General features: G+C 51.8%; 1 protein-coding gene across 4 annotated transcripts; it reads left to right on the top strand.

Annotated features, from left to right (window-relative positions):
- Positions 1-29,580: 29,580 nt before the first annotated feature.
- MDGA1 (MAM domain containing glycosylphosphatidylinositol anchor 1) lies at positions 29,581-84,599 on the top strand. Of its 4 annotated transcripts, XM_028510597.2 has the most exons (17): positions 29,581-30,146; positions 58,487-58,626; positions 64,629-64,803; positions 66,541-66,737; positions 67,557-67,689; positions 67,942-68,211; positions 70,060-70,389; positions 73,088-73,384; positions 73,954-74,238; positions 75,833-75,984; positions 76,828-77,005; positions 77,250-77,273; positions 78,243-78,395; positions 78,751-78,885; positions 83,076-83,206; positions 83,443-83,551; positions 84,258-84,599. In XM_028510597.2, exons 1-17 carry the CDS (start codon positions 30,074-30,076, stop codon positions 84,347-84,349), a joined length of 2,874 nt encoding a protein of 957 aa, XP_028366398.1. In that variant the 5' UTR covers positions 29,581-30,073; the 3' UTR covers positions 84,350-84,599. The 4 variants fall into 4 exon arrangements, with proteins under 4 accessions (XP_028366398.1, XP_035879954.1, XP_035879952.1 ...); XM_036024061.1 differs by lacking the exon at positions 67,942-68,211; XM_036024059.1 differs by lacking the exon at positions 83,443-83,551 and having other exon boundaries at positions 84,258-84,360.
- The last annotated feature ends 57,198 nt before the right edge of the window (positions 84,600-141,797 follow it).

Genomic DNA, 141,797 nt, shown 5'->3' with positions numbered 1-141,797 from the left:
ATCCCTTGTCCTGATCTTTCTCCAAGGACATCACCGGTGTGTTCTGGACACTTCCACTAGGCCCTCCTACTGGAAACCTCAAATTCAATTTGCCTATAACAATTTGTCAGAATCTTCTGCAAATTAGATTCTCCTTCTTCAATCCTTAAACCCTCAACCAGCATCATCACCCTTTCAGTCCCTCTCTGCAGAGACCTGGTAGTCACACCTAGCCCCATGAGGATCCCTGGGGTTCCATCCTGAATACCTCTTTCTTCTACTTCCTCCTCATCCCCCCCCCCCCATCCTCCTGGCCCAAGCCTCTGCTCTCTGTCACAGGGATTCTTTGCTTCTCATCTTGTTCTCTCTCTCATCCACCCTCCAGCCAGGTTATAAAGGCGAGACTCCTCAGAAAGGCACAGGCGAGCTCTTTATGTTGGTCACAACCGGCTCCTTCCACCTCATCTCCCTGTATTCCCTCCTCCCTCCCTGAACCCTCTGCCTAAGCATCACCCTGGGTGTGGCAACTTTCATAAATGTGTCGCTCGACCAGGAAGGCCCTTCCCAGCTCTATCCCTGATTCCTACCTGTTCTATTCTACTCACCTTATTAGTGTTAGGTTAGCTGCAAATAATAGAAACTCCAAATAATAGTGACTTAAACAAGACATTATAGATGTTATTTCTCTTTCATGTAGCAGTCCAGACAGAGCTCTGCTCCATAAATTCCTCAGGGACCCAGGCTCACTCCAGTTTACTGCTTTGTCATCCTTCAGGTGTGGCCCCATCCTCCTGATGCAAGACAACAGCCAGAGCTCTAGCCATTCCCTCTATGTTCTAGGCAGCAAAGAGGGCAAAGGGCATGTGTGACTCCATTTAAAGAAGGCTAGCAGAGGTACTACGAGAGGAGGCCAAAAAAACCTGGAATTATCTTCCAGAGGGCAGGCCCCTTGTAGTACAGGCTTCCCTGCTGGGTGAGTGCTCTAGGAACCCATCTGTATCAGTGCACCAGGTGGCATTGCTGTGAGAGGCTGTGTTCGGCTTCAGTGAATTTTTTTTGAAGATTCTTTGAACACGTTTGCCCATTTCATGATGGGTGATTTATGGGTGTACCTGCCACACTACACTGTGTTCAACATTTTTTGACCAAAAATGGCATGACCCCCATGCTCCACCCTCCCTATTCACCCATTCTCATCCCAAGTGGCATTTTTTTCCATTTCCCCAGATAAAAAAAGTCCTCAAAGGGAAACATTTTGCCAATGTGGAAGAGGTGAAACAAACAAACAAACAAACAAAAAACCCAGCAGAAGCACTAAAAGGCATCACAATCCATGAGTTCAAAAACTGTTTTGAGCAGTAGAAAAATCATCTCAAGAGGTGTATTGCATAAAATGGAGAGTACTTTGAAGGTGACTGAAGTTTAAACATGTAAGAATAAATACACCCTTTTTAATAAATAAATTCTGGGGTTTGGGGGGTAGTCCCCCCTCATACATTGCATTTGCATTTATATCCATTAGTCAGTAGCAAGGAAGGATGGGAAATTTATTTTGAATCACATTCCTGGCTAAAAATGTTGTCTAGGCCCTTACTGCTACAAAAGAAAGGAGAAAGGATGTTGGGGGAACAACTAGAAGTCTCTGATGTTATCTGACAGAGACTCATTCAAATGCCTCTCACTTTAAGTGACTTCTCAGAGCCCCATGTGGGATTAACCATTTCTTCCTGGGCTCTTGCCTGTGGTCCTTATCAGAAATTCTCGCTGCTGTCTGTTGCAGTCAGGTCTGGAGTTGACCACCCCTTCTAGACTGTGAGCCCCTGGGGCAGGGGCAGTGACTTCTAGAGCCTTGAGCCTCCTCACGGCCAGTTGCAAGTGGGGCAGAGATGGTATTTACTGTGTCTGTGTTGATTACATTGAGCCCTTGAGGATCTAAGGTCCTTTCTCCCTGAAGACAAATGATATGACTTTGGGAGTGCCTGGTCACTGTCAGGATCATAGCCTGGAGCTAGTGCACCTGTGGACCTACCCTGTGGCTGTGGTTTGTTTCTTTATTGAGGTATAATTTATACACCTGAAAGTGCCCTAATCCTAAATCTAAATCAATGACTTTTAACAAAGGGCCACACCCATGTAACGCCACTCAGGCCAAGAAAGAGAACATTTCTAGCACCTCAGATGGTGCCTTGGTGCCCCTTCCCAGTAATAGCCCCTGCAGAGATAACCACTGTTCAAGTTCTTTGTGTGGCTGTGGTTTTATTGATGCTTGTGTTAACTTCAGCAGCAACTGGCTGCTTGGTGGCCAGGAGGAAAGCAGGGTCCTGGGGTGGGCAGCATTCATCTGTGCAGCTCCCAGTCTCTCCCACCTCTTTATGTGCCAATCACATTAGTCTTTACGTTTCTTCAACTCAGTCTTCTCTGGCTCCACAGACTTTGCACATGCCACTTTATTTTACTTCCTGCTTTACAACACTCTTCCTCCACACATGGACCATATAACTCCTGTTTTATTATCAGGTTCATGAGGCTGTTCCTCCCTCACTCAGATGAGGGTTCTGCATTCCCTCAGCACCTTACACTTCTATGTGTGTGTGTGTGTGTGTGTGTGTGTGTGTGTGTAACAATCATTGTCCTTGTAACTCAGTTCCTGCTGTGGGCAGACACACCCTAAGATGACCCCTCCATGTGTCATACCCCTTAAGTGTGGGTGAAACACTTGTGATTTGTTATAGGATTTTACAGTCCCAAACCAATGAACTTTAGACCATTCAAAAAAGGAGATTATTCTGGGATGGCTTTACTTAATCAGGTGAAAGCTGTTTGAACAGGGTCTGGGGGCCCCTCTGAGGTCAGAGACTCTCTCCAGTGGGACTCAAAGAAGCGAATTACCTGGATTTCCACACCTACACAGACATTAACTTTGCCTGAGGCACTTCAGAAGTGGATCTTTCTCCAGTCAAGCCTCCGATGAGAATGCAGCCCCAGCTGCTGTGAGTGTTGACTGATGATAACTCATAACGGTCCCTTGTTTGGAGAATTGCCCTGGGCCAGTGGAAGCCTTCTGCTGCAGGAGGATAGGTCCTTGCTGCCAGCATCCAGTGACTGACTGGCCTGCCCTCTTGCCTCAAAGCAGGGGTTAATCTGTGGTAGAATTTACTCTTCAGAACTTCCTGAGGGATCAGGCTGAAGCCAGACTCTAAATGTAGACCACACCTCGCTTAGCCCTTCCAGCGCCCTACTTGCCCCCACACCCTTAGTTTTCCTTCAATAATCACATCGCTTGAATACCTGTCTGAGGCTCTGCTTTTAGGGACCCCACCGGAGATGACTCTCAGTAGAACAACAGAGTCCCCCAGTGAAATTCATACTCCTTCGCTTGGCACTCAGGCCATCTGTGGTCAGACCCAGAGCACCCGCTTTCCCACGTCGTCCCCTGCACCCCCTCCCCTTGCTACACCAGCATAGTAGATCATGAAGTGCATGCTGAGTTGGGCAGATGTTCCTCCATTCCCCACTTCTGGACCTTTTCTGTGCTTTTCCCCTGGTGGGCCTTCCTCACCCACACACATGAAAGCATCATTCACACTTCAAACACTGTCTCTGTGAAGCCTTCTCTGCCCTCATGCTGGAAGTCCCACCTCCCACCTTTGACCTTTTGGAGTACTTCCAGTCTCCCTCTAATGACATGGATTGCTTTCTGCTCAGTAATCACAGGGTCACCAGGTTAGATGGCACTATTTCTGTCTCAGTTGAGGCCCTGAAATCAACAGGTGCCAAGTGATTGACATCTAGAGTGAGGTGTGAGACCACCCCAGCAGGACTTACAATGGAGGTGGCAGAGAGCCAGACTCGGACTTGCTGCCAACAGGGAGGTTAGGGGAATAGAACTACCGGTGAGCTGAGTCTCATCTCCCCACATGTGGAGAGTGGGACATAGTGGCTGGGTTTAGGACTCCTGCCTGGGAAACCTAAAGGGTCATGGGCTGCTCTTGTTACCCGCTTTGATGGCAGAGGAGTCAGCATTTGCAGGGACAAAAGGTGCTGCAGATTTCCCGTGGAGTATGTGGGGGCAACTGGGATTGACTTAGTCTTTCCAAAGGGGTGGACCAGATGATGCCCCGAGAGGGAGTGTAGATGAAATGACAGCTGGAGAGTGCCACACTCACAACAGGGACCAGTGACAGGTGAGAAAGCCCAGCAATGGGTTGAGAGGCGGGTGTCTCAAAAGAATCCCTGAAAATCCCCATGAGGAAGAGGCAGTTTGTACACACGCCTGGCCCAGGGAGAGCTCTGCTGGAGTATGCGACAGCACCAGGTGAGTGGAACCTTTCCTGCTCCGTGCCACCCGACCCCCAGACTTGGGGGGGCACAAGTAGCCTGGTGAGCTGGGGATGGGAAAGGGGGCTCTACTGTGGAAAGAGAAGAAAAGCAAGTGAAACGTGTCCCTCCCCTTCCCACAGCAGGCGGCTGACCAGAGTCAGGCCCCAGACAGGGCAGGCAGCCAGGGAGATGCTTCTAAATTATATGAAGCTGCCTCCTTGGCAATATGTAGATGGGACTTAAAAAAACAAACATGCTTTATCATGGAAAATATCAAACATATTTCCAAGTAATGAGAATACTTTAAGGGACCCCCCCAGTCACCATCACTGAGCAGTTACCAGCTCAGGGCCAGTCTCGTGTCATCCCCACTGTCACCCTTATCCCTTCCCCCTAACGGACTGGACATTTTAATAACCAAAGGAAAGATTTTTTAACCAAACAAATGAGAACTTTGTACTGCTAAAGAGTTGTTTTGGCTCTATGTGGCCGCGGGATACAGGTTTCCCCTCTCTGTGCCACAGTTACTGTAGGGTCACGATCACCGGCCTTCTGACCTCACGGTGAGGTACAGGTGGTGGAGGTCTGGGGATGATCAGGTGTTGGGTGGATAGGAGATGGTGACGACAAGGATGAGCACCGGGGTAAGAGAGTAAATGGATGGTGTGCGTGTACTTGGGGTATGGGCGATGTGCACTTGGCATGGGGGTGCTGCATTGGCGGTACGCGGGCGGAGTGTGGCGGCCTGTGTCTGCGTGCTGCTGTGTGGGTTGGCCACTGCAAGGTATGTAGGTGGGAAAATGGGTGGTGTGGAGTTGTCGGGTAGATGGTGGCCAAGGAGAGGGGTGCGCAGGTGTTGGCGGGTGTGCTCTGGGCTCAGGGTATGTAATGATTTATCTGATTTGCCTTCTCCTGTGTCTCCCCTCCTGGCAGTTGACTGCATCTCATACATACCAAGGTTCTTATCACATCAAGAATTCATAATCATCCCAAAATATTCAATGGGGATATGAAATATTTACACACGAGGCTCCAGATGATGAAATGAAGCACGCCCATCCCCAGCCCCTTGCAGAAACCTCCCTCCTGCAGGAACAGGAATGGAGGAGCTGAGAAGTGGGGGTGTCTACATGGGTCCCCACCCCCAGAGCTCTGGGGACCCCAGGGCACATGCTATGTGTCTTTATTTGGTGGGAAGAATCAAATCTCCAGACTCCTCCTGTCCCCTGTATGGGCATCCCTCCATAGCCATCCCCAGGAGGACAAGGATGCCTCTGCTTGGTGGGGGTGGGGGGTGGCTGAGGGAGTGGCAGGGAAACTGAGAGGGCCTTGTCCTATACTGTGGAAACTCACAATCATGGAAGTGGAAGCAATCACAGAATTCATTCATCCTTCTCTCCACAAAATGCTTCAGGGACTCTCATTTATCTGCTTGCTTAACTCTGAGAACAGGGAGCTCATTACCCTCATTTAATAGCTGGTGACTCATGGTTGCAAAGATCTTCTTTACATTGAAATGCCTGCAAACTCCAGTAACACGACTTTTTCAGTCTGACAATCTTTCAGCTCCCTCTGAGGGTCACCTTGTCCATCCCCCTGCCATTCTGGGTTCTCAGTGTCTTGAGGTCCCAGCCCTGCCAGCCGCCCTGGGGTGCCCCAGAGAACAGATGGGCCCCTGAACAGCTGTAATGGCCTCGTTTGTTTAATTAACATGCAATTAGCCTAATGCATATTTTAACATCACACCAGAGCTGCTCAGCAATCATCTGTAGCTGAGGAGAGACAGACAGTCAGTCTGTAGAGCTGTAAGGAAGAAGGTCTTCTCAGCGACTTTTCAGAGGCATGGCACCCCCCCCCCCCCCCGAAGGTTACAAAGCAGCCTGGAGAGTGTGCTACGTTAAAAGCTCCAAAGTCCTTCCCTCTAGTTTCCAGACCAGGAAGATGATGCTCAGGCCTCAGTTTCCCCAACTGCAGCTGGTACTACCCTTATTTGGGCCAGCAGAATTGGCTGTGGCTTCCTGCTAATAACGTTCACTCCTTGGGGATACTGCTTCCCCCAGCAGGCTGGAAATCCTTTGAGAACAAGAATCCTGTCTTCTCTCTCCTGTCTTTTCTTCGCTCCACCTAGAATTCTCAGCTCAGAACTATGATCCAGAAGAGAACACTGGACTGAGAGCCACTGAATGTGTGTGTTCTGTTGACCAAACTGTGCCTTCCAACAGACTATGTATCATGGCAGAGACTGTTTCCACCAGGGAAGAATCAAGGGAACAGATGCCTGCAAGCAAAATCACTGTTCCATTTCAGCTCTACCACAGGCTAGCTGTGTGACATTAGGAAAGTGTCTAAACCTCTTTGAGCCTTCGTTTCCTCAAATTCAAGTGGATTATAATACCTACCTTTTGGGGTTGGTGGGAGAATTAAATGAGTTAACACAGTGCTAACACATGATTCTCAAGACGTGATGCTTTCCCCCTCCCACCTTGCCTTTCTCTTTCCCAGAATGCCTTGAATTCATAGGTCCCTCTGTGGATGCTGGCCCCTTTGCTGGATCTCTGGGGTGAAAACAACTGTTATTGTCAGTTCTGGGTGGGAAGGGCAAGGGTCTGTGCTGAGTGGTGGGATGAGGCAGGGAATTCCTGGTTGACGCATCTTCCATGGGGATAAGCTGGGACGTGACAGTGTTATTGTCAGACCTTGAGCGACAGAACATGAAGGAACTTAAATATTTCATGGTCAAATTCATCAATAATGGAGACTGAGACTAAATTACATAACTGTCACCTTTCTGTTAAATAATATTTTCTGCAGGGGCTGGGAGGGGGCATGGTGGCCTTTATTGCACGTCATGAATGATTTAGGCCTGCAAATAAAAGAGATCAGCAAGCAGAGGGAGAGGGATTTTCTAGGATCACCTTACTCACCCGCTGGAATGGCTGGAGGGAATGTGAAAGCTGTGAGGATCTTGGGGAGGAGGGTGCTGGGCAGAGCTATAGGAAGGCTTTGGGAGCTGAATACACCTCCCAGAGCAGGATAGCGTGGTTAACATGCTAATCCGAGTCTCACTGTCAGGTTCCGCCCCTTACATGGAGTTGGACAGAGAGAAGCTCAGAGACAACCGGAAATCAGGGGCTATGTGATAACCTCTCGATCAAACTGAGAGGTCACTCTGAGTGCATGCACTTGCCTCCACCAGCAGCCCTGGCTGGGGTGGCTCAGTGGATTGAGTGCTGCAAACCAAAGGGTCTCCACCATTGGACCAGGGACTCCCCGAGGCAGGGGCTTGCCTTTCCCACCAGACCAAGGGCTTTCTGAGGGCAGCAGCTGTGATTCTTCCATCAGAATTGTAACCCTTGTAGACAGGCGCTATATCTCCCTGGTGAAACTGGGTCCCAGCCCCCAGGCCAGGGCCTATGCCTTTGCCATCAAAGAGCTCTTTGAGGGCAAGAGTGCTCCCTCTCCATCAGACTTGGGCGCCCTTGAGTGCCAGCAATGTGTCTCACCAACAAACCCAGTGCTCCCCAATGTCCTGGGCATGATCTGATGTCTGACCTGCTGTCAGATCAGGGGCTCCTGGAGGGCAGGCTTTCTGTAACCCTAATCAGAGTAGGGTCCCTGTAGGCAGGACACTTCCTGAGGTTGTGGCCTCAGCCTTCTCCATCAGACTGGGGAGGCTCTGAAGGCAGATTCAATATTTTCCCGATCAGATTAGATGCTCCCTGAGTGGGGTTTTTAAGCCCTTTTCCTCGTCGTCCTCCTTTGTTCAGCGGAGGAGGGAAGGGATGAGGCCGAGTAGCCCGTGTACTGGGGCATCAACAGCAGGCAGGTGCTCCCCTCCACAGGAGGGAGCCTCAGCAGGCCTGTGTGCAAACTCACCCTGTACTGTCAGCCCTCCGTGGGAAGGGTGAGGGTTGGGAGCGCTGTGCTGGCTAAGTGTATAATTACACAGTACTTGGGGTAATTTTCCTCTTCCTCAAGAAGCGCTGTGTTGGCCCTGATTTTCCTATCTGCAGATTGTAAGCTCGTAATTAGCAGCAAATTACCCACACAAGTGACAAATTTTTGTGCTTTCAAGTAAACAGACAAAATACTCACAGTTCATAAATTGCCTCTCAGTGTAGCAGGCACCTGGCTCCCACAATGCCCAGCCTGCCCACATGTGGCAGGGAAGAGGGTGGAGAGCCAGCTTGAAGGCCGAGGCTGCAGACACAGGGACTAAGGGTAGGCTGGCTTGCCTTTAGAATCAATCCTTCCTGCTCACTCACCAGCGCTGGCAGGTCAGAATCCCAGTCCCTGGTCCTGGTCAGCTTCATGGTCCCTGACGTGGACGTGGAGCACTAGGGTGTCAGCAGCAACCCCGAGGATAAGAAACAGGTCCCAGACCCCATCTGTCACTCAGGAGCTCACTGAAACCTGTCCTGTGGCTTCTCTCAGCCAGCATCTCCTCTCTAGGCACCACAGTCCTGCTGAGCACTGCCTCTTACTTGCATTTGAACAAAATTCTTAACTTTTCTTTCTGCCACAGATCCTTTGGAGCTAGGGCATGTGAGGAGATGATTAAGGTTAAGCGAGGTCATAAGGGTGGGGCCCCAATTTGATGTTAAGAAGAGGAGGAGACACAACTCTCTCCCTCCACCTGCACTAGAGGAAAGGCCATGTGAGGACACTGGGAAGTCAGCCATCTGCAGTCCGGAAGAGAGGCCTCGGCAGAAACTAACCCTGCAGACACCCCGATCCAGGACTTCCAGCCTCCTGACCTCTGAGAAAACGAGTGTCCATTGTTTAAACCACCCAGTCTGGAACTTCATTATGGCAGCTTGAGCAGACTAACAGACCAGTTAAGGTCTCTGAGCCTTGTTGGTAAGGCAGGTAAAATTGGTAAAATGCTCATACTTCCACGTAGGATTATAAGGATTAAATGAGACAAGATATGTAAAATTCTTATCAACATCCCTAGCACATAGTAAGTGCTCAACTACTGTACTCAGATTAATATTTTAGGATTTGGGTGAGTTAATTCTTATTCTCTTTGCCCTTCCTTTTCATGTTCACTCATGTTATTCCCATCACACCTCCAGATTTGACACATTTAAGAAGAGCTGATTTCCTGTGCTCCCCAATAGTCTTAAGTTCCCTACTGCCATCTAACATCTACAATGCCCCACCCTCCTGAGGAGAGGTGCCTCGCTACTGGAGGCAACAGGATCTAAGGGTTACACGCTCTGTCACTCTTTCTGATCGCAGGGGACACCTTTAAAAGGTAGTTCCCATCAGGCTGAAAGGCTGAAAGGGGGTAATATTTGCAGAACGCCTGGCCCAAGTGCCTGGTACCTGTGAGAACAATGTAACAAAAGCTGTGGTCAGTTTTATGTCGCTGGGAATCGGTCACTTTGGTGGCCATCAGTGGAGCACACCTTCATGCACAACAGCCTGGGGTGCTTCTGGGCTGGAGGAAGCAACTGATTCTGGGCTGGCCTGAGACCTGCCTGCCTTAACCAATAGATTATGGTGGAAGTAAGTTTGGTCAGTTCCTGGCCGAAACCTTAAGGCCTGGCAGCCCTGGTATGTTGGAGCTGGCTCATAAGGCTTGCAAGAGCTACATGTTAAATATTCAGGAATGTTATGAGCTGATTGACATCAAGTTGCTAGCTTGAAATTAGCCCTGATAGAAATATTAACACCTTTTTTCCTTCCTTTTTTCTTTTTGTCCTTCTGTAAAGCCAGTTACCAGCACTCCACTCACTGCCTGTTAGCTTCTACTTTTAAACATTTGTGAACCCTTAACTACCACCTAAGTTCAGCTACCTTTTAGGAAAGACTGCCACATGGAAAAAACCCCATGGAGAGGGAGAGGCCCTGAGACGCGTGGAGGAGAACCAAGGAACCCAGATGAATGGCCTCGTGGGCCTTTTGAGCCAGCTCCCAGCCTTTCGTGTCCTCCTGACTGAGCTGTCTGACCTGTGCACCAACAGGCCACGGGCATTCCAGCCCCAGAGACGTCGTGTGGGTCAGAGGTGAGCTGTCCCTGCTGTGACTGCCTGAACCCACAGAACTGTGATCAAATAAAAGGTTTATTGTTTTAAAATATTAAGCTTTGGAGTACCTTAGGATTTATGAATAGATAAAACTGCTGTCTATCCTTAGGCAAAGCGCCAGATGGCCTCATTCCCTTTACACATTACCTGGGCGCTCAGGTCTTCTCAGCTCAACAGAGGCAGCCTGGCTTGCCCCTAAGTGACCCTGATCTTCCAGGGATCCCAGAGGGGACCCCACGCACACCCCCCAGCATCCCACATTAAGCAGACAGCAAGCTGTGGACTGAGGGATCCTGCCAGGACGTGTGGTACAGAGCTGAGGGAGGAACAAAGCCCCTCCCTCCCTGGTGACATTTGAAAAGGACAGAATTAGGAGGAAGGTAAATGTTACTCTTCTGTTCTCCTGGGGACCAGAGAAAAGGGAGGTGGACCCCGGGGTCTGATTGGTTCAAGTTTGGTGAGGGTGCCGATGTGCTGGGCATGAGGTCACACCGGATGAGGTGTTTGTGGGCTCAGCGCCCTGCAACAGAGGTTTCTGGGGCTGGTGTGGGGTGACAATGCCCTCCATCCCATGCCAGTACCCCCGAGGCTGAGCAAATCCAGGGTGCCAGCCAGGGGTAGTGCCACTGGTCTGCAATATGTTTCCAAATCCCTAGCAGCTGCTAATTTGGGGGACTTGGGAGTGAGAAACTGGAAATCTGAGAATTCTTGGAAATTCCTGAAATTATAAATTAATCTGTATTTTCCATAACACTATATTTACATGTTTTAAATAATGAGTGACCATAAATAATACTCACTTTTCTGTAATAGGCTTATGCTATAAGTTTCAGAAGTCTTTTGCTTGAAAAAAAGATATAAGGTTAAATGAATAGTTTATTATTACTATGAACCACTTATTACCACGAAGACTTACTACTTGTAAGTCTTCACAAGATTATTTATTTCAACAACATGTAAAATTGTTCCCTATGTGATATAGACATTTGGTAAGAGGAATCATTAAAATAAAGGTAATATTAACACAAAATTAGTGACAAAAGTCATTAAAATTAAAAGATAAAAATATTACCATCTAACAATTTTTATTCTTAAAATGAAAATTTTAAAACATACAAAGCATTAATTGATCTGACAGTCTTGGTTTTTGTCTTATAACAAATATTCTAGACATAGGAAAAATGTCTATTTTTTGCCTTGGCTGGTGTGGCTCAGTGGATTTTGAGTGCTGGTCTGCAAACCCAAAATCACAGGTTCAATTCCCAGTCGGAGCCCATACCTGGGTTGTGAGCCAGGCCCCCAGCTGGGGACGTGTATCTGTTACACATTGGTGTTTCTTTCCCTCTCTCTCTCCCTCCCTTCCCCTCTCTCTAAATAAATAAAATCTTTTTTTAAAAAATTATTTTGTATTTACATTGCTTTTGAGTGTTAGGGCACACGTTGCTTCCTATAAGCTCCTTTTTTTTTTTAATGAATATACTTTGTCTGGCCCCAATTTTCATTTTTTTGCCACTGAAATTGATATTGCTTTTGCTCATTCAGATTTTTGATCAGTTTCTGATTTTGTGTCTGAGAATTTCACAACAATCCTATTTTCTTCTTTTTGCATTTCTTTCACAGCAAATATTCGAACACTGGAAAATGCCCCTGACCATGACTGGATAGGACTTCAAGAATGTAATGTTCAGATCCCAGCAAGGTAACAGCACGGCACATACCAAAATTGCCAATTTAAGGGCTTATTTTGCTTGGAATATTGCTCATAGGATTTATATAAAGTATACTATGCATATAAACTTATTAATATTTATTTTATTTGTAAACAGGCAGGGCCACATACATACATTGATGTAATAGCAACAGCTACAAGCAAGACCAACTGATTAGATGGTGAGAGTCTCACCTCTGAGTTCCTGTTCCAGTTCCCAGAGATGCTGATGTTAACTTTCCACTCCATGTATTAGGATTTCCAGCTCTTGCTTTAACTTGACATTAGTTAATCCCTTCAGACCAGTAACATCTCTGTGTTGATTTTGAAGCTTTAATACTTGCAGGAGAATTAAAATACTGTTTCTCATTTTTCAGTTTTCTTGATTGACTTTTCTTGGGACTTTGGATTTGACAAAGAAAATTTCTGAGAAATGCAGGGAAGCCATTGCTGCGTTGCAATACTAGGTCCACAGCATAGCGTGAGGGATGTGAGCTTCATGCAGGGAGAGCGCACTGCTGACATGCCTGCTCGTATGTGGGATGATATTGCCCAGAGACTGAAAACGTCATTAAAGAGGGAGCTGGACTCTGGCAGAAAGACCGCCCAACCCCACTGGCACCCCAACTCCCCGCCTGCCCTGCTGAACTCCTGCAAGGCAACATTCCCCAAGGGCCTGTGTTTAGCTCTCCTCCCGCCTTCACCTTTATGCTCTTCAGGGCACCCCAACCATGACCACGGTTTCTGTGCACTGGGGAAGCCCGAATTCACACCCGCAGCCCAGACCTTTCCCAGCCGTTTACCTAAACACCCATCTGCAAGTGGTTTGCTTCCTATCCGTATGGCTCCAGACTTTTCTGGTTTAGAAGTCTGAATGTCCAGGGTAGAAATGCTTCCAGCAAGGGGACAAAATGGTTCCACTGAACTGGAAGGGGAGTTTGTCACCAGGCCCATTCAGTTTCTCGTGCAAAAGTCAGGGATTACAGTGTTCGCTTGGGTGGTGAGCCTGACTGTCAGCGGGAAACAAGGAGGCAGGGAGGTGCATGGGGCACCCCCTGCACTTCTAGACGGACCACAGCAGCCCTAAACAGGCCACACCATGAAAGGCTCCGCTCTCTCCATATGGAAGATTAGGATTGTCCCACCAGATGAAGAGCTCTGACTGGCAGAGGTGAAGGGCACGTGGGACAGGCGGTGAAGTGAGCAGGACTGACTTCTGTCTTGTGACGAGGTGCACAAACAGGAGCTGCAGTGCACTCCCCTGTCGTGCTCCCTGCTTTGGGCATATTGACCTGTTTTAACAAAATTGCCTTCCTTCTTCCACCCTCATTCCCAATTGTATTTATATAAGGGTTTATAGTTATATTTACAATTTGTTGCATGTATTACAGAAAATCGAGGTGGGAACATGATGGAATTAGAAATAGAATGGGCATCCCAGGCACCAGGGTATAATTACTGATGTGAATTTGGGTTGTCCCTTTTTGGGCAAAAGGGTAAGTTTTCATTTGGGGCGAGTAATCACATTGTTCTAGGAGGGAGCATGTTTTGGTAGTGGCGGTCATGGTGGGTAAATTTAAGAATGGAAGAAGGGTGTATGTGGATTCGGGCAGCCCAGTGGTGGGCCATAGTGGACATATATCATTCTTCTTGGCTGCCTAGGACCTTTCTTCCTTCATTTGGGACCTCCATAACTTACGTGTCTGCATTTTCCCTAGAAGCTAGAGCTTACTTTCCCATAATCCCTTGCACCAGGTATATAATTAGACTCCATTGAACAGGTATACCCAGGAAAGACTCTGCAGAAGGCTGGCGTGGAGTCTGTTTCGTGACTGTGACAACACAGGCATCCAGCTTCCAGAGGCTGTGCTGGCAAAGGTTCTAGATAGTGCCAACCTTGGACCTGGGGGAGAGTGTTGCTCCTGTCTTCTTCCAGCAACACTTCTATCCTCAGGGACAAGAATCTGTAGGACCAAGAGACATGCCTACCCAGTCCCCTCACCCCTATCATACTACAAGAACCAGGACCCCAAAGTCCCTGTCCAAATGATCCCAGGCCCACCTCCAGGGCCTGTGTAGCCCTTTCCCCGTCTGCCTGTGGAGTGTAGGTCGGCTGCTACTGTGTGCCCTAATGCCTGAGGAACAGTGAACGGAGCTGGACCTGTGGGAAGGGGGGTCCGAACCTGAGCACAGGAAGCCTCTGGCCGTGCAGGGGGAGGCTGAGGGGAAGAGAGGGGATGGGGGCAGGGGCTGATTCTCCTTGAGCCATCATGCTGTGACATAGTTCTGAGCAGTTTCCAGATTCCGGATCTGAACCTGACCTCCCTGGTTGTTAGAAAGGTATATTTGTCAAGGTGACAGAATATGTGGAAGCTTGCATTTTTTAGAAATGCTCACAGCAGTATTTCTTGCCCCACTTACTCTATCAGATCTTTACTATCCCACCAAGAGGCAGTCTGCTCCCCCCACCCCATCCCCCTTGAACATGGGTAGGACTTTGTGAATGCTTGCTTGGAACCCTTGCATCATTCTGTAAAGAAGACTAAACTAGTCCACACGGAGAGATATATGGGGGCCCATTGTGGAGAGAGACTGAGGCCCCAGCCAACTACCGGATCTGTGGACAAACCTACAGATGATTCCAGTCTCCGGCCTTCCAACCTTCCAGCTGAGGGCATAGGCATTATGTGGCCAAGGCAAAGCACCCAGGATCTGAACGCCTGATCCACAGAATATATGGGCATAATAAATGCCTCTTTGAGACCACTAAGTTTGGGTGTAACATGTTATACAGCCACAGTAACTGGAACAGATTTGAATATATTTCATTTAAGAGATTGTTGCATGTGTAACTTGAGTATGTTTTGACACATGGTATATGGACCTCTGCTTGCATTCTTTCCCTGGGCCCTGAGAACGGCAGGCACTGTCTCTGCGTTTGGCACCTGCTGTTACTAACGCACACCTCGGGGCCTGTTTCCAGTCGTGGGGGTGGGTGGGTGTCCACCACAGCAGGTCTAGGATGTCATCCGGACTTTGTTCCTGGCTCTCTGGTCTCCAGCCCGTGTCCTCTGGTCATCTCAGAGATTTCATGAGTCACCTAATGCCCTTCGTAAATTCCTCTTCTGCTTAAATCAGTCAGAATGGCCTCTGTTGCTTGCAGCTAGAAACCCTGACTGAAATGGAAATCGGCTCAAGGTTATTTCACTGTGATTCAATTCAACAGGCATTAATTGAGTATCTGCCATAGGCCAGATCTATTTTAGGCAACAATGATACAAAGATGAATAAGACAGAATCTTATTATTAGATAATAGCTAACATTTATTGAGCGTTTGGATTCTCCCGGACACTGTGTTAAGCACTTTTCCTGCATCTCAGTTCTCACAACTATAAGCACTTCTTATATCTCAATTCTCACTACTACTGTATGTGGTAGGTACTATCATTAGCCTCATGTTGGAGACTCAGAGAAGTTAAGTAACTTGTGCAAGATCACACAGCTAGAAAATAGTAGAGCTGAAATGAATGAGTAGATGGTGGACGTGGGGCAACTAACTGCAGTGACTGTGCTTTTAACCATTTGCCCCCTGGTGATGCCTGTGTCTCCAGTGGAGATCCAGGAAGTGTCACCTGAGATGAGTCATGAGGAAGGTAGGGAACTAGTCGGATACGGAGGTGTGAGGAGGGCCCTCCAGGCTGTGAGAGCTGCATGTGCAAAGGGCCAGAAGAATGAACTGGCATGACTTAGCATGGCCATATTGCAGTGGCAGGGGTGGGATGGTGGCCAGGGGAGGGGAGGAAGGCAGGGCCCAGATCCCACAGAGCCATGTGCTAAGCTGAAGAGCCTGAACATGATCCTGGAGGCTGTGAAGAGCCTCCGAGGGATTTTCAGTGGATTTGCAATTCAGAAATCTCTGGCAGAGCAGGAGGACAGGTTGTAGGGTATGTGGGCTGGAAGCAAAGAGCTATGGGAGGTCTTTGCATAATCCAGGTGAGAAATGAGTAGGATGTCAGTGAAGCTACCCAAAGCTACTGTGATGGAAAGAGGAACTGGATGGAGGGCATGGATATGAGAAACACAAAGGAGGTAGAATCTGCAGGACTTGAATATAGATTTGAAGAGGAAAGGAAGAACTCAGAGTCTCAGGTGTAGCTGCCTGGGTGATGGGGGAAATGGTGACCATTCAGTGAGATAAGAAATGCAGGCAGAAGAATAAGGTTGTGAGTTTAAAGCAGAGAGCTGGGCAGCCTCAAGGAGACCCAGGGTTAAGACGGAGCTAATAACAGCTAACAGTTACTGAGTGTGTGCAGCACACAGCCCTGTGCCAAAAGCCAAGCTCACAGGGACATGGCGAAGATTAAATGAGTTAATACATGTAAGCGGTTTAGAATAGTGCTGTTCACAAAGTAAGCACTCTGGAAGAATTTACTGTTATTACTATTACAAGCCTTGTTTTACAGACAAAGAAACTGGGCTTAGAGAGGTGGGGTAGCCTATCCAAGGTCATGCAGCCAAGAAGTGGCAGTTTGACTCCAGGGTAGTGCCCCTGGCCTCATGCCATGCTGTCTGAGGGTCACGGTGTCTGCAGTGGGTGGTGGCCAGAGCCAAGGGGTGGATGAGCTCATACTGGGGAAATGTGAAGGGGACAAAGCTGAGACCCAGGGAACACTGACAAAGCTGCCCCCACAGACCCTCAGCTACTTGTATGCTCTGGACCCCTCTGGGCCTGAGCTCTAACACATGTACTGCACAAATGGAATGAAAAGTACATTTTCCAGCTTCCATTGCAGCCATGCAACCAGGTTCTGGTGAATAGGATGTAACCAAAATTAACACATGAGACTTTGAGGAAGTGACCTTTTATGGGAAGAAGGCATGTTACTCTCGATGCCTTTTCCTTATCTGTTGGTTAGGATGTTGAAGTGATGGCTGAGCTACAGCAGCCATGTTGGGCCATGAGGGGACCTTGGGAATGGAGGTCACTTATGGTGGATAGAAGGAAGCTGGAGGCCTTCATGGGCAGAACTACCATGTCAATCCAGAACTACATACCTCCAGAACTTTAAGTGAGGGAGAAATAAACTTTACCCTGTTTAAAACACTTATTTTGTGCTCTTCTGTTACAACTGAACCTAATTGTAATTTGACCCTTCATGCTTTTCTTTACCTACCCCTGGAGTGTTTTTAAACCATATGTTCCCAATATGTTCCTATGTCCCATCTAAGAACCTCAGCTGCAGTCCTTCTGGAAGAGTCGAGGTCCTGGGCCCACCTTGAGGAACACTGGAGCTCCCAGTGACCTTGTCCAGCACAGGAATGATGCTGAGTGATGCTCCTCTACTGAAAGGTGGGAATATATACACTACCTCATAACAAGCTGTGATGAAGGCTGAGATAATACTGTACTTGTACTCCATAAAGTGTAGGCATTATTATTATTATTATTATTACTGGCCATTATTGTTATTACTGGTGCTCATGTTTGAGACTCCAGGGTTTGGCACAGCATCCAGGACTTACCAAATACCCGTAGAGTAAACATCTGAATCAGAGCACCTTGGTTCAGGTTCTAGCTTCCCATTGTGGGAGTCACCCAGAGCCTCAGTTTCCTCATCTGCAGACTAAAGACACTAATCCCCACCTCCCAGGCTTCCAGCATGAAATGAGAGAATATGGGCCTGTACTTTAAGGGCTGCAGTATGTTCTACAAATGCAGTGCAGTCACGCTCTGTGTGCCCTCCCCAGGGGCGGCGGGCAACAGACTGGGAAAGGTGAGTGGGAGGCTGCCTCCTGAACTGGTGGGCAGCTCAGTTCTTTGTCAGACAAGTGGGGCGAGACCAGCATGGTGACCACTGACTCACCAGGTCCAGGAGGGATCATTGAGGCTAATGGACTGTGGCCTCCCCCATGCCTGTCCCAGCTCATGTCTGATTGTTTGGCATTCGGCGGTGTTGCATCCTGTATGCAGACTTGCCTCTGCATGTCTGTGGGTTCATCTGTGGGCGTGCACATCCGGGGAGGTGCAGCCATCTCCCAGAGTGAGGGGGTGGGAAATATAAACTCTTTCTGGAGAAGCCTCCTCTCACACATCATAGAGATCATCGGAGCACAGAGCATTTGGGTTCATTTGAGGGTCCCTCCTGATGTCTGTGAGCCAAGCATGCTCACGTGTCTATGTGAGCTGCTTAATGGAGCTGGAGAGCCACACGCAGATGGGGACGGGGCCAGGGGTGATGACCAGGCCAGCCCGGTGGTTATATGCTGTGGCGTACACTGGTGGTGACAATGTCACTGGTGTGGAGGGCGGGTAGATGGTCTCTTGGCTGCCCCTTTCATGCTTTGTAGCCATTTTTCCTGTAGGTTAGGCCCTTCCTTGAGAAGGAAAGGTAATGAGCAGGAGGAGGAGGACAAAGAAGAGGCGTCCTTACCTCTCAGCACTCAGTATTCAACCAGCAGCCTCACCCTGACAATCCAGCTCTTACAATATCTATTTTTTCCCTCCAGAAAGTAGTTCACTTTTGCTGTCTGATTGGGGAGGTAGGAAATAGGTGGGAGCAACTCCCTGCCTTGGCGTTTTATCTAAGTGGAGTGAAGACACTCAGCCTGGCCCTTCCTCTCGGCCTGCACTCAAAACACTCCCACTGCCCAGAGCGCCCTCCCTTCGGGTTGACATCTCGCCTGTCCCAGACACTCAGCTCAAAAGCACCCCCTTTATTGTGCCTTCCTAAGTCTTGCAGAGAATTAAATTCTCTGTTCTTGGTACTCCAGGTTGCAGAGACAAACTGTGTGGCTCTGAGGCCAACAGATCTGGACGGGCCAAAATTACACCGTAAATTGGGTCAATGTCCTTCTCTGGTTTAGACTCTAAGTTCTTGGGGTTCGGTTTTGTGTGGCCCAAGACGCCAAGACCTGGCACAGTGGTGTGTTAGTAAATGTTTAATAACCTGCTCTCTGGGAAAAAGCCTTGATGTGTACCTTCACCAATTTGTATGGTATAACTACATCTGCCATGGCTGACGTAAGCTGCCAACGTGGCACTCTGAAGGTGAAGTTGAGAAGGGATGTGCACAGTCAGCTCTTGAGCTGGTATGAGCTGGTTCCAGCATACAATAGTTGATTCATGTCCACATTCTACAAATGTTGACACCAACTAGTGTCTGGCACATAGTAGGCCCTCAAAACAAGTTTGAATAAATGATAGAACCAATGTATGAATCAATGAATATGTAAGTAATGAATGGATAAGAGCTGGATGAACGGGTAGACTGTCCAGGGCAGCGGTGGCTCGTGGCTGGCTTCGGCAGGGGGAGGTGGGAGCAGAGAAGAGGTTGTGTCTGGTGTTGGGCTGGGGCACAGGTGACCGACGCCAGGCAGATTCCCAGCCCCCCACCAGAGGACCTTCCTGCCATCCCCAGGCTTCCCCCAGTCCTGAGGCCATTTTGGGTCTCTCATAAATAACCTGTAAGGCCACTGAATTCAGTTTTCTTGTTTCTTCAGTCATGACAAAAGCCCACTAATGAGTTACTGGAGAAACCAAGCCCTGTCCCAGGCCAGAGAGTTTGGGTTGAGCACAGAGGGGAGCTCTGGAGGTCACTAGGACTGGGAGGGAGAAGCGGGGTGGAGATATTCCTTCCTCCCCTGAAGGAACAGAGATTCAAGGGGCCTTTGTTTGGGCCCCTGTCCCTTGGGCCTGCAGTGCCAGATGGGGATATTTGTGGGGGCTGGACGATGAGGACTGAAGCCCTAGGGTCTCCGGGGCCCACTTGAGGTCATTGAGAGGGCTGCTGCCCAGACCTCACCGAGCCTGCCCAGAGCAGCCTGGATGACTGAGCCCTGGCCCAGGTTTCAGGAGCCAAGACAACGGGAGTCAATTACCATGGCAACCACAAGGCCCTGAGGCCTCTTTTTCTGGTCCCAGGTCCTTCTATGACCCTGGGGACTCCACCCAAACATAACTAAGGCTGATTTCTCAGCACTCTGGCAAGTGGAGACTTGGGATCAGAATTTATTTGACGCAGAGAAAATAAAACAGTATAACATTTATTGCATGTGGATGTTGCTGAGTAAATTCAAATCCACTCTAGTGTGGAGGGACCTGAGGGCCTCTGCAGGAAGGGGACCGAGCACACACAGGCCTGGTCTGCCAGCAGGCCTGGCCAGGCAACGCCAAACCCAGGTCAGTCCTTCCGATCTCTTGGAGGATTGAGGAGGCCACAGGGAAAACACCAGAGGGATTTTATTTTTTAAATGTATTTGAAAATCACTTTTGTTTATTTCTGATTATAAAAATAATACATGCTGCTTGTAGAAAATTGGGGAAAAATAGAAACATATAAAGACAGAAATGCAAATTACCCATAATCCCATCGCCCACGATAATCATTAAAATGGTATTATCTGTCCTTCCCATCTTTACTTTATATACAGCTTTTTACATAACTGAGACCATATTAATGTTATTTATATAATTTATATTCTATCTATAGCTCGGGCCCCTGAGCGCTGCATGGTGAACTGATGAAGAACACACACACACGAGTTCTCCCACACAAAAACACACTCACACGTGAATGCACACAGACGGTGGAGAACGGAGCAGGGAAGGAATATTGAACAGTAATAAGTCCCTACCCTGCACTAAACAGCAACAGGACCTTGAAGAAGTTACTTTATCCTCTCCATGCCTCCGTTTCTTAATCTGTAAAATGGAGTTGATGAAACCTTATTCAGTGGCTTCCCAGCGTGTTGGGGAGTGTCAAATGTGAAAGTCCTTTATCAATTATAGTGGTATCATTAGGTGTTCGGTGGAATAAAAAGAATTAGGAGCCCCAGGTTTTAAAGCATTTACTTTGCTGTGCATCTTTAAACTATTTCCTCAGTTTCTGTGGTCCTTAGCCACCTACTTAGTTAAATGAAGGACTGGACTATGTTTCCTAATAATAAAACAATTGGCAGCCTGCTCACTCTGTATCAGACACTGTACTGAGCACTTCATATGCATTTTCTCACTTAATCCCCGTAACAGCTCTATGGGGTTGGCACTATTCTTATCACCATTTTATGGGTGAGGAAGCTGAGACACAGAGAGGTTAATCAACTTGCTCACAGTTGCTCAGCTAGTAAACCGTAGGCTGGAATGAAAAATAAGGACTCCTGAGCACTGCTGTCTGTCAAACTCCTATGATGATGGAAATATTCTATAGCTGCATTGTCCAATACAGTAGCCACTGGCCATGTGTGACCATTTAGCATTCAAAACATGACTACTGTGACAGAAACTGAGTTTTAAATTTTACTTTGTTTAACCTTAAATGCTACTAGGATGTCAGCTTTGGCCCCGCTTCCATGGACAGGCAGACTAAATAACAGTGAAGTCCAGACCCGGGACTCTAGCCTCTGAAACCAGACTCTCCGATTTGAACACCCCCTTTGCCACTTACTAGCTGTGTGACCTTGGAGGTGTGACTGAGCCTCCCTGCTCTTCAGCCCCCTCATCTCTAAAAGGATGATAAATCTACCAACCTGGCCGGGTGGTTGGGAGGGCAAGTGGCCTTTTTAGGCTCAGCATTTGATGGGTTTTTGTTTTCTGTGATATGCTCCTTCAGGTCAGCCCTAGGTTAGGGGACAGAAAGCATGGGAAGTGGGGCTAGACCCGTCATCACGGGGCTGAGTGAGAGGGTCAATTAGAGTCTCCCTTTCTACGCTGGAGCCAGATATGGCTCCTGAGGGCCCCCAGGACGGTGGCATGGGGGATCCCTGAGGACAGCGGGAGAGCCAGCTAATGAGTGGAGTTAATCAAAAGGCAGCGAGTCCCCTGAGCTAGTGCTGTCTCCAGACGAGGATCATGTGGGGGCGGGGCCTGGGACTCCTCTCTTCCCCCAGCAACCTGCGGGGTGGGGACTGGAGGCAGGTCAGGCTGGACCTAGAGGTTGGGGGGCCAGAGAGAACAGGAGGGTTGGGAAAAGAAGGAGCGGGAGGGGGTGCGGGGGAGGGAATGAGGTACTGCATTGGATGCCTTGAGCTTGTCCCGGGTCTGGTCAGACCAGAGACAGCTGCAGCAGGGCCACCACATTGCACTCTGGGGGTGGAGGTGGGAGCCGCGCCTGTCGTATTCTATGTGAATGGCGCCCCCTGGAGTTCATGCCACGCAGCGATTGTGCGTGTGTGTGTGCACGCGCAAGATGATTCCACTCAAGATCCCTTCCCCCTTGCCCGCCCGCCCGCCCTTGCGTGGGTCAAGAAGAGGTGATGGCTAAAGGAAAAAGAATTTGCTGAGGAGGTTAAACATAAAGGGAACAAAGAGAATCACCGGCCCTGTCCCTGGGCCCAGCTGGTCCCTCCCCTCTGGTGACCTCAGTTTCACCCCCTCCTCCCCTTCCCTCCCTTCCCCTCCTTTCCCCTCACTCTCTAGCCTGTCCTTTCAAGCTTGAAAACATTTGATCCTGCGTCTGAAGAGCAGCCCGGAGAAGGTGAGCAACACCAGCTCAGCGAAACTTGATGCCTTCCCTGGGGCTGCTGTGGCCCTGGGGGCAGATGCCAGAGGACAGAGCCACCCTCAGCCTGGCAGAGCCTCATACCTTCAGGAAACACAACAGACCCAGACCCAGACAGCCCCTCTTAGGAGGTATCCCAGAATGAGGCAGCAGTGGGGGTCACTTCCCCCTGCCACTTATTTACACAAGATTTCCCAGAATGTTCTACCCCTCACTTACCTACTTCGCTGCCCTAGACATTTGCTTCCCCTCAGCCTGTACATATGCAAACATTTCTTATATATTCATTATTTCTATTTTGTCCCTGACCCCTAATTTGGTTCTCCCTAATCCTGATAATTCAAGTCTTGCCCAGAGCTGCCTTTTGTTTGAGTTAGGGTGGTCCAAAGCAATTCATTTTAATGAGCAGACATTGAACGGCCACCATGCGCTCAGCCCTGCACCAGGTGCTGTGGAATGCCCACTCTGCCAGCGAGCTTACAGCACAGGTGGTAACAGAGCACACTGCACAGATGTCACTCTAAGCCTGGGGTGGAGGTGATATCTGTGAGACTGGACTAATGGGTGGGCCTTCAGATTTCCAGGTGCTCTGCAGTCCCCTTGGCCACCTCTGTCTCCCTAGGGTGGCCAGTGGTGTGGGGTGAGGAGGGGGTGTCTTGCTGGAGTGGGGCCTGTTCCCCAGAGAGACTGTATTCTCCTCCCTGTGGACACTGACTGCTCCATGCTAGCTTCACAGTTGCCTTCAAACAGGCCTGGTTTCTAGGAGCCCAGAGAGGCATTTGCATGAGGACAAATAAAACACCAGGCTGCTTGCTTCCCTTGGTCTTGGTTGAAACTTGGAAGGCTGCAGGCAACCAGGCTTAAAGGGTAGGAAACCATCTTGCTGTAGGAGCCAAGAAGTCAGAGTAAAAGGCTCCAAGACTTCCCTGTTCCAGTCCCCTTAGCCCTTGCCCAAGTAGTAAACACTTCATTACTGTCACAGCGTGTTGGTTCCCAGATCTGTATCCTGGCTCCGTTTTCATACCAGGATCTATAACCGTATAATAGCATTCTCTTCACTTCCGTTGGGAGCCCTGAGGACAAGGCTGTGTCCCCCCTGAGACTGGGGGCTCCCTGAGGACAGGGCTGTGTTGTTTGTCTCCGCAGAGTGCCCAGTATGGTGTAGGTAAAATGCCTGACTCAATGAATATTTATTTAATTAGCAAATAAATAGTCAAGAGACCCTAGCCTTTCCAGCATGTCCCCAGACACACCTTTCCACCTTTTCTCCAGACCCCCCCAACAGGGAAACAGAGCTAGGTACAAATCAGTGCTCCTTACACCTATTCAGAGTGGGAAGACTGTGTGTTTATCCAAACTGGTGTTAACACCAAATTACTTTTGATCCACTGAACTGTCAGCTTAAAAGTTAAACAAAACTTCCCTTGTTCCAACATTAGTGTGGATAAAGGGAACTCGGGACAGCCCCGGTGACCTTACTTGGGAAATGGTGGCATCCAGATATCAGGTCTCAGACACAGCTTGCAAGGCTTTGGAGTCTGGGCTGGGGGATCTCAGAACCAGTCCGGGCACATCTCCTTATTGTGGAAACGAGAACCCGGAGAGCAGAGAGGAAAGATCACACAGTGAGGCAGGGTGCAACTGTGACAAAGTGGCCAGAAAGTGGGAGGGACTTCTGTATCTTTTGTACCCCCCACCCCCATTATTCTAGGACTGGTATTTTCAGGAACTCACTGTTAAGCCAGTCAGAGAATGTCTCTTTGCCTCAGTTTTCACATCTGTAAATGGGGGGAGCCACCTGTCTTAACTTACCTCACAGGGACATTTTAAGGACCAAGTAGGATAGTGGGTGTGGAGTTCCTTGGAAAATTCAAAGCTGAGGGCACTTTTGGTGACAGTTGTAAAATGATTGAAAAGAAAATCCAAATAGATTGGCCTTTCAAAGTGAGCATGGTTCCCAGACTTACAATGTAGCCCCAACAGCATCCACGTGATAAGCATTTATTGAGCACCCACTGAGTGCCAGGTGTCAGGGATACTATAGCACCCCTTCGATCAATTCCTCACACAGACCCAGAATGAGAGTGGGATCCTGTCCCTTGCTAAATGATAGTGGGATTCTGTCCCTCCTCTAGTTCACACCCTGCCATAGTTCCCATTTCACTCCAGGTAACGCCCAAGACCCTGCAATGACTCTAGGACCCAAATGACCTGCCCCCTTAACCGCTGATCTCAGCTTCTACTACCTCCTCTCACCTACCCAGGTGCAGCCACAGCCCCTCACCATGGCAGGGCCTTTGCACTTGCTGCCCTCCTCCCTGCAGTGCTCTTCCCCCAGATACCGACACTGTCTGCTTCCTCTTTTTTTCAATGCCAGTACTTGGATGCCAGAGGGATCTTCTCTGGACTCCCTCCCTAACATTTCAGCCCTCACATTTTCTGCTCCTCCTCTTAGCTTTAATATTGTCTTTACCATCTAAATACTGTTTATTTTCCTTATTTAGTCTATTGTCTGTCTCTTCACTAGAATGTAACTGCAAAAAAGGCAGGGGTTCCTGTCTGTTTTGCTCACATTGAACCTTCAGTGCCTAGGGTAGTGCCTGGCATGTAGTAGGAACCCATTAAACGTTTGTTAAATGAATGGATGGTGAACATACAGACAGGATCCTTGCTCTCCTAGAGCCAGCACTCCACGGGGGGAGGGCCTGCTGAGGGTATGGGGGGGCGGACAGGCTACAGACCCTAGGCCACAAGAGTCTTTGAGACCCCTCCTCCCCAAACGTGTCATCATGGATTGCATTATCACTAGTCTTGAGCAGCAGCACAATTTATAACAGGAGTTAACTGCTTACTAATTACCAGCTGGAAGAATTAATTGGCTATTTGTTAGACCCCGATTTAATAAACCAGTCTTTCAGCAGGGTCATAACTCTCCCCGTTGCTCATCCCCTCCCAGCCAGCTTTCCCTCCCACCTGACCGGAAGGTGTCTTGCCCTCAGATTGAATCGATACTTGCCACTGTATGATTTTCAGAGACAATTTCCCTTGCAAGACGAAGACAACATCCCCTGAAAGACTCTTCCTTTCTTCCTCCCTTTCCTCTTCCAGTCCCTGACTTGCTGGGTGTGAGTGAGCAAGAGGTGGAGGAGATGGGGGAGCTTTCTAGCAACACACTCTCCCAACAAAAGCCCCCAGCTGCCCTGCTGCACCAAGATTGGGCTCCCGGTTCTGCAGCCTGTCACACTCCCCATCCCCCTCAGTCAGCAGCTAGTTCCGGAGCCTTCTTGGAGCCCAAGGGCTGTACTTTCTCTAGGAGAAATAATGGGATTTTTCTTGGAGATCTTGGATGCAGCGCAAGAACCAGCAGTTGGGTGCTGACCACTGAGCCTCCAGGTCTCAGACCTCAGCGTGCTCAGGTCCAGTGAGTGGTCTAGCTCTCTGTGCCCGCCGCCCCCCCAACCCCCAACTGCCCAATCTAGGGCTCAGACAGTTGTCCTCTGTGTGTGAAGAGAACAGAAAACATTTCTTGTAAATAACACTTACTAGGCACACAAACCCTTACGTCTCTTTAGTAGAGAACAGTGAGAAAGAGCAAGGTCGCAGAGCCAAGCTGCCTAGGTCAAAGCCCAGTGAGGCCTTTAGCAGCTGCATGAGTCACTAAATCCTTGTTATTCTCAGAATAACAGCCCTATCTCACATAGTTGTAATGAGGATTAAATACTTAATACACATAAAGGGCTTAGACTAGTGCCTGGCATGTGGTGTCAGCTATTATTACATCTCCCAACCACTCTGAGAAGTTGGGATCCTACCAACTTGACAGCTGGGGAAACTGAGGCCTAGAGAGGTTAGGACTGGCAGGCAGGACTGATGGCTCCCAAGGCTACTGTTCTTTTCCTTCTCTTCGTTGCCTCACAGTGTCAGACAGAGGGCTCTGGTGCAGAAGCAGCAGGCGGGGCACACTCGGGGGATGAGAGGACTGAATTTACAGACACAGCAAACAGGCTGTCAAGGTATTTACACTGCATACAATTAGCTGCAGCATATTCACAAGTGGATTAGCTACAGCAAATGTTCAATCCCAGCTTGGCTGCAATTTGGTCTTCAGCTCTCCCCTCTTCCCAGTCTCTCCTCACCAGGGTCTTCTTTCTCCTCCAGGCCAGTGTAAGTGCTCTGAGATAGCAAACTCCAGAGAATGTCAGCAGAGTCAGTGGGGTTCCCTGTCCCCTCCCACGCACCCCAAAGGCAAAGAAGAACAATGAACTGCTGTTGGGGTTGGACTAGCTAATTGGGAAACAGTAAAGCAGTTTCCTGTGACTTGGGTAACAGCTCATTCAACTCAGAGTGGGCAAAGCCAAGGAGGGCGGCAATCACCGTGATGGCTCCCTGAAAGCTTCCCCCCAAAGGTGAGCATTTCTAGGAATTTTTAAATATAGGAAGAAGATGACAATAAAAGGAGCTACTCATCATTGAACCTTTAGTTGGTCCCACTTCCTTTTCAGACTGGGTGGGGGAGGTGGGTGCGAAGAGGCTGTACACCTCTATCTCTGTGGAGGCAGATAATGGCTGAGGGGTGGGGAGTACAAAGGGTATTATTCTAGGTCAGTGGTATCCGGCCTCTGATGGGCATCATTCATTCATTCATTTAATAAATCTTCAGCTGGCATCTGATGGGTATGGGTCCCCTTACCCGGTCTTGGACTCACAGGAAAGTGAGGAGAGAGAAAAGGGGGGAGGGGATGAGGGAGGTGCAATTAGGTGGAGGTGATTGCACTTAATTGCACCTCCCGCAACGGAGAATAGGATTCTTCAGATGTTTTCGGACTTCCCGACATGGACAGAAGGGGAGCTTAGGTTTCAGGGGTGCTGATGGCACCCCTCCAATGCCGCCTGGAATTTCGCCCGACCCCTCCTACTCCTGCCTCCGCAGTTGGGGGCACGTACTTTTGTCGGAGTGAGCCCCTGGACGGTCAAGGGAGAAGGGGCCCGGCAGGAAATGGGCCTGGGGAAGGAGTGGTAATTACTACTATTTTTAAAAATGTGTGTTTTTTTTATTTACACACGGAAATATCAATTTTTTGGTGTACAGTTCCTTGAGTTTTGACAAATGCACAGTCGTGGAACCAGCATCACAGCCAGGACACTGAGGGTTCTGGGGGTTGGGGGTCGAAGGCTGATAATCTTCACGCTTGGTAGCTGCTGCGGTTGCCCGCGATCCCACCCGTCGCCCTAATACAATACCTGCGCACAGACCGAGATAAATAACGGCGACAGGTGGAGCAGGTGAGATTAGCAGAACCCCGGTAGGTGGACACGGTCGGAGACCAGGGGGTGGCCTCCCACCTCGATTCCCAGTCCACACTCCTCCGCGCTGGCGTTTGAGGGGAGCGCTCTCCCCACCCCTGCTCCAGGAGGGCCCGGTTGAAGTAGCGGAGTCCCGGAGTGCCAGACCCCAGCAACTGGAGCGGGCCCCGAGCTCAGCTGCCGGAAGGGAGTGCGCCCCTGGGGCGGTTGGGGACGCCTGAGGTACTGAGGGGAGGCTGGATGGCGAAAGGGGCGAGCTGAGGATCATGGGGATGGCCCGAGCTAGCTCTAGCATTGGGGCTCTGCGGACAAACCTGTTGGCAACCTGTGGGCCGCGGCAAAGGCAGAAGCTCTAAGCATGCCCTCTCCGCCAGCGGCTCAGCCTGCGGCCAGGCGGTGGCCCCACGCCCTACGCCGGGAGAGGCTGTAGCAGCCTGGGAAGGGGCGGGGGCTCGGCCGGGGCGGAGGGACTCCGGGGCTGCACGCACAGCCCTGCAGATCGACAGCAGCAAGCCGGCTCGCGCGCCAGCCAAACCGCGGGCGCCCCGGCCTTTCCCTCCGACCCCCGCTTCAGTCTCGCTCCCAAAAGTGCAAAACATTTACAAAGTGTGCGGCGCCCCGTTGGCTTGGGTCCCCGGGGTGAGCGGCTGTTTTTGCCCTGCGAGCGCACTGGGATCGGTGCACTGGGCTCGGGCAGCCGGTCTGGGTTTGCAAGGGCGGGTGCAGAGGGAGTGTGCGAGCGCGCGGCTACCGAGCCCGCGCCGAAACCCACGTCCCTCCGCCACTGTCCTCGGGATAGATGGATCCATTTCTGCTTTCTGACATTTTCCCGCCGGGGGTGCGGGCGGGGGGCGGGGGCAGAGAGAGGGAGAGATGGAGGAGGGGCAGAGAGGGGGGCGTAGAGGGGGAGAGAGAGAGAGAGCGAGCAGGCAGTCTGCTTCCCCCATCCCTGTTTTGTTTTCTCTAATTGGTCCTGGGGGAGGCGAGGAAATTGGACAGAGGCTGGACCGGGCGAGCAGGGCTGCCTTTAATTGGCTCCTTTTTTTTTTTTTTTTTTCTTTAACTGGAGGGGAATCAAACAGGAGAGCGAGCGACAAAGGGTGGGAGAGCGAGAGCCCGAACGCGGAGACGCGAGGAGAAGGGAGGAGGGAAGAGGAAGGGAGAAAGGGAGGGAAGGAAGGAGGAGGGGGAGGCGCAGAATGAAAAGCTCGGAGTGGGGAAAAAGCAGCACAGTGAAGCCCAAGTTGCGGAACGTGCGGAGCGCTCCCGCGGCGGGGAGCCCAGCGGCCGCCGCGCCCGGGAGCCCGGCCTGACCCCGCCCGCAGTGGGCCCCCGCCGGCAGAGGCCGCCGGGCGGGGGCGGGGACGATCAACTTGGGGCAAGGCGCAGACCCGCTCTCCGGAGAGCACGGATCCCGGGAGCATCACTGCCGCCGCCGGACCGCGGGAGCGGAGCGCGGCGAGCGGAGGCGGCGAGAGACGGCGAGAGGCGCCGGCGCTGCAGCTCCGGCCTCGGCGAGAGCGCGAATATTTTTCAAACGACTCAAACTTTCCTCCTTTCCCCTCTTGCTGGGGTCTTTCTTGATCGGAATTGCTCTCCGGATTCCCGTGGGGCGACCGGGCGCGATTCCTCCCCGGGGTTCCTTGGCGGTTCAGCCAACTTCGTGGACCCGGGGCCCCGTGGCTCTCTCTTCTTGGCCGAGCCCAGCCCACGCTGCTCCTCCGCCCGGGAGAGCCCAGAGCACACGCCGAAGGACTGGAGACCGCGGACTAACCCGCGCGGAGACTCGGCCTCCCCGCCCGGCTCAGCGGAGGGGCGTCCCCTGGGTGGAAAAAACAAGTTTATCAGCGGTCCCTGGCCTGTTGGATCGAAGCGCCGCAGACGACGCAGTGGGTGTCTGGCGCCCAGTACCCTGAGGGGAAAGCCCTGGGGACTCCGGAAGACTCGGCGGCAGCGCTCCTCCTGCCTGGGCGCAGGTTGCTGAGCCGGGCGCGCGGAGGCACCCGGGGCCGGGCCAGCGCCCCCTGTATTCTCACCCGGGCAGCGGCCCCGCTGGAGGAGAAACCCGGGTAGCCGCCGCCGCCTCAGTTTCCTGGTTTCAGTCGCCGCAGCCGCCCCCTCCGTGGCCTCTCGAAGAAGGGGAAGAGGAAGGGGGCATCGCGGAGCCCCGGCGGATGCGCCCCCCGCCGCCTCTCTGGCTGCGCCGCCTCGCGGGGATGAAGCACCGGTCATGAACATGGAGGTGACCTGCCTTCTACTTCTGACGCTGATCCCCTTCCACTGCCGAGGACAAGGAGTCTACGGTAAGAGCCCGAGTCCCGCTGCACGCTGGCTTAGCACCGAGCGGAAACTTTGCAAGAAGCGCAAAGTGCGCGCCGCCGGGGTTTGGTGGGGGACCCCGGCTCGCACTCTGGAGTGGTTGCCGGGATCCCCGCCCTTTTTCCCGGGCGCAAGGAGATCGAGCTGGCTGCTTTGGAGCGTGGAGACGGGTCGTAGGGTCTGGCGTGAAGCTGGCGATGCCAGGGGGAGGTACCCGCTTTCTCAAACCCTGTCCGTGGCGGGAGGGACTCATAACCCTGGAGAGCACCAAGTCGGCTTCCGAGATCCCGACAGACCCCAGCCGGGGGGCTGGGGCAGACACTTGGACCAAAACCTGGTTCTACCCTGGTTTGGCCTCCGGAGTGGAAGCTGAGCGATGCGCAACCCGGAGTTGCGTGCGGCTTGCGGGAGAGCTGACTGCTGGCACAGCCGGCGAGCCGCGGGCTGCCTTCCCGGATATCGGGGAGGCTTCGCTTCTTTTACTCGCTTCTTGGCAGCTCGGGTGGATGCCATATCCCCTGGATCCGGCGCCGAAAACCCCATCATCCTTTTTCGGACTTCTCCGGAGCCAGTTCTTCCTGCTCCCGGTATCCATCTACAAAAGCTCAGCCCCACCTTCCTTCTTCGTGTACACACACACACACACACACACACACACTCAGCTACCGTCCCCAGGAAACGCATATTCGTCACGCACCCAGCCGCTACATGTCCAAACTCTGCCTCCTGCCCCGCAGCTTTGCTCCCTCATCCCCGCGCCTCACTCCAGGGTTCCAAGGGGACTCCAGTTACCCTTTCTCCTTTTTCTCCCGTGTGTTTTCCCTGAGAAAGGCCCGGAGAGCAGGCATCAGCCTTCTCAGGGACCCTTCCTCCGAGTTCTATTGCCCGAAATGCCCCGACCCCACAACACAAAAAGTCAGTCTCTGGGCCCAGTGGCCCGTACTTTGCCTTCTGACTGCTGGGCGGTCTGTGTAGGCCACCTTTTAGTGATGTGTAGCTGGAGTGGGACAGATTCGCTTTCTTTCTCTGAGCTTGAGGGCCTACTTACTTGCCTTCAGATCAGGGGAGAGTTTGCCTGTCCGGTTGGTGAGGGTCAGAGGATTTGTCCCTCCCTCACTGTTTTGGCTGCCAGCCTCAGGTGCAGATTCGAAATGCTTCCTTCTGGGGGTACCTCACAAGAGGGAGGGGTGCCCTGAGGGGTTTCTGGAAGGTGACTTGCTGGCTGGCATGGGCCTAATTCCCTGAGGAGGCTGGCCCAGGCATCTGGCCAAACTCTGCTTCTTAATTAGTTTGTGTGTCTCTTACTGCCTGGCCCTTCAGATGGGCCAGAAAAGGAAAGAAGGAGGAAGAATGTAGCAGGGACTGAAGAGAGGCTGGCTTATTGGCAAGAGGCTACTGAACGGGTTCCAGAGGCCTCAGCCTCCCCAGTGTAAGGGAAGACATCAGGGATGGGGGGTAGGGTGGGGAGTGCCCTTTTCCTACCCCCCCCCCGAAGATTTCCCTACAGCCTCAGTGTCTCCTTAAGAGGCAGCCTAAGAGGGACATCCATCAGGCCTTTACTTCTTTCTCATCACACCCCACTAGGCTCTGGCGAGTGACTGAGAGCCCTTCTGTTTGCTGGGGTCCTCCGCCTTGTCCTCCCTCTGAGTGCTCTTGGGTGGATCTGGCAAGCCCATCTCCTGGCCATCCTTCTTCACTCCCTCCACCTTCTCCAGCCTTCTCCAGGGCTGCATGGGGGCCCATCTCAAGGAAGCGCCCCTGAGTCTAGCCTGGAAAACCCATCAATGAGGGCACGGAGTGGGAGATAAGTGCAATGGTCTCTGCAGACCCTGATTTCAGAGTACTTTTACAAAGATTTTATTTATTTATTTTTAGAGAGGGAGGAAGGAAGGGAGAGAAGGAGAGAGTGAAACACTGATGTGTGAGAAAAACATTGCTCTGTTGCCTCTTGCATGCTCCCAACTGAGGACCTGGCCGAACTGGTGACCTTTTGGTTCCCAGGCCACTGCTCAATCCACTCAGCCATACTGGCTGATATTTCCTCCTTTCCATGTGCCTGGGTCCACGCTGCTCTCACTCAGAGTGAGTAAGGTGTGTCGTGTGCACTGGGGCCAACCTTGGGCTCTTGGGTAGCATTCTTTCCAACTGCCCTTTGAGAGTGTGGCTCCAGAGATGACTGGGGACTCAGAGGGTTTGCTGGGTGGAACGTCTTTATGGAGGTGGATGGAGAGAGAGCAAAAAGATCTAGTATGAGGAGGAGGATGGCAAGAGCCTACTGAGTTCATTGTGATGCTAGAAGCTTTGACCAGATACAGCAGAAGGGAGAACCAGTGTAGGGCTGGGTTTAGGGTAAGAAATAATGCGGAGAGCTGGCTTTCTGCCCCCCACTTTCCCTCTATCCCCAAAGCAGGTGAAGCAGCTTGAGAAAGAGTAGAATGTGGGGTGAAATGGTCACTAGTGTCCTCACTATATACCAGCACCCAGCATGGCGCCTGTACCTAGCAGGAGCTCAGCAAATATTTGTTGCAAAAATGTAGGGCCGTGGTTTAGGGGGAGTTTGAAGAAATGATTCTTCAAATTCTTTCTTTCCAAGAAGTCTGTCTAAGATGGTTTGCAGCAGGGTAGTTTGGCATTCTTTGAGGGTCTTTGGTTTGGGTGCATCTTGGAGTCTTAGGTCGGCAGCTGTAGGGGACCTAAGGGAGAAGAGAGAAGAGGCTAGGAGCCCAGTGCTGTCCTGACAGTGAGGATGGAGGCAGTTTTTACTCAACACACACACACACACACACACACACACAAAGAAGCAGAAGAGTGTGCCCTAGAGAGGGAACCCTCAGCCTCTTCTCCCCCTGCCCCAGAACAGTATGGCTGGAGAGGAGCAGATTAGTAAACCTGGAAGCTGAATTGAAGCGGGAAGAGCAGGATGTGGAGGGCAGACCCATCAGAGTCTGCCCTGAGCTGTGAGTCTCTGCTGAGGCTGGTAGAAGGCAGTGGCCGGGAGCCCTATGCCAGGCTTCCCTCCGAGGGCCCTCTTGCCGGCCCTGAGCTGAGCTGTCTGCAATAGGACTGGGGAAGCACTCTCAGCCTGGCCAGGTGGCTTCGCTTTTCTTTGGGGCACAGATGCTACAACAGCCGAGTACTAGACCAGATGGTCCATTTGGAGCTGGTTCCCCCTTTCCTCTTCGCCTCCCAGTCTCCTGGGTGGATCTTATAAACGGCTTTCTGGCAGCCCAGGGTGGTTGGCTGGCCCTAGAGGCCTGGTTCTGGGCAAAGGCAGTAGCCCATTGAAGGAGGAGTATTCTTTGTGAGGATAGCATCAGAAACTGCCTCCCCTGGCTTCCTCATTTCCTCCTGTAGCTGCCGGACTTCCAGCCAGGGGCAGGTGAAAGGCATTCCTCTCCCTTACAAAAGCACAACAATAATCCCTGGATTATTTAATATGCAGGAGTGGGAATTGACATTATCCTTAAGACAGGTTGTTTGCAACTTACTGGTGGAAGTCAAAATATTTCACCAAAGGTGTCATCAGAAACTACTATCCTATGCTAATTTTTGTGGGAACATGAAGACAGATGTTGAATAATTTGACAAGAGCAACATAGCTTACAGAATTATCACCAAGTCAGGGTTTTTTCCCCTGCTCCGAGGAGTGCGGAGAAGGAATTTCAGGAAATGTGTCTCCCAGTGCCATCTTCTGGGTGTTCGTCTAGGTGTGGACACTCTTGGGATTTTCATGGGAGTTTCTACCCTGTGTCTTGAACCTGCCTGTCAGGTTGGACTCTCCCCCTGGAGAAGGCATCGCATTGGAAAACTCTGGTACCCTACAGAGGCTAACAGAAAGCTTAGGGTTTTCCAAATGTCCTCAAGAAGTCCATGCCTCTGTCCTTCCTTCCTTCTCAGTCATAGCAACTGCATGAGGGAGAGGGCCTTGTGTCCCCCAGTCCAGGCTGCTTTATTTGCTGTACCAGCATTGTCTGTATACCCCCTCAATGGATGTTGGCTGCTGAGCCTGCCCGAGGGCTCTCCAAATCTAGAGTCAGGGCAAAGAGCCCCCATAGGGTCAAGATCTGCAAGATCTTTCATTTTATGAATCTGTGCTTCCTGGCTGGTGGGATTCTGGGGGGTGGCAGGGGTGGTTAGAGAGGATTTTATTAGTCAGGAAAGCACCCTTGACGAGGCGGGCTGCAGACACGCCAAGGGCCTACTTGTAATTGGTTAGGCTTGGCTGTGAGCTGCTGGGGCTGGGTGGCAAAGCCTCATTTAAAGCCTGGTATTAGCTCTGCTTTTCTGGAACATGGAGGGACGGGCGGGGGGCTCCATAGGGAGAATGGAGGGAGCTAATCACAGCAGCCAAGGCCGGCAAATGAATGATGCAGGAAATCAATACCTGGGTGCGGGAGTGGAAATCCTGGCAGTGGTAGCAGCCGTGGCTTCTCTGGCTGCCCAGGAGGCACAGGCGGGCCTGGGAGGAGTGAGACCGAGGCAGCAGTGTGGCGCACCCTCCTCTCCACTTCACACCCTCCGCACACTGCCTCCAGTTCTGCCTTCCTCCCCATCCTCACTCCTGCCTTGCAGCTAGGCTTGTGGAGCTTGGGGCAGAAGATGTCCCACCCAGCAAAGACAGGGGACCTGGGAGATGGAACCTTGGGCCTTTCAGTGTTGGAAGAGCCTCGCCCCTCTCTTACCTGCCTTTGTTCAAAGTCTGACCAAGCCCCAATTCCAGGGTGTGTGCCTGGGGACCCAGCCCTGTGCACCGGGCACTGCCACTCCAGATGTGGCCAGGAGGGGGCGGACTTGGCCGCCACATTGCTTATTGCTTTTTCTAGGTTTCCTTGGCCTCAAAACTCAAGGAGGATGAGACTACTTACTCTAATATCTTAGCTTGGGATCCAAGGGGGGCGCCTTAGGCCTTCTGCAGCTCCTTGCCTCCCTCCAGCTCTCCTGTTTCCCCTCCCAATGTCCCAGGGCATTCACTTGTGGCCAAATTCACATTTCCTTCCCCTAGGCCAACAGAAAGCCCTGGGGGGTGGGGGGAGGCGATGGTGGGGGGTTTAGCTCCCTGCGCTCTAGCCCAGGTGGGGCTGTGTGCAGAGCAGTCGCATGCCCTGCCAGCATTGCCTCTGTGTGAACCTGGGGTGTGGCCCCTGCCTTGCATCTTCCCCACCTTCATAGAAGACCTTGCTTTGTATCTGCTGATGGCAGGTACTAGCTGCTAAGGGGCCTCTATTGCATTTAAATGCCGATACGGAGGCAAAAGTAACACCTAACTCAAAGAAGTGAATCCCTTTTTTAAAAAAACAAAACAATGAAATCTCCCTTTCCCCAGGTCTATGACTAACACGTGCTCTTTGCAAAACAATAAGAGAATATATAAAAATATAAGGAAGAAGGTAAAATTCACTTGACATCCTGCCATGCCTTTAGTGATGGTTCTTTCTGGCATCTTTTTGTGCAAAGAGGAACAAACTTTTCAGGGAGAATCATTGGTTATAACAACAATCCCGGATAGGTGCGTAAGTGCCATATGCCTTACCAAGCATTTCCGTGCCTCCCCCCATTGCTTACATAACCTTATGAGAGGTCGGCAGAGCAGGTCCTGTTGCCCCCATTTTACAGATGAGGAAACGCAGCTGGTCACACAGCTGGTCAGGAGTGGTTCTGAGACTCCAGCCCAGTGTATCTTCTGATTTGGGGGCAGGAAAGCTGTACGGTGTGGCCCTCACCATTCATTGAATATCCACCTAGTATATCCCTTCAGCAAGGCCCTGTTCCGACAACTGACTGGGTGCCGAGATGAACAAGGTGGAGGCTCTGCCCTCGAGGGGAAGGTGGGGACTCACAGACCACGTGTTGGTTCCCGGAAGATCTTGATAAATGCGCTGTGACAATGGCAGGTAAAAGACTGTGGGAATTCGAAGGGAAAGGAGATTACAAGGCCTTGTGGGGAAGAGGCACTTGAACTGTCCTTGACAAAGAGAAGAAAGGACTGAGAAAGGCGTCCCTGGAGGAGGCAAAGGCACAGAGGAGAAAGAACCTGAGTGCGTATGGGGAGCAGTGTCACTCTGCTGGGCTGCAGCATAGGTTGAAAGGGAATCGAGACAGTTGGAGCCGGAACAGTAAAGGCACGGCAATCAAAATCACTAACGTTGACTGCCAAGCAGAGCTCACGAATGAGCACTGTCTTTGTCCACCCTCACCACAACCCCCGCGAGAGCCATGCATGACCTGATGTACCGACCAGTAAACTGAGGGCTCAGGAAGATGAAGTTCCTTGTCCAAGTGGCAGAGCTGGGCTTAAACCCAGATCTGCTGATGGCAAAGCCTTTGCTTGGGGGGAGGAGGCTGGAGGCCTGGGTTTGGGAGGAGCCGTTGGGAGAGCCATGAGCAGGGAAATGGGCTGATGTGAGCTATACTTCAGGCTGGGTGGCTGGCCAGGAGGTCCTGCAGCTGTCCAGGGAAGACGTGGTGAGGATGTGGTCCAGGGCGGGGGGCCGTGAGAGTGGACAGGAGGGACTGGGTACAAGAACTGCAGTCATTCCATGAATATGTGAGTGAAGATTCTATATCTTGAGATATTTGGGAAAAAACAAGTTCTTGCTCTCAGAGTTTATGTTCATATTAAGGGGAGACAGGCAATAAACAGGTCAATAAATAAGTATATAATGTATCCCATGATGAAGAGTTCTATGAAAAAGTGGTAAAACACCCAAGGGACAAGGAGTGGCAGACTGAGGTTCAAATTCATATATGGTGGTCGGGGGAGGCCTCCTTGAGTAGATGCCCCAGAACAGAGACCTGAAGATGCCTGGGGAGGAGAGAGAAAGCCGGGTGGGTGTCTGCAGGAAGTGTATTCTAGGCAGAATAATCAGTGCAAAGGTCCTGGGGTAGCTTGTTTGGCCACAGGGAGGAGGCTGGAGCGGAGGCAGCCACGGGGAGAGCTGCTGGGACCAGACTGTGGAAGGCTCTGTAAGGACAGTGTAAGGCTCTGCAGGGACTTTGGCTTATATTCTGAGTGAGGTGAGGAGCCATGGGAGGGTTTTGAGCAGAGGAGGGACATGAACTGCCACCTTTTTAGTAGAATCCTGCTGGCTGCCATGTGGAGAATAGACTGTAGGGCATTGGGTATGGGGGAAGAAAGCCAGTTAGAGACTCTTGCAGAAGGCAAGAAATGAGACTGTACAATCTGTAGGTCCTAAATGTGCTTCACGAAGAGCTCAGTCAAGGGGTAGGAGCTGAAAATGGCCCTGAGGTTTGGAGCTGGGAGGCTTGGCACACCACGACATCAAGGGAGAGCGAAAGGCACAGGAGGCCCGACAGGTCTGGGGCGGTGCAGTGAAGCAGTTCAGAGCCTGGACTTCTGGTGAGAAACCCGGGTCTGGACCCCAGCTCAGCTTGCACCAGCTCTGAGAGCTCGAGTTCCATCTGCTTCCTAAGGGTGGCTTGTCTGTGGGTCAGATGGAGACCATCATACCTGCCTACTCACTGCGTGGGTTTGCAATGAGGCAGGGCCCGGGCAGCCTGAGCACCGTGCCTGCACTGAGGCCACAAGAAGTAGCTTTATCTTCATGGCAATGCCAGTGCATTTGGAACTTCGTGGGGCTCTGGTGTGAGATGTCTGGGAGAGACGTTGTCGGGGCTGGTGGAGTGGATGTTGGTGCTCAGGACACAGATCCGCTCTGAAGAGGCAGGTTTGCACATGTGGGTTTGTGTGCACGCAGCTGAAGCCAGGAAGTGGAATGAAATTGCCAGGAGAGAGTGGGCGGAGTGAGAGAGGACACTGGCTGGGACCAGCACCCTGGGGTGGGAGGAGAAAGACAAGACAGAGCCGGTGGCCTCAGGGAGGGAGGAGGAGACCTGCAAGGGAACAGGGGCTGGAAAGCCAGGGGGAGGATGAGTCTGAGGGGGGAGGGGCATCTGAGGCAGTGGAGGAGGCAGATCTGATCAGTGGGCCTGGGCTAGGTCGAGTCTGCACCTCTGACACCCCCTGGGGCGAAGCCAGTGCTGCGGGCGCGTGGGTCAGTCTTCGAATGGTAAGGGCAGACAGGAAGGAGGACTGGACGCAGGTGGGCAGACCTTGGGTTGGAGGGCCAGGTGGGCAGCATGCTGCCTCTGAGAGACCCTTGACTAATAGCTCGCCTCGCTGAGCCTCAGTTTCTCCATCTGAAAGACTAGTTCAGGCATACACTCCTTGGAGTCAGAGGAGCCCAAGCAATAGCACCTTGTAAACTCTTAGGCAAACTATGGGGACTCTGTTTCACAAGAGCAGAGGGGGTGGCAGACAGATGGCAGGGAGCCCTGGGTGTGGGAGGCATGTGGAAGTCGGAAGTGCAGGCTGCGCTTTTGAGAGATGTGGCAGGCCAGCGAAGGCTGGTGGCAGCTCCTCCAGAAGGCCTAGCCCCCAGAAGGCAGCTGCGGCTGCGGGTCTGGGAAGCTGGGGCTGCAGGGGTGAGTGACCTCAGTGCGTGGGTGAAGCGGTATGGAGCGGGGGTGACTTGGCAGGTGTGACTTAGCCTGCTTTGGAGATTCTACCTCAGGCTCTTCCTGGGTCCTTTTGAGTCCCAGATACCCAGTCAAAATAGACTTTGATTATCTGGAGGATTGGGAGCTGTGTAGAGAAGTGCTTCTCGATCCCGGTGGCCTGACGGAACCACCCGGAGCGCTCTTTCAACCACAGGCGCCTGGCTGCGCCCAGGACCTCCTGAATCAGGAACTCTGCAGGTGGCGGCAAGGCAGCTGTGGTCGCAAGAGCTCTCCTGTTGGTTCTCAGGCACAGCTGGTGTAGACAGTGCATCGGAAGGAGTCAGGCCCTAACAGCTGTCTTCTTCCTGGGGCTTTCTGAGGGCATTTCTGAGTTTTCTGGGTCACTGCCCAAGCTTTGGTTCAGTCAAGCTCATGTGGGCCCTGGGGTCTTTAAACACACACACACACACACACACACACACACTTTTTATTTTTAAAATTATGAACACGGAGACTACAGAGACTCCCTATTTTAATAGTGGTAACTGGAAGGTCCAGGTCAGGAGCTTGGGAAACTGGCCCCTCTCTCTGCTTCCAACCAGGGAATCTCCGGTCCCAAACCTGGAGAGATTGAAAGAGACTGCCCGGAGGTGCTGCGTTCACTGATTTGCAATAGGCAAATCCTGTTACCTTTCTGAAATGTGGCTCTCTTGTTCATTCTCTTCCCCATTTGGTTTGTAAATAAATGAAAATCTCAGAACTGGGCTACATTGTAGCAATTCAGTGTGACCCAAGCAAACAGTTCAGGAGTACCTGCTAAGCATCTGGAAGGGTGGGGGGGCGGGCGCTGTGGCTGCAGAGGTGGAGGCCACCGGCCCCGCGGAGCTCGCAGTGGAGTGGGAGAATGCACCCGTTTCCAGGGCCCTCATTTTTCAGAAGGAGAAGCTCGAGCGATTGCCAAAGGCCCTACAGTGGCAGGTAGTGGAGTCAGGATTTGAACTCAAGCTGAATTGAACTAATGCCAAGTCCGGAGCCCGCCCGCTGCTCCCAGTGCGAGGCTCCTCAGGGCAGGATCGGGCTGGTTGGTGTTCCCGGGGCTGTGCTGCTGAGTTAGGAATCTCTTTCTTTTGCTAGAAACAAAGGTCTGGTGACAGAGGCTCCAAGTTCAAGCTGACTTTCTGAAGTTCGGAGGTAGGCTGTCCACAGCTGCCGTGGTGGCTCCTTGGTCACTGGAGATCCAGGCTTCTTTCAGCGTGTTGCTCTGCTCTGTTTACAGTGCTGGTTCTCAAACTTTGCTTCATGTTAGAATTACCTGAGGAGTGTTAAAAATCCCAAGGCCTAGGTCATACCTCAAACCAATTAAATTAGAATATCTGGGAGTGGGAAATAGGCACCAGCATTTTTTTTAAGATCCCTAGGTGATTCCAATGTGCAGCAAAGTTTGGGAACCCCTGCTTTCGAGCATTTTGCCTCAGAGTCACCCAAGGGCTGCTGGGGCTCAGCCATCATGACTCATTCCAAGTGGAAGAAGAGAGGGACATTTGAAAGAGCAGGGCTACCAGCTGAGTCAGCTCCCTTTAACGAACTTTTCCAGAAACCCCCTCCCAATGACTTTTGCTTACATCTCATGAGCCATTCTCAGCTGCAAGCGAGGCTGAGAAGGGCACATTCTCACCTAAGACAGTATCGGGGTTTAGTTAGAAAAAAGGGGAGAATGGACATTGGGAAGGTAGTGTGCAGTCTTTACCACAAATTTCCACCTCACAGTCACTTGGCGTTTCTTGAAATGAGAGAGGATTTAGATGAAAGTGAACATTGTGCTCCTCCCCCTTCTCCCCCAACCCTGCCAGCCCCACTCAGGTGGGGTGGGGGGCTCTGGCTGCTCTGAGGATGCCCAGTTGGGAGTTTATAGAAGACCAAGACCAGAGCAGGGGAGAGACTTGCTTGGGGTCACCCAAGCATTCCTATGGGGGTCCCAGCTTCCTGTCTGCCAGAACTTTCCTTCCCTCCTCCCCACCCCATGCCCTGTTCATGCTTCATGACGTTGTTGATTTCTGCTGGTTGGTACCTCTTTCCTTTGGCAAGTGGCTCCTTTCAGTACCAGCCACAGGAGAGCTCTGTGGAGTTTTGGGGAACAGAAACTAAGGGCTATGCCAGAAGCCATGGGCCAGAGAGCACTGCAGAGGTGATCCAGCTCATCTTTCTGCCTCTTGGCAGGCCCACACCCACATGAGACCTGGGGAATGCACCGCTGTTTGCTCAACATCTCTAGTACTTTGTTTTTGGGAAGTTCTTCTCATTATCTGACTTTAATTCAATTTGCTGTAACATAACCTCTTGTTAGAAAGATTCAGGAGCTGAGGCCCCTGAGCTGAACTTGAACATTTCCTTGGCCCTGAAACTTTCCCTATGTGATTCTTAAGAAGCTCTTAATGAGGTACTCTTTCCATCTCTGAGAAGGACATCAGGAAGGCAGAGGTGGGGAGGGAGCTAATTCTTATGGCCCCATCTACCTGGGCTGGGTTCTGGTGTTCTGGTAAAATGGTGACCTTGGGGAGGTCAGTTTACCTTCCAGCAAAATACATGAGCACGCCAGGCAGGCTGAAGTTCTGTGCTGTGGTGAGGCCTGGCATTACTCTCCTTTCTGGAATCAGGCCACAGGGTAGACACAGAGACGGCCGTGAGTGGGGCCGAGGGTGGAGCAAGGAGTGAGCTCACTCAGCTGCCAGCAAGTGGCCCTAAGTGACCCAGAAGCAGGTCTTTGAGATTCAGTGCAGGAAGAGGCTGAGACCAGAGAAGGTAAGTGAGTTGTCAAAGTCACACAGCAATTAGGTACGAAAGCTAAAATTAAAAACCATGTCAAGGGACTTTACAGCTGGATCTTTCTTATTCTCCTACATAAACCTGTAGGCTCAGGAGAAGCCAGGACATGTCGACATGGCGTTTATAAGCTCATTTTATGCCTGCATTTCTACAACCCTCTCCCGACCCCGTAAACCCCATTACTTATTCCCAGGCCTCGTTGCATCCAGGCTACAAAACACGGGGCTCCTTCTGGGTCCAGGACTCCTGGGTAGATGCACTTTAGGGTTACCAACAAAGCAGCCAGCAGGGACCGCCCCTGTTCCCAGAGTGCTGCTCTGGGAGTACCCGGCAGCCCTTGAGCCTTTTCCCAGAGGCTCGGGTTGGTTGATCCGTAGATCCGTTAAGTTGGATCTTGAAGCAGTGGGATTCAGGCGAGGGGGTTTCAGAGAAGCGATGGGTGGAGGCAGAGTGTGTGTGCACGTGGTTGTGTGAGTGTGGTTGTGGGACCAGATGAGGGCCCCAGGTTGTGGCATCGTGAGAGACTTAATAGGGGATGCCGTGATGATCAGAATTGTCTTGGACTCATGGTTTTGGTTTGGGTTCCCCAGAAGCAGACCCTGAGATAAGGAGCCGAGTGCAGGCAGTGTATTTGGGAGGTGAGCACGGGGAGCTCAGGTAGGGGAATGGGGATGGGAGCCAGGGAAGCGAAGGGAACCGTGGTCAAGCCAGTCACCCCCATGTCTCACTGAGGACCCCTGGGACACTGGAAAGCAAACACTCAGAGTTCGCCCGTGGCATTGAGGGGGCTGGGCAGGTGCACAACGACTCCCATCTGCCGCTGGTCGCAGGCTGCTCCTGGGGGTGTTCATCCCTGGTGCTTCGCAGCACACGCAGGCGGTGGGACTCTAGCCTCAGGTGCTGGCGCTGTGCGTGGCAGTGGTCAGAGGAGGCGACAGCCTGGACTTCATCCCGTTCAAGCCTTTCGTCTTGCTTTTTCAGAACCAGTCTGTTGCTGAGCTGTTTGTTTATAGGTCTTGTCTTCTGGGCTGCGTGCAGAAGCCTTGACTCCAGGCAGAAAAACCTCTCCTGTGGCCACCAGACCCATGAGCTCTTCATTTGCTTCCTTGGATTCTGTGACCAGAATTCTAGCTTGTTAATTTTCCCAAGGCCTTCCTGGTAGAATGCAGGCTCTCCCTGAAGGGTTGAGGGGCCTCACACCTGGGGACGGCAGGGCTAGGGGCTTTGTTGAGGACAAACCCAGAGTCTCCAGGGTCCTTTGGGCGTTGCCATGGGCACCATCATTATCTCCCCACCCTCTGAATTCAGAACTAAGAAAGAGGTGGGGACAATCTCTGAGACTAGAAGATTGCCCTTTTTCTCTGCAGGCAGGATTCTCTGTGGGTAACGCGGTCGATTGCATTCTGTCCACTTCCCTCTGCAGGAAAGAAACCTCCCGTCGCTAATGGCCTGGCTAGTCTGCACCCCGAAGGTCCCTGGGCCTTAGGAGCCCAGATCAGAGTGGTACCTCCATGCTGTTGTAGATTTATCTCAGTCTTTTCACTGCCAACTGGGCCCTGAGATTAATTAGTAAATCACAACTTTCTTGAGTATTGTCTGTGTGCCTGGTGGTGTCCTGGGCGCTGAGACAGCAGAGAACAAGACAAAGAGATGATTGGGAATCACAGGCTTGTGGAGTGACAAAGCCAGGGGAGACCTCAGGGCAGACCTCCTCGTTTGTCAGAAGAGAAACCCAAGGCTGAGAGAAGGCGAGAGAAGTCTTCGGGCCACACAGCCCATAGGCAGCCCAGTTTGGAATTATGGAAAGGTCAGAGATAATGGGCTTAGAGATCACCTGGCCCTAAATGCTCAGGTTTTTAGAGGCAGAAACCAGTGGCCAGAGATGAAAGGTCATGCCAAGCTAGTGGGAATGCTTTGCCTGCCAGTGAACCAAACCTCTCTTCCTCATCTGGGCTCTAATATACTGAGGGGTGTGTGCACGTGTGTGCATGTGTGTGCACAGAACCACTGGCGTTAGATAAACTGCTCTCTCTGGGTACCGCAGCAGGAGCTGAAATACATTCCGAATGTTCTCTGTACTTTGTGCATGTGCACTGTATCTGTGTTTTTGTGCACATGTGAATATCGAGGCCACGCATGAGCTGAACGTATGCACATACATGCTGACGTTGCACTCACGAACGTGAAGATACGTGCAGGAGGCAATGCTTGACTGTGGGGGGTACTATGGACCTCTTTTCCCATCCACCTTCATCCCATTGCCCCTCCTGGATACCCTTGCCTTGGGTCCCAGGCAGAGGGGTGGGAATGGGCCGTCAGCTGGTGCTTGTGTCCAGCCTGGGTTAGGGCTGCCCCTGCCCTCCTAGGAGTCCTGAAGTGGGGGCAGGGGCAGGCCAAGGCTGACCTGGAGCTCTGGGCTAATTTTCCTGGCCTCCATCGATCCAGCTGCTTCTCCTGAGTCTATTAGCAGTCGGCGAGTGAAAATATCCCCCATCGTGAGCCCTGACCTGAGACAGGGAGGAATCCATAGCAATTTGTTCAAACAGAAGAAAGCATTTTTCTCTGATTTGTATTCCAATTTATTCCAGGCAGGAAGGGGGTCAGGGTGGGGAGGGGATGAACCCTGGCACTCCAGAATTGGGCTCAGGCCTGTCAGCCCCCATGCCAGCCAGGGTGGCAGCTGGAGCTCCCCATGGTTCCTGGGGGAGGGTGGGCCCCAGCAGGGGGACGGGAAGAGAGGCCTGCCAGCCTTCCCAGCAGGCCCTGCTTGGCTGGAGAGATCAGTTGTGGATTTGGTTTCACAAAACACAAAGCCGCCCACTTGGAGCCTCTCTCCCAGGCACTGGGGCCTGTGCCAGGCGTGCGCTCACCCGCTGCTCCTGTGCCAGGGTGGGGGCGGGGCTGGGCGCATGGACACAGTGGCCCCAGTTGGACTGAGCGGCAGGGGGCCTATTCTTCTCCTGAAGCCCTCCCCAGCCAGCTTTGCAGGAACAGAGTTGCTCAGGCTCAGAGGGGACCTGGCACCCTGGAAGAGCTCTGTGCAGGACGGGAGCCCCTCACTGAGAGCCCCTCACCACGGGATCCCTGAGCGCATCTCTGTGACGCAGTGCTTATGCTTTATTCCTGCTCTGAGCAAACTGGGGCTCACTGGTGTCCTAACTAGGAAGTCTCTTTTGAGCTGACATTTATTAAGTGCCTACTGTTTTCTGGGCACTGGGCTAGTGCTGCCAAGTGCCAGTCCGTGCAGGGTCCAGTCTTCTTTGTGTGCCTCAGTTTCCTCTGCTTGATGTGCTTACCCTTCCACATACTTTTGTCACCTTCTTCACTCATCTCTGTTCAGTCTTTCCCTTCTGGGAATCGCTTCTCCCTTCCATGGAGGGTGGCCCTGATAAGGGTCTCAGGTCTGATGGCTCTGCAGCCCCATTTTTCCAGAGGGACCCTGTAAACAGGCCAGCTCTTTTTCTTCTGGGTCACTTCCTTTAGCCCCACCTCACCCTCCCCTCCCCACCAGGGCCCAGGCCTTTGCAGAAGTGGCGCCATGGCAACCACAGAGGAGGATTCTGGGAAGGGTGAGCCAAATGGTCCTGCAGCCCCCCACCCCCACTGTTTCCTTCCCTCATTTGTCATCATCCCCCAGGGAGGGAATAAGCAGAGAAGTTCTTCACATTGAGGTGTCAGTGACTAGCAGCCCTGAGAGCAGTGGTGGCACATGACTTGCCAGGCTCCATGACACCAGCAAGGTCTAATTTCAGAAGCAAGCACCTAAATATATCAAAGTCGATGAATAATCATCTCTCTGACTCAGGTGGGATTATAGGGAGGCACTGTGGCCTGGAAGATAGGAGTAGAGGCTTCTGGACCAGATCTGGGTTCAAGTTCTGCCTTAGCCACTCACTGGTGTGTGATCTTGAGGAGGTGATGCTCCGTGCCTCAGTTTCCCCATGCACAAGATGGCAGTAATAGTAGCACCTTCCTCAGGGGGCTGTGGTGAAGAGGAAATGGGAGTGCTTGTGGAAGGCCATTCTTAGCCTGGTTCCTGGCGTGTGGGGGGTAAATGACCCAGCTATTCAGAGGAGGACCTGCTAAGTGAGTGATTTCAGCACCCAGTTTGACTCAGGAAGCTGGTAAGTCACAGAAGCTGCCATCAGGGAAGTGACATGTGAGCCTCTGGGTGTGGCCATGTGGCACAATATTGGCAGAGAGGGAGCAAGATGCAGAGCCTGGTCCAGGAGGTGGGGGTGGCAGAATTCCAGTGCTCCCATTTTCTTCTCGGGAAGTTCAGAGCAGGAACCCTTCTGTGGGGCTCTTCTACAGATGGGGAGACCGGTTTGCCTTCAGCCTTTGCTGCCGCCCCAGCACTGCCCATTCCAGACCTCACTTTCCTCCTAGGGCACAGTCCTTCCTTCCCCAGCCTTAGCCCCGAGGAGCCTCCTAATAGCAGTGACTTTTCTGTGCCTGGCTGTGATTGAACTCTGGTCCAATTGGCCTCCCCCAACCCCAACCTGCTGGGTTTCAAGTCATTTGCAAGTTGTTCAGAGGCTCAGCATTATAATCAGGTCCTACAGTGCATACCACTTATGTGGTTTCTAAAATTTTAGCCTAAAAAGGAGAGAAGCCCTTCAGTGATGGAGGGAAAAATAATGAGAATAATTAAGCGGTGGGGGGGGCAGGTATGGCATTTCCTGATTTATAAATATACCTGATGCTAAAGAAAATATGTTCCTAAACTTCATGCTTCTCAAATTGACTCTTAAAAAAAAAAGATTGTTCATCCCTTTCACGGGTATAACATGCTTTCCCTCCCAGGGGTGTTCACCTTTTGACAGGGACACAGGGGGTGGACAAGTGACAGTTTATTAGGCCAGGTGTTGATGAGTGTGGGGAAGGACACACAGCACAAGGAAAGGACAGAGAGCGATGGAAGGGGGACGGACCGGCGTGCCATCTTCAACGAAGTGACCTGGGAAGGACTTTGGAAGAGACAGGTGATGGGTGAGCCCTGGGAATCTGGGCAGAGCATCTGGCAGAAGGAGCCGCATGTGCAAAGGCCCCAGGAAGGAGTGGGCTTGGCCCGCAGAGAGCAGGGTGGCCACAGTGGGGCGGTGGGCAGAGAACACAAGGTGGGGATGGGGGCCCGTGACAGGGGTGTGGCAGGCCCTTGAATAGCACTGGCTTTGACTCCAAGTGAGTTGGGAGCCATGGTAGGGTTTTGAGCAGAAGAGGGATCCCTCGGGCTGTGTGTGGAGGGCAGATCGCACCAGGCAAGGGAGGAGCAGGGTAGACTGACCAGGAGGCTGCTGTAATAACTCAGGCAGGAGGTGGTGGTGGCAGCTAAGGGGTTAGAGTCAGGATCTGTTCTGAAGTTCAAGTTGAGAGGGCTCACTGGTCGACTGGGTGTGGGATGTGGAGGAAGAAGTCAGGGACGGCTCCTAGGTTTCTGGCTGACAGCAGGGGACAGTGTGTTTTCACTAATGGGTGGGCGAAGGGTGGCTCGCAGGACTTGGGGTGTCAGGCGGCATAAGAGCGGACCTCCTGGGATCAGTGGATGAAGAGGGGCAGAAAGCTAATCAGGCCCCTATGTTTGGCTCCCTGGTTGTTGTTGTTGTTGTTTTAAGATTTTATTTATTTATTTTTAGAGAGAGGGGAAGGGAGGGAGAAAAAGAGGGAGAGAAATATCAAGGTGTGGTTGCCTCTCATGTGCCCTCTACTGGGGATCTGGCCGGCAACCTAGGCTTGTGCCCTGACCAGGGATCAAACCAGCAACCCCTTGGTTCTCAGGCTGGTGCTCAATCCACTGAACCACACCAGAGAGGGCTGGCTCCCTGGGTTTTAACCTCAGAGCCACCGTTCTCCCGCCTCCTGAGCTGGGATGAAGGCCTGGCTGGAGGAACTCTGCTGGGGCAGCTTTAAGAGGTTTCAGGCAGTTGGGTTATGGCACCCATAACCCCACCCCACAGCTGGGTGGGCTGATGGCTGGGAACCCCCAGTGGCCTGGGGTGGGGGGATCAGAGTTCTGCCTGGCGGTGGTAGACTCCCCAGAAATACTGTCCTTCCTTGCCCTGTCCTCTGTCCCAGGGTCTAAGGCCCCTCCTGCTCCGGAGCTGCAAGATCGATTTTGCTTTCAGGTTGTTATTGTTATTATTACCCACTTAAACAACTTCACGGGGGGAAAAAAGGAACCCGGTGACCATCAAACCTCAACCACTCATTCCGAGTTCCCTGCCCACACCTGTCAATATGTTTTTACATAGCAGTAAACAGTGGTCTGCTCTGCTTTCTGGGACGACTTTATCTCCTACGCACGTCTCCCGGTATCGACTGAGCCCTCAGACCTGTCACTTTAACGGCCTCAGGGCACCCCCTGCATCGACGGGCTGCAGTTAGGTCACCATTTCTCCGTTTGCCCGGCGTTTGGGCAGACGCCAATTTTCCTTTCTCCTGAATAGCCCTGCCGTGAATGTCCTTATGTGAATTACTTTTTCCTTTTAAATTATTTCCTTGGGGCCTGGTCCCCAAAGTGAGAGTGCCTAATAGGTCACGGGATGGGAACAGTTTTATGGTTCTCGTTTCGCGCTGCTGGGCTGGGCTGTAAAAAGGGTGAGCCAGCCCTGTGCACAGGCCAGCCACAATGGATTTCATTATTTTAATTTATTTTCACTGGTTTGATAGGTGCATTATGGCCTGATTCTTAACGTCCAGTTTTCACTTCCTGAAGCTGCATTTAGGTATTTCGGCCCCTAATGAGACCTCGTCTGTGCAGAACTTCACAGTTTACACGTCGCTCTCCGGGATGTCATCTCACTTAAGACACCATCGGCCTGACGTTACCGGTCTCTGTTTTATATGGCAGACTTGGGTTGAGTCAAGTTCAGTGCTGGAGTGGAGCCTTCAGGCAGTACTTTCAGATTTGGGTGGTAAGGACTCCCTGCCGCCTGCCACCATCCCCTTCTTTCTGAGGGCCCAGCCTCCCCAAATGTTCATTTCAGCCCAAATCCAGTGCCTAAGCCCTGTGTCTCCCCTCAGCGCCCACAGCAAGTCTGTGCCCCAGGATGTGCCCTGTGCTGCCAATGTGGGGCTTGGAGGAGGCTGCCAGGATTCGGGGTCAGGTGGGGCTTTGGGGATCTTTGCTTCAGCAAAGCCACTGCTCCCTCCATTCCCTGCCCCAGGACTCCATGTTCTGGGTTGGGGGGCTGGTCCTGGCAGTGTCTCTGGTCCCACCCAGGATGTGCCCCATACCTAGTGTTGGTCACAGGTACACTGGAGCCTCAGGCTCCTAGGGACAGGGTCACTCAGGGGACTGTTGGGGTCCTCATTGGATATTACAATGATGTTGCAACTCTCAGAGTCAAGGGACCTTCTCACGGAGGACACACCTGAGGTATGAGTATGAGGCATGAGGTATTCTGCTTCCTTCAAACTAGATTTCGGAGGATCTACGAGGCAGCCTGTGCTGTGCATGGTAGGTGCCATTCTTGTAGTATTTAGCACTCAGGATAGGAAGCACTCTTCTGCGCATTTTACAGACAGGAAAGTGGAGCTCTAGACTAGAGGGTTAAACGACTTGTCCCAGACCACACAGCAATCGCTGCAACAGCCTGGACGAGAGCCCCAGGCCCGTGGCTGCGTCTCCTCCGGCCCGGCCCCGCCCCTCCTATGGACGGGGTCAGTGGGTAAGCTTCCGCACATGGGCACTTGGTCATATCTAGTCTGGGTCACTTTCAGAGCCCAGGGCCAAGTGAACTGCAGTGATGGGGTCCCCAGGACTTGCAGAGCTTGGTGGGTCTGGGTTGCTGGGACCTAGGAGGGAAAAATTTTTTTTTAATCTTCACACAAGGATTTTTTTTTTTAAGAGAGAAGGGAAGGAGAAAGAGGGGGAGAGAGACAGTGCTGTGAGAGAAATATCAATTGGATGCCTTCTATATGTGCCCCAATTGGGGATCAAACCCACAACCTAGGTATGCACCCTGACTGGGAATTGAACTCGAAGCCTTTTGGTATAGGGGACGATGCTCCAACCAACTGAGCCACCCTTCCAGGGCCAGGCAAACTTTACATGAGTAACTCCATGTCCATGGGCCTCACATCTATAGGCCAGGTAGGGTCAGGTCCTGGGTTTTAGAAGCCATTCTCTGCTGTGATAAGGGCAGCCCCTCTGTCCCACCAGCATCTAGTATGTCCTCCTGGGGAGAGCTTCCCTTCCACTGATCCCCTCTTTTAGCCCACCTTGACGCCTGGTCTCTTGAGATGATAGCCCTTGGCATTCCCCCCAAAGTAGATCCCCTCATTCAGGGACACATTTTCCTCTTACAGGCCCTTGGAACAGGTTCCCAAAGGATCCTTGGCTATGTTATCAAATGGAAGGGGAACTGATACTTATTGAGCACCTACTAGGTAATAGTCATTGTACTCTGTACCCAATGCATATTATCTTATTTTATCCACACAACCTAAAAGTTATTACCTCTACAGCCTCAGATGTGGTATTATTCCCCGTTTGCGGATTAAGAAACGAGGCTTCAAAAGGTTGAATAAATGACTTGCCCAAGGTCAAATGGTCATTAGGTGAGAGACAGAGCCCTATTTCCTGCCCCTCCCACCAACCACCTGTGCAGCCCCTCAAGCTGGCAGTCACAGCCTCGTATGAAGCACTGCCCCACCTGAGGCCTGTGCCTTTCTGCTCTCTTCCTGAGTGTCCTCCCTGCACTAAGGTTGGAGCTGCCCTAAGTCCCCTCACTGCTGAGAGTTTGGATCCCAGTGTTCTGGGGCCCACTAGGGAGAAAGTCCCTTTCTCCTGGGGCCCTCGTTTATAAGACTCTCCCAGTGGCCTGTCCCGATATCCCAGTGTCCCATATGTGGTGTGCAAATTAGACTTCCACTGATACTCAGACATGGAAGAGTGTGAACATGCGCTCTCAAAACCTGTGCACCTTCTGATGAGGCCGGGATGTGGATGCAGCAGTGCCGAATGCTCCTAGGGACTGGGGCACAGATGGACTGGCCACCACTTTCGGCAGAGGAGGGCTGCTAGGAGTGCCAGGCTCTGCCAGGGCGTCAGGCTTTGAACATGGGCCCAGCCCTGTAAATGGTAGCAGGCTGGGCAAGCCGCAGCAGGCCCTGCATCTGACTACGAGAGCACAGCTAGGTTTCACGCTCCATTACAGTGACAGGGTGGCAGCCTGTGCACTGGTCCTTTCAGCTCTGCCTGCTCTCCACACTTAGTGACAGCGCCCTTGTACCCAGAGGCCAGCAACACATACACTGGGGCTGGGGAGAGATTTTTGCAGCCAAAGGGGAGGTCGGTTGAATGGGGGTTTGATTTAATGAGCGAAGAGGCCCTGTGGTGGAGAGCAGACCTTAATGTGGTCTGCAGCAAGGGGAGGACAGAGCCTCTTCAGTGAGGAGGGCTGGGCCTCCCTTGGCTCTGCATCCTAGCGCTGAGAGCTGGATAGTTCACCTACTAGGTGCTCAGAAAATGTTACAGAGGAATCGATGAATCAGTGGCATGCTAACAGGTGACTGGGTGTGACTTTGGAGGGGTTTCAAGGCCAGGGAGCGAGGATGGAGAGGGAACTGGCTTGGACCAAGGCCTAATGACCTGAGAGAATGTCCAGGTGTAGACAAGGCAGTGTACTTGGCATCCCTTCCAGATGACCAGCCCGAAGGTGAGGCCAGAGGAGATGAGGGCTAGGTAGGACTGTTTCACACTGGTTTCCCCATTGTAGAATGAGAGCCTCCCCCAGACCTGGGGTGCTCCTGAGAAGTCACCTGGCCCGTCCTGGCTGGCCGTGAACAGAAGACAGGCTTCAGCCAGCTCTGAAGCCAGCCCAGTCGGTGGGGAGGGCAGGGCAAAGCCCCACTGTGGAGAGCACAGAGGGCAGGGGTCCTCCATGGTCGAAGGCCCTCAGGAGAGGCGCCTAAGCATCATCCCTGTCAGGAGGAGGCCCAGGCGGAGCCGGCCAGGCGCCTGCCCTGACAGCCTTCTCCCAGACCCCAGCCACCATTCTCTGAGCAGCTAATTAAAAGAGAAAAGCCTGTTAATATTTCAGCACTGTTAACCCATTCAAGTATTAAGCGTACATTGGCATTACCTGCATGAAGGAATCGATAAACATGTGCGTACCACGGGCTGGGAGGGCAGGGGAGAGGTAGTCTCCAAGGATGCCGCACGAGAATGGCTCACCAGAGACTCAGTCCTGCATGTCCTCAGCCCTGTGCGGGCACTGGGCACTGGAAATGCATGGGGCTGAGCACAAAAGTCAGAGAGTCAGGCAGACTCCCAACCAGCAGGGAGCTGACTTAACCTTGCTGAGCCTCAGCTTCCCCATCTGACAAATGGGAACAATAATAGGCTTGTTATGAGCAATAGATAAAATAGCAGATATAAAACAGTGCAGTGCTGGCACAGAGCGAGTTGTTATATTACGTGTACACTGTTGTGTTACGAGGGAGATCTGAAACGTAACTGAAGCTCACAGCAATCCCTCCCCACTTCCTTCCTGCCTCTTTGCAGGCCTCGTCCCAGCTCTTCTAGACTCTACGCTGCCCTAGGGCGGGGCCTGGCGCCATCGCTCCTTGTACCCTGGCACTAGCCCCAGCCCCAGCCCCAGCCCCTCACACTCATGAGGATTTGCTGGATGCCCGTGCAGCCAGCACCAGAACACAGATTGTGATTCCTCATTGCCTGGCTCAGAACACCCGGCGATGCTGCAGGAGGTGGCTAGGGTGGCTGCCCTGGCATCTGACGGCTGGGCAGGTGGGACCAACTCCAGGTGGGGAAGCCCCCTCTCCTTTTCTCTCCTTGCCTTTGCCCCACTCTGCTCTGTGTGGAAGTTTCCCCAGGCTGCAGACACGCTTCCCCTGAAAGAGCCAGGAGCAGGGAGCAGGACAACAGCCCCCACTTGGCTACGATTGACTTTTTCAAATGTGGCGGAAGAGGAAACGGAAGGAAAGCTGCTGGGGCTTCAGATCCAGGTTTCCGTGCATTTTGCTGTCTGCTTGCCTTATCTGGCTCTACATGTACTGTTGCATCCTCAAGCGTTTGATGAAATTCCCTGTCTAGGTTCCGGTGAGAATTGTCTTCGGAAGCCCAGTGGGCAAGTTGGAAGCAGCCTTTACATGAGTGTTGAGAGTTTGTGGCTTCCTCACTGGGCCTGCTGGGTCCCGGCAGGCCCCACCCCCACCTACAATTTGAGGTGTCTACTTTTGGGGGAAGAAAGGACTGAGCTGATTGGTCAGAAGCGTTCTGCCAGGGACTCCCTGTTTTTGCCTCAGCCGTCCTCATGATGATGTTGCCCCATGAGCGACATCTCTCGTGCCACTTGACCATTCTCCGCCAAGGGACTGGTGTGTGTGTGTGTGTGTGTGTGTGTGTAGGGGCGGGGGAGTGTTACCTGACTCCACAGCCTTAGCTTTGTACTGAGTGTCAGGTCAGCACTTCCGCATTTGCTGTGTACAGCACTTCTGTTCCTCAAGGTGTTAAGAGATAACTCTGTGAAGAAAGGGCTTTATGGTCCAATACAGTTGGAAAGCGCTGGAGTAAACCAAGTGTTTACCGAGGGTCTTTTCAAAGCTTTTAATACTATACTCCTGTGCACTGAGACTGGGGAGAGAGAAGATGCAGTGTCCTTATTCAGTGGGAACTATCGAGGAACACTTCGCGGCACACAGGTTGGGGGACAGTTTCCTTTTTTCATGGGGGTTTATTGATAGAGCTCAGAGAGTGACGTAGGAAAGGCTCAGGACCAGAGGCAGGGAAACATACTTGGTTCCAAAATCCTGTTTTGTTTCCTGTCCACCAATGCGGTATCAAGCAGAGACGGTCGGATCCCACGGTGCTTCTGAACTCCGTGGGAACGTGTTACAGATATGAACTCCGAGGCCCGTGCCTGGAGAGTCAGAGCCTGTGGTTCCTCGGGGGCCTGGGAATCTGTGCTCTGACGGGCTCCCCTGGGGACACAGGGTGGGGGTGGGGAGTCTGAGGATGACTGAGATGTGAGCTGAGTTCCAAGCTTCTGGGTGGAAGGCCGGGGTTCGAGTCCCAGCTCGGCCACTGTCCTGTGTCACTCAAATGCCTGAGTGATGTGGGCATTTGCTTCTCCAGGTCTCCATTTCCTTCTCAGCCAAAGGAGCAAAATAGGACTTGCTCTTTCTGCCTCTCCAAACTGAGGCAAGGAGCTTGGAAATGTACAGTGGGCCCCGGGAACGCATCAGCCCTCGTCGTCTGTGCAGAAAAGCCAGGGTCCTGGCGTGCAGTGGGCTTCAGGCCCCCAGGGAGGTGGGCTCCCCAGCAGCCTGCGGGATCGTTTATAGAATAAAAATGCTTGCTGCTGTGGTCAGGTTGCTCATGTGTACCAGACACCGTTTTAACCATTTCATGTGAGTTTACTCACGTATTCCCCACAACAACACCATTTTATAGCTGAGAAAACTGAGGCTTAAGTAATTTGCAGAAAGTCACAAAATAACTTGCTGAAAGCCTCCTGAAGCCCTGCACAGCCCTCAACACGAGTCTTAACCATGTTCATGAAAACTCCCTGCCGGTTTAATGTCTGGCTTGAGTGTTTCCACCCCCGGGATGCAGAGGGGGCCGCAGAGGGCGCCCCCCTGTCCCCATCTCTGGCTCCCGTGCAATCATCTCAGCAGCTGTCATTTAGAGAGAGCGCACACGCTGTTTGGCCAGGTGTTGTACATATATTGCCTTAAACCTTCCCACCAGGCGTGGGAGAAGGCATTATTGTTCCCATTTTACAAATGAGGAGGCTGAGGCTGAGAGAGGTTAAGTACCTTGCCCGGCGTCACCCCGCCACTGGGTAGCAGAGCCAGGGACTCGTCCCAGATTGTCCGCTCCTTCCGTGTCTCTACAGCAGGTCTCTCCTCGCCCTCTGTTCCTCGTCACATGCCTCTGCCTCAGAGTCGTCTTAGCACTTAGCACACTCTGAAACTGCCCTGTTCACGTCTGTTTTCTGGTTTGCTCTCCGTCTCCCCAGAGATTCTCTTTCAGAGCTGGTCCTTGTTTGCTTTTCACGACAGCCTCTTCAGCACCCAGCACGGCGGCAGGCTCGAAGCATTTGTTGTTTGACAGACTCAATGAAAGGATTATGTCATGGTGCCTCTTGACACAGGCCGGGTTGCCTTTGGAATCAGAAGATGCTGCTGTTGGCACGTGCCATCCTGGGGTGTGTGGAGGGAGAGCTGAGGTTAAGTGGGACAGAGCTCCTTTGGGGGCCTGCCACTCGGCGGGGGTTTCCCGGTCAGAAATCCGGTCTAGACATTCCAGCACTGAGCAGAGTGGGGGAGGCTGACCCACGCTAAGGAAACTCAGTGGGGGGTGGGGTGGGGTGACGGACACACCGAAATGCCAGCCAAGGTCAAGGAGGCCTGGGTACTTTGTTGTTGGCCAGTGCTCCTCCAGGAGAACAGTCTACGCCTGGAAGACCGCAGCCGTGCGCAGTGGCTCCTCCAGTGGGGGTCAGTGAGGGCGTGAGGAGCTGCACTGGTTAGTGACGTACAGGAGGGGACCTCAGCGTGCAGTGCCACCGAAGGGAGGTGGCTGCTTTTTAAAAAATTGAAATGTAACTTCGATACTGCAAAATCTTAAGTAAATAACGATACATTTTTACACGTGTATCCACCTGGGTAACCACCCCTCAGGTTAAGATGCAGAGAATTTCCTCCCACCAGATGGGATCCCGCCTTCTCCCCAGGAAGCTCTCCTGTGCCATTCCTGGTCAGTAACGCCTCCCACCCACGGGCAACCGCTGTTTGGGTTCCATTACTACAAGACTGGTTCTTCCCTTTTCTAATTTCAAACAGATAAAACTATATACTCTTCACTTTTTCGTATCCAAGTTCTTTCACTTCAACTGCTTGTGGGTTCACCAGTGTTGTGCCTGGCAGCAGTTGATCTTCACATCTGTGTGGTATTCCGTTGTAGGAATATACCAGCTCATTGCCCTGCGCTGCCCTTGCTGGACACACAAGTTGTCTCCTGCTGTGAGCTGTAGAGGACAAAGCCGCTGTGGGCGGTCTATTGCTCGGTTGTCAGAAGCATCACTTTACTGGGGACATACCCCGCAGTGGGACTCCTGTGTTGTAGGTACACGCTTGTTCAGCCCAAATCTCTTCAAAAGTAGTTCTACCATTTTTAGAGTTGAATAGTCTTATAATGTCATCAAAGGGGGTTGGATAATCTCAATGATGCCCTCATCCCCGATGCCCACTCATCACCCCGTCTCCAGTGAGGACACATGCCTAACAGGCCTTGTGTCTGCTGGCCAGGCCCCTCTTGTCTGGCCTGTGCTGGCTGAGCCCTGAGGAAGTTTAGCTCTCCAGCTCTTTTGCAGTTTTCCTTATTAATCACCAAATCTTCTGCCATTGCCACACTGTCTGGCTATGGGCAAGCCACAGTGTCCAAGGACCTTTAACAGGTCCTTGGGAGCCTGTTAAATCAATGCCTTCCTTGTTGAGAGGCTCCCCGGGCCTCTTGCAGACGTTCATGTGTCCTCCCGGGTTGTCAGCAAGGCACGTTGTGCATCGGTGGGGTGTTTCCCGACGGGATTTCCTGGAGACCTGGCCACAAACGGCTCTCTCTCCCATGTTGTGGCGATGTTCATGCATTTTCATTGCAGCAGGGTGGCAGTGTCAGACCCATTCCCCAGATTCTAGGGTGCATCGTTTGTAGAGACTCTGTGCTGATTAGAAAATTCATAGGAAGTATGAGTTGAAAAAGACCACAGAGAGGCCACCAAATCCATTCCCCTCCTATGGGTGGGGAAGCTCAGGCCCACAGAGGTCTGACTCGCCCAAGGTCACACAGCTTGTCTCCTGACACCTAGTCTAGGTTCATTCCTCTGGGGCACCAGGCAGGCAGGATGGTCATCTGGACACTCGGACTCCGGGTGGCAGCTGCCACTGTTTGCAGAACCTGCTGCTGTTTAGAGAGACTCTCGTGGTTGAACATGGCCTGCGTCACTCCCAGCTGCTGCCCCATGAGCTTCTCAACCTGCAGCCAGGCTGCCTCTGTGGACCCCTCTCTGTAGCGGGTTCACGGCTGTCCCATCAGCGTTGCTTGGAGAGATTCTATTAAGGCACTACTGTGTCGTCTGCAGAGCAGCAGAGTTCCACCAAGCACTTCTCATTTACACTGTGTTACTGTACATCCACCCTGATGAGTTCTCAGGCTTGGCAGCATTCTCTCCATTTCAGAGATGAGAAAACAAAGGTCTGAAGATCACTACCTGCTTACCCCCAGTGAATCATAATATATAATGCAGTACCCTGCCCCGTCCACTGGCACGTAGGCCCCTTGTTCTTTGAGGTCTGGTTCAAAGGCTGCCTCTTCCATAGAGCCTTCTGTGATTCTCCCTCCTTCTGTGATTCTTCCTCCAGTGGATGGTGATGGCTTGCTCCTCTGACCTCTCCTACAACGCTTAGCGACTTCACCATGGGATGTTCTTGTAAACTCATTAATGCAACATCCCCTGAGTGCCTGCTGTATTTAAGGCCTTGTGCTGGCCTTACCAAGCATACCAAGATGAAGTTCACAGCTTGGTAGGCAGAAAGACAAGACCCCCGAACTTGGCAGACACACAGATTGACGCTTTGCCAGTTGTGCTGAGTGACCGATACAAAAGGATGGGGGTGCAGTCAATCACGGGGCACTTCCTGGAGAAGTTACACTTAAAAAAAATACTCACCTGAGGATATGTTTGTTGATTTGAGAGAGAGAGGAAGCGGGGTGGGGGAAGGGAGACAGAAACATCGATCAGCTATCTCCCCTGTGTGCCCTGACTGGCGATCAAACCTGTAACCTTTTGGTGCAGTGGACGACGCTCCAGCCATCGAGCCGCCTGGCTAGGGTGGAATCACACATTTAAGCACAGGTTCCATCTCAGCTTTGGGGCTGTGATTTAGGGCATGAACTATGTCCGCTCCCTGTGTCCCTCGTATTCTGATCAGCTCTTCCACCTCCACTCTCCCCACCCTCAGCTGTGAGCAGACAGGCGTGAACTGGGGGCCTTACTCTCCTTCCCAGAGCCCCAGCATTTGTGGGGTGGGGGCTGGTTTACCTTTAGCACAGTGGGCTTGACACTGAGGGAGGGCCTGTGAACTTTTCCAGTGGGGTCATTTCCCCCTCCCCAGCCCTGGGCATTGTAAGAGAGGTCAGGGAAGAGCCAGTTTTTTGAGAACTTCTGTCCCTTGGAGAAGAGCTGGCACAGGCTCAGGGCGCAGCGAGGGAAAATGAACAGGGTTGTGGGTAAGGGAAGTGTGTAGTCTGTGGGGTTGGGGGGGTCTTAGGTTAGGTTCTCTAGGAGCAGAGCCTGGGACCGTTGGGGGTAGGTACAGTTCAGGCAAGTGATTTGCTGAGAAAATATTCTCAGGAGAAACTAGGGAAAAAAGGGAAGCAGCTGGGCAAAAATGTGGTTGAACTGACTTAGCCTCAGCCTCTCTCCAGGGTCATGGGGTCCAGGGGTCCAGAGGTCCAGGGGTGAGGCTCTGGAGTATAAACAGCACCATAGTCATCCCATCTGAGGCAAGAGGGCTGGGCTTTGCACCTGTTTGCCAGTCATCGGGAGGGCGTGTGTATATTGGGGAAGAGGGTGACCTCCTAGGCATTTCTGGGCCAGGCAGCTCCCACCGGCTAAGGGCAGTTCCCTGGGGAAGGTGAGCTCTGTGCACCCAGTAGCTGTCACTCAGAGCAGCTGGGGACAGATGCGCCCGCCAGATGCAGGGTAGAGCACCAGCAGCCTCCACCACAGGGGGCTGCTAAAACAATCTGGATTACAAAACCCCTCACCTTCATCAGCTCATTGATGCGCCCTGATCTCTTGCAGTGGGGAAAGAACTGCCCCTTTCTGAGTTCCTGGCCCTTCTGGTTGTGGCCTGGGGCTCTGGGAGGGTTCTTTCCTGAGCTCAATGGGCTCAGGCCTCTGAAGAATGACCTGGGGAAATCTGGGCTGCCCCCTGCCCCTGATATCGTCAGGAGGGAGCCTTAGACCCCCTCTGGCCCTGGCGCCCCTTGTCTAAACCTCTCACTCTTTGCCAGCTCCAGCCCAGGCCCAGATCGTGCACGCGGGCCAGGCGTGTGTGGTGAAAGAGGACAACATCAGTGAGCGCGTCTACACCATCCGGGAGGGCGACACCCTCGTGCTGCAGTGCCTTGTCACCGGGCACCCTCGGCCCCAGGTAAGCCCCCACCCAGCCTGTGTGGCCTCTCCTGCCCACACCGCCGCCCTCTCCACCCCCACTCTGCGATCAGAGCTTGAGGAACCACAGCAGGCGAAGGAGACTAGAGGCCATGGGGGCAAATGCACAGAAGACAGGAGCCAGGGCTGGAGAAAGAGCTGGAAAATGAACTCTGAGGAAGGGCTGGAGGCTGTGGGCTTATTCACTTGAAAACATTGCTGGCCATGGGGAAAACCCGGAAGGTCAGTTACTCAGTTCCACTCCGTCCCTCGTGGAGGTGGGCAGACACGCCCTCAGCTGCGCTGCAGCCGTGTTTGAGAGCGGACAGGACGCCAAGCACTGTGCTGGGTGCTTTCTCCAGTGTTTTCCCTTTGGCTCCTCACAACCATGCCGCAAGGAACACATTCGTGCCCCCATTTTACAGCTGAGGAAATAGAGGTTCAGGCTGGGTAAACTCCCAAGATCACACAGTTCTTTCAAAGGTGGAAGCAGAATTTGCATCCAGAACCAGCGTTCCCGGTAGCCTGGCACACTTCCTCCCAGTGTATTCGTCTTTGGATTAGGGGCTCCAGGAATTACCAGCAACAGAGAATACGATCTCTACTTCAGGAGGCGTCTGGTGGGCAAGGCCTACACTCTTGAGGTTAAAAGACTCTAAGCAATTAGAAAGCAACAGATGCTGGGGATCTGGAAATGCCAGTTGAATTTTGCCCCGGACCAGCTGGATGGTTCAGACAGGAAGTGCAGGCTGGTTACCACTGAGAGCTGATGCAAGGAGGTGGTGGGCTGGAGGGATGCGTAGAATTTGCTGCTGAGCTGCTGTGACCTTTAAGAGCAGCAGAAAAGGTGTAGGTTGGATTCTAGGAAGGAGAGTGAAATGTAAAGTCCTTTTATTGGGATAATTTTGGGAACAGGGATGGCTCTAGTAGGTCTGGCCTTGAGATAAGCAGATGCACGAGGAAACCCCTGCAGAGGTGTCCAACCTGTGGCCATAGGCTGCATGAAGCCCAGGATGCCTGTGAGACAATCCAATGCAAAATCGTAGATTTATTTAAGACATGAGATTTTTTTTGGTGATTACATGTTGCAATGTATTTTGCATGTGGCCCAAGACAACTTTTCTTCCAGCGTGGCCCAGAGGTGCCAAAAGGTTGGACACCCCTGCACGACTCTTTTCACCTGAAACTCTGATCACTGCTTGCGCCTTCTGGAAGGCTTGTTTAGGCGTGCAAACAGTGCTGCCAGTCTTCAGGTTGGTGTCAGGTGTGACTATTAGGGATGGTCCATCCTGTTGCCAGGGAGGCAGCTGGGCCATCTGTCCCTAAGGCCACACTGGCCATCTGTGTATGTCCCCTCATGCGTCACGTGTGTGAGTCATTTGTGGTTGTGGCTGTGTGTACATGCATTCGTTTTTCTATTTCTATCTACAGTTTCATTGTTTTTCCTGCTATCCAGGCTCAAACCCCTGGGCTCACATTTGCCTCTGTCCCACCTCATTGCCCACATATAGCCAGCCCCTGACACCTTTCTTTTTATTTTCTTGCATGGGCCCTCTCCTGCCTGTTCCTCGTTATTCCTCTGGGTCAGACCTTCAGTCCTGTTCCCTGGTCCACTGCCCATTCTCCCAAATCTCCCCTCCGGTCCATTCCTGCACCCCGATCCCTAATTCTTATCCTCCAGCCTGCTGCATCATATCGCTCCCCTCTCAGAAACCCTTTGTGGCTCCCCACGACCGACCAGACCCAGTTCCAGCTCTTGGAGGTAGAACCGAAGACCTCCCACAACCAGCCCCCACCTGCCTTTCCTGTCTCGTCTCCCATCTTCCTCACACCTGTGCTCCAGTCGAACTTGCCCACATACACCCTGTTCATTCCTGCCTTAACCACTGCTGCTCACCACTCCTGAAATGCCTTCTAGTTCCCCTTTCACTCATTTCATTACAACAAACATGTTGAGGACCAGCTCTGTGCCAAGCCTTGTGATGCAGCCCAAGGATACAGTTGCAGTTCCTCTTGTCACGGAGCATCTTGTCTCCCAGGGAGCAGCATCATCTCATGGCCCTCTCTGTGTCAGAGTGGGGGACTGAGTGGGCAGGAATTCAATGTTTCTCCGAATGTCCAGAGAGAGGGAATCCTTGGGGCCCAAATGAAGAAGGGATCTATAGCAATGGCAGTGAGCCGGAGTTGAAGAACCTGGTTCTTGGAAGGATTTGGACTACGCGGACCTCAGGGGTCATAGTACGGATGCCCGCATGGAGCCGACTGAGTTGAGGCCATGGGCCGTCTGTGGCTAGAAGCTGGAACTGGACTCCATCTAAAGCTGGAAGCTCAAAAGAGTAGCACCACCTATAAATGGGGACCAGAAGACCTCTCTCCCCAGCCCAGAGTCACAGCAGGGAGTGGACTCTGTCTTTCAGGGTGTGGGTGTAAACAGTCCCCTGTGAGAGAGCATGACCCTCAGCCTGTCCGCCCCTGGCAGTGGTGAGGAAACCCTAAACCAAGAAACTAACAGAAAAACTGGTTGGAACCTGGGGACCCATGTGTCTTGGCCATCGGCAGCCACAGGCTGCACCACAGACAGGCCTGTCGGGGCCTAAGTGGGACTTCTGTGGAAGATGATTGCCACTGACTACAAGCCTGTGGAGTGAAATCCTGAAACTCACTTAAGAATCCAGCACCAGGAGAGACAGTCCGTATACTCAAATAATTGAACAATTCATATCCAAGGAAACAGATAATAGAGAAATTTTAAAGGATCTTTAAAATAAATGTTTAAAATGTGATGCCCTGGCCAGTGTGGTTCGGTGGATTGAGTGCCGGCCTATGAACCAAGAGGTCACTGGTTCAATTCCCAATCAGGGCACATGCCTGTGTTGTAGGCCAGGTCCCCAGGTCGGGGCATGAGAGAAAACCAATCGATGTTTCTTTCACACACTGATGTTTCTCTCTGTCTCTTTCCCCCTTTCTTCCCCTCTGTCTAAAAGTAAATAAATAAAGTCTTTTAAAAAATGTTTAAAGAGGTAATAGGGGTAGAATCTACAGGACAGGAGACTGTAAAACCTGATCAGTTAGATATGGAAACAAAAGCAAATAGAAATTGTAGAAAATGGAATAAGTTTTTGACTTTATGTATTTATTTATTTATTAAATGATTTTATTTATCTATTTTTAGAGAGGGGAAGGGAGGGAGAAAGAGAGGGAGAGAAGCATCAATGTGTGTTGCCTCTCACACGCCCCCTACTGGGGACCTGGCTCACGACCCAGGCATGTGCCCTGACTGGGAATTGAACAGGTGACCCTTTGGCTTGCAGGCCAGAACTCAGTCCACTGAGCCACACCAGCCAGGGCTGAAATAAGTTTTTGAAAAATTGGCCTTAATAGCACAGAGATAACTAAAGAGAAAATTAATGAATCAGATGCTAGATCCAGTCTGAGGAAATCCGCAGACTGGAGAAGACAAAGAGATGGAGATGTGAGACGGAAGCTGGGAGACAGGAGGAGAGGATGAGAAGCTACAGCATAAACTTAGGTAGTCCAGGTGAGGCTAGAGATGACCAAGAGGAAGCAATATTCAAAGATTGAAACTGAGAATTTTGTAGACTTGAAGAAAGGTATGAACCTTCACATGGATAAAACAAACCACATTCTAAGCAGTGTGTAAACAAACCCCATCTAGACAAATTGTGTTAAAACCACAAAAGTCAAGTACAAAAAGAAAAAAAATTCATGGCCTTGTTCTCTCTCCAAAGCACGCTTTGGTCTCAGTATGGATCACCTGAAGCTGCCTGTAGCCTTCCCCAAGTTTCGTAAAGTCCGAGTCCATGAGGGTACAGCTGAGGGTGAGGAGGGATTGAGAACACCAACATCATGGCCAGCAGTGACCCTTCCCTGCATGAGAAGGTTGCCCTTTCACTTCTTTCTCCTGGCTTTTTTGTTTTTATGACCTATGGCCTGACCTATTCTCCAGTATTAGAGCCCTTGCCCTGTCTCAGTAGCAAGCAGTTCTCAACTTTAAGATGGAAGCTTCCGCCCTGGCTGGCATAGCTCAGTGGATTGAGCGCGGGCTGCAAACCAAAGTGTCGCAGGTTCGATTCCCAGTCAGGCCACATACCTGGGTTGCAGGCCATGACCCCCAGCAACTGCACATTGATGTTTCTCTCTCTCTCTCTTTCTCCCTCCCCTCCCTCTGTAAAAAAATAAATAAATAAAATCTTAAAAAAAAAAGATGGAAGCTTCCCTACATCATCCTCCTGTCCTTAGAATTTAGTAACGTGGAACTGATCAGTTTTTCTTAAACCTCTGGTAATTGGAGTCATATCCAATAGCTCCAGTTTCTTGTGTAATCTTTAATAGTGTCCTGTGATCTAAGGCAATGTTAATAAAAGACATTTGTTGAGTGACTAATGTACACAAGGCCCCCACTTATGTGCTTTGCATACTTTGTTTCTAAACCTCATAACGACCCTGCAAACTGGGTAGTGTGCTGCATAATAGTTATTGATATCTGTTGCTGCATAACAAATGCTTCAAAATTTAGGGGCTGAAAATGACAAACACTTACTATCTCATCATCTCTGTGGGGTAGGAACCCCAGGGCAGCTGGTTCTGGCTCAGGACCTCTCCCCAGGCTGTCGTCATTTGAAGACTGATGGGCTGGAGGACCCCCGTGGACCTCTCTGCAGGGTTGCCCATGACAGGACAGTTGGCTTTCCCCAGAGCGAGTGACCCGAGAACGCAATCAAGATGGGCATCACAGTCTTTTATAACCTGATCTTGGAAGTGACATACCATTCCCCCTGCTGTATTCTATCGGCCACGCAGACCAGCTCTGCTACAAAGTGGGAGGGGACTGCAGAAATGTCTGAGAACCAGGAGGTGGGATCATTTGGGGCCATCTTGGAGGCTCATCTTGCACACCTTGAGAGATGAGTAACCTTAGTCTTCCAGGCACTAAGTATATGAGGTCTGTCCAGAAAGTGTCCATCCATGTAATATGAAAAATAGAGGCATTTATTGAAGAAGGTACAAGATACAAGAAACATTATACATAAGACAATGACGCCTCAGACCGGCACAAAGCAGGCACCTTGGGACCTCACACAGTTCTCCCAATCTCTATCAGCTGCCCTGTCATAATTTCCTGAATCTCATTGATGCTCTGAAATCTCTTCCCTTTCAAAGGTGATTTTAGTTTTGGGAAAAGCCAGAAGTTGCAGGGTGCCAAATCTGGGCTGTAGGGGCACTGAGTCTCCTGGGTGATTTGATGTTTCACCAAAAAACTCTGCATGAGACATGATGCATGAGTGGGCACATTGTTGTGATGAAGCTGCCAATCGCCAGTTGCCCATACCTGTGGCTTTCTGAATCATCTGAATAGTTTCCACGTAGGAATGTCCAAGCTTAATGCAAAATTTGATGCAGATTCATTGCTGTACTCACTCAGTCATTTTGAATGTGACAGCCACACAGTACACATGCTCACTCAACACATCTACCGCCCCCACTGACTAGTACAGTGAAGTTGTCACAGTTCACGCATGCACATTCCAGTCCACTCCCCTTGACTGCCAGGTTACATTGATGTCACGCAAACTGTTCAAGCCATTATCATATTAACAATGGTTGGACTTTTTCTAGATCTTGTACATTAAATCCTTTCAGTAACTGTAGGAGGGGGTAATATTCTCCATTTTAAAAATGAGAAAAGGAAGGCAGGAGAGGCTGGGTAATTTGCTCACAAATCCATACTCCTAACTACTCTGCACACTGCCTTCTTTCAAGTGTCATCTCTCTGACCCTGGATTCCCCAGGCCCTTGGCTGAGGTGTCCTACCCCATCTGTGTATTTCCACAAGTCTGTCTAGGTTAGTTTCCTAGGTCCAAATATGGCTCACATGCCTTGTGAAAAACCATGGGGGTTAGAGGGGAGACACAGTGCAGGGTTGGCCCAGAGGTCCCCCCACCCTCACTGCGGGTCTGACTCTGCCCCACCCTGCCTGCCCAGGTGCGGTGGACCAAGACAGCTGGCAGTGCCTCAGACAAGTTCCAGGAGACCTCCGTGTTCAACGAGACGCTGCGCATTGAACGCATCGCACGCACGCAGGGGGGCCGCTACTACTGCAAGGCAGAGAACGGTGTGGGCGTGCCCGCCATCAAGTCCATCCGCGTGGACGTGCAGTGTGAGTCCGAGCCCCCCTGTCAATCCTGGCCCCTCCCTCGGGAAGAAGGGGTCAAACTCAGGCTAGGAAGGAGGAGTGGGGCTGGGGCGCCGTGGAGAACCGACCCCTGCATGGAGGAGGGCGGTGGAGATTTCCTCCCTTCCATGCCTGAGAGGGGCATCTCCGCTGTTCCTGCGATGTGTGCTGCCCTGTACCGCTCTCACTTCCCCTCTGTGGGAATGTGAACCTTGCAGCATCCCTGTAAAGTGGTCAGGGAGGGCAGGACAGGTTGGATCTGTACCTATTCCACAGATGAAGAAACTGAGGTACCACAGACTCTAGACTTGCTCATGAGCATAGATCTCTTCACTATGGTTCACTGGCCTTCCTACAGTACCTCATGCCTCTGCTTTTGCCCCAGGGCAACTCTGAAACGTCCTCACCCCACCCTGTGCAGGAGCAAGCACCTCTCAGTCCTTGCTGCTGCTTGAATGGGAAGTCTCCAGTCCCCACCTGCCTTCCATGGATTGTCCCTTAACCCCAAGAGGCTATCTCTCTGCTTGCTACCCCCTCTGTGCCTATCCAGGCTGACCTAGGTACCCAGAACCTGTGAGGCCAGGCCAAGGGCCTGTGAAAAACCATGGGGGTTAGAGACACCATCTTAATGTCTACAGTGAACCTGCCCATTGAACAGGCCTCACACCCCCCAGCGGGCCCAGTTGAATGGTGAGCAGTGGAACCCCAGACCCTCTCTTCTGTCCTGCATCAGCCACCCAGGCACCTGCCAGACCCTGGGGCTGAGGATCATTTCTCAACTTATTGGTGCTGAAGGGGGCTGGGAGGCATGGCCTGGACTTCACCAATGCCCCACCTCTGCCATGGCCTTGATAATGACCTCTATCTGAGTGGGCTGTGGAAGGAGGACAGAATGCTGGCATGTTGGAACATGCATTGTAGGATGTTTGAATGTGGAATTGTTGATGACTTTGGCTCACAATCCTGGTTGCACATTAGAATCTCTAGGGCATCCTTTTAAAAAACACTGATGTCTGGGTCCAACTTCAGAGACTCTGATATAATTGGTTGGGGTGGGGCCCAGACATGGGGACTTTTTTTTTAATTGAGGACTAACCTACATCCAGTAGAGTACACTAATCTTAAGTGTACAGTTTAATGAATTCTCACATACGTGTGTGTGTGTGTAAACACCATGTAGTTCAAGGGACTCTCCAGGACCCCAGGAAGTTTCCTCATGGCCTTCCCTGTCAGTAATCTTCTTAGAGACAATCACTCTTCCTCTGATTTCCGACACATTAATGAGCTCTTCCAGGCATCAGTATTGAAAAGGAAATCTCTATGTGATTTCATTCTGCAAATGAGGAAGAACTACCAATCTAGTCCAATTTACCAGTGAGGAACAGGCAGAGAAGAGACTTAGGTCACAGTACAAATTAATAACTAGCCTGGGATTTGAACCAGGGTTTCCTGATTTCTAGTCTGCTGCTGCTTCCTCCATCCCATGATGGGCGGGTGAAGATAGACAACCCCCACGCAGGTCCCTGGGGAGGGACAGCTGGGAAGTCATTAGGTCGAGACCCCTAATTCTAAAGGTTGGTTAAGCTGCAGGGTTGGGAGGGCAGCTGGCTGTCTAGAAGCATCCTTTAGGGTGGCTCAGCTTTCTCTGGGGGCTGCCAGGAGCCCGAATCCCCCACATGGGAAGCATCCAGTCCCGACTCGACTGGGGCTGTGTCCTTGCAGACCTGGACGAGCCGGTGCTGACGGTGCACCAGACAGTGAGTGATGTCCGAGGCAACTTCTACCAGGAGAAGACGGTGTTCCTGCGCTGTACGGTCAACTCCAACCCACCTGCACGCTTCATCTGGAAGCGGGGCTCCGACACCCTGTCCCACAGCCAGGACAATGGAGTCGACATCTATGAGCCCCTCTACACCCAGGTCAGCATGGGCAGTAGCTGGCCTGGTCTCCTTATGGCTCAACTTACATTCTTCCTCCTGCGCCCAACAAGGGAGGGAGGGGACGGGGGACTGAGGCCCCACCGTTGGGAGTTCTTGGGCCTGGCCTGACTAAAACAGTTCTGTTCTGACATCAGAAGCGTGCATTCTGACTGGGCTTCAGACACCCTGGGGCAGATGAAGTTTGGACAGAGGCTCGGGGAACAGTGATGGGGACAGGAGAGTCTCCAAGGCAACATGTCCTTCTGGAACACTGCCAGTTAGGAAAGGCACCCTCTAGAGGCAGGCAGGCCACCCCTGCCCACTGCCGGCTGTCAGAGGATTGGGACCCTGCGGGCAGACACAGCAGGACTTGCGGGCAGAGCAGTGACTCCACTTCCCATAGGCCCCGTACCGCCCCAGGAAATGGTGATGAAGCCATCCTGCCAGGGAGGGTTTTCAAAGGTGGCTTTCCTAGGTGCCTGTCAGAGCTTCACACGTGGCCATGGCCAATGGAGCCAGCTCCATGTTTGTATGGGTGGCAGGGCTCCCCCCCCCTACCCTTCTGTTTCTCAAAGTAGAGAAGCTGAGGCCTGGTCCTGGCCAGTGTGCACCAGGGCAGCCTCAGATGAGAGGAGCCCAGGGTGTGAAGAGTGCAGCATCCACCCCAGACTCGGGCTCCCTGGGGATAAATGGTGTGGAGGCTGGGAAAGATAGGGATTAGAATAAGAATTTGCTTTAGCTGCTGGTGCTGGGTAAATATGGGAGGGATCCTGGGAGCCCCAAGCAGCCCCCTCATACCAGTGGCCCACTGCTGCTCAGGGGGAGACCAAGGTCCTGAAGCTGAAGAACCTTCGGCCCCAGGACTACGCCAGCTACACCTGCCAGGTGTCTGTACGCAATGTGTGCGGCATCCCGGACAAGGCCATCACCTTCCGGCTCACCAACACCACAGGTACAGGCACTTTCCTGACCTCACCTTTGACCAGCTGAGCTGGCGCCCAGTCAGGAGAGGGCGCCTCACCCCACAGAGGACTCTAGGCGCATCGCCACTAGTGCATCCCCTCCTCCCCTCTGCCTGCTCCCTGCCTTCTCCTCTTTCTCATCCCCCATCCTTCCCCAGCCCCATGGTTTTCCTAGCTCCCTATATCCCCACATTTAGCCCTGCCTCGTGGTCCCCTAAGACCCCACCTCCTTGTCCTCTTAGCACCACCAGCTCTGAAGCTGTCTGTGAACGAAACTCTGGTGGTGAACCCTGGGGAGAATGTGACGGTGCAGTGTCTGCTGACAGGCGGCGATCCCCTGCCCCAGCTGCAGTGGTCCCATGGGCCGGGCCCGCTGCCCCTGGGGGCTCTGGCCCAAGGTGGCACCCTCAGTGTCCCTTCAGTGCAGGCCCTGGACTCTGGCTACTACAACTGCACAGCCACCAACAATGTGGGCAACCCTGCCAAGAAGACCGTCAACCTGCTGGTGCGATGTACGTGGCTCGGAGGGGTGGGAGGGAACACGGAGGCAGACAGGGTCCCCGTCCTGTAAGAACTACCAGTGACACAGGACAGGGGCCTGTCCTCTTTTTCTTGGTAGGTGATAAATGCTCAGGAGGCGTGCTCCAGGCACTTTTATTCCCTGCGATCTAGATGTCTTCCAGCAGAGAGCAGGGTTAAAATTTGTGTAAAGTTTTATTTACAACTTACAATCTACATCTCCAAATATAACCTCAGCAATGCCAGAGGTAGGAAGGCCTGGTTTTGAGTACCTACTTTTTTCTAGGTTGGGCTGAGGTTGCAAAAAGCTAAATGTGGACTTCCAGTCTTCAGGAGAAACTTCTTTTGTACACTGGTTCCCGTAGGAGTCTCTGAGTTAAAGTGAAAATGAAACATTTCCATATAACTCAGGTGTAAATCTCTATTAGCAAAGCATTTTAATGAATCTGAAGACAATTATTAAATGTAAAAATGATACAAAACTTGGAGTACAATCTAAAGAAGTACACTTTCCTTACTAAACCTCAGCTTCAGTAGTTAGCATTAGCTGCTAATGACGTGATCCGGATTTTGCTACTCTGCTTCAAGGAGAAAACTTCAAATTCTTCTGCTTGTGTAACTTTAGGTTGTTTGCCTGTTTGTTTATTTGTTATATGTTTTTTAAAGATACGGGCTGTTTCCAGCTCTTGAGCACTTGAAAGTAAAGTATAGCTTCTGCCCAATTCAACTCAGAGTCTTCTGAAGAAACGAGCCCTTTCTGTTGCTGCTGTTTCGCTGACCAGTCTCTCCCTCTGACTCCGCTCACGAGAAGCTTGCTCTCTGTGGCGTTTCCATGAATCAGAGCAAGAAAGAGAGGAGCCAGATTGTGGCTATCTGATAACGGTTTTTCCCTTTGATGGTACTTTTCCCATCAGAAGATTATTTTTCTCCACCTGTTTTCATTTGGCCTTTAGAACCTGGGCTGATGAGATCTCAATTTACGTGAAATATTTACGGCCACTGAGGGTGACGCACCACCCGCTTGGCCCAACCCAGTCCTGGTTTACGGCTGTTGTGCCAGTTTCCTGTCCAATTAGCATCCAATGTTTAGGTTCTGTCTAACTCTTGAATTACATTAAACAATATTCAGACTTTAGAAAGAGGCCAGACCCTTTGCTTTCTAAACTCTGTGCTTTAATGTAATGACATGTAAAATTATTGTATTGGGCTTTTATTATAAAAATTATACAAACTTGCTGCAAAGAGTTAAATAGCACAGAAGGGTGAAATGTACAGCTTAAAATGTCCCCTCAATTCCCCTCAGTCCCACTGTCTGGAGAGAATCAATGTGACATTCTGGTGCATGCTTCCCAAATTCGTATTATGTTTGTACAGGGCTTAAAACAAGAAAACCGATAAAGTAGTGTAGTGGTTAAGCACAGGCTCCGAATTAAACTTCCTGAGCCTTGGTCCCCTCCTTGTGGACTGGGTGCACTGAAGTGCCCCCTCACAGATTGCAGGGTGAGTTAAATGAGTAAACCTGTATAAAGAAAGCGCCTGGAACAGAGCCTCTCACATAGTGTATGTTTAGCCAATGGCGACTTTAATGATTGCTAAATCCACTTTTCTACCGCGAGCTTTTTTGAACTTTTAAAAATGCATCTGAAGAAGCAGAACAATTTCCAAGCAAAATGGTGTTTCTCTGTGGTGGCTGTGTTTGGGGGTGGGGGTGGGGGCGATGGCATAGCTCCCAGCCTGCACAAGGCCGCTTTGAGGGGAGGAGCTGGGCCTGGACAGGGGTGGGACACAGACCCTGGCTTTGGGCCAGCCCCAGCCTCCCTGTCCTCCTCGTCCGCCTGCAGCCATGAAGAACGCCACGTTCCAGATCACCCCAGACGTGATCAAAGAAAGCGAGAACATACAGCTGGGCCAGGACCTGAAGCTGTCGTGCCACGTAGATGCAGTGCCCCAGGAGAAGGTGACTTACCAGTGGTTCAAGAATGGCAAGCCGGCACGCATGTCCAAGAGGCTGCTGGTAACCCGAAATGACCCCGAGTTGCCCGCCGTCACAAGCAGCCTAGAGCTCATTGACCTGCACTTCAGTGACTATGGCACCTACCTGTGTGTGGCTTCCTTCCCGGGAGCTCCTGTGCCTGACCTGAGCGTTGAGGTCAACATCTCCTCCGAGACAGGTGGGCAGCTGCACGGGCAACGGGGAGGTGTGAGGGAGCTGGGGGGCGCCCACAGAGTGGAGGTGGGACAGCAGCTTGCAAACAGGAGGTGCCAGGTGCTGGGATAAAGTGGTGAAACTAAGCAGGAAAGCAACATTTTTCAAATAGTCTCACGGATGTATTACCGCGAACTTGATACAGGAGAGTCAGGAAGGTTTCCTCAGAGAGAATCTTTGATCTGAGACCTGAGGAGGGAAGACTTTTACTAGGCAAAGGAGAAAAAGGAAGGGTGGAAGAGAAGGCAGGCCAAGGCATCAGCATATGAAAAGGCACTGCAGCAGGGAAGTATGTTGGCTGTTTGGAGAACTGAAGGAAGGACAGTGTGGCTGGGAGAATCGACAGAGTGGAGAGAGCAGGGGCCAGATTATGCAGGGGATTTGTGTCTCTATTCCAGTAATAATAAATAACAGCAATGAAATAATAATGGCTAGCATTTATTGAGTACTTATTATGTGTTCTGATGTTACTATGTGTTACTGTATCTCATTTACCTTCATGATTTACCCTATGGGATAGTTTATCTTCAATTTTTAGGGTAAAGAAACAGGCTCAGAGAGTTCAAAAACCTTACCTAATGTAACACAGCAGTAAGTGGTGGAGCTGGGATTTGAACCCAGGCAGTCTGCCTTCAGAGCCTGCTCTCTGGCACCTCTAAAGATTTTGCACTTTGAGAATGAAAGAAGTTTGGAGGCGATGACTTTGGAGAGGGCCTCTGGGATCTCCAGTCCAAGCACATTGCACTGAGGAGCTGGCTGACCTTAGTGAAGCCTCTTTAACTCTCTGGGTCTTAGTTTCTCCTCTGTGAGACATGGAGCCAGATGGCCTCGGTGGCCCTTTCCATCCCAGCGTTTGCACAGGGAGAGGCTAGGTGAAGCTGGGAGGGGGGTGGTCAGGAAAGGCTTCTGGAAGGAGACTGACCTGAACAGGGCTTTACCAGTGGCCTCCACGGATTCCACACATCTAGTTTGCCAACCACTGTGTGCCAGGCTGGGGGGAAGGGCTGGGAACCCAGAGAGAGGCCACAGCCCCATCTTCAGAGCCCACTGCCTAGCCAGGAGACCCACCTATTGCAGTAAAGCAGGAATTGGAAAGGCAAAGCTTAGAAAGGACACAGGAGACAAAGACAGAGTCTGCAGAGCGTGGTGGGGACACGAGAGAAGGACTCCCAGGTTGCTGGGGCATGCCCGGGAAGGCTTCACAGAGGAGCATGCCATAGGCCATGTGCACATTTGCTAGATTGGGGGACAAGCCCAGCAGAGAAGGGATGGGGAACCCCCACGGTGTACAAGACTTGGCTTGTCCAGGGAGTATATTCTTGAGGAGTGGATCCCACAGCTGTGACACAGAATGGGAGAGGAAAGAGGAGGCTGGGGGTGGCAGAGGCCAGAGCCCAGGGGCATGTTTACAGAGCCAAGGAGCTTGAGCTTCAACCTGAGGGTGGTGCAGCCTTGAAGTGGGGAGACAGCCTGTTAGTGTGTGGGGGTGACGAAGGGTTGGGAGCTGGGATGTTTTAGACACAGGAAATCAACGGGGCATGGGGCCATTTCTTCCATTTGGCTCATAAGCCTAATTCTTAGGGCACAGAAGCTTTTTAAGGGCCTGTGGAAATGGTTTAGACCTGTGGAAAAATAAATTAACTGGTACCAAAATACAAAGAGAAAACTGCAAAATTAAAGCAAATAAATGTACAAATGCTTATAGAGTTAAATTATGCTAACTGGATAACGGACCTCAGCATGCCTTGTGGAGTTATTTGCAATTTATATTTAATGTAGGACATTTTAATTTGATGTGATGTGGGATGGGACCCATGGAAATCTTTAAAAAGACCCTCTATTTGGGAATGTGTTGGGTTGGATTAGGTTTGGCTGTGAATAATAGAAAAACCCTAAATAAAAGTGGCTTACATAAGCTGGCTGTGTATTTCTTTTTCATGCAAAAGTGAGCAGTCCGGGCTGGAATAGCGGCTCTGCTCCGCGAAGTCCTCAGGGCCCCACACTCCCTCTTGCCTTGCTGTTCCATCATCCTTAGCGTGTGCCACCTCCTCCACAGTTCCAGCTGCAGCCAGCCCGAGTTCCAGCCTGCAGGGAGGAGGGAAAGGCATGACTTCTCCCTTTAAAGATACTTGTTTTCTGTTAGATCCCGCTGGCTAGGATTCAGTCATGTGGTAGCCATAAGGCAGGCTGGGAGACACAGTCTTTATTCTGGCTGTGTGTCCTGCTAAAACCCAGATATTTTATGACTTTGGACAAAAGAGTAAGGATGTTGGGGATACGGACTAGCAATCTGTGATGACCCTCCAGAAGGAGAAGATGGTGGCTTAACTGGTTAGAGCAGGATCGGTGGGCAGGAGGGAGGAGATATTTAGTAGAATTGTTTAAAAGGCAGAATCCCCAAAACGTAGTAATGTTGAGGTAAGGGAAGAGAAGGAATAGGCCAGGACAATGTCAGCTTTTTCTGAATTGGGAGAGCCTGAGGGAGAGACCCAGGAGGTGGGGAGGAATTAGGGAGGTGGGCTCTGCTTGGAGACTCGGAGAGATCTAGGCGCATGGGATGGGGAAGGGGGTGTTGCACCCAGGGGGAGGAAGGCAGAAGCCCCACAGCGGAGGCCGCGTTGGGGGCGGGGGACGACACTCTAACCCGCTGGTATCCTCCCCAGTGCCACCTACCATCAGCGTGCCCAAGGGCAGGGCCATTGTGACCGTGCGCGAGGGCTCGCCCGCTGAGCTGCAGTGCGAGGTGCGGGGCAAGCCGCGGCCGCCCGTGCTCTGGTCTCGAGTGGACAAGGAGGCTGCTCTGCTGCCCTCGGGGCTGCCTTTGGAGGAGACCCTGGACGGAAAGCTGCGGCTTGAGCGAGTGAGCCGCGACATGAGTGGGACCTACCGCTGCCAGACGGCTCGCTATAATGGCTTCAACGTGCGCCCCCGTGAGGCCCAGGTGCAGCTGAACGTGCTGTGTGAGTCCCACCGCCCCATCCGGACTACCTCCCGAGCTGTCCTTCCTGCCCTCCGCAAGACCTTCCTTCTCTTCATCCCTTCACCCACCCCAGTCCAGCCAAACCCCTCCACCTACTGCTGATTCCTCTAAGCCCTCATTGATACCTTGACACATTTCTACAAATAGGGAAACCAAGTCACAGACAGGTTAAGTAACTTGAGTGTTCTCACAGCTAGTTAGAGGCGGGCCTGGGATTTGAACCTAGGTCATCTAGCTGCAGGGATCAGACGCTAAATCCCGATGTTATGCGCTTTTCATTACATGGGGCGTGTGAGGGGGCCTTTGAGGTATGAATAGAAGCCCAGCCTGGGACGCATGGCTGGAAGGAACGGCCAAGAGGGAGTAGGTATCTGCAGGTCGAGAGGTATGAGCGTGGTTATTGCATGAGTGTGTTACTAGTATATTTGCCCTGACACCCTTCCAGGGCGGCGGGCACTGGAGTAGGGTCGAGTGAATTGCTTTCTCCATGGGGCTGCTCCTCAAACCCACCTCGGCCCCGCTGACCTCCGTCCCCGCCTCTGCCCCCAGTCCCACCGGAGGTGGAGCCCAGCTCCCAGGATGTGCGCCAGGCTCTGGGCCGGCCCGTGCTCCTGCGCTGCTCGCTCCTCCGAGGCAGCCCCCAGCGCATCACCTCAGCTGTGTGGCGCTTCAAAGGGCAGCTGCTGCCTCCGCCACCCGCCGTCCCTGTCGCAGGCGAGGCCTCCGACCACTCCGAGCTTCGCTTGGACGCCGTCACTCGAGACAGCAGCGGCAGCTACGAGTGCAGCGTTTCCAACGACGTGGGCTCCGCGGTCTGCCTCTTCCAGGTCTCGGGTGAGCGTCCAGTAGGTCCCACCCTACCCAACCAAGCCCACTTGGGCTCAGGCTCCGCCCCAACTCCAGCCCCGTGCGCCTGTTTCGGGCCTCCCTCGCCGCACTACTGCCCACCTACACCAAGTTTAGGCCACTGCCTTTCCAAGAACCGCCCCTGCTAGGCCTAGACCGCCCCCATCCCTCCCGGATCCACAGGGAGCTCTTACAGCCCAGGTCCCTCCACTCACGCTCATTCTAGATCTAGGCCTTCCCCTTTCAGGGCTCGCTGAATACCTGCGGTAAGCCCCGCCTGCTTTAGCTCAACCTCCTTCTTTGGGCTCGGATAGTCCCTCCTCGTTCAGGCCCCTCCTTGATCACACATCTCTGCTTTAGCCCCGCGGTACCCAAGTCTGCATCCTTTTTAAATGCCCAGACACTCAGCTTAGGTTCCGCCTACATAAAGTTTAGGCTTCACCCCTTCTAACCTTATCCAATCCCATCTCTCTACTTCCTACTGTTTCTGTAGAAGTGCCCTCCAGCCCCGCCCACGCCCAGTTTAAGCTTACACCCAGTTCAGACCCTCCCACTCAAGCCCTCAGCTCCGCATAGCTCAGTCGCTGAGTTTCAAGCCTCTCCTCCTTCGTCCTAGGTCCCAGAGACCGAATGGGGAACCTCTTTTCCTGACCGCAGGCCCAATGTGAGGGGCCTGAGCTGTAGCTTAAGGGAGAGAAGACGCCCCTCAATAATGTATCTGGAACCTTGTGGGTCGTGCTGGGCCAGCTTACCCATGTTTTCTGAGCTGTCACCCTAAGAATTTAAGGCCCCTCGGTGCCCAGAAATCCCTCTCATCCCCATCTCCTCATCAGGTCATTCCTGGGTGGGCTGATGGGGTTGCAGACGGGAGTGGGTGGGAAAGGGGTGGAGGTCGTGGTGAGGGGAATGGAGGGGCTGGCGGGTTGCCCAGCCTGTCTCCCTCCATTGGAGGGGGGGGTGTCCCTGTCAGAGCTGGTGGCACTGCCCCTAGAAGGACCCCAAGCATGCCTGTCCTCAGTCCACCACTGTCCCAGCTCGTCCAGCAGCCCCAGACTGACTGAGTGCCCCTTTAGCTCTTGTTTGGATCCACTGAGTCAGCAGCAGGGGGCTAGCACCACAGGCCACTGGCCACCTCCCCAGCCCTGCCAGCCAGAGGCCCCAGTGACATTTCCCACCTCCTCCCCCTCCCCCCTCTTCTCCCCACCGTTTTGCCTCTCCTATCTCTTCTCTTCCTTCCACCTCAATTCCGTGGCCCTTCTTCCTGTCTTTCCCCCATCTTTTTTGTGTTCCAATATCTCTTCCCTCTCCCCAAATTTCTTTCTGCTCTGTCTTCTTGGCTTTTCTGCTCCATCTCACCAATACCACCTCTCGGAATTCTCCATCTCACACCTTCCGTCCTGCCACACCCTCACCCTTCGGAAACCCCTCTTCTCCCCGTCTGCTCTCCTCACAATATTCCCTTCTCTTTGTCTCTCCCGCCCCCGCTCTGTTCCGCTCTCTGTCTCCCTCTCCCACACCTCCTCTCTCTATGTCTCCCCATCACCCCCCTCCATGGCCCCACGCCCCCTCCCCGCCCTCTCAGCCAAAGCCTACAGCCCGGAGTTTTACTTCGACACCCCCAACCCCACCCGCAGCCACAAGCTGTCCAAGAACTACTCCTACGTGCTGCAGTGGACCCAGAGGGAGCCCGATGCTGTTGACCCCGTGCTCAACTACAGACTCAGTGTCCGCCAGGTGGGCCAAGGGGGACAGGGCCCCAGTGTCAGCTGACCCTGGAGGAGCTCATTGAGCCAGGGAAAGGGGTTGGAGGTGGGGGTGGGACACGCCGATCTCCTTACAGACAACTCTTCGGGGCCAGGAGGGAAGTGTTCTGGACACAGCAGCAGGAGCTTGGGGACCTGACCCCTCTGGCCCATGCTCTGGCACAGCCCTGAGAATCAGGCAGAGGTCAGTGGAGGGGGAGAGGGGCAGAGCCAGTTCTGCTCATGGAACAGAGACTTGACTTTTACATCAGAAGCTTAAGGCAGAAACTTAAGGCATGAGCTTAAGACTCACCCACGGGGTCTCTAGAATGCAAGGCCCAAGCCACTGTGCTGGTTTTGAGTCCTGTCTGATTTCATGTGGTTCTGCCTAGCCCATGGGGCCCGTCAGTGGAGGGGAAGAGTGTGACTCTGGGCAGACTGCCTGAGCTGGGATCCAGGTCTGTATGATATGGGCAAGCTACATCTGTTTGGCCTGTTTCCTCGTCTATAAGATGGGAGTAAAACTATAGTATTCTACCTCATAGGATCATTATTTTGAGGGTTAAATGAGTTAATAATTGCCCAGCATTTAGTGCCTGGCACACATTAGTGTTCAATATGGGTTGCCGTCATTTATTACTAACACAGCCCTGGTAGTAGGCATGGAAGGGATGATTGCCCTGTCCCGCAGATGAGGAAACCGAGGGCCTGACTTTCTAGTCCTTTGCTCTTTCTGCTGCTTGACACTGACCCCCAAAGTCACACCAGGGCCTGGGTTGGTGCTCTGGTGGAGGGCGCACCCTGTCTAGCATTTGGGAACTCCCTGTATTTGCAGTTGAATCAGCACAGTGCCATGGTGAAGGCCATCCCGGTGCGGCGTGTGGAGAAGGGGCAGCTGCTGGAGTACATCCTGACTGACCTCCGTGTGCCCCACAGCTATGAGGTCCGCCTCACGCCCTATACGACCTTTGGGGCCGGTGACATGGCCTCTCGCATCATCCATTACACAGAACGTAGGTTGTGGTGCGGGGGATGGGGTGGGTGGGCCCATCTTATACCCAGCAGGCACCTCCCCCCTCCCCACAGGGCTCCTAAGCTTGGGTCTCTGCACTGTGCAATGTCCTGCTCTGTCACTGTAGGCAAGGTCCCTCTGGCTCCCAGTCCTGGCTCTGGGGACCCTGCCCCTAGTCCTATGCTCGGGCACCCACTGCACGACCCCACTTGATTCTGACCTGATTATCTTGCTTGCTTTCTCAGCCATCAACTCTCCCAGTCTGTCAGGTGAGACACTCCTGCTCACTTTTCCTTCTCCTCAAGGACAGAAAGCACCCCTGGTGGGAGGAAGGGACCCAAAGAGATGCCTAGAGAGAAAACGGGATGGAGGCCAGTAGCTAGAAGGAGAAGCAGGAGGGAGCAGGGCTGGGCTTGGACATGCTTGCAGCCAGGGTTTATTCTGGGCCTTAAAGGTGGGGGGCGGGGTGGAGTCGGGGGACATCTCTAACTCAGGGCCTCACTCAGCACCACTCACTGTCCCCAAAAGAAAGGCCAGGCTAATCCATGTCCCCTGTTCTACGGAGCAGGTGTCCTTAGACCCACAAAAGATCTATGTACAGAATTCAGGGGGTCTGTGAATCTGGAACCTGGAAGGGCATACACTTTATTTCCCCAACTGCTAGCAGCAGTGTGACAGCTCCTTCCGGGGTGGATGGAGGCAACCATCCACAGGAGCACAATCAGTGCTTGTGACTGTCATCAGAAACCTGATGTTGTCATGTCGCCTTCAAGTTCTTGCAGCTGTCTCCCAATATCACTTACCATCATTAGTATTTCAACACAATGGCAGTTATTAGACCTAATGCTGTATCTCCTGGTTTAATTCGATAATGAAGAAGCCCAATTATTGTATGACAACTTTGTTTAAAAATATTTGACATCTCTTAGTACAGCTGATTTTCTGTCAGTTCTTTGTATTTCATTTTATGCATTTTAAGTCATTATTTGTCTCTAAGGAGATGGGATCCCTAGACTTCAGTAGTGGCCAAAAGGGTCTGTGGTGGCACACAGAAGTCAAGAAGTCCTGTTCTGGGAACAAGTTGGTCAGGGGTCCTGTGGCCTGGTTTTCCAAGCCTTGGAATCCTGGGCCCAGTACTTGGGAGCTGCCTCAGGGGTGGCCAGGGAGGGCAAAGCTGGTCCAGTGGACCCCAGGAGACTGACCCTCTTGTCTCACCCCCACTCCCCACCCTGATGCAGACAACACCTGCCACTTTGAGGATGAGAAGATCTGTGGCTACACCCAAGACCTGACGGACAATTTTGACTGGACACGGCAGAACGCTCTAACCCAGAACCCCAAGCGCTCTCCCAATACTGGTCCCCCCACGGACATCAGCGGCACCCCTGAGGGTGAGGACGTGGCCTATTGCTATGGAATAGGGGGCTGTTTCAGGAGTCTTAGGGAACCCCAGTCTAATGGAGAGACATAGCCCTCTCCTCAGGGAGCCCCAGTCTGAGGGGAGACACGGCTCTGTCCTGACGGAGGATCAGGAGGAACCTCAGTGGAGCCAAGAACTCATAAAGACTGGCTTAGACACATCCCTGATGTCTCTGCACCACATCCCCGAGGCAGGGAGGATGGGGTGTGATGGGTGAGGCCCCTGGTATTCATTCAGCTGAGACTAAGGCAGGGAAGGAATCAGGTAGAAAGAGGTCTAGGTGGGGTGAAGAGGAGGCTGTTGGCCTATCTCCCCCTCCCCTGCAGGCTACTACATGTTCATTGAGACTTCAAGACCCCGGGAACTGGGGGACCGTGCACGGTTGGTGAGTCCCCTGTACAATGCCAGCGCCAAGTTCTACTGCGTCTCCTTCTTCTACCACATGTACGGGAAGCACATCGGTGAGTCAGGGGACCAGGTGGTCTGCCCTGTGTGTCTTGGGGCCGGGCGGGGAGGGGCGTCCAGAGGGGGCCAGGAAACTGCCCATGTGTGGCCTCTGTTTCCTAACGTAGCTGAATCTGCACAAAGGGGAGGTCCAGAGCCAGCTTGTGTGAGGTTTTAAGATGATCAAGGCACCCTGAGACAGAGGGAAAAATGGCTTCACCAGAATGAGATGGGGGTCTTGGAGCAGATGGAGAGAACAGCTAAGATGTCACTGTATTACTGATTTCCTGCCAGGTGCCAGGCAACATCTTGGGTTCTCTGCATCTGTGGTCTCACTGTCCCGCACAACCACAAGGTGAGGGAGGTGTTCAGAGAGGTTAAGGATTTGCCCAAGACCACACAGCAGCCCAAAGCTGTCAGACTCCCTCAGACCCTAAAAACAGGATTGGAAGTGTGCTGCTTTGTGAGGAATGTCCTGAGCTCTAAGCGTGGGCGTGCACGTAAGGAACGCCCTTTGGAAAGAGGCAGCCTCGGTAGGAGTGCACATTAATCAGCGAACTCATCAGTGCACCAGTGCAGCCCTCATGTCCAGAGCTTCTGCTCTGTGCCGGGCATCAGGTGCTGTGGCAAACCGGATGGACAGGCTCGCCCCTCTCCCAGCACCCGCAGTCAGGTTAGAGACAGACGTGGAACAACTGATGGCACCAGATAAGACTTAGTGGCCACCGTGACACATGTCCGCAGCTAGAAACAGGGGCCAAGACAGCTGGTGATAGGGACCGACCCCGGGGCCTAGTTATAGAAGACTCTGCTGAGGAATTGACATTTTTCTAAATTGTATTTGTTCACTTGTTTACTTACTCATGGGAAAGGTAATGTGCTCTGAATGGGTCAAAAGGTACAAAGGGGCCCCTGATGAGAGTCCGGCCCCTGAATAGAGTCCTGCCCCTCCCAGTCCTCTTGCCGCCTAGGCCCCCACGCCAGGCGGTCAGTGCACTAGATTCGGGGATGTTTCCAGAAGTACTTTCTGCACGTGGAACCAGTGCACATACCTTGTTCCCACCCCCTTCGGTTTTACACCCAAAACTGTGTGTTCAGAGCCTGTTTGCCCTCTGAACTGTGCACCTGGAGACCAGGCCTCATCAGGCCACAGGACACTAAGCCGTTTTCCAAGGCTGCACAGCAGAGGAAGCGACTTTCAGTAGGTGGAGACTTAAAGGCTCATTGTGGAGAAGGCTCCACAGCTCACATGACGGGTCATGCTGAACCAGTGAACTGCAAGGGGGTGGGATGGAAGGCTCTGCACCCCTCGGGCCCCCAGACCAACCACACAGACCAGTGTGGCCGTGGCTGGGGTGGGCTGGGTGAGAAGCATCCTCTGGGGTGAGGGGTGGGTGACAGACTGCCTGCTCTGCCCGGCACTCGCTTCCACCTGGCTTCCCAGCTCTAGCAGCTGATGGAAACCAATTCTGCTTTGCCCAGCCTCTCCCAGTTTCACCCTGAAAGTTCCACATCAAAGGCACACTTGGCGAGTTGGCCACTTTACCCCCAACTCAGGAGGCACACTGGGGACCCAGCTGTGAAGAGGAGCGTGTTGGGTCTGCTAGGTCCTGGGAAATCAGGCCTTGGGAGCGGGGACACCAGGGTAGCTAGGAGCAGGCTGGGCCCCAGGGCTTGCTTGGTGTCCCTCGGGGGCTGGCACAAACCGCCAGTGAGCGCTTCCCAGGAGCAGACTTGATTCCAGCTGAGAGAGACCCTGTAAGCTTCAGGTGTGCCCAGCCAAGGAGTGGGCTGTCCTATCCCCGCACAGGACTGGCACAGGGGTGCTGTGAAGGGGACCCCTATCTCTGTCATGCCCCTCCCTGGCTCTGTCCCCTTCCGCCACCATCTTCTCCAGGCCTCCTACCCCTGCCCAGACTCTGCCTGCTTCTCTGACCTCATTGTCTGCTGCTCGTCCTCTGGCTACCATCTAGCTTGAGCACACTGGTCTCCTTGCTTTTCTTTAAGTACTCGAGGCAGGTTCCTGCCTTAGAGGGCTCTGTTCATGATGTTCTCCTGGCCTGGAACATTCTTCTCATTCCCTCTTTCAGGCCTCCTCAGAGAGTTTCCTGGTAGCCCCATCTGAAATGTCTTCATTCCCTTCCCTGAATTACTTTCTTTACAATGCGTACCACCAATAGAACACAAGCTCCTGGAGGGCAGGGGTCTTTGTCTTACTGATGTGTCTCTAGTGCTTAGAATAGTGTCTGGCATGTAGCGGTGCTCAACTAGTTGAATGAATGAATGAATGAATGAATGAATGACAGGGAGGTCTGAACTTGATAAAACCCAGGGTAACTTCTAATCCTTAGGCTCTATGGAAGTCTTTTCTCGCTCCTGATGATAATTGTGAAAAATTCTTCATTCAGCATTTAATTATTGAGAACCAACAGCAATGGGATGCAGACTTTCCCTCAAGGAGTCACAGTGAAGAGAAGACAGGAATCCCAATGACTGCCACACCCCCAAGTGGAGACTGGGCCAGGCCTGCAGAACTGCAGTTTAAGGACTCAAGAGTTCCCAGGAAGCATAGAGAACTCCCAGTTTAAGCCTAGGAAGACTTCTTGGAGGAGGTGACATTTCAAAGAGACCTTGTAGCACAGGAAGGATTTGGCTAGGGGAATGTGGTAGGGAAGGACATCTCAAGCAGTGGGAATAGCTTAGGCCAAAGTCCAGAGCTGGAGTATGTCCAGGCTTCAGCATACAGTTGCATTTGGCTTTGGAGGAGGTGAGGGACACAGGGGAAGAATGTGGTGAGCAAGTTCACCCTTAAGGAAGTCGAAGATCGTGGGCCTTGGCTGACACCTGTGAAAGGCTATCAGCAGTCCCTGAGCAGGAGGGGATCTTGGAGCTGATGGGGTGCTCAGGGAAGGGGGCAGAAATTCAGTGTTTGTTTTGACAGTGAAAGGGTGGTGTGTCCTTGGGGCATGGTGGTGAGGGAGGAAAAGAAGGTGTGAATGAGGCTGGGTCCCAAGGGGGATAGGACCAGGGGAAAGTCTCCAGGAAGGGGGAGAGAAAGAGGTCCCTTGGGGGCCGGTGGGGAGCCCAGAAGGCACTGGGTGCGGGAGGCAGCCCTCTTGTGGCTCCATCTGCTGGTGAGGAAGGGAGTGTTTCTTTGTCCCTCCTATCCCCTCCCCTCCCGCTCTACCTGGCGGCTCTGGGCACCAGCTGTCCCCAGACCTTGCATTTTGCAGGCTCTTCTTGGTCCAAGCCAACTCCTTTGATCTCAGGCAGGGAACACTTGGTGGCTCTCCCCCACTGGGGTCTGTCTGTCTGGTGCTGCAGATGGTGCTGTGGAAATGCCAGCCACCGGGCGCCGTCTAACTTGATTCCTCTCCCCTCTGAGCCAGGTCTTTCGCGAGTCACTGGGGGCTGGAAGAGCTGGGGAGGGGACGTAGTATGGCCTGGGTGCTCTTAACCAAGCCACGATCCCCCTCCCTTCCAGCGTCTCTCAGCACCTCCAGGACTCCAGGCCCCCTGGCTGCAGGCAGATGGGCTCAGCACCCCCAGACTAACGCCTCCAAAATTTCACTTTCACTCCTTTTACCAGAGCTATGTGGCACATATACTAATCTTATTCTTTAAATCAACACACTCCTTTTTTCTTCACTTTGTCCTAAGCATTAATATTAGAGAAATTGTGAGTTTGAAGGGCTAGTTTCACTCACCTCTGAAACATACATATAAGTATTAAAAATTTTAAAGTCGATTCCTGTACTTCCAGAAACCACCCCACGTCTCATGCACTGCCATGGGTCTGTGTCGCGTGTTTCGGAATCCTGTTGTGTGCGCAGACAAGGCCCCATCACCCTGGGACAAGTGTCCTGTCTAGAGGGGGCATGGGAGTGTGTGTGTGTGTGTGTGTGTGTGTGTGTGTGTTTAGGGTGGGGGATTAGATGATCAGGAACGAAGGGAAGAACTGAAGGAAAATTTGCAAATTGTCCCGATGAATTGAAGCCCTGCTGCTGTCTCTCTCTTTGCTGTGTTAGCCATTGCCCCTCCCCTTGGCCCGGGATAACGGGACATTGAACCAGTAGGTGATGGGCAGGTGACACCTTACCAGGACAGTGCTGGGGGCAGTGGTGGGAGAGGAGGGCTTGGTGAATGGAGAAGGGGAAGGGACCCTTGTTCAGACCTCACTGGCCCGCTTTCCTCACACCCACCACAGGCTCCCTCAACCTCCTGGTGCGGTCCCGGAACAGAGGAGCCCTGGACACGCACGCCTGGTCCCTCAGTGGCAATAAGGGCAACGTGTGGCAGCAGGCCCACGTGCCCATCAACCCCAGCGGGCCCTTCCAGGTGAGTCTGTCAGGCCCAGAGGCTCCCCACAGGCTGTCCCTGGCCTTGGACAGTTGCTCAGGTCAGGAATCACTCCGGAAGGCTTGGTGGTGCTCCGGGGAGCCGGAGGAAAGGGGTTAGGGCAGGGTGTGGGGTGTGGGGCTGGGGGGCTTCCAGGGGCACTGAGGGGAAGAGGTGGCAGTCTGTCTGGCAGAACCTCCCTAATTCCTGCTCTCTGCTCTCTCACCCCACCCCAGATTATTTTTGAGGGGGTTCGAGGTTCGGGCTACCTGGGGGATATCGCCATAGATGATGTCACACTAAAGAAGGGAGAGTGTCCCCGGAAGCAGATGGATCCCAATAAAGGTGAAGGCCAGGAGGGGGGTGGGAATCCGTGGGGGGGCCCGTGGGTAGGCGCCTGTGTCAGGGGAGGAGGGCGTTGGAGTCTGAATGAGGGTTCGGAGCAGCTTGGTGACAGGCTGTGTGCATCTGTGACTAGGGGACACCCGGGCTCCGGCCTGGCTCAGGCTGTGGGGCCCATGCAGGACAACGAGACAACCAGGCCCTGCCCTCCTGTGGGTGTGCCGAGCTGTTTTCATGCCCACGTGCCTCCTGTGCCCGTGTCTGGGCACATCTCTGCGTGGGCCCAGAGGTTCCCCTGGAGAACAGCTCAAGTTTACTGAGCCATTTCTACATAGTAGGCAAGATACACTATGTGAGAGCTCATTCAATCCTCAAAACAGTCCTCTGGGGTAGCTCTTACTATTAGACTCATTTTACAGATGAGGAAACTGAGGCCCACTGAGGCCAAGTAAATTTCTCCCTGTCTTAGTGAGCCACAGAGCCAGGACTTGGAGCCCGCAGGCTGAGTTAACCCCTCCACCACACCTCCTCGAGTCTGTGCTGCTAAGTGTGTCCATGTGCATGGAGGGTGATGTCTGCCCTCAGGTCTCCCGAGAGAGGGGGCAAAGCGACGGGCCCCTCTATGGCCTGCCGGCCTGCCTGCTGCTCGCTGGCCCTCCCGCACTGACTGGCGCCCTGGCCTGTCTCCCCTCTCTCCTTCCCGTCGCAGTGGTGGTGATGCCGGGCAGCGGAGTGCCCCGCCAGCCCCACCCGCAGCTCTGGGGGCCCGTGGCTGTCTTCCTCTTGGCGTGGCAGAGATGATGAGAGCTGCGTGGCCCCCACCCCGCCCCTGGCACACCAAAGTGTCTGCATCGTACCAAAGACTGACCCCCGCCAGCCGGGGTGCCCGGGGCAGGACCAGCCCGCCAGGGAGGGGGCCGATGTTGACTGCGAGGATGAGCAGAGAACAAGGACAGAGGTCTAGCGCTGAGGCCCTGCGGACAGTCGTTCAACACACGCACACTCACACACTCACACACAGAAGTATATTAAAGCACAAATTTCTATCCGACCCGCCAGCCAGCACCTTCTTTACTGCAGAGACGGGAGACTTACCTGAATGGTGTCTGCCGCCCCAGGGACAGACACCATTGGCGCCATCTAGGCCTTGTCCTGGCTGCACCTGTGGTGTGTTTCTGCCCTCACTTCGTCCCTAACTTAAGGCTGAGGCCCAGCCCTGTGGCTGCGCCAGAAAGGGAGTAGACGCAAGGGTCCTCTCTTGACCAGACTTGGACTCCCTGGTGTGGGGGAGGCTGGGGTCGGAGAGGCCAGGGGGCCCTTTGTGAGCTCTGTGAATGTCCCCGGGCAGAGGACAACAAGGAAGATGAGGCACCTGCTGCTCGCAACTCTTCCTGGGGCAAGGGCTAGAAAGTGGAGACCCCAGGTCACCCAGATCCCCTGACCTGTTCCTGGGATGTCATACTCCACCCCCCACTCTCTGTGCCTCCTTTGAAGGGGCCCAACATGGGGTCGTGAGCCTGGGCCGTCTGAAGATGGACACCTTCCCCCGCTACTCCCACCTCCCTCTGAAGCATCCGGATTCCTGAGAGCACAGTCCCCCCCCCAAGAAGGCTGGCCCAGCCTCAGCCCCCAGCTGCACCTCCAAAGAGCCAGGGTGGCCAGGCCACTTTCTGAGGTGAGGCCTGACTCCGAAAGGGACAGAGGGAAGGTTCTGCTTTCACAATTTTGTGTCCCCATATCAGACATTGAACTTGGGGAGTGCAGCCTCCGTTTCTTATATACTTGGCGTGAGGGGCTGCCCTGGGTGGGAGGGTGTGGGGGGAGGGTGCCCCTGCCCTCCTCTACTGGTGAAGGAGGAGGGGTTTACAGAGCTGGGGTGGGGGGTGGGGCAGTTGCTGGTCACCCTGTTCCCTGAGAGCTGAGCTCTTGCCCCCCAGCTGTGAAAGGGCTCCCTATCCTTGGGATCCTTGGGTCCTAGGTAGGGCACCCAAGTTGGGCATGATGGGATCTGGACCTCTCCTCCCCAGCATCACCCCTGAGCCCCCACCCAGCTGTCCATGGGAGAGAGCAGGCCCGGCCCCTTCTAGGATGAGTCTTGATGCCTGTGTGCATGTGGCCACATGTCCCTGTGGGTGTGCATGGGTGTGCACATGTGTGGGCCTGTTGTGTCTGTGTAGCCCTGTGGGTACATCTCTGGGCACCAGAGTGTGCGAATATGAGCCTGTGTATGCAGTAAGACACATCTGTCCGTGAGGGATGAGTCCGCACGCCTCATCCCTGTGAGTGTCTGTGTATGTGGGCATGTGTGTCCATCTCCATGAGTGACAGGGAGGCTTGTGGGGTGCTGGCCAAAGAGACCACGTCTAGCCCTATTCTGTAGTCTCAAACTGCCTGCCACCGCCTGCATTTCTACCTTTCATTCTCTGTGGGTGACAACGAGCTTACAGACGGCTCTGTTGGAATGCAAGCACCTTCAGGAGGGGATACCACAGGGCCTCTCCTGGAGCATGTGGTGGGGACAGCTGCAGAGAGGAGGTAGCAATGCCAGGAGCAGTCAGGGAACCGTTCTGCCAGGCCTGTGTTACCAGCAGCATCACCAGCAGCTGGTGGGCCCTGGGCCAGGGTTGGAGCTGGTCTCCTGATAGCCGACCAGCCTGGCTGCCTCTCGGGCCCATCCAAGGCCTCTGTCTGAAACAAGGGGCTCCAGGTCCCCAAAACGCGTTTCTGTCACACCCGCCGGCCGCTGTTTCTTCCTCATCCCATCTGCGTGGGGTCTGTTGTCCCAACCAGACTGTGAGCTCCCCCTCGGGACTTTCCAGCCCTCTCCCCACCCATCCCAACTTCATGGCCAGCACGAGCGGGCCTGTTCTCTGGAAATCACTTAGCAGGCTTTGCCCAATGGGATGAAATATGTCTAAATCAGTGCTTCCCAGCCCTGGCTGCAGGTGAGAACCACCAGAACGTCCTTGAGGAAGCACCAGTGCTTGGCTCCTACCCCACAGGTTCTGCTTTGATAGGACTGGCATGTAGCCTGGCATCAGAAATGTTTGAAAGCTCCTTAGGGGGACCCCAGAGTGGGAACCACTGGCCGATTCCCTGCTGGGGACTTCCTCTGCCCTCCGGGGTGGGTCCGGACACCCAGGGAATAGCCCCGAGCGCTTCCTCCTTGAGGCTCCGTGGCGCCCTAGGCTGACTTCCCCCAGGTGGCCTTCGAGTGTTCCTGCCCCCACCCCAGCTGCTCCACGGTGGGGACCTTGTCTCCCCTGCTCACCTCCGTAGCCATAGAATCTGATGCCAAAAAGGTTCTGGACATCTGTCAGCCAAGCTGGACTGCGTACATGTGCCCTTGAGTTTCTCACCTGGAGAAAGGGGACCTGGTGTCGTTGACAGAGAATGCAAGGTGAGGAAGTGACAGGGAGCACTGCGGGAGGGAGGTCTCGGAGGGCCGGGGAAGCCCTGACTTGAGGGTGACTGGACCTGCGGGGACAAAGTGTGCTTGAGCGAGACCCAAGGTTCCTGGCCCTCGAGTGCAGGTGGGTGGGGTTGGTATGTGTGGGTCTGTGTGTGCCAGCAGGCCTGCGGGGATGTGGGTGTCAGGTGTGCTGGTCCTAACAGTGTGTTGCATGAGCGCCTCGGTGTGCCAGTCCATGTGTGTTTATGTTGCGCTGGGAGGTCTGCAAAGAATGAGTGCCTTTGTGTGTCCCTGGGCGGCTTGTCGGTGTGTGTGTGCCTGTGAGTCAGCACCTCTGTACCGGTGTCGCCTGTGTGTCTTTGTGTGCCATTGGGTGTCAGTGTCTGTGTGTTGATAGGTGGCCCATGAAGACCCCCAGACGGGGAGACCGGGCTGGCTGGATCCAGTGCATCTCCCCAGTGGCAGCCTCGCCCTCTGGGTCAGGGTGGCTGAGGCATTTCGTGGCCTTAAAACTGGGAGTCCAGGGTCAGCTCTCAGGGTGTTGGGGTCCTTCCACCTTATCCACTCCAGGTTGGTGTCTGGGGGATAAAGGGACTCCTGGGCCAGGTGCTGTTCAGGTAGGAGAGGGGGCATCTGAGTTTGGCTGTCCTGCCCCTGGGGCCACTGGACAGCCACCTGGGGTGCTGAGCTAGGCCTGCAGACCGAACCCCTCCTCCTGGGACGCTCCTCCCACCTCCGCCCTCTCTGAGACGGCTCTGGCACCTCTTCCCCATTCACTCTCCCTCCTCCCTGTGCTCTGTGAAAGTCCCTGGCTCACACTGTCAGCACTGGGCTGGGCCTCCGAGGTCCATGCTCCTTGTGGTGCAAATGAGAAGGGTGAAACCTGGAGGGGGAAGGGACCGGCCCTCGGGTCGATGGGTCACACAGCTAATTAGAGTGCAGCCAGCCTCGGAAGCCGGCACTGCAGCCCTGGTGTTGTCACCCCACTGGCCACCGCCCTGGGGTCTCCTATCAGGTAGTGATGAGGAGCGTGGTCAGACGACCCCGTCTCTGGGAGCTGGAACAGGTTCCTGGGCTCTGCACTGGCAGAGGTGCCGTCTTCCTGTCCTGAATTCTGGACCCTGACCCCAGGCCACAGCCCCTTCCAGCCCCAGTCAGGCCTGGGTACCGCACAGAGGCCGCCTTCCTCTGCTCGCACTGGCCGTGGCTGCGCGTCCCTTCCCCCGGGTTCTCGGAAAGAAGGGACTCTGTTTCGTCTCTCCTCCCCTCTGTCCCCGCACACCCTGGGCTGGGAACGAAGGTCAGCATGTCCTCGTGTCCCCAGCCTGTTGACTCCCCCTGAGGACCAGGATGGCCTGAGGGAGCCCAGGCAAGTCCTAGTGTTTTCTTCTCCCCGGACCTCTCACGGGGCTGGGCAGCACTTCCAGGGTCAGTCCCCAGGAACAGGTGGGCGCACCTGCTTTGGAGAGTCCCTGTAGGGCCACTAGTTGAGGTTCTGGGTTTGGGGGCCTTTCCCACTTCCAAAGGCAGGGTAAGCACCACTCCCTCTCTGTTAAGTTAGTGCTAAGTGTGTATCTGAGCAGAAGTAAGTGTATATCTGAGCAGGGGTGTGTGTGTGTGTGTGTGTGTGTGTGTGTGTGTCGGTGTGTTGCTAGGGCAGAAGGATCACTGTTTCCTGAGGATCCCTGACCCCTAGTGCTGGAAGGGGCCACAGAGACCTTCCAACCCAGTGTCCCCACTGTACAGGTGAGAAACCTGAGGCCCAGAGAGACCGTCCTTGCCCACCATCCCCTTCTCTCCCCCGTGTCATCTACACTTGTTCCCCGGGAGCCTGACAGGAAATACCCGCCCTCCTGGTGCCCCCCCTCCACCAGCCACCCACATGACCACCGTCTCCACCCAGTTCTGCTGACTCCTCTGCCTCAGTGGTCTCCAGCACCCTTCCCACCCTGGTGGCTGGCTCACCAAGGCCTTTACCCCGAAGCCAGGAGAAAGGGCAAGGGGAAGGAGGGGACTTCCAGCCCTGGGCCTCACGCACTTAGGAGAGAAGCCCCGCACCCCCATGCCCAGGCCCCCCACCACCACGGTCAAAGCACAACAGGAGACCCTCACTAGCGGGTGAAAGGTACCGGGGTTGTCTGAGTCACACAACCCCGTCCTCACCCCTTTGCCTTGCTCTCTGTCTCCACCCCAGCCTCCGTCGCCCCTTTGACTCTCACCCCAAGCCCCCCGATGTAACCTCTAGTTGCGGACGCGGTTGTTTCAATAAAGCTGCAGTGTTCTAGAGCTCCGGGTCAGGCTGTGTGTGGGGGCAGCATGTTGGGGGAGCCAGCAGGCCAGGCTGGGCGTGGGGGGGGCGCGGGGGAGAGGCTGGGGGTTCCTCACAGGCCACTGGGGGAAGCCTTTTTTCTCTTCGGCACCTGCTGTCACGGATCCTGTATCCTGTCCTGCCACCCATACAGTGGAGACCTGCATCCTGTTCTCCTGTCCGGTGAACTTGGACATCCTCATTCGTTTGTTCTTTCTTCAAATGCTGCCAAGTGCTGCCTTCATGGGAGCTCCTGGCTAGTGGGGGAGATGGACACCACGCTAACAATACACCAGGGAGTGCATCCTTACGAATATAGTTAGGGCTGCAAAGGACAGCTGATGCTGTGTGAGAAGGGAAGAGGAGGTTCTTATTTGGGTTGAAGCTTCAGGGAAAACTTCTGTAAAGGACAGGCATTTAGGAGACCCGTAAAGAATGCTTGGAATTAGGCTACTGGGGCAGAAGGGTCTTCCAAGCAGAGGGGTCAGGATGTGCGAAGGGCTAGAGGAGTGAAAATAAAAAGCCCAGAAGCTTCGAGGAAGGGGGGAAGCCAGTAAGGAGGAATGGAGTCAGTCGACCACTCGTACTAACTGTGCCCCTCCCCTTCCCAGCTCCAGGCCACCCCCCCCCCCCCCCCCCCCCCCCCCCCCCCCCCGTTCCCCGCCCGCCTCCCGTTCCCGCACAGTCTGTGCCCCGGCCCAGCCTTAACCCCACTGTGCACTCCGCCTGGGCCTGCCTCCCTTGCTCATCGCCAGTTAGCTTCCCACGTGCCCTGATATCATATGCCAACCTTTATTTTTCCCCAAGACCCCTCAGACTCTTGGAATTTCAGAGCTGGGAGGTCCTTAAAAGTCACTTATTTCAACCACCTAGGGCATGGGGGCAGGCAGTGATGAGGAGGGCAGACACTCTCCTGTGAAATGATCCCAAATCACAGACACCGGTGCCCTGATAGGAACTGAGAGATTAGGCAAATGACAGGAGCAGAGTCTTTTGTGTTACCTAGTTACAGTGACTCCGGGAGATAGAGCAAATGGTTTCATTTTCATGTTCCAGAGGGAAATTGAGGGTCCAAAAGGTGACAAGACTGGGGCTCCCTACCCCATCTTTATCAGCTCACACCTCGGCTAACGCTTGCTACCACACCTGGAATTTCTCTTCTAGAGTGTGGGACCCAGCACTGTGTTGGGTTGGCCCATTGGGTCCAAGGAAGAGAGACCCACTCAAGCTCCTTCAAACACGGGGGCATTACTGTGACGCTCTGTGTAGAGAGGGAGACAGACGCTCTCAGAAATCCAAACACCAGAGGTGTAACAGGGATGGGTTTCTGGATTCAAGGTAGCTTCGGGAGTCGATGTCTCCTCCCCTGTGGCAGAGTAAAGATGGCTATAAATTCTCTGTTATTCTTTTCATAGAGGGGAGGAGTCTAATGCCCTTCCCCTTGAATTGGGATTGCTCTTAGTGACTTGTTTGGCCACTAGAATGTGACATTCTTGTTGAAGGTGACTTGCAGTTTCAGCTCAGGCCTCTTGGAACATTCTCTCTGGGAACTCTGAACCACCATGTTGGATGTCCAGCTCCCCTCGGCCTGACGTGCTGGAGGGGCCGCACGAAGGGCTCCAGCTGACCGTTCCCCCTAGCCCAGCCTTCCAGCCATCTCCTCAAAGCGCCTGACATGGGGAGAAAGCCTCTGTGGACCCTCCAAACCAGCCCAGCACCAGCTGCGTATCTCTGTCGATGCCACATGTAGCAGAAGAATCTCCCAGCCAAGCTTGGCCCAAATTCCTGACCCACAAAGTCATGGGGTATAATCAAAATAATTGTTTTTTTTAGTCCCTGAGGTTGAGCAACAGATAAGCACCCTGGCACGACCCAGCGCCTGCTTCTTTGTGCCCACGCAGCTCCTCGCCTCACTCACATTTGCTCCTGCATGACCTCAGCTTCCCTGGCATCGTGGCCTCTCCAGCTCCGACTTTCCCTCACAGCCTGCCAGTGGCTGCTCCCAGTGTTCACTGACTCAGCCTCTCTAGAGAAAGGACTCACTGGGCTGGGCCACATGTTGTGCTCGGTCACACGTGTATCATTAGTGACCCATTGTTGGCTGCCCTTGGGTCAGGTGCTACCCTGATCCAATCAGCTGGGTAGGAGGAAGGGGTCATGGATAGAAAATACAGCTGCCCAGGGGCTGTTGCTTCTAGAAAGGCTGTGGCAGGCCCACTTCAGCGGGGCAGGGGGCTGGCAGGCACCGTAAACGTACCTCCTTGGTTCTTCCTTCTTTCACCCTCCTCCATGATGACGCATCCGCAGGAGCACAGGTGTGCCGTGTGTGCGCCCTGCGAACAACCCCGTCCAAGGGCAGGTCCCTGCGTAAACCACACAGGGAACTTACAGGAACACAGTCTAGTGTTGCTCACATGACTCAGATATTTTATTTTCATGTGTACAGGTGAGGAAACTGAGGCTCAGAAAGATACTTTGGTTGCCCAAACTCATACAATTAGGAAGGGGAAGAACCTGGTGGCAAATCCAAATATTTGATTGTGGTGCAGTGTGCTTTCAGCCAGATGCCCTCCTTTCCTTCCTCCCCTTCCAGAGCATTCTGGTTCCCTCACCAGCTCATCTCCAGGGGCTGGAGAAGCAGGGCCTTTTCCTGTGTGGCCCTCCCCTTCAGACAGAAATGGTCCCTGGTCCTAATTTTCTATTTCTAGCTGCCTGATCTTTTTGCATATGTCCTTTGTGAAAAGTGACTATATCACCTTTTTAGAAAGAGGCTGGGTATAAATAAACCCAACAAAAAAGTTGGAAGTCTTCTCCTTGAGGTCACCCTGACCCCAGTAGAAACATCCCTCCAAACCGCTTCTGGAACGAACCCCTGCCCCCAAATTCCTCTTTCCTGGGCATGCAGTCCTGCCAGTGCCCAGCGTGTCCCCCCTGCACTGAGGACAACTTGACAGCTCCCCGACCCCCACCTGATGCAAATCCTACCACTGAAGGCATCACCCTGTCTCTTTAGCACTTTTGGTGTTTAAACTTCCTGTTTTCTTTCAGGCCCCATGAGGCCAGCCAAAGCTCAGCCCGGGCGGCATTCAGTATTTTGCAAGACCTCACTCCATCTACACCTGCCGAGGGAAGTACACCCCGCTGTCCCCATCCCCCAGAACCACCCTCCAGTTCACTCTCAGTGGTGGGGTGGTGACAAGCAGAGTGACACATGAGTCAGAGAGGCTCAGAGTGTCAGGTGCCCACACAGAGGACTCCGTCTCTGCTGCCATTGAGAGGTATTCATAGTATAATGCGGAAAGAGAAAGATTTAAAAAGAGCATGCCTGTTACTACCTCATTATTTTCTTTAGAAACATCTATGTGTATATGTGAGTGTGTGAATGTTTTTAAGCCTAGAACATTCACTGGATTAGCTGTTGTTATCTCAGCGGTATAAAATTTCGGATGTTTCTGACTCACATGTATTATTTTTAATAGCCAGGAAAAAATCTATTTTTTTGAGAAAAGAAAAGCCAGAAGTCATCAAGGACTATAGATTAGAAATAAAGGTCACTTTCCATTCTTAGCATTATTTTTATAACTACACATCGCAGAAATTGGGAAAGGGCTTTGAATTTTGACCTTACAATCTTTTCCTGCTGAGTTTTTCCAATAAAAATGCTCAGACAGCCCTGCCTGGTGTGGCTCAGTGGATTGTGTGTTGGCCTGCAAACCAAAGGGTTGCTGGTTCGATTCCCAGTCAGTGCACATGCCTGGGTTGCAGGCCAGGTCTCCAGTAGGGGGTGTTCAAGAGGCAACCACACATTGATGTGTCTTTCCTTCTCTTCCTCCCTCTCTTCCCCCTCACTAAAAATAAAGAAATAAAATCTTTTAAAAAATGCTCAGACAACTGGGATGAGTAGAAGAATTGGGTTACATTCACCAGAAATGAGGAAGTGAGGATGTCAAGCCAAGTTTTGAATAAAAAAATCCCAAGGAGTACAGGCCGGGTGGCTCAGTAGGTTGGAACATGGTCCTGTATACCCAAAGGTTTCAAGTTCAAGTCCTGGTCAGGGCACATACCTAGGTTGCGGCTTCTATCCCTAGTCAGTCAGGCGCAGACAGGAGGCAACTGATTGATATTTCTCTCTCACATTGGTGTTTCACTCTTTTTCCCTTCTTCTCTAAAATTAAAACAAACAAAAAAATCCCAAGGAGAATAATGCTATTTCCAGAACAAACACCAACATTGGAGATATGCCTGACACTGGTGTGTGTGAGTGTGCATGCACATGTACAAGTGTATGTGCATGCCCTCTTTGGGCCCCCAAGACAGGGGCAGCCCCTTTGCAGCACTTGTGTCTCCTTCCCTCCCTGAATGTGGGGCCATTTAATGAGGTCACCCCCAGCTCAGGTGAGTGTGGGGCAGACACGGCCTGGTGGGAGCCAGGAGGGCTGGGCTCCGCAGCCTGTGGTGGGGGTGGGCCAAGAGCTCCCACACTCCTCCCCCACGCAGCAGGCAGAAAGCCCCTCAGAAACTCTCAGATCCTTTCACTAGAAGCATCCAGGCCTCTGCTGATCTCTGCCCCAAGACTAGGGTCAGAGAAGGGGTCCTGATTCCAGGGACAGGGGGAGAGAGGGGCTGAGGACTGTAATGAGGGACAGGGACCCCTGAATCCAAATTCTAGCTTGTGATCTCAAATAAACCAGCCCCATCCAGGCCTCAGTTTCCCTGTAAATGGGGGGAGGAGATGGGGAAGTTTGAACTTGAAGGTTCTTCTAGCTCTGGGATTCAGTGAAATGGGCGGTGGGGTGTTCTTAAGCAATGCAGAGGGAGGGGCCTCATAATAGAATAAATGCAACCCCAGTGACATAGCCCTTTTTCTATGTGTGTGTCTGTCTCTGCTCCCTTCCCCAACTAAGACCCCCCATTACCCAGACCTAACTGGAAGCTAGTCAACCTGCTCCTTCTCTACACCCCAATTCCTGAACTGGCCCCTCACCTGCCAAGAGTCAGGCAGGTGGCAGAAAAAGCAAGACTTAGTCTTAGCAGGGCACCCGGGGTGGGGTGTGGGCATGAATCAGACTGCTGTGGCTGAGTAGGGCAGGCGAGGGGCAGTGGGCTCCAGGCTCTGGGCTCCATGCCCAGGGGCGGGCAGCCTGCCGCGCACCAGTGGCACCAGCATGGGGGTCTGGCAGAGCACTCTGAGGCAAGGGGGTCTTGGCAGGGTAGGGTGGATGTCAGATCTGGAGGCAGAGCCAAACACAGAGGAGGAAAGGCCAACAGTCAGCAGAAAGGATGGCTGCAGATCAGGGGAGGCTGCAAGTAGGTGGCAGGGCTGGGGTTGCGGCAGCTACTAGGATGGGGGCCAGAGGAAGTCTTGTCCTCCATGGCTCCCCAGAGGTATCAAGAAAAGCCCTATCTGGCCCCTCTATGTTGGTGGTGGAGGTGGCGCAGTACACCCAGAAGGTTCCCAGGAGGTCATTGACCAGCTCTGAATGCCAGCTCCTGGAGTAAGGATGGATGTACGGCCTATACTGGGTCTCAGAGATGTTCCTTTACCCCTTTCACCCTGGGTCCAGAAATGGGGACAACTTGGGATGCAGTGGGGGTGGAAAGTCCCATTTTCCCTCTCCATAAGATGGAACTATGGGGCCCTTTTCTTTGTCTAAAACTTGACAGCCAGCGAAGTTTCTGGATGAATCAATCTTCTATCTCCCCACACCCCGGAGGACTCTTTCCCTTGGGATTCTGGTGGGAGACCTGTACAGCATCCTGGCAATTTCTGGCCCATGGAATGGACTGTGGGGGTGGGGTGGGGGTCCAGGTCTCTTCTCAGTCCTGATCCTCAACCTCTAATGAGTGGGGCCTGACTCTGAGGAAGTGGTACCCCCTCCTTCCTGCCTTGACTGCACAGAGCTGCACCTTCAGAGGCCTCCTACATCTCTCTCCCTCTCTCTCTCTCTCTCCCCCCACCTGTCACCATGGGAACAACAGGGCTGGCAGAGGTGTGTGTTGTCTCTGGGCCTGAGCAGAGCTCAACCCCCTCCTGGCTGGTGAGAACATCCAGTCTGTTTCAAGCCCACTTTCCACACCACCCACCCTGACTCCAGGAACTCTGACCTTCTTCTTGCCTCTAAACTCCGGGATAATCTGCACCCCTTTCTCTCCACTCTTTGCTCCTCCCTTCCTGGATCTTGACCCTGGGAGTTCTTCCGACTACTAGGGCATGGGAGGACATAGTTGCACTTTTACCACATAGTGTTTGTTCATTCATTCATTCATTCATTCAGCCACTTAGTCACTGTGGCAGACACTGTCGGTTACTAATGCCATAGACACTCCCTTCTTTTTGCCCTCTCCCACTATACAGCTTGAAAAACTGAGGCACTCATTTCACAGACTCTCTTGCAGCTAGAGCTGGCCCATGTGACCCACTTATGACCAATGAGATATGATGAAGTCTGCTGGGGGCTTTGGGGAAAGTGTTTCCTCTCTGAGGAAAGAAGGAAACTCAAGAGAATAGCCTTGTCTTCCCACCTTGGCCCTCACCCTGATTCCTGCCTATGGGCATGATTGTGTGGGGTAATGACGTCGGGAACAGTGGTAGCTATCTTGTGACCATGAGGCACCAAACCCAAGATTATAAACCAACATTCAGAAGATGGTGAAGCAAAAACCTGGAATGAGTCTGGGGTTCTTGATAATTGTTGAACTGTTGAATCATCCCTGAAACCACACCTTCCACACTTCTCATTAAGTAAATAAATGTCATTATACTTAAAGCTTTATAAATGAGGTACAGTGGTACCTTGGTACTTGTCATTAATTCATTCTGATGAGTGGCAAGCAATGATTGATGAAGCATTTTCTCTTGTGGGGTAGCGTTGTGACTCATACAAGTTCTAGCAAGTGCAATTAGTGGTAGCAAACACCATATGCTGAAACATTTTTTCTCATTGAAATACGACCAGTACCAGGAGTTCTGAAGCCAAAGAGTACTGAGGTGTGACTATATCATGGTTTTGTTGTTGTTGTTGTTGTTGTTGTCATCATAACAGCAACAATTTAGACATTCACTCACTCACTCATTAATTTACCCATACATGTGCTTACCTTCTTGATTCAGGATAGAGGTTCAGATGCTCTAACAGAAACCCCACACAATGGTGGCTAAATTAAGTAGAAATTCATTTCTCTCTCACATGACAGTCTGAGTATAAGTAGTCAAGGGCTGGGATGGCAGTTTCGAGATGCCAGGGACCCAGGATCCTTCTAGGTTGTTGCTTCACCTCACCTGGGGTGTTCTCTTGTCCGTATGTTCCAAGACGTCCCCACCACATTGCACTTCAGTGGGAGGGAAGAGGAAAGGCAAGAGAGGGCTTGGTCTCTTTAAAGATATGATCTGGAAGTTACATACGCCATACTTTTGTCCACATCTCATTGGCCAGGACTTAGTTATATGACCATTCCCAGCTGTAAAGAAGGCAGGGAACTGCGTGTTTCATTCTAGTTTGCTATGTGTTCTGCTATAAATTATATATATATATATATATATATAATTGTATATATAAAAGAAAGTGTGAACATACATGAGGTGCAATTAGCAGTCATTGATTTTTTCATTCATTCATTCATCACACATGTACAAATTTGTACCATGCAGAAAGCACTGTGCCAGGTGCCCAGGCCCCAGATTTCATGCTGTTCATAGTCTATGGGAGAACAAAGAAAGTCTGGACATTCCAATGCAACCAAGCTTGTGAGCACCCGCTCTGCCCAGACGTGAATCTGAACCGAAGAGCAAAGAGCACCAATGACAGTACATTTGGTGGGCTCAGAGATGACCCAGCCTTCCCCTCATGTGCCCTGTCTCTACAGAGTCCAAGGGCATAGGAAGAAGGAAGAAAGTGACAATGGCAAGTGAGAGCATGTCTCTCAAAACAAATCTTCGCTTAGAAAAATCCTTCTTAGGCCCTGACCAGTGTGGGTCAGTTGGTTGGGCATTAACTCACAAAACGAAAGGTCGCCAGGTCGATTGCCGGTCAGAGCACACACCTGGGTTGCTGGCTGGGGCATGTTTGAGAGGCAACCAATCAATATTTCTCTCTCACATCAATGTTTCTCTCTTTCTCCCTCCCTTTGTCTCTCTCCAAAAATAAATAAATAAAATCTCTTTAAAAAATCCTTCTTGCCCTGGCTGGCGTAGCTCAGTGGATTGAGCGCGGGCTGGGAACCAAAGTGTCCCAGGTTCGATTCCCAGCCAGGGTACATTCTTGGGTTGCAGACCATAACCCCCAGCAACCGCACATTGATGTTTCTCTCTCTCTCTCTATCTCTCTATCTCCCTCACTTCCCTCTCTAAAAAATAAATAAATAAAATATTTAAAAAAAAATCCTTCTTAGGTTCTGATGAGAATCCTGCCTGCTGAGATGTTCGTTCTCCCTTCGTCCCATTGTGTGAAGAACATCAGTGCGGGCATCTCCCCTGGACACCCTTCTGATGACCCTGAAGGAAAGCCGTCAGTCTCCTGCCCTTTGGGTGGCAAAGTGACATACTTCCTTGGGAAAGCAGAGAATTTGTGCAAGAGGTTCTGGCCCCATGCCTGGCACACAGCGAGTGTGCCACAAAAGTGTGATAAATTGGATGAATGAAGAATCAAGGAGCATGTGGTAGACTGTGTTTTCCAAAATTGACTGCAGTAATGTTTCTGGTCCTATATTAGTTCTTCTAGGACCTGGTCACTTCTCATGAATCTATTTCCCCTCTTTATAAAATTGGGCAGATTTGTGACTGCCTCCTCCAACAGACCGTGAAACCACTTTGCCTGGGTCTGCCTCTCCCCCCTCACAAACAGCCAGCCTCAGCCCCCAGACACAAGACTGGGTGAGCTTCAGATCATGGCAGCCCCCATCCTTGCATCCTCCCCATTGGGTGCTGGGTGAAGTAGAGAATCCTGCCCAAATGAAAGATTCGTGAGCAAAAAACGTTGTCATTTTAAGCCATAAAGTTACAGGGTCTTTTTTGTTTAGCAATCGATAAGGACAATGGTGTGGCACATTTTAAATGGCCACGAATGCTTTGCAACTGCCACCAAGGGATGGAGTCTATTTCCGCTGCCCTTGCATCTGGGCGGGCTTTGACCAGCAGTACACAGCAGAAGTGGTGTGCGACTGCGCAGCCTGGGCCTCAAGGGCCTTGCACTTCCATTCTCACGTTCTTGCTGCCCCGAGACTGTGAAGTGCAAGCTATCCTGCAGATGCTGGAGACACGAGGCCCAACTGACAACCTGCACCGACTTCCACACACACGAGTTCATCTGGAACCACTCTGCCCCAGTCAAGCCACCGGCTGCAGCCATGTTGAGGGATCCCAGGCAACAACCCAGCCCGAATTGCTGACCCCGAGGCTTGGGGCAAAATAACATGGTTCTTGTTTTCTAAGCCACTGAGTTTGTTTCACTTCACTAGATAACTGATAATAGCTCCTCTTTCTGAATCAACAGTTGAACCCAGAGGCAGTGTGAGGGACCAGTGCTGTGCCAGGTGTGGGGACAGATGAGGAGCTAAGATTCTTGGCCCCAGGAGCTGACTGCCCAGGTAAATCATGGGGAAGATCACGTCTCACACAGGAGTAGGTCGCTGGCCGACAACTCAAATCCGTTCTCCACCCATCGTGGCAATGGGACTGACTGAGGCCCAGCAGCACACACGGCTGCCCAGCTGCACCTTGTTTCACAGCCTCCTTTGCATGGGGGGTGTGGGGGGCGGGTACCAAGTGACTAAGCTGTTTCCAGTGGGATGTGGGAGGAAGTGATGAGGCCACTCCAAGCTGAAGCCTGAGGGACAGGGGGCTGTCTTCCCCACTAGGGGCATTGAAGGAGCCAGGGTCTCCACATCACCTTTTGGAGGAAAGCTGCTCACAGTCTGAAACTCAGACTACAGCAGGAAGTTATAATCCTCTTATTTATGCTTCGGGTTCTGTTACAGGACTTGAGTTTTACACTATTTAATGCAGCCAGCCTCTCCTGCAAGGCAGCCTGCATGTGATCCTTGTCTTGGCTCCAGACAGGAAGCCTAGGGCGGGGGCGGGGGTGCGGAAGAGGTGGGCGGCGACTCCCTCCCGCGCAAAGGTGAGCTCCCCCGAGCGCAGGCACGTGTGTTCTTTTTGTTCACAGCCAGGCCTCCAACCCAGGGCTGTAGCTCCATAAATGTTTGCTGACTGGATGAGTGACCTGGAGATAAGTAGTATATCCTTGTGATTCTGGAGCTCCCTGAGGACAGGGCCTCATCTTCCTCAGACTGGGGCTCCCTGAGGACACGGTCGTGTCTGTCTCCCTTCAGACTGAGGACATGGCTCCTTGTTCCTTTTACTTTCTCGGGTCCAGGGCAGTGTCTCTGGACAACTGAGACTAACGCAAGGCAAGGCCCTTGGGTCTCCTTCCCCTGAGCTTCGGGACCCTGTGACATAGGCATTGACTGTGGCAGGGGCCGCAGATGGCACTCACTGATGGCAGAGGGTGGTTAAGCACCCTTGGAATGAAGCTTAGCCTCATTACAGCTTGTTGGAGAGAAGAGCCAATTAGGGAGGTAATTTTCCTTGAGCAGTCTGAAGAATGCAGTAAAATGATACCCAAACAGACAGGAAGCCAGCAGCCACCCCACTCCACTGGCTCCATGGAGGCCCCTGCCAGCCCCCTTGCCTCCTAGGAGTCCCCCCAGCCATCTGTGGCCATTGGGTAGAGAGGAGCAGTTGAGCCCCAGCTGAGGCGTCAGGGCTCCAGAAGGCGTCATGATCAGCCTCCTTCCCACCCCGTGCATCCCCCACTGACTTAGCACGTTGCGGCTGTAAACACTCCCAGCCTCTAAGAGCCCCACGTTCCTGGCCTTGGGAAGTTCTTGATCACTAATTGCCCTCTTTGGGGCTGCCATTTCCTTTTACTACATCCTGGGTGGGGAAGGAAAAGAGGAAGCACCCATAGGGAGAGGCGCGGAGGTCCCCTCTGTCCCTTCTCCACCCAGGGTGTATTTGTCCAGGAAGTCCTGTGCCTTCTCTCATCGGCCGCCAGAGGAAAGGTGGTTTCCTGGGGGCTCTGCACAGCCCAGGACTTGACAGAGAGCAAAGAACAGAAATCCAGCTAAAATGGTTGGAGGGGGACTTCTGGGAGGATCTGGAATCTCAGCAAAAGAAGGGAGGGACACGCAGGCAGGAGAACCTTGGGAGCAACTGGAAGCCATTTGCTTTGTCATCCTCTCCCTGGTCCCTACTTCACTGCCCACTGACCGGAGTCGGCCAGACCCTCTCCCTGCACAGGGCAGGCACCATTGCCCTCTTCCTCAACACCCACTCTTCAACAGACCATCGATGGCTGAGGCACGGTTAACACCCTCTTCTAGGCAGGGTCACAGTGCTGGACAGGTGGGGTCTGTCCTCCAGAAGGAGGAGGTGCCAATCCCAGAAGGACAGGGGCTGGGAAGACCCTGTAATAGTTACCAGTGATGGGACACAGCTGTCTCCTTCCTTCACTCTGTGCCTGGCATCTTGTCAAGTAGTTGGTCTAGCTTATTTCCTTTATTTTTCTGAAACCAGTATGAAATAAAGGTCTATTAATATCACCCATGATATACAGACAAGGAAACTGAGGCTCAGAGAAGTTAAATAACTTGCACCAGGCCTGGGGAGGGAGGGAGATAAAATCCATGTGATGAGCTAAAGCTTGGACATGTGAAATGGAGCTCCTAATACCAGCTGTTCTGTGCCAAGTGTCCAAAAACAGTTCACACAGAACTAAAGGAAGCCAGGTCAAGGGGCAGAGTTGAGCAGGCTCTAGCAATCAGGGTGGGCTTCCAAGAGTAGGTGGCAGTTGTGAGCTTAGGTGGATGGTTAGGCTGCTCCAGGCAAAGAGGCACTGTGGTAATCAGAAGCTGGGCTGGTGCATTGCAGGGCAGAATTATGAGGGGACACAGGTGAGCTCCAACAGCATTTCATTTGGTGGCCAAGTCAGAGGGCTGTATGGTCCAGGTCAAAAAGTTGGGCTGCAGAGACCCTGTGAGTGGGGCTGATACTAGGACACTGTGAATTTTTAAATAGAGGTGCCAACAGGAAGGGAACAGTATCTCTGGAAGGTGGGTCTCAAGCATTTATGGAACACAGCAGCCCACAGCTTGGGCTCAGGGAGTAGAGAGCAGGGAAAACTGGGGTCTTTGCCCACCCTGTGCCCCATCCCAAGGCCACGTGCTCCTTAGACTTGGAAGCAAGCCCTGGAGCTGAGCCACCCTGCAGGAGCAGCACCCAGCACAGTGCCAGGCACGTAGTAGGTGCTCAATAGAAAGGAGTAGTTATTACCCCACCCTGGTGGTGACTACGCTGTTAGCTGGGATGTTGGATGGAGGGAGGCTGCAGGAGAGAACACACTCAACCACCGGGCACCTGCTGTGTGCCCGCCTAGTGCAGAAGGCTTGTCCTGAGAGCAGAGATTTTGTCTGTGCAGATCACTGCTCTGTCCTCAGAACAATATCCTGCATCTGGTGGGGGCTCACTAACTTACCACGTCATACGTGAAAACACTCATAGCTTTCAAGAGCTTCATGCTGTTGCCATTGGAAATTCCTGATCATTAATTGCCCTCCTGGGGGCCGCAGTTTCTCATATCCAGTGAATCTGCAGGGTAGGCCTCCTAATCTTAATTTTATAAGCTTGGAGAATTAAAGGGACATGTCCAAGGTCACACAGCTAGACAGTGAGGGAATCAGGTTCTGCTGATTTCCCAAAGCCATTTTCCCAACCAGCAACTCCTGCCCCTCCCCAGGGCATGGGTGGTAGCCAGACAGAGTGGGGCCCCCCCGTCTGGCTCAATGGGGAGAGGTGTGTTTCACTCTGCCTCCACTTCTGTCTGGCCCTGCTCAGGGTGCAAGCCCTTCAGACCTGGGTGGGGGCCGAAGGAGAGGGCACCCGCCCAGGCTGCAATGGCCTGGGCCCACACTTGGCACCAGCAGCTTGTTGGGCAGTCTGAGGGAGGCAGCCTCAGCAGCAGGGGCAGCCTGCTAATTAGGACGAGGTCTTCATGACTCGCTATTCCGAGATACCATTTTCTAGACCTGGGGTTGGGGGTGGGAGTGGAAAGGCACACACAGAGTTGTTTTTAATTACATTTGGTTTGCTAATTTCTGATAGAAAATAAATATTTACCGGGAGCCATATTTCTTCATTTCACGCCAGCTGACTCTCGAGTTTATCAGGAGCCCAAACAGGCACCTCCTGCTCACCTCCCTGCCCCCAAGTCCTCCCCCCTCACCCCACACTGGAGTCACACACCCAGGCTGGAAGAGGGGGTGGGGAAGGAGAGGGATGGAAGGAGATGGAGAGGCAGAGGGGAGCCAGGCCTGGCTTCTGCGGGCAGCAGGTCCATGTTCAGGTGTGGACAGAGGGCAAGAGGCCCGAGGACGTGGAGAAACTGTGGTGTTTCTGGCCCCAAGAAGGGTCTCTCTAAGGACAGTCTTCTGAAGCCTTTTTGAGTGACAGGGGTGGCAGAGAGCTTTAAAAACTCATCCTGTCCACTCTTTGGCTTCCAGTTGGGCCCATGGAGGGGAGTACGAGGAAGGAGGAGGGAGGAAAGGTACAGGAAAGAGAGGAAGTGATGGAGAAGTCCCATGGGTGCAGGTGGAGAGAGGTGGCTCCCAGGAAGAAAGGTGCCCTTCTCTCTGCTGAGGGTCAAGGTCTTGGGATTTTCTTGGGACACATAAAAGGGAGGTGTCTCCCTGATGCTGGGCAGGGCAGAGGACATTAGAGATTCCTTAGCTGAGGGCTGGGGGCCGCAGCAGAGTAGAGAGTAGGAACAGGGCAGTTTCTCACCCTCGCACTATTATTTACACTTGGGCTGGGTAATTCTTTGCTGTGGGGGGCAGTTCTGGGCATTATATCCCTGGCCCCCACCCACTGGATGCCAGTATACCCGCCCCCTGTGTGACAAGCAAAAATGTCTCCAGACATTGTCAAATGGCTCTCGGAGCGTGTGTGCACACAACATTGGCCCTGACTGAGAAGCAGCATCTAGGATGTCTTGGGAGGATGCGGAGTTTGTGGGGACTCTGGCCTGAGAGGTGATGAGGCCCCCTGGGGAATGGGGAAGAGATAAGGGGATTTGGAGGTTGCAGAATGGAGAAGCCCCTGCCCCCAGCCTGGTTTCTAAATCCATGTTAAGCCATGATTGTTTTTTTTTTTCCAATTACATTTCAATTTAGCTCAATTACTTTTCCATTATTGTTCAAGCGACTCGGTTTTAATTGAAGCTGCTGGTTCTTATCTCTCTCTCATTCCCCCACACAGAATTGGGGAGGGAGAAGGGGGCTGGGGTTAGGGAAGCCCAGTTTGGTGGAGTTTAAGGGGCAGTGTACATTTTAAGCAGAGAGACCAAGGCCTTGAGAGGTGAGGCACCCTGAGGAGCTCTCTGGGATATTCCAGAGTGGCCCACAAACCTGTAGCGGGGTGGGGAGAGATACAGTGGAGGAAAACTATGGTAATGACACCTAGCCAAGTACCAGACATTGTTGTCACTAAGACCAATAAATAAGATATGTGCTATCGTCACACCCATTTTACAGATGGGGAAACTAAGGAGCAGAGAAGTTAAAGAACGTGCCCAGAGTCATACACCTGATAAGCAGCAGAGCTGGGAGGCAATCCGGCCCTTTGACTTTCGAGTGTGGGTGCTTAAGCCCAGGTTATACTCTCTGCCCCTCACAGTTATACCCTCTGGCACCCTCCCAGCCCCAGCCCCATCTCCCTGACACTTCTTCCTTCCAAGCTACAAGGTTCTGACTCATTTGCCTTTAGGCAACTGTCTTTATTACGCCTCCAGCCTTCAGTGCCTGGCCTTACCTGCCTCTTCCTAGACGTCTTCCCTAATTGGCCTCACATACTCCCACGTCCAGGGCTGCCCATCCACCCATCCGTGTTGCTAGCTGCTGTGGGTGTGGATGCAGGCGGTGGGATGGGGTGGGAGGTTGGAGGTAATGGTTTGGAGTTGGACAGATCTGAGTTAGGCCGTTTGGTTTGGTCAAGTTACTGAAGTATGGTGAGCCTTTGTTTCCTTGTCTGTAAACGGGTGTGAATACGCCAGCCTCCTGAGGATGGGTGCTCGGAGGGTTGGACTAAAGGGGGTGAACAGTGTAAAGCACCAGCAAGAAGTAAGAGGTTTAATAAGATGGGGGTTTTCTCAGCCAACCCTGTGTTGATCCTGAGACATAGACACTGTAAGGATCAACCTCCCCAATATTCGCAGAGACTTGTTCAAACCCTGCAAGGACGGGGAGCAGAGCCTAGGACTGGGATACCCCTCTTAACCCTGGGTGTCATCAGCCTGCAGCAGGGGAGACGAGGGACGTGTATAAACAGCTGTGAACTTTCTGAGCCCACAGATTGAAGAGCTTGGGCTTTACTCATGTGTCCACCATCTTCCTTGTTCCGCCTAGGAGCCCCGTGGATTCACAGAGCGGCTTTCCCTGTGACTCTGGGGGTGGGTGAGTGGTAGAGGTGAGAGCAGGCAAGTGCCCCACCGTGACATTGGGGTGTGTATATGTTTTTCTCAGTTTGGAGACATGCCTTCCTTCAAAAGGAATTGAATATTAGACCAAAATATCTTTAAATTATTTTTCTCAAATAGCAAAAAATCTGGAAGTGGCTGGTTCCATGGTGGTCAATGACCAGTGTCTCCACAGATCCCTCTGCTGTGGCACCTGTGGTGTGTTCACAGTGTCCACCTCGTGGTCACAGATGGCTTTCTGAGAACTACGTTACAGCTTCTCAAGGAAGCATGGGCAGCTAAAGGGCAGGAGAGAGAAGAAACCCCTCTTGATGCCCTATCTCCTTTCATCAGAAAGAACGGTCCTTCCCAGAAAGTGCCCTGCAGATATCCCGTCTGTCTCCTTGGCCCAAACTCAGGTCTGGAGTTGCCCCCAGCTGCAAAGGAGATTGGGAAAGTCGGTCTCTGACACCCTTAGCCCCAGACACACCCTTTGGGGTCCCAGTTTGATGTGGGGTCTCCTGGAAGTTCCCCCTACCTTCGGCCTTGGTAGGCCTTGACTTTTGTGCCCCTCATCTGAAGTTCCCCTGAACCAAACCCCAAGAACACAGTGTCTGCAAAGAACCTCAAGAAAGGCAGCTTTGGTGATTACCGCTCTGGTTACAAGCTTTCATTGCCAAATTAGCTTGGTCTTGGAATTCCTTGCTGCCTTTCATCTTTGTTTTGAAGACTTTTAAGTTTATTTCTTTTCTTTCTTTTTTTAAATTTAAGTATATTTTATTGATTCTGCTATTGCTCTATTTTTTCTCCCCTTTATCCCCCTCCACCCTGCAACCCCTCTCCCACCAGCATTCCTGCCCCCCTTAGTTCATGTCCATGGGTCGTACATATAAATTCTTTGACTTCTCCATTTCTTATACTGTCCTTAACATTCTCTTGTCTATTTTGTACCTATAAATTATGCTTTTTATTACCTGTAACTTTTCCCCCATTCTCCCTACTCCCACTCCCCACTGATAACCCTCCACGTGATCTCCATTTCTGTGATCCTGTTCCTGTTCCAGTTGTTTGCTTAGTTTGTTTTTTGTTTTTGTTTTTTAGGTTCAGTAGTTGATAGTTGTAAGTTTGTTGTCATTTTACTTTTCATAGTTTTTTATCTTCTTTTTCTTAGGTAAGTCCTTTTAACATTTAATATAATAAGGGCTTGGTGATGATGAACTCCTTTAACTTGACCTTGTCTGGGAAGCACTTTATCTGACCTTCCATTCTAAATGATAGCTTTGCTGGATAGAGTAATCTTGGATGTAGGTCCTTGCCTTTCATGACTTTGAATAATTCTTTCCAGTCCCTTCTTGCCTGTAAGGTTTCTTTTGAGAAATCAGTTGATAATCTTATGGGCACTCTTTTGTAGGTAAGTGTCTCCTTTTCTCTAGCTGCTTTTAAGATTCTCTCCTTCTCTTTAATCTTGGGTAATGTAATTATGACGTGTCTTGGTGTGTTCCTCCTTGGGTCCAATTTCTTTGGGACCCTTTGAACTTACTGGACTTCCTGGAAGTCTATTTCCTTTGCCAGATTGGGGAAGTTCTCCTTCGTTATTTTTTTCAAATAAATTTTCAATTTCTTGCTCTTCCTCTTCTCCTTCTGTCACCCCTATGATTTGGATGTTGGAACATTTGAAGTTGTCCTGGAGGTTCCTAAGCCTCTCTTCATTTTTTTGAATTCTTGTTTCTTCATTGTTCTTGTTGAATGTTTAGTTCTTTCTTCTGTTCTAAATCACTGCTTTGAGTCCCAGTTTCCTTCCCTTTGCTGTTGGTTCCCTGTATATTTTTCTTTATTTCACTTTGCATAGCCTTCACTTCTTCCTCTATTTTACATCTGTACTCAATCATTTCTGTGAGCATCCTGATTACCAGTGTTTTGAACTCTGCATCTGATAGGTTGGCTATCTCCTCATCGCTGAGTTCTTTTTTTGGAGTTTTGATCTGTCCTTTCACTTGGGCCATATTTCTTTGACTTGCTGCACCTGTTACATTGTAAGGAGCAGATCCTTAGGTATTTGCCAGGGCAGGACAACCTATGTTTTTGCACTGTGGTGCTGTATTTGGGGGAGGGGTCCAAGAGGGAACAATGCCACTTGCTCAGCTCTCACCCCTCTTTATGTCACTTCCCCTGCTTCTCACAAGCAAATTGGGCCCTTCTGATGCTGATTCCCAGTTTGGTAGGTTTTTGTACCTTCTAGGACCCCGTGGGTCTCTCCAGTGAACTCTCCTGTGAGGCTGGGAGTTCTTCCTGCTGCCACAATCCTCACAGGTTTTTACTGCCAGAGGTTTTGAGGCTTTATTTCCTGTGCTGGAACCCTGGATTGTGCAGTTTATCTCACTCCCTAGTTGTTCCTCCTGGCTTATCTGCATGCTAATGTGGACTGCCTGGTCCTCCAGTCACTGCTTTGCTGTGTGTCTTCTCCATACCAGCTACCTGTCTTTGCCCCTCCTACTAGTCTGGATGAATATTTTTTCTTTAACTCCTTGGTTGGCAGACTTCTATATAGTTCGATTCTCTGGCAGTTCTGGTTGTTTTTGGTTTTAAATTGGTTGTTGTTCTTTTTTTGGTTGTTCGAGGAAGCAAAGCATACTTACTTATGCCTCCATCTTGGCTGAAAGTCTAAGTTTATTTCTTAAAATATATTTTGTCCAGTTTTTTTTTTTTTTTTCCTGAAGCAGGGTTTGTCCGAAAGCCATGTGGATTATTGCCTGGAACAGAAACTGCAGTACCTTGCAAAGAGGGGTAGGGTGCCACACTCAGCTAGGCAAGTGACTCATCCTCTAAGTCTGGGCACATTGCTGAGCCCCTCCAAAGTTGGGGTTCTTTAAGAGAAAGAGGAGGGGAAATGGCTGCAGTGTGGACCATCAACAGGGAGCACCATGATAGTGATAATTATTGCTGAAGCCAGTGCTCAGGCCACAGGGGATGATGACTGAGGGGCTTGCCTGGGAAGTGTGCTTTTTTGCCCGTACTTTGGGATTTATTGACATTTTCTTCCAACAAGCATTTTCTTTTTGTTCTGAGGTAATGACAAACTCACAGAAGAATGGGAAGTATGGTACAAAGCAGTCTTTTCTGAAACATTTGAGAATAAGTTACATACCTCATGTCCTATCACTTTCAAATGTAAGGATTTCTTATATACAAGGCCGTTCTCCCACCAAACCCACCAAAATCAGGAAATTAAAACTGATTACAAACTGGCACATTAGTACCTTCTGATCCTCAGACTCCATTCAAGTTTCCACAGCTATCCCTATAACATCTTTTATCGCCAACAGGTGCAGTCCAGAGTTGCATTGCATTTAATTGCCATGTCTCTGTATGTGAAGCTTCCTTCACTCTGAAATAGTTTTTTTATCTTTCCTTGATTTTTATAACTTCAACATGTTTGAAGATTATAGACCAGTTATTTTGTACAATGTTTCTCAATTTCAATTTGGCAAGAGTTAGAAAGAAGTGACGCTGTGTTCTCCTTACTGCATCCTATCTGGTTTCAATATGTACCATTTAAAGCATACGTATTAATAAGTATGGCCTCTGACTTCTCAGTGTCCCACACCTGCTGTTCAGATCTGCACACATAAAACCAACCAATAGGGGCTAAGGAAACCCTGAGTCAAATGACCTGTTATGGGTAATTCTATTCAGAGGAGAGAGCAATAGGGAAGACTTCAAGGAAGAGAGTGGGCATGGCCTCTGAGAATGGGAAGCATTCTGCAGGGACTAATGGGAAGCATTCCAAGGTAGGAGGGAGAGTATTTGCAAAACCTCAGAGCTGAGAAGAGTAAGGCATGGGTGACAGAGACAGTATATTCAACAAAGCCTTGTCATTTCTGTCTCAGATATGCAGAAAGATTACATTTCCCAAACTCCCTTGCACTTCAGTTGGGCCATGTGACTGAGCTCTGGACAACAGAACATGGGTGAAAGTAATGAGCACTGCTTCTAGGCTTCTCATAAATACTTCTGGATGCTCCTCCACACTCTCTTCTCTCCTTGCATGATAATCTGGGGCACAGTGCTGGACTCTGGAGATAAGCAGAGAATAAAGCTGTGGCCTCGTTTGAAGAAGTTCCCCAGCCATAGAGACAGATGCATAAACAGACAATTAATTTATGATAGTGTGGGAAGCCCTGTCCCACAGGCTCACCAGGTTTGTAGCTCTCATTTTCTTCCTTTCCACAAGAGCGGCAGGAACTCTCCAAGGTTCTGACTTGGGTTCACCACTCCTTCTGTGTGGGCTCTGCCAGACACCAGCCAGGGAGGCAGAGTCACCAGCAGGTGAGAGTTCCTCCCTTCTGTCTCAAGGTGGGGAGACCTTTCCTTCTGAATACATAAGAGGGTTTGGGAGGAGGTGAGTGGAGAAGCGGAGAGACCTGGGCGTTTGCATCAGTGTATGTTTATGGCAGCTTGTGCCTTGGGGTGGTTGTTGGGTGTGTTTATAGGGAACATGGCCCTTAGAAGTAGACTGACAGTTTGGCTGCCATTGTGATGGGGTTTCCTAATGGTGCAGTTCCAGGCACCAGCAAATGGAGTTGGATGGTTCCTCTTCAATAAGAATTTGGGTTTTGGTCCTGAAGAGGTAAAGTAAACACACTCCTACCTTGTCTCTTCCAGTACATAAAACTGTAACTCCTGAATTCATGGAGAAGGTATTAGAGGATTCTGAAAAACAAATGGTGGCAGGTAGATTAAGGAAAAAGGAGAAGATTCACCTCTCTGGAATTGCCCATATTGGACTTAAAGGCAGCCTGGAACTCAGAAGTGCACATTGGTGTGGACAGAAAGAACTCATCGCAAGCTCTCCATTTCTGGACCGAGGACTGGGAAAGGAGACTCCTACGGGTTATCAACAGTAGGGAAAATCCTGAGGCAGGGGTGAGTTGTGTTCTTCTTTTTTTCCTGGCCCCAGCTCCCAGGCAATGCTGTGGTGGCAGTAGGTGATGAGGGTACAGTGATGGCAGTTTAGTCAGTTGGCCAGGTGCCTAAGTCTCCAAGAGAGCAGAAACTCATTTCTTACCAAAGTAACTGTGACTCCAAGAGCATAATGTGAATTCCCATTAAATTTTTCGTGTCTTCCCATTACTTGCTATTGAACAAAGAGGCAGAGCAAGGAAACAAAAACCCCAGATATTTGGCTGCAGGTCTGGGAAGGGCAGCTCCAATGATCTGGAAAATGTCACATAGAATGTGGAGAAGAGTCAGTTCAGGCACTAATCCCATAAATTTGTGTATAAATTCCAGGCCTCACCTCTGAGCTGCGAATGCCTGAATCTGGTCCTAAACAGCTTATCCAGGCTTTAAGAAGTGAGCTACATACATATCACTACTTGAGTCCCAGTGGGGTAGCACACACTGTCCCTTAAAACACTACAAACACTTTGAAGATTAAACTGATGTTGGAATCACAGCCCATAGAAGGCAGATCAGAACTCACAGCCTAAACCTAACTTGGTGCATTACTGCCTAACAACAGCTCCACATACTTCTTAGGATTTAAGCAAGACCCAAAATATCCTAGAGGATAAAATCCAAAATTGTTTGGCATGTGAAGAACAAGGAATAGCTTAACTCACAAAAGAAAAGAATAGCAACAGATGCCAACCATAAGATGATACAGATGTTGGATTATCAAAGATTTTATAGCAACTGTTCTAACTATGCTTCAAGAAGTTAGGGTGAACACTCTTGAAATAAACAGAAAGGTAGACTGTCTCAGAAAATAAGTGGAAGATATGAAGAGGATCCACAAAGAAATTTTAGAACTGAAAAATTCAATAACTGAATTAAAAATTTCCTGGATGGGCTCAATAACAAAGTGAAGATGACAGAGGAAAGAGTGAATGAAATTGAGTGATCAATAGATATTCGATTTGAACAATAGACAAAAATATTTTAAAAATGAACAAATTCAGGAATCTATAGGACAATACCAAAAGTTGAATATTTGTGTTAACAAATTTTTAAAAAGTGAATTCAAAATATGTTTCCTGACATAGTGAATTAAGCTAGAAATCAGTAACAGAAAGACTATTGAAAAATCTCCAAACACTTGCAAATTAAACCACACGCTTCTAAGTAATTCATGGATCAAATGTGTAAACTTAAAGAACAAAAATTTTGAGCTGAATGAAAATGAAAATAGAACATATTAAAACATGTAGCATGGAGTTAAAGCAATGCTTAGAGCAAAATTCATAAAATTAAAGATCATATTAAAAAAGAAGAAAGGTCTCACACCAACAATCTAAGCTTCTTCCTTAAGGAGCTAGAAAAAAAGTATAAAATAAACTCAAAGTAAGCTGAATGAGTAAATAAAGATCAAAGCAGAAATCAATAAAATTGAAACTCAGAAAAAAATAGAGAAGAATCAATTACATTAAAATCTGGTCCTTTGAAAAAAATCAATGAATTGATAAACCTATAGCTAGACTGGCAATGAAAAAAAAGAAAAAAGACACAAATTATCAATATTAGGAATGAAAGAAGGAACTTCACTGTCAACTCCATAGAATTTAAAATAATAAGAGAATACTACAGATATCTCTGTGTCCATAAATTAAACAAGTTAGACCAAAGGTCAGCAAATTATGGCCCATGGACCAAAACTGGCCCACCCCCTATTTCTGTAACATTTTTTTAACATGACTATACTGGTTTAAATAGTTCCTACCCCCACCCCCAAATTCATATTTGGGGTCACCTAGAAACTCCTCATAATGTGACCTTACTTGGAAATAGTGTTTTTGCAAGTGTAATTAGTTAAAATGAGATCACGTGGGTTTAGGATAGGCCCTAAATTTCATGTGACTGGTGTTCTTATAAGGAGAGGAGTGGAAGATCTGGAGGCAGAGATGCAGAGGGAAGAAGGCTGACGTAGGGATGGAGGAAACAAGGAAGGATTCTTCCCTAGAGCTTTCAGCGGGAGCATGGCCCTGCAAACTCCTTGACTTTGGACTTTTCTAGCCCCCTGAACAGGGAGAGAATAAACTTCTGTTATTTGAAGCCACCCAGGTTCTGGTGATTTGTGATGGGCAGTCCCAGCAAACCGCTGCCATAGCCTCCCTCACCCATCTGCAGCTTCTGCACCACAGAGGCAGGGGCGAATAGTTGTGACAGAGACCCAAAATGCTCACAGTGCTTTCTGTCTCTTTACAGAAAAAGTCTGATGACTCTTGACTTAGATGAAATAAACCAAGTCTTAAAAGCCACAAACTACCAAAATGTACCCAAGAAAAAATATCATTAGAAATAACCAGAATAATCCTGTATCCTTAAAGAAGTGGAATCCATAATTTAAAAGCTCCTGTCCCTGCCTACTCCCCATCCCTTACCCTGCCCCACAAAACAAAAAAGAAATCTCCTGGCCTGGATAGTTTCCCTAGTGAATTCTGATAAACATTTAAAGGAGAAATAACACCAATTCTACACAATCTCTTCCAGAAAACAGAAGAGAAGGGAGAACTTCCCAACTCCTTTTACAAAAGTAGCATTATCCAAACGCCCAAAGCAGAGAGACAGTAGCAGAAAAAAACAGTACAGACCAATATATCCTTCATGAACATAGGAATGAAAATCTTAAACGACACACTGCAAAACTGAGTATGCAATGTGTGTGAAAGAAGAGAGCACCGTGACCCAGGGGAGTCTGTCCCGGGAGCGCCAGACTGGCTTGATAGCCAGGAAGCAGCCAGTGCTATCCGTCATGCTAACAGACCGAAGCAGAAAATCCACGCGGTCACATCAGACGGAGATAGCAAATGTATGCTGCTTCAAGCTGCTAAGTTTTGTGATAATTTGATACTCGGCAATAGATGATAAGTATTAGCAACACACTTGACGGTCCCCATCCCTCCTGTGCGTCTTTCCCCACCCGTCTCACGTCCCCAGAGAAAACAGTTTGATAACCACTAGGTAACCGCTAACCTGAATGTGTTGTTTATCTTTCCCTTGCTCTTAAAAAATACTTGTATTCTGTATGCTTACACCTCCAAACCATGCATGGTATATTCTACGTGTTTTTAAATTTTATAAAAATGATATCACGTTGTGTGCAATTCTTCTGCTACTAATTCCTTTTAATATTATTACATCGAGATTCATCCATGTTACTTGTGCAGCTCATGTGCACTCACCCGCACAGCTGTGCAGAATCCCTCCGTGGGACTGGGCCACAGTTTACCCATTCTTCTATTCACAGACAGCTTGTTTGCAGACCTTTTGATTTTCCAATGTTGCTGGGAAGCTTCCTGTCCGTGTCTCTGTGTGTAAGCATGTGGGAATTTCTCCAGGGAGGGGAAAGCTTGGCCTAACCCTTGGGTGTTGAGACTTCTTTTCAGATTTCATACTGAAGTGGTGACAACCGAGCTGAGTGTGTGGGTGTGTGTGATGCTGTCTCTGTGTGTGAGAGGGCTGCAGGGGCAGAGCCATGACATAACAACAAAGAACCGTGACCATGGGTCCCTGAGCCCCGTCTACGTCGTACCTGAACCAAGTCACTGAAGTACTTACCATAGAACGACCCTGTTGGAGAGGGATTTAAATGCCATTTGTCATACTTTCTGGGAATCTCCTGTTCTCTCTTGATTCCTGTCTTGCCAGGGTGGTTCCTCCTTCAGCTTACTTTCCCTATCCAAATCCTGCAGCCTTTGTCAGGGATTATGAGCAAGTGTGAGGGAACAGGAGGGGAGAGGAGGGAGACTCCGCCAATCTCTGCCATGAGTTAGGCGCTGAGGGCTGCTAGTGAGCTGGGCTGAGGAAAGAGATGTGAGACCACAGGGAGAGAAAAAAAGAGACAGAGACAGGGGCAAGGGGCTTGCAGGTGGGGGAAAATGCCCTCTTCCTCTGCAGAGCTCAGGAGCATTGCCTTCTGGACCAGGAGTGCCCAAAGTGTGTGTGAGCATCACGGGCACTGAGAGATGCCCTACCACATCCACACTCACAGCAACACACACAGAGCCTATAACAGCAAGCACACACACCATGCCCAGACACATGTATATATAATTCACACACCTGTGCATCCAACCAAACACTCACGCACACCACAATCACACATGACACCCACATGCCCCATGTGTGCACCCATGCACATACTGCTCACACACTTTCTTGGTCAAATAAAAGTGGAAAAGTGGAAAATTTATCACCTAATCCCACCTTGTAGATTCCTGGTGCACATCAGAATATCAAAGCCTCCGAGAAGTCCGGCGCGAAAGAGCTTCCTCCTCCTCTGTTCAGGCACTTCACTTGTTTCATATCATTTACTTCCTAATTATGTCCTTTGTGTTGTTATTTGTTGTTCAACATAGAAATAGATTATTTTTTAATTAGGAAAATAATGCATGTCCATTTAAAAAAAGTTAGATAATGCATTAGGGAGAAAGAACAAAGCAAAAAGCACAGAGGAATAACTACCACTAGCTTTTCGGTGTATATTCTTCCAAGATTTTTTCTCATAAATATGCATAAGCATTTCTCTTTTTAATAAATGTTTCATAACTTTTTTGCATTCAGTGATATAAATCTGTTAGTGATCATATGGGATCCCATATTATGGTTTGCAGCAGGTTGTATTTTCTGAAGATGGCTGAACAGCAGCTCCCACCTTGTAAGCCCTTACAAAACTTCTCCACTCTCCCACCCATAAGTGAGTGGTGTCTGAGCCCCCCTCCCCAGGACCTGGGCTGACCTTATGACTGCCACCAAACACTATGTGGTTAACCATGAAAATCCCGACTTGCCCTCCTGGGACCAGCCACCACGCTGTGAGGAAGCCCATGGGGCTTGAAGAGGATCCCATGGAGAGGAGCAGAGGTCTGGGACCCCAGCCCCAGCTGAGCTCCCAGCCGAAGGCCAGTACCAACTTGCCAGCCGGGTGAAGAAGGAGCCTTTAGTGACTCCTCCAGAGGAACTGAGCTGTCCTGACAGGTGCCACAGAGAGCACACAGCTGCCTTGCTGAGCACTGCCCAAACTGCAGATATGCGGAAAAAATAAATGATTGCTGTTGTCTTAAGTCACTAAATTTTGGGATCCATTTATTACATAGCAATAGTTAGCTAGAACATGAATGTGTCATGCTTGACATAAACATGGCAATACTTTTGCATATTGAGATGGTTTCCCATTCTCTGGCATTCATGTCTAATTGTCTTCCGGTTGGCTGCAGCCCTGTCTGATACCTTTGAGGCCAGTACTGGGTTGGGTCTACACTGGAGGAGCTCAGTATGTACTTATTGCAGAGGTTAGTGAGGGGGAATGGATGGACCTGGGAGGAGGGGTGCTGCCTTCCCACACCCCTGCTCCTGGGACATAGCTTTTTGCTGCTCCTACTGGGGCACCTCTCTCATTGCACATCTCACTGGCTCCCATGGGTCCCTGGGAAGGACAAGCAGACATAATGTTTGAGGCGGGGGTGGGAAGGTGGCCTCAGAGGGTGATGGACTCATGAATGAAGGTGCCCCAGTCTTCCCCCAGAGGAGCAGAAACAAACCTCTGAGCCCACAGACTTCTTCAGGAGTGGGGTCTCCTTCAGTGAGCTGAGGGCAGAGTGGTGCAGGGCCAGCTTGGTAGTTTGAAGAGAGGCTGCAGTTGCTGGTAGCGATGCCCACAGTCCTGCTGGAAACGGGGATCATGGCCTCTCTCTCAGGAGGCAGTGATCCTCCCTGCCACACACAGATACACCCCTCAGCCTCTTGCTGCCATAAAGATGCTGGGGCACACTGAGTTGGCATGGAAGAGGAGCAATGTCTCTGGCCATCTGGGTCATTGTCCCCCTAGGTCTCCTTGTGGCCAGGTAAAAGGGCCCTTCTCTACCTGTCTGGCCAGCCTGGGCTGCAGTGTGGGAGGTGGGTCAGAGAAAGGCAGCCAGGGAACATTGGGGAAGGAGGGAGCTGTAGGATCCTGGAAACACAGCCATTCACTGGTAGATCACCTGCCTCTGGAATTTTATGGGTTGGGGCCGGTCCCTGCCACTCCAGACTCAAGTCTAACCCCTGGGCTCAGACTGCCGCCCCTTCCCATTTTATAGTTCTTCTCCCCCAAATGAGAGTTTTCTGAGGCCAGATAGAGAAATCTTGGAACTTTCTTCACAATAATTGCTGAAGCCAGGTTCTAAAAACTATCAGCAGAATTGGGCGGGACCTCAGGACTATGGAATCTAGCTTGCCTGTTTGCATGTGCACATGATCTAGTGAGTCTGATGTAAGGCCCGAGACCCTACCCTTCTAGCCAGTCCTGGCTGATGCTGATCTTGCTGGTTGGCAAGGCACTCTTTGAAGCTCAGGGGGCAAATGGGTGAACTTGAGAGGGAAGACAGCCCACCACTTGGGGTTATTGTGGGGTTAAATGTGGTGCTGTCGGTGAAGCAGCTGGTAAACTGTAAACCATCACATGTGCACGGTGAGCTATTACTACAGTTTAACTGTTACCGTGTACCTTACTGTGGTGGCAGTTCTTCAGGTCCTCCATCAGGTGACATGGCAGCTGCCTGCCCTCCGGGGTGGCAGAGTTGAAGGCAGGAACATGGGCCTTCATGCACATGTTTCTCTTAGCAGCCAAAGTCCATCTTCAGGAGTCCCGTTAGGACCTGCTGGACCTGACCCACAAAAATTCATGCAGCCCTGCCAGGGGGAGCACAAGGCCCATGGAAGACACGTCGGCCTGCCTGTGCCGTTCCCTCCCCTGGGCCCCAGGAGCTGACAGCCCAGGACACTGAGAATTAGCTAGTCACTGTTCCTCTTTCTAAAAAAACCCATGACTATTAAAATAACAGTGTGATTTAGTTAATTATTCTCCACAGTAAGTCAGTAACTATAGGAATACAGTTCATCCAGCTTCCTGCTGTCAGATTTTGTTTCCTAAAACCCCGCTTTGCACTTGCCACTGCATCTCCTCCTTCAAGAGCTTTCAGTGGCTCCCAAGATTGTGCAGGATAAAGCTCCAAGTCCGAGGTCTGAGATTTCAGGACCTCCACCACCTTGGCCCTCGCTACTTTCCTGCCTTGCTGACAGGACTCTACACTCCAGACAAACTTGACTGCCTATTCCCTGTTCCTGTCTGCTTCCTTCAACTGAGGCCATTTAAGATTCTGATCAAAGCCAGCTTCCTCCATGAAGCCCTCTTTGATTACTGCAGCCCAGAGTTTCTTGAAGTAGACCTCTACCGTCAGCATCAGAGTCATGTGAATGGGAGGGGGTTTAAAATTTGTGGGCCCCACCTCAGATCTACTGGACCAGACTATCTGAGAGGAGAGAAAGCCTGGGACTTTGTTCATCTGGCAGCCCCTCACCTCCATCCCATCATGCTTCAGTCCTTGGTAATTGGCTACTCTGCTCTGAACCCCTGTAGCAGTAGTTGAACCTGGACTTCTCATCCAGACACATCACAGGTAGGAACATGATGGACTACACACTCCAAAGCACCTTCTCTCTATAACACACTAGGATCCTAGTTCAGATGCCAGGATAATAAACCATATTTAATAATGTGGAGCTCGGGACAAGTCAGGGGAACCCTCAAGACTGCTCTCAGGGAACAGGCTGATATCAGCTCTATGATAGGATAACTGCAGGGAAGGCAGAGAAACTGGCCTGACACTCCTGCTTTAATCAGGGACTCGGGTGGCCAGTGTCCCCTAGCTTCCAACTAAAGCTATTTCAAATCCTCTCTGGAGGAACACATTAGGCAAAAAAAAAAAAAAAGCCAACAACAAACAATAACAAACCCCCTCATGATCAAAGTTTGCCAAACACCTTTGAAAAGGAGCCACCATAAGTGAGAGTCAGCAGAAACCATAAGCAACAGATGTGAATTCCCTAGGAGTTCTGATACTAGGATAATTAGACACTGTACAAAATAATTATGCATAAAATATTTTAAAATTCAAAATAGAATGACAAAGATAATCATGCAACAAAGGTCTGAAAAATAACAAGGCAGATTTTTGAAAAGACAGAATACACTCATAATAAAACCAAACTAATGACTAGGTCAAACAGAAGATTGGACATAGTTGGAGAAAGAATGAATGAAGTGGAGACCAGAGCTAAAAATTGCACTTTGATTGCATCATAGCAGGTCAAAGACATAAAATACGATAGAGGGGTAAAATGGTGTGATAGACCAATTAGAGTCTCAGAAGAGGAGAAATAGAGATGAGGAATTATTTGAAACAATAATGGTGGAAATTTTCCATTTCCATTGTGCTTCCACAGAGACTGGAAGCACAATGAAGAGCAGGATAAATACAAAAAGGTCTCACACAGACCACCTGGCCAGGCTGCCTGAGTTTTGTGTGTTCAGAAGCCAGTGGATTCTAACTGCCTCCTAAAGATGGCCCTCGGCTACTCAGAGAAACTCATCATGTAGAACATAAACCGAAAGAGAAAATCCTAAAAGCAGCCAGAGAGAAAAGACAGATCTGGTGTCATGCCTTCTTCTAACGTCAGCCCCTAAAGAGGAGCATGCCCAACCTCTCCAGCCAGATCCAAGTTCATGAAGGCCTAACCTAAGCGTCTGTCATCCGCGAACCCTCAGTGCCTGGCTTTTCACTAGTAAAAGTTTGAGGGGCATGGTGCATACGGTACAACAGAATCTTGGTTTTGGAGACAGGCAGGCCTCAGATGAATTCTGGCCCTGCTACTCACTGCCTGCAGTCACTTTTGTTTTTCCAGTGCCAATGCTCACACACAGTCATTGACTTGAGTGTTACTAGTGAAGTGGAAAAGCATGAAGAGTAAGGTAACAAAACCCCCATGGGAGGGTTCTGACTTCTAAAAGATTTACTTACTTACCCACTCTGTGCTCAGACATGCCTCAGAGTTTCTCTCAGGGAGCCCTTGAGACACCCTTGTAAAGTGGGCATCATTTGCAGAGGGGACCTGAGGCGCCAAGCATGAGAAAATCACTCCCCTTTACTTACCGTGCACTCTCACCGGTCTGCGCAAGGCACCTCTGTCTTCACTTTCTTTCCTCTCCTACCTCCCTGGCCCCCACTGGCATTCTCTCCCTGCCCCCAGTGCACATTCTGACACATTTGCTGCATGCCTCTGTTAACCACGTAGTGTTGGTTTGCCTCAGAACATGTTTCCAATTTCCATAAATGATATTGTGCTACAGACCTTATTTCTGTTTCTTTTTTTCACACTCAATCTTATAGTTTAAATATCTATCCCAGTATCTGTCTATACATCTAGCGTGTTGTTTTTCATTTCAGCCTAGCATTTTATCATGTCCACACTTAACAGGTGAGATAACTGAGGATCAGAGAGCCTAGATGACCTTGCCCAAGGTCACACAACCTGTAAGGAGCTGGCCGTGGCCAGAACCTCCACATCAGGCCTCTCTGCCTTCACAGATTCAGAGAGAGATGCTCATTGCCTCTTCTCACTGGATCCACTGACCTACCTGCTCCCTGCAAGGAGAAGGTCCCCTCTGAACCTCCATCGGCCCCAAAATACCCCACTCACCCTAGCACTTGGCTTCTGAAAGGCTCCATCCCTTCTTCTTTAAAACCTCTTCATTGGAGTTCTGGCCAAGATGGAGGCATAGGTAGAAACCCTTTGCTTCCTTGCACAACTGAAAGGAGGGTAACAACCAATCTAAAATCAGTAAACGATAAGAAATGCCAGAAAATCAAACTGCATGGAACTCCAACAACCAAGGAGTTAAACAGTCAACCGGTTCAGCCAGACCGGTGAGACGGGTGGACAGAGAGATGGGCACAGCAGTGGACCGTGCAGGCAGGGCTGGCTGAACAGGAAACTGAGAGTCAGAGCTGACTGTGGACTATGGTGGGGTTGCCACAGTGGGAGAAACCCCCAGTCTCACACGAGAGTTCTTGGAAAGCGGGGCTAGAATTGAGTAGGTGAGCTGCATTGTTCCCTCTCTGGCCCCTCCCCTACAGGAAGCTCTGCAGCCCAGCCAGGAGGGCTGCCCTGCCCTGGTGACTACCTAAGGCCCTGCCCCCTTACAACTTAACAGGTGCACCGAGACAAAGAAATATGGCCCAAATGAAAGAACTGAGCAAAACTCCAGAAAGAGAGCTAAGCAATGAGGAGATAGCCAACTTATCTGATGGAGAGTTTCAAGCCCTGGCAATCAAAATGCTCACAGAACTGATTGAGCTTGGCTGAAAAATGAAAGAACAAATGAAGGATACCCAAAGTGAAGTAAAGCAAAATATTCAGGGAACCAACAGTGACAAGAAGGAAACTAGGACTCAAATCAATGATTTGTAACAAAAGGAAGGAATAAACATCCAACTGGATAAAGAAACAGAATGAAGAAACAAGAATTTAAAAAAATAAAGAGAAGCTGAGGAACCTCTTGGAAAATTTTAAATGTTCCAATATCGGAATTATAGGGGTGCCAGAAGAAGAACAAGAGCAAGAAATTGAAAACTTATTTGAATAAATGATGGAGAACTTCCCCAGTCTGGTGAAGGAAATAGACTTCCAGGAAGTCCAGGAAGCCCAGAGAGTCCCAAAGAAGTTTGACCCAAAAAGGAACACACCAAGGTACATCATCATTAAGTTATCTAAGATTAAAGATAAGGAGAGCATCATAAAAGCAGCAAGAGGAAAGCGAAGAGTTACCTACAAAGGAGTGCCCATAAAGCTATAAGCTGATTTCTCAAAAGAGACCTTGCAGGCAAGAAGGGGCTGGAAAGAATTATTCAAAGTCATGAAAGGCAAGGACCTACATCTAAGACTATTCTATCCAGCAAAGCTATCATTTAGAATGCAATGGCAGATAAATTGCTTCCCAGATAAGGTAAAGTTAAAGGACTTCATCATCACCAAGCCCTTATTACATGAAATGTTAAAGGGACTTATCTAAGAAATTGAAGATCAAAAACTATGAAGAGTAAAATGACAATCAAACTCACAACTATCAACAAATGAATCTAAAACAAGAAAAATAATGAAAACCAAAACTAAGCAAACAACTAGAACAAGAACAGAATCAGAGAAATGGACATCACATGGAGGGTTTTCAGTGGGGAGGGGGAGGGGAGGGATGGGGAAGGGTATAGGGAAGAAGAAGCATAATTGGTAGGCATTAAATAGAAGGAGAGAGGTAAAAAATGGTACAGGAAACAGAGAATTCAAAGAACTTATATGTACAACCCACGGACATGAACTAAGGGCAGGGGATGTTAAAGGGTTGGGAGGTGCAGGGCGGAGGGGGGATAAAGGGGGAGAAATTGGGAAAACTGTAATAGCATAATCAATAAAATATACTTAAAAATAAAACCTCTTGCCCTGGCTGGCGTAGCTCAGTGGATTGAGCGCGGGCTGGGAACCAAAGTGTCCCAGGTTCGATTCCCAGCCAGGGTACATTCCTGGGTTGCAGGCCATAACCCCCAGCAGCCGCACATTGATGCCTCTCTCTCTCTCTCTCTCTCTCCCCTCCCTAAAAATAAATAAAATCTTTAAAAAAAAATAAAACCTCTTCATTGGATTTCTTTTTTCAATTCAATATATATATATATGTATATTTAGGTAAATAACTTACTTTAGGTAAATAGGTAATATAATTGCACGTTTTGATATTCAGAAGATACAAAAGTATATACAGTGGAGTCTTCCCCTCCGCCGACCCCAGCCACCAGGTTTCCCAACCTGGAGACACCCACTGTTAGCAGTATTTATGAACCTTAGCAGGGATATTTTATCCTTTCACAAAAGCATGTTTACACAATGTTCCTACCTTCCCCAGTTTTTATGCAAATGCTAGCATTCTCCTCATGCTGTTTTACACAGTACTTTCCTCGCATCAGACTGCATCTGGGGGATTGTTCCACAACAGTATTCTAATAGCCTTACCTTTCTTTATGGCTGCATAGTATTCTGTTTTGTGGATGTACCATCATGTATTTAACTAAGTCCCTATGGAATGACACTGTCCAATCTTTTGCTAAATAAACTGCTACAATGCACATCGCTGTGCACACATCACTTCTCGTGTAGACAGGTGGAGTGCATACCATGGCACACTGCCCAGACTCCTTCAGGACCGGGCCCTCCTTCCCCAGCTGCTGGGGCATTGGCTGTTGACAGCTCACAGCTGCAAACCTCTTCAGGCTCTGACCTCCCCTGACAGGGCTATGCCCCTCCCTAGGGCAGAAACATCCACGGACTGGTCCACAAACACCCCCTTCCCCTATTTTGGGATATACCTGCAGCCATCCCAGCCCAGAGCTCCCGTGGGGTCTGCGTGGCCACTCACTTCTTCCCTCGGCCCATCCTGCCTCCCTCACTCCCTGACGGGCTGCTCTCAAGAACCTTCCCCAGTTCCTGAACTGCGTGCAGATCTCTGCCTCAGAGACTCTTCCCAGAGAACCCAGCCAGAGACAGAGAGTCTATTTGTAGGATAAATTCCTAGCTAGAGAATTGAAGAACCAAAGTGCATGTAATATGGATAGATTTCAACATACTTTCAAAGGGCGAACAACAAAATATGTGCTCAACTGGTGTGTAATCTCCTGGCTGAAGCCCTTCCACTGGACCTTCTCCAGGGGAGAAGGTCCTTTTGTGCAGGTGGTCACATAGGATTTCCTAGTGTCTCTATGCAGCAGGCAGGACAGATAATTGGGCCCTTTGCAGCTGGACAGGTTGGGCTGGTAGGGAGCTGCTTGCCCGAGATGGCACAGCAGAGGCAGGTCATCCTGGTTTCCATCAGACATGGGTGCTGAGATGTTCACCTCATCTGAGGACTAGAGGAAGGGGCGGGCTGCAGGAAAAATGCTTGTAAATAGAGGGTGCAGCTGGAGAACCCACATCGCTGTGGGGAGGGTCCTAGAAGTAGCCATGATGTCATTCCTGTCAGTGCTCCTGGGACCTCAGAAGCTTCCATCCCTCAGAGTTGAATCAGGAAGCGGCTGAAAGGACATGTCAAGGGCAAGAATCTGAGCTCAGAAATAGATGGGAAGGAGGAAAGAGGAAAGAAAGCATCTCCCTTCTTCACGTGTATGCCTGTGTCTGTTGGAGCCTTCCTCCTGTGAAGGGCTGCCCCGTTCTACAGCTGTGCAAACGGAAGGTCTGAAACCTCAGAGACACAAGCCAGGGAGGGTCTCCTGACTCCACCTGGAGCCCAAGTTCCACACCCTGGTGTGGGATCAGGGGCAGGGAACAGCTCAGGGAGACTTTCCCAGGGCTTCCTGGGCAGCCTGCCCCCACAAGGCCAGGCTTTGGGTCCAAGCTATTCAGAAAGGAGGGCAAGCAGGACCCACACCTTCCTGCTCCTCAGTCCTGCCTCTCAGCCCAAATCCATGCTGACAACCCCTCTCTGCCACAGCCAGCCACAGCACGGTCACTCCAGGACACTGCCAAAGGACTTTTCAACTTTGGGGGCTGCATTTGGGGGTCAGGGGAGGGCTGTGTTTGCAGGACCTCCTAGTTAGGGCCCTGCCCTTCTCTGAAGGCCCCAGACAGCCCGGCCGGCCCAGCGATTGCTCTTCTTTCCCAACCTCCCCTGCCCCTCGAGGCCACTTTGAGCTGTCAGACACCCACGAGAAAGTCATGCAGACGAACGTGAGGACCATGTGCAACCTCTCCCAAAGCTACTCAAACCCCTGATTCTTATGGTACAAAAATAACCTCATGCACTAAAACCACCTTTCTCATCCCTGGTAGCAGCCCGACTGAGTTCCAGATGCTGACAGCTGTGTGTGGATTCACGCCCTCAGCCCGGACGGGCCTGTCCCTCTGCTCTGAGTCTCCACCTGTCAGATGCATCCTCACCTTCAACCTGCACCCAGACACGACCTGCTCTGGGGGCTCCCCACCCTCCCAGGGAAGTGCGTGCCCCTTTCACCCACCGACCTCAGTAACCCCTGCTGACACTCATTGTTAGTTCAACTGTGTCTCCCCACATTTGTGTATTGGAACCATAACCTCCCAGTACCTCAGAATGTGACATTTGGAAATGGTTGCTGCAGATGTAATTAGTTAAAATGAGGCCACACTGAAGCAGGGTAGGCCCTTAATCCAGTATGACTAGTGTCTTCATAAAAAATGCTGTGTGAAGAGAAAGAGACATGTTCAGAGGGAAGAAAGTGTGAAAATACCACCTACGAGGAAAGCTAAACAGTGTCAGCCAACCCTCCGAACCTAGCAGAGAGGCCTGGAACAGATTTTCCCTCGTGGTCCTCAGCAGGAACCAAGCTTGACCTTAGATCTCCAGTCCCAGAACATGAGAGAATCAATTCCCGTTGTTCAGCCTCCCCATCTGAGGTACTTGGTCCCGGCAGCCCCAGGGCGTGGAGGCTCACACTGGGCTGTCAGGGTGCACGGGCTGGTGCTAAGCTCCTTGCGAGGATGAGCTAAGGCCCTACTGGGATGCTACACACTGGGGGCTTCCACCCTAGTCTACACTTTGGGAAACTGAGAGGTTTAAAGCTGGTTCAGTGGGAGAGCCAAGACATGGGCTTGGCCATCTGACTCCAGAGCCTGTTCCGAACCCCCAGCCCGCACGCCCTGACAGTAATTAGCAGCAGTGTGGCTGAAGGCAGGCTCTGGACGCAGCGGAGGACTCCCATAGCACCTCGAGTGGGGAAAGAGTTTCTAGCATTGTTGGGAGCTTGCCCAGGCTCCTAGCCAGTGCGAGGCAGCCCAGGAGTTGATCTATTGAGCCTCTCCCCTCCCAGAGACAGATTGCATGCCGCTCCAGGACAGTGGACACATGCGTTTCCAGGCCCAGCTCGTCGTGTGCCCTGAGAGGGCCAGGGCTCGTCATCCCCACCTCTGCGCCCCAGGGCCCAGCAGGGCGCCGGGCACACGGCAGGTGTGCCACAGCTGCGGTGGGAAGAGTGAATCCATGCATGTCTCCAATGGAGTGGCCTCCTTGGATCTCATGACAGCCTTTCATACACAGCTCCAAGTATCGACAGAATTCTTATTTCAGCCTGCTAAATGCCTGCCTAATTTTCCAGTCTATTGACAGACTTCATTTTACTTAACTGGCGCCTATTGTGTAGCAATTGGATGATTTCTCATCCCCTCTTAAACTAGGGGGAAGCGCCGGGAACACCCAAGCTGGGGCAGGGCGCCGTCTGAAGGAGCCAGCCTCGGAAGGGCATCTCTGTGCCACGAAAAGCAGCAGCCAGGTGGCTAGAGGCTTGAGGACAGGCCTGGGCCATCCTGGAGTTCAGGAAGTGTCACTTTGTCCCCAGTCACTCTCGAGTCATGTCTTGAGTCCCCCCTGCTCATCTGACCCCTTCAAGGGAACAAAGGACAGAGCTCCCATGTGGCCTACCCCCAACTCTGTCTGGTCCCCCTCGGACCCCCACTCTCATCTTCTCTGTGTCTTACATCTTCCAGACCTTCTCTGACATTGCATCCTGGAATTCTTTTAGTAATATTCACCGAAATAATATCCAACCCGGGGCCCAGCACTGACCTAAGTTCTAGTGATTCAGCCATGGACAAAAGAGACAATGTCTCTGCTCACGGAGCTGCCATTCCAGAGCGGAGCGATGGGAGGGAAACGGAGAGAGACGTCGGGTGGTGATGAGCATTATGACGACGGGGGAGGGGCTGATCATTTAAATGGGTGGTCCAGGAAAGCCTCTGTGAGTGGATGAGCAGAGACCTGAACAGAGAGGAGTGACCCCTGTAGTCGTACAGAGGAAAACTTTCCAGGCCACAGGACTAGTGAGTCAGAGGTCCTGCGGTGGGAGAGGCTGGCATGGTCTGGAAATAGCAAGGAGGCCCCTATGGCTGGTGAGGGGGAGGGAGGGTGGCCGCAGGGCGTGGTGCAGGGCTTCGGAGCCTGCCTCACAGCTTTGACTTTACCCCGGGTGAGATGGAAAGGTTTGCACAGATTCTGGGCTTGGACCGGCTTGTTTTAGAAGATGCCTCTGGCTGCTGTGTGGAGAGATGGCCATAGGGAGGACAGGGAGAAGCAGGGAGAATCCAGGCAGGAGACAACGATGGCCTCCGCCAGGGTTGGTGTGAAGCGTGTGTACACACACACACATACATATGCATGTACACACACGAACACACACCCATGCATATACACACATGCACACACACAGGCATGTGGTCTATTCTGAATTTCGGGCTGGTAGCATTATCAGGTCTAGAAGAACTTCAGAGCTCGCTTCCCAGCCCCACTGTAGAGACCACAGTAGTTTCCCCATGTCCACGGTTTCACTCTCAGCAGTTTTGGTTAGCCGTGCCACCTGCAGTCTGAAACTGTTAAATAAAAACTCCAGAAATAAGCAATTCCTAAGTTTTAAACTGCAGGCTGTTCTGAGCAGCATGAGGAAATCTCGTGCCTTTCCGCTCCATCCCACCCGGGACGTGAATGCTCCCTTTGTCCAGAGTACCCTCACTGCGTGCGCTCCCTGCCTGGAAGTCACCGAGTAGCTGCCTCAGTTCCGAGAGTGACTGTCATGGCACCACAGTGCTCATGTTCAGGTCCTGTCAGAGCCGCCTCAGGCCTCGCCTCGAGTCCTCACACCAGGGGGGTGTGGAACCCTCCCCCATCCTCACACTCAGGGCGAGTGCAGCACGGTGACGTGTTTTCAGAGACAGAGAGAGAGACTTCATTCACATAACTTTTATTACAGTATATTGTTATAACTATTCTATTTTATTATTCGTTATTGCTCTTGCTGTGCCTACTTTATAATTAAACTTTATCAGAGGCATGCATATATAGGAAAAAACAGTATATATAAGGTTTGGTAGTATCTGTGGTTTCAGGTACTTCCCAGGCTTCTTGGACCGTATCTCCCGGAGATAAGGGAAACAACTCCTGTTCGAGGCTGAGGCCGAGAGGGGAGGCGACCTATCTGGGCCACACAGGCAGCTGGGGTCTCAGACCTGGAGTCCTGTCTGGGCATCTCTGCCCCAGGTCCTTGCCCCACCATCTCCCTGCCTCTTGAGCGTTTACTGTGCGTCTCTTCCCCTCTTTGTCTCTCTCTGTTCCCAGCCTCTGTCTCTCTGTCTCTGAAGATGCCTCAGCATTTATTTCTCCTCCTGTCAGGCCCAATCGGAGCATTAATTAGTGATGAATTAGCAACGTAAATCCCAGGGGTTGCCAACATCTCATGCCCACTGGCTCTTGGAAGGGACCTTGCAAATCTGATCTGAATACCTCTCTCCTCCTCTCTTAGGGCAATTACTTCTCACATCATCTGTCTGAAGAGGCTGCGGCCAACCCCCACCCTCCCAGCCGGGCTGAGGACAACAAGTTCATCTTTGTCAATTAATTATTGAACGGTTTATTTCGCACTGGGAGGTGATAAGGGAAGGGAAAGCCGCATGTTGTGAAATCATCGCCGTAATTACAGAGACGCCGTCGAAGTGCCTAGCATCACAACGCCGCAGGTGCCAGTGGGGCTGGGGAGAGAAGAAAGGGCAGAGGCCCGCTGGTGGGCAGGAGGCCTGTCTGCGTGGCCTTAGGACAGCCCTGGCCTCTCCTGACTGTGATCAACGGACACATGCATGTAGAGCTTTCAGAGTCCAAGTTCAAATGGGGAGGGGGACACAGGGAACTAAGCAGGGCTGTAACCACAGGTGCACAGGCCGTGCTTCCTCATCCGGGGTGATCAGAATTCGGAAAGGCTCAGACCATCCTCATAGTCCTTCCCAGCTGAGCTTCAGAGCCTCATGGCATGCACAAATGACCGTTGCATGACACAGGCTCTTTGATATTCTAGGAAAAAAAAACGTACCTTGTCTTACTTTAGCAAAAATAGCCCACAAAATCCAGAGCAACTGTCCCACATGCCCTGCCCATTACCCCTCCTCTCCCCTCCGACTGCTCTCCCCTTCCCTCACTCCACTCCGCCCACACTGGTCTCCTTGCCGTCTTTGCGAACACCAGGCACACCCCCCTCCTGGGCCTTCGCGTGTGCTCCCACTCCCTCTGCTGAGAGTGCTCTTCCCTCGGAAACCTGTACGGCTCTCATCCTCTGCTGGCCATCACGGAGCATCTCCTCTCAGTAAGCCCTTCCTGAGCACCTTACCGAAAATGGCAGCCTGCCCGCATTAGGTTTGTGGGGGATCACTTTGTAAGACACACACCTGTACGACCACTCTACTGTACACCTGAAACTAGCATAATATTGAGTCAACTGTAATTAAAAAATTAAAAACTAATAAAACAATTGCAAGCCACCCACTCCTTGCCCTGACACAAACATCCTGCATCTCTCTTCCTGCTTTGTTTTTTTCCAGATCATTTTATTATATTTGACATAAGGCGTGTTTTACTTATTTATTTGTTCCCTCTCTCTCTCTCCTCCCTGCCCCCCTTCACAGTATAAGCTCTACAAGGGCTGGGATTTTTGTCTGTTTCTTCCTCACCCCATCCCCCATCTGGTCTGTGTCTGCAGCCCTAGAACAGAATCGGACACAAAATAAGCAGAGTTAATAATTATTGAATGAATGATGGATGGATGAATGACGATTTGTGTGGGGTGGGGTCTGGATATGGAAAGGACAGGGGTGAGCTTTTTCCAGATCAGCTAGCAAAGGTCCACGATAGCACCAGAAATTGAGGAAGATTCTTGACAGAGATGGGGGACGCTGGCCAGGGAAGAAAACTGCTGGAAAGTCATTTTAAAAGCAAGTGTTCCAGTTGATTTCATGTCTGTGCACGCCTCGAAGCTGGCATGCTTGATGCTGCCCCTCCACCGGTCACACACAGATTGGTCCCCGCCCCCCTCCGAACTCTCCCCAGGGAGGGGGCAGGAACCGAAGAAGCTGCGGACACTTTGATTAACTCCCCAGCAAGAGTCGCCTCACCTGTGTCTCCTTCTCTCCCAAGGCTGTACTGGGGAGGGGGCAGTGCGTGGCGAGGGGGGGGGGGGGCTGGGTGTGAGGACTGGGAGCTGGGGCTTGCAAGGGGAGGGGCTGCTGAGGAGCACCGTGTGACCAGGGCCAGGGTTCTATCCCAGCAGGAGGAGGGGGAGGGGGCCTGAGTTGAGAGATAATGAGAGGCCTTCGATGTAGGTGGGGCAGAAGAAAATGCAGAGAGAGCTTGAGTGCAAGGATGGGGGCTTTGGGAACTGACTGGGGGGGGGGAGGTTGCGGGCAGGCCTGGGCCAGAGGGGACATCAGCTCTTCTTCCAGAACCCTCTCTCCCTGAAGCTCCCCTCCTCTCCACGGAGCTATGGAGAACTGCCCTCCCCCTTGAAACTAAGATGGTGATTTTTAGAGTCAGTTTTCCCCAAATCTCTGGAGATGCCAGAGCTGCTGTTTCCATGGAAACCTTCCCCCACCAACCTCAGGAAGGAGGAGATGGGCAGCCCCCCACGCCGCCCCTGCTCCAGCCTGCAGGGGGGCCCCAAGTTGAAAATAACCCCCCCTCCCCCAGATTTTCCCAGCAGGGCTCCTCTTCCTCGCTGAGGGCAAGACAGCTGGTTTTGTCTCTGGCCTCAGGCTTAGATGGGGGCTGGGGGATGGAAGACCCAGGCAAGGGAGAAATGGGGCTACTGTATTGCAGAAGTGCGTGGCTTCTAGGGAGAGCTCTATCTGGGGGCATCACACCTCCCCCCCACCCACACACACAGAAACACACAGAGCATCTCTCTTTCCCAGGAGATCCCAAAATACCCCATTTCTCTCTGGTCTTGTACCTCTGTGGGAGTTGCCCTCCCAGGCCCCAGGCCCCCCTGAATTCATCAGAGATCACACGTAAACTGTAAAAAACAAAAAAGCTCTAACTCAAGTAAGGAAGGGACTTATTGGAAAGACCCATCACAGCTCCTTGCATTGATGAGGTGGCTGGAGAGGCAGGCTCAGGACACTGGCCAGAAGAAGGAAGGGCCGGGTGGGGGAGAGGCAGAGTCACCCCAAGAGGGCCATGCCTGGGCCGGGGACGCTGCCGCCTCTCAACACTGGCCACCAGCATGTCCGAACCCTGCCACCTTTGAACAATTCTAGCGGCCCCCACTTCTCTGTGTCACTCCCCCCAGGCCAAGGTTCTGGGCACAGGGAGAGGATGAGGAGTTTTGGGTGATAGAACTGTTTCACATCCCGATTGTGGCGGTGGCCTCTGCATGAATGTCCACACGGGTGAAAATTCACAGAACTATGTACCAAAGAAATTAATCAATTCCACTCTTTGTTAATGTAAAAAATAAACTCCTTGGCAAAAACACCCTCTGGCCAAGATGGTTTCTATGCCCATAGTCCAGACTCTGGGCCAGGGGAGGAGGCTGTCGGTAACCCCTTGGCTCCCAGAATGGGCTGGGGCTCCATGCCCTGGCCAGGCTCACACACTGGGAGATTCTAAGAAGAAGTAGGGAGTTTGGGTGCTGGGCGGTCAGCAGACAGGCAGATGCCCACCTCCCCAGGCAAGCATTTGGGTGCTTGGAGCTTCTGAGGAAACGCAGCCCCTGTGAAGGCCCCACTTCGGCCAGACCAGCAGCTCCTGGTAGAAGGGAGGGAGCGGGCGGGTGTCCGGCCCGGTGACACCGGAGAACCCAAGCAGCCATTCGAACAAGCACACTTTCCATGCGTGCAGATGCCCGAGTGAGTACACACACTCGGCTCCAACGCAGGCTTACAAAGACCCAAACTGCTGGTTTGATCAGCAGGAGACCCTGGCCCTAATTTACTGCACAATCTCAAATACATCTCTGTACCCGCTGAGCTAAGCACCTCCTCTGTGGGAGAAGCCTCCAGAGCCTTCTCACTTTGCAACCCAGCTATGGCATGCTGCAAAGATACCTGAGAATTAATGGGACTGCAGCCTGGGTTCCTGGTGTCACCCTGTCCTGCCACTGTCCTGGACTACTGTGGGGTGGAGAGAATTACCACATGTCACAGAGAAACCCGCTCTCCCCTCCCTTGCCCCGCCCCCACCCAGGGCCTATCTGAAAAGGAGCACTCCTCTGCCAAAGCTCTGGAAACAGGAAGGACACCCCGTTCCAGCCAACTGCAGCCCTAGGACTGTCCTACAAGCCAGTAGGCTGGTGCTTCTCTGGGACGAAGGGGTTGGGGGGCTGCCTTCTCCAGGCCCGGTGGAGGACGGTGGAGGGTCTTTATTAAGGAGCTTAGGACAGCCCAGCACTGGGCCTCACACACTCCAACTCTCAGTATCTCAGGGCCCCAGGGAGAGAAGGCTCCCACCCCTCCCCAGCACTCCTGCACTGGCTCCCACTCACCCCCACCAATTCTACCCATGTCTGGGGTGGGAGCTTAGTCTGATTTCCAACCAGGAGCTTCCCGAAGATTGTGTGAGACGCCCTTCCTGGGAAAATGCAATTTCTAACTCCTTAAACTCATGAGAGGAGCAGCAGGGAGGGAGAGGTTCCCGGACTTGGACATGGTAAGTGTGCACCCACACTCCTGGCTCTCCTCGAGCACCTCTCCCAGCCAGGAAGCTGTCTAAGGACTCGCTCCCCCTACTGGCATCACACAGGGCTGGACGGGGGCCATTCCCTGACAGCTCCGGGTGGAAGTGTCTGGGACGTTGCAGGCAAGGGGAACAGCGAGGAGTGGCTTCCTGCGCAGCCCTGGACACTGGACCAGAATCTAGAGCAGGACAGGGTTGGGGGTGTGGGGAGACATAGCTTACCTGGCGCCTTCTCTCCTACCTTCTGCTGGCCGTGGGCCCCGCTCCTCCGCCCGCAGCTGCAGTCCTGCTACCTGGGCCAGGACCACCGAGGTGGAGGTAGGTGGGGAGGGCAGCGGTACCTCTGCAAGGAGGGGGCCACATACTGTGGGGCAGCATACGGCTTCCCCTGAGCATATACATGCATCCCCCCAAGACAGTCTTTTCTACAATTTTAAATGTCACATGCTGACTGATATTGTTAAGACTGCATGAGAAAGCCATGTGACAATAAGACCAAGAGACAGTGAGGGGTGCCTTTTTCTGGCCCGCTGCCCCAGCCACCACGGGGCACAGCCACCTGGCTCCACCAGCTTGGTGGCACTGGGGGGGGTCCTCTGACCTGGCATGGAAACTGTGGATGCCAGGGGGATAGAGAGTGGACAAGGTTGAAAACTCCCTGGGACCCAACGGACTGGAGCCCTCTTGGCGTCTCTGGCAGTAGAAATGAAAGGTACATCCCAGCTGTGGGAAGGCACATGGAGAAGCAGTGAGAATCCAGTAAGTGTGTCCAGGATGGTGAGCACAGCGGGGTGGGAGCATCCAGGAGGCAGCCTACCGAACTGCACGGCGGGAGGGCAGGAGACAAAGCCATGAGCCCTGGAAGGCAGGGGGGGCAGGGCCTGACAATTAGACCCACTCAGCAGGGAGCTGCTCCTGTTGGCAAAGCGCCTTACACAATGTTTCCACCACTTTACATTTGCTGGTTCCCCACACAAAGTCAGGCTGACGAGAATGTTTGACATCGACACAGGCTGGTAGCCACTCGCCACACGTGGCTCCTGAGCCCTGGAAATGTGGCTCGTGCCACTGAGGAGCTGACTGTACGTTCTATTTAATTCTGTAATTAATACAAATGCTAATTCACATAGCCATATTAGGACTCTTGGCTACTAGATTGGACAGCACAATATGCAGACACTGGGACACATGGGTGACAATAAGTTCAAATTGGACAGACACTGTGTGGTCTGGTGTGCCAAGCTGTGATACATGCCATGGAGAAAAACTGAGTTACAGAGTGATGCAGTGGGCCACTGTTCTGGGGAGGGTGGTCAGGGAAGGCACCCTGAGGTTACCTGCACAGAGCCCTGGATGGAGGAAGGGAAACAGCTGTAGGTGCATCTGGGGAAGCGGGCGGGGGGGGGGGGAGGGGGGGCCGGGGGGGAGGAGGCATGGAGGGGCATGCCAGGCTTTGAGCTGGGAATGGGCTCGCGACAGCCAGCAGTCTCTGAGGCCCGAGTGGCTGGAGCACTGGGGATTGGAGCAGGGGTGGGGGACGTGAAATGAAGTGCGGCTGGACCCAGGGGCCAAAGCACACTAGGCCTTGCAGGCCATGGAGGAACACAGGTTTTACACTATGAAGTGGAGCCCTTACCGTTGCCCCAGGTGACTGGACCAGGCATTAGTGCTGGAGCTCACCAGCTGGTAAACCAGTGGTCTGCTTACTCTTTGCTTCTTGCACGTGCTGCCACATCTGCTGTGGGTAAAGAAAACAGGTGTGCTTGCTGTGTGCCTTGGCTGCCTGGTTCCTCCCCTTGCTCCCCCCTCCCAGCCCTGACTCACTACATCTCTGTGCTCGCCTAGTCCTGTCTCTCTTGCTCCCTACCCCTGCCGAGCTCTCAGTCTGTGACTCTGTCCCCCTGCCTAGCACACATTCTCCTTCCCATGGTGGCTCTGAAGAGACAATGGGAGCCTGGCTAGTGGGGAGGTGGCAGCACAGCAGCCCCAGGGAGTCACGGGTGACCAGCCTGGGTGTGGGAGAAAGGAGAAGGCAGCAGGAGAGTGGTGCAGAAGCCTGGGGGTGGGGAGCCCTGTTCTAGAGACAGGGCCAGGGTTTGTCCAGGACGCTGGGAATAGGGCGGGCAAAGCAGGTCATGTCCCAAGGTAACCAGGATGGGACAATCCTTCCCATCTCTTTCCTAGCTCTTTCGCAGCCTGCAGCCCAGGGAGACGTGGGGGGGAGGGGGGCTGGAGTGAGGGGGCATGTAGGAGATTCCGTGCCTGTGAAGAGAGACTGGAGGAGTTGGGTGGGGCTATTATTTTTCTCATTGCATCTGTAACAAATTACCACAACCTCAGAGGCTTGACAATATGTATTTATTCTTTTACGTTTCTGGAGGTCAGAGTCCCAAGTGAGAGCTAAGGGATTAAAACCAAGGTACCGGCAGAGCTGCTTCCTTCTGGAGGCTCAGCGGAGAACCCGTTCCTTGCCTGCTGCTGCGCTCCTACAGGTCACTGGTTTTCCTTGGCTTGTGGCCACACCGCTCCACCTCTGCTTCCATCACTGCGTCTCTGACTCTCCTGTCTCTCACTTTCCTTTATAAGGACCCAGTGACCACATTGGACCCACTGGGATAATCCAGGTTAATCTCCCTACCTCAATATCCTTACCTAAACCACATCTGTAGAATCCCTTTTGCCAAATAAGGTAGCATTTTCAGGTCTAGGGATTAGGATGTGGACATATTTGGGGACACATTCAGCTCACCACAGGCACCCCACAGAGGGTGCCTTGCTGCAGGCAGGGGACTGTGAGGCCCTTGAGGCAGGAAGCCTGTCTTTTCCCATGGCATTGGGCAGAATCACAGGATAGTGTGGCTCCTGGAGCCACGGGATTCATCCTGCCTCTGACTCTGCCTAGCAGTGATCGGGCAAGTCACTTCACCTCTCTGTGCCTCAGTGTCTTTGTCTTTAAGGCGGGGATAATAACACCACCTACCTCACAGGGGTGTTTTGTGTGTTTGTGAGGATTCAATATATTAATCCATAAAAGGTGCAGAGAACCTTGCCTGGCGTGCTAATAAGTGCCGTGGTGAGAATGCAGTGTCCAGCACCCGGCGAGCATGTCAGTGCCATCGTTGTGATGATGATGATGTTGTCCATTGTCTGCTTCCCGCTGGCCCAGTGCTGTGGTAGCTAATGAAGGGGAAAGGACACTGGTCGTCCTCAAGGATCTCACATGTTAATCAGAATTACAAAGCCTTGTAGAAACAGAGCTTTTTTCCTAGAAGGACAATGTCTAAAAATTATGTCACAAATTTTTGTGTTATTAAAGTTTCTGCATTACACATCTGTGACAGTCATTATCACGATTAGCCGAGTTGTTCCAGATCTCCTCCTTCCCGGCATGTGCCGGGACTGTGCTCTCAGGACTCACTGAGGGTGATAGGTGGGTGGGTGAGTGACTGTGCAGGGTCCTGGGACTGATCATGGCCAATGAGTTGTGAGCAGAAAGGAAAGCGTCACTTCCATGGGCATTTCATTTCTGGTGCAAGACCCTCCAAAGTTCTCTCTCTTTCTCTGGCACAGCTCCTCTTCCAGCTGGATGCCCTGAGGGGCCGTGATGAGCAGAGCCTCCTGCCCTCCCAGGAAGGACATGAAGAACAAGTGAGAACGAAATCAGATTGTTGTAAGCCCTTGCGATTTAGGAGCTACTTGTCACCTCAGCATAACCTAGCCTTTTCTGACTAACTTAGCAGCTAAAGCATTTTCAGGAAAAAAATCTGATTGGCACCATTGCACTATTTGATCGTGCCCACTCTATCACGATCTTGGCACCAACACAGCTTACGTAGTAATCCATGAAGAGCGTCCACTCTCGTGTTCTTTTCTCCAGGTAGTATGTTCTCCCTATGTGTGTCCATCAGTGAAAATCAGTAGTTTGACTGCTGATGACAGAGAACACAAATTAGCAATGACTTAAACACCCAAGCTTCCTTCAATCTCCCAAGTAAAAACTTTTACTCCCAAGTAAAAACTGGGCTGATATGACAGCTCAATGACAATGAGAAATTCAGATTCCTTCTTTCCTGTTACTGTGCCATTCTCAACAGACTGCTTCCCCCAGATGGCTTAAGATGGTTGCAGAAACTCAAATCATCACATCTGCATTTCACCCTGAAGGAAGGAGGAAGGCGGGGGTGGAGGTGGGGGAGTATGTCCCCTCTCTGTAAGGGCATGTCACATATGACTGTTTTGTTTATATCTTGTTGGCCAGAACTTGGTCACAAGGTCACACCTAGTTGCAAGGGTGGTTGAAAAAGGAAATATTTATTCTGGGCAGCCAGGTACCATGCCAGTTTTTTGCAGGCAGAAAGAGGGGTGGGTTTAGGGAAGCGACGGGCAGCCACTGCCACGGTACAGGGTGGCATTCCTTCACCTACAAGTTCCACGGTTTAGTGACCAGCTCGGAACTTTTCTAATTTTTCACATTCCATATCAGTGCAAATTGCTTTTCTCCGTTTGTGTTATTTACTTGAGATTTATTTCCCGAGGTGTGATAACCTGCCAGGGTGAAGGGTGTGACTAGAGCGTTCTCTCCGGCAGTGTTACATTTCGCTGGGCTGGGTTCCCGAACCTCAGCCCGAACAACACGGCTGCGAGGATTTATGAGCCAACGTTTCTGTTTCAGCCCAGCCAGCATCAGCCTGTGCCGTTTGAATTTATTTTTACTGATTTAGTAGAGATGTTATTAAAGGATGTTTTAGTTTTTATGTCATTCATTAATTTGCAGCCAGCTGAGGATTGGGCCTGGGCTGGTATATCACCTACGTTTGCACAAATAGCAGTTGTTGTTGTTTTTTTCAACTGCAAGGGAAATTTAAAAGCCCATTTTAGAGCTGAGAAAACTGAGACCTTGAGGCTAACGTCACAGGCCAGTCATGGTAGGGCCAGGACTGGACCCCAGCTCTGACTACTGGCCTGGCACCCCTACAAAAGGGCCCCTTTAAACAGGAAAGTGGGGCTGTGGTGGATGCTGAGGTGCCATGGGAAATCCCTGAATGGGGCATTGTGGGCCTCCCTAGGTGAAGTTTATCTGATTAATTAACTCCCATGGCTTTGTGCAGGCTGCTTTCTCTCTCTGGGCTTCAGTTTCCCCACAAGCAGAGTGGAAGAGTGGGGAGAAGCCACCTCTAAGGCCCCTCCCAGCTCTGGATAGAAAGTGCAATAACAAATGCCGGTAGTTTGGGAGGGTGGGGCTGGGTGGGGAAGGGGGACACTGACTCGCAGGGGCAGGGAAAGGCAGAAGGGCCTCAGGGGAGGGACGGGCTGGAGCCAGTCGAGTCCCCACCCCTTCGGTGCGTGTGCACTGCGCTGTCCCTATCATTGTCTCGAGTCTGGAGTCTGGGCGGAGGGCAGACAGGCGCAAGTGTACTTTGGGCACATGGGGGAGGACGGAGTGTTGGGACTTGAGGCTGCCACTCTTTCTCCCACCCTAGGGAGAAGGGCGGAGGCTTGGGGCAGACTCCCAGGCACAGGAAGGGGAGCACACACAAGCCTGTTACTGGAGGGTCTGGGGCGAGCTGCAGGCCAGGACCCTGGCTGGCGTCCAGCTCCAGCCCCTGGTGAGGTTCTCACCAGATGAAATGTTTCCCAAATGCTCCAGGTCACCTGGCTAGTGGCCTTAGAAAGGTGGCACTGTGAAGTCGCTGGGTATCTGTCTGGCCAGCTCCTCTCCACCCTGATCCAGTTGACAAGATCTCCCACCTAAGTGATTTCACTTACTCCACTGCCCTGTAAGGTGAGGGGCCTGTCCCATTCCCCACTGTGCAGCTGAGGAAACCGAGGGGAGGGGTTAAATGACCCCACTCAGCACAAAGGAGCGAAGCCTGGGCTCTCAAACCAGTGGGCCCCCATTCCACGGCTGAGGAGACATGAAAAGTTTGCTAACTTTATATGAACACTTCGGAGGGATGGGACAGTTGAGTGGGTTCAGGAGAGCTGGGGCCAGACACAGAGCTAGCACGGAAAGTCCCGGCTGGAAGAACAGGCGGACTAGAGCACTGATGGAAAGGCCGCCAAAGGAAGAGCTCTGGGTGCATATAGATGAATGTGTATTCGAGTGTGGAGGTGTGTGTGTACCTGTGCCATGTGAATATGTGTGTTGATGTAAGTGTGTGTGTGTGCACGTGCATATGAACGTGGGAATGTGAACATGTTTTATGTAGTGGGTCCTAAGGGTTGAGGAGGCCTGAGAGGTCAGAGAACCAGGGCTTGCGCCTTTGACTTTGAGTGAGGGTCAGGGATGGGTCCCCTGTAATGGGTGGGTAAGAGGAAGAGAAAGAGCTGATGCCAACCCTAAGGGTCTGAGACACCAGCTGTGGTTTAAAGAGGGGCAGTTCTGACCTTACTCCTGGAGGCCAGGTCAGGAGCCAAGGGTCAGAGGTGGGGAGAGGCCCACAGCCAATGAGGAGGCAAGGCTCAGAAGTGCAGGACCCAGTGGATATTACTCCCTTCCCTCCACTTTTCCTCTTGCCTCCCCAGTACCCCCTTTAGGCCTCCTGCGCCCTCTCCTCCCACCCCTGGACCTCTGAACATCCCAGTGCTGGGCTCAGTTGCCGATGTCTTTCTCTTCTCTATCGGCACTCTCTCCCTTGGCCCCCCTCCCCTGCCGCTGCCATGTCCTGCTATGATTGTCATCTGTTTGCCAATACCTCAGATTTACTGCCAGCACCCAGACCTCGCTCCTGAACCCGGGTTCATGTGAGTGTCTGCCTCCTCGACGTCTCCATGAAGGAGTCTAATGGACATTTCAAGCCCACCATGTCCAAGCCTGAGCCCCTCACACCCAGAATCTTTCCCTGCTCCGTGAATAGCAACAGCACCCTTCCCGGTGCTCAGAGAAAGAACTGGGGAATCTTCCTTGGCTCCCCCTGTCTCTCACACCCCTGCGGGTCCATCACCAAATCCCATAGGCTCTACTCCAGCCCGGATCCAGAATCCACCCACTCCTCACACCTCCACTGCTGCCCTTCCCAGGTCCAGCCCATCGCCTCTGCCCAGAGGACTGCAGACGCCTCCTCACTGGTCTCTCTGCTTCTGTCCATGACCTCCTATGGTCTACTCTCAACACAACTGCCAAAGATATTCTTTACAAATTTGAGTTAGGTCGTGTCCCTCCTCTGCTCAGAGCGGCTGCTCCTCTCACTCTGAGTGAAGATGGAAGCCCTCACAACGAGCTACCGGCTCTACCATCGGGCCCCTGGTTACCTCTCCGACTTACATCCCGCCCCTCTTCCCCAGCTAGCTCCACTCCAGCTGCCCTGACCTCTGGATGGTCCTCAAACACACGGGCACTCTCCCGCCTCCGGGGCTTTGCGCTGGCTGCTACCCCTGCCCTGATGCTCTCCCCCAGATACCTGCCTCGCCTCCCTCAGCCTTTCGTCCAATGTCACCCTCTATGACCTCGTGTAAAATTGTAACCACACCCCATCCAGAATTTCTTCTCCCTCTCACCTGCTTCATTTTTCAGCACTCGTACCCTTTAATGTACTATATAGCATAGTCATTTCTTTTGTCTCTATATCAGCTTTTTTTCCACTAAAATGTGAGCTCTGCAAGGGCAAGGACATTTGTCTTTTTTGAACACACCCCCAGTGTTTAGATGACACCTGGCACACAGTGGGTACACAGGGCATACTCACAAAATGAATGACTCTAACCCAGCCTCTCATTTCACAGATGAGGAAACCAAGACCCAGAGACAGGGCTACTGCCCCTGAGTCACACAGGAAAATCAGTGGCAGCACCCAGGACCAGACCAAGCACCTCTGGACTCACAGTCCAGTGCTCCTGCCCTTCATGCTGGAGTGCAGTGGACACTGCTGGGATACTGCCTGGGCCCTGTCACGATCTCCTCCAATCCCTTTAACTGGTCTGGGTGTCCATCCCAACTGCGGTATGCTTCGCAGCTCAGGTCTGCCACCACGACATTTCCCAGAGTTTCCCTCGGGTGGTTGGAGTCCCCCGATCATGAGGAGAGCCGGGAGTGTGAGAACGTGCACGTCTTCCCCTCCACACACGTCCAGGCAGCCTGGGGCCAGCGACTGCGGGAGACTGAAAGACCAACACCTGGGCCCTGAAGCAGGCCCGACCCTGCCGTGTGATTTACACCTGGAGTGCTCTGCGGGCTCGGGCTGAGGCGGGGCCCTGCCTGCAGTCTCCCGGGCTCGGCTTCTTCTCTTCTCCTGTAAAGCTGCTTCACCCCCTTTCTTGCCAGATTCCCAGTGAGCATTCCTATAATGTACTCATGAGCGGGTCCTCGTGGCAGGGTCAGCTTCTAGAAGAACCCAACATGAGATATGGGCTCCCATGCTAATCCGGGAGAGACTTGTAAACCAGCGAAGTATAGAGGGAAGACCACAAGCTTAGAGACCCAGTTTCCAATCTGAACTCAGCTCCTGACCTGGTGCGAAACCTCTGGGAAAATTCCGAGCTCTCGGAGCCCAATTTCCCCCATGGAGAAGTCACGTGAATTATATCTTTCTACCAAGATGCTGTGAGGATTAAATGAGATAAAACATGAGAAGTGCCTTGCTAAAAGGCAGCACAGGGTAGTTGTATAATATGCATCAGTTCCTTCTCAGCCTCCCGTTTGTGGTCTGTTTACGGACCCCACTTGCCTGTGTGGATGCGGACGGGGCCCAAGATTGCTCCCCAGCAGCTGGGCAGATACTGCACAGCTTCGAGTGTGATGAATTAGAAACTGGTCACTTCCTCAGTTAGTACTGGGGACCTACAGGATGGGTATCCTGAGACCGCCGAGACATCTCCCAGAGGGCTATAGGGTGAGGTCCAGGGTGAACAAAACTGTCTGGGATGAAGGGCAGAAGCAACACACACACACACACACACACACACACACTCACACTTCCCATAGGTCCCCCAGTTTACCAGCAGCCGAGTGGTACCCCCAGGCAAGGAAATATTGACAACAAATTCCAGATTGTAAAAACCAGCCCTCAGCTGTGTAGGCAGCCTACCTTCGGGTGACACATTGTCACCAACAGTGGCCAGTGGACAGACCCAGGAGCCCTAAAAGCCACGGAGGGGCTGAGGCCAAGAAGTGCTGTGTGACTGTGGTGTCCACCTCCTCCCACATGCGGGATTGCTGACCCGTGCTCTGCTCACCCCACCCCCCATAGCCTTGTGTCTGTAGCCCCGCCCCCACATCCTGACTCCCGCCGCCCTGCATCTGTGTCCAGGCTTTGTTGTAAGCCCAGTCGCTCTCAGAAGCAACAGTCAAGTTCATCTTATTTCTTTTAGAGAATAAGTGTACTGGATTATATTTTAGAGCTGGAATTTTTATCATTCATCAGATCCAACCTTCCCCATATTTTGAAAATACGACAGCAGATGCACAGAGGGGAAGGGGGCCCTTCCAGCGTTCCATAGTGAGTTAGCGGCAGAGCCCGAGGGCGACCCTGATGCCATTCTATTTTATTTTGTCTCCACAGGGACATCCATTAGAAGTTGGGTAGATGCGGTCAACGCCAGAGGCACACCCATCCTGCCTTTGGCCCCATCTACTGACCTGGGTGGGAGCACAAGCCAGACGGGGCTGTCCCCCATCCTGCCTGCTGTTTTTATCCGTGGCTAGAGGAAACCATTATAGGGAGAAGAAGGGACCATTATAAAGTGACTGTCATGTGTTGGGCACAACTAACATATTAAAACTGAATTTTCAATGGAGTCGCCAACATGTAATAGAAATGAAATTCCAGAGTCAGTTCTTATATACAGAATTTGCCAAAGAAAGGTTCAAGAACAAGCTTTATAACTTGTAGCACCATCAGCCAAGTCAAGGACATACAGAGGACAGTTATGAAAAGAGGATCTGGTGAAGGGATTACTCTGGTAAGAGCTCTCACTGTGCTGTAGACCACATCCAATACCCACTAAGGTGGCTGCAACAAAAAACAAGCTAAAACAAGTGTTGGTGCGGATGTGGAAAAACTGGAATCCTCATGCATTGCTGGTACAAATGTCAAGTGGGCCCTGACCTACGCGGCTCAGTTGGTTGGGCCTCGTTCTGCAAAGCAAAACATCATCGGTGGATTCCTGGTCAGGGCACATGCCTGGGCTGCGGGTTCAGTCCCCAGTCGGGGAGCATGCAGGAGGCAACTGATTGATGTTTCTCTCTCACATCAATGTTTCTCTCTCTCTCTCTTCCTCCCTTCCCCCTCTCTCTAAAAATAAATAAATAAAATCTTTTAAAAAATTGTCAAAGGGTATAGCTGCTGTGGACAAGTCTGGAAGCTCTTCAAAAAGAGTCACCATTTGGCCCAACCATTCCACACCTAAGTATGTTCCCAAGGGAAATGAAAACATATGTCCACAAAAAATCCTGTGCGTAAATGTTCATAGCATCATTATTTATAACAGCCCCCATGTGGGAGCAGCACAATTGTTCATCATTGATGAATGGATAAAAAATACACATTCACACAGTGGAATACTATTCAGCCATGAAAGATGATGAAACACTGACATGTCTACAACATGGGTGAACCTTGGGAACATTGTGCTAAATAAGAGAAGCCGGGGACAAAAGCCAGCATGTTGTATGATCCCATTTACACAAAAGGTCCAGTGTAGGCAAACCCACAGAGACAGGG

The sequence above is a fragment of the Phyllostomus discolor genome, chromosome 4 (assembly GCF_004126475.2).
Source record: "Phyllostomus discolor isolate MPI-MPIP mPhyDis1 chromosome 4, mPhyDis1.pri.v3, whole genome shotgun sequence".
Taxonomy (NCBI): Eukaryota; Metazoa; Chordata; class Mammalia; order Chiroptera; family Phyllostomidae; genus Phyllostomus; species Phyllostomus discolor.
This window is presented reverse-complemented; position numbering and strand designations above follow the sequence as displayed.

Bases quoted from the DNA above. Each gene is read 5' to 3' on its own strand.
- MDGA1 (XM_028510597.2), top strand. From the start codon at position 30,074: ATGAACATGGAGGTGACCTGCCTTCTACTTCTGACGCTGATCCCCTTC. The intron at 66,738-67,556 runs GTCAGCATGGGC...ACTGCTGCTCAG, and splicing joins ATGAGCCCCTCTACACCCAG to GGGGAGACCAAGGTCCTGAA. The intron at 83,207-83,442 runs GTGAGTCTGTCA...ACCCCACCCCAG, and splicing joins ACCCCAGCGGGCCCTTCCAG to ATTATTTTTGAGGGGGTTCG.